The 108,704-nt window shown below is 38.6% G+C and overlaps 2 protein-coding genes across 8 annotated transcripts; one reads left to right on the top strand and one right to left on the bottom strand.

The window, feature by feature from the left end:
* The first annotated feature begins 23,206 nt into the window (after positions 1-23,206).
* Positions 23,207-38,822, top strand: BRD7 (bromodomain containing 7). The gene is made up of 17 exons (XM_055818463.1): positions 23,207-23,362; positions 23,674-23,882; positions 24,651-24,780; positions 25,180-25,237; positions 26,828-26,972; positions 28,338-28,448; positions 28,804-28,988; positions 29,925-30,048; positions 30,694-30,769; positions 31,690-31,797; positions 32,329-32,461; positions 33,384-33,495; positions 34,689-34,733; positions 35,643-35,751; positions 35,896-36,039; positions 37,135-37,278; positions 38,332-38,822. Exons 1-17 carry the CDS (start codon positions 23,221-23,223, stop codon positions 38,394-38,396), a joined length of 2,040 nt encoding a protein of 679 aa, XP_055674438.1. The 5' UTR covers positions 23,207-23,220; the 3' UTR covers positions 38,397-38,822.
* A 1,203-nt stretch (positions 38,823-40,025) lies between these two features.
* On the bottom strand, positions 40,026-107,854 carry ADCY7 (adenylate cyclase 7). 7 transcript variants are annotated; one of them, XM_055818460.1, is made up of 30 exons: positions 101,010-101,184; positions 86,227-86,379; positions 83,275-83,413; positions 78,805-78,899; positions 75,876-76,446; positions 74,409-74,609; positions 72,164-72,328; positions 71,207-71,356; positions 68,785-68,933; positions 68,360-68,471; positions 63,938-64,065; positions 63,537-63,695; positions 59,935-60,067; positions 58,446-58,631; positions 57,471-57,514; positions 56,563-56,643; positions 55,448-55,520; positions 54,551-54,648; positions 53,865-53,949; positions 52,115-52,252; positions 50,863-50,925; positions 50,227-50,265; positions 48,648-48,811; positions 47,308-47,389; positions 46,592-46,747; positions 45,727-45,873; positions 45,182-45,289; positions 44,255-44,369; positions 43,047-43,171; positions 40,026-42,925 (listed from the first exon to the last, which is right to left on the bottom strand). In XM_055818460.1, exons 5-30 carry the CDS (start codon positions 76,044-76,046, stop codon positions 42,779-42,781), a joined length of 3,219 nt encoding a protein of 1,072 aa, XP_055674435.1. In that variant the 5' UTR covers positions 76,047-76,446; positions 78,805-78,899; positions 83,275-83,413; positions 86,227-86,379; positions 101,010-101,184; the 3' UTR covers positions 40,026-42,778. The 7 variants fall into 7 exon arrangements, with proteins under 7 accessions (XP_055674435.1, XP_055674432.1, XP_055674436.1 ...); XM_055818457.1 differs by lacking the exons at positions 78,805-78,899; positions 83,275-83,413 and adding an exon at positions 107,738-107,844; XM_055818461.1 differs by lacking the exon at positions 78,805-78,899.
* Positions 107,855-108,704: the final 850 nt, after the last annotated feature.

The raw sequence follows: 108,704 nt of genomic DNA, 5'->3' as shown, positions 1-108,704 counted from the left end.
CAGGGGTAAAAAAAAGAAATAAGGAGATGAATGGGAATTTGTCTTCAAAAGGAAAGAAATATAGACTAACAAGACAAAGATTTTAAAGTAATGTGGAATGTAATTCAGAAACTGCTTTTTACCCTTTTCTTTAAACAAAAACAATTTCATTGTCTCATGGAATGAAATGGAAAGGCAACATACCTAAATCTCCCCAAAGCCACATTTTTTCCAGGCATTTTTCCCACAATAGTGAATTGATCAATACTCACCCCTGACAGTGAGAAATTGAAACTTGGAACCAAAGACTGTAACATTATTTCATGGAAGTAAATATGTCACTATTTATTTTTAGTACCACTGTAGCAACCACACATTAGCATTTCAATAATCAAGGAGCTTCAATCTTCTGTACGTTTTTGTAACCTGCCCCCAACACCTTACACCCTACAGATACATCTTTAATACCATCTCTGTAAACATAACCAACGTTGCTTTAAACTGGTTAGTTTGAAAGCAGATAATCTACCAGCACAAAGCACAGTACAAGGCAACCACAAAAATATTTACCCTCAACCTCAGCAGGTGCTTCAGCTTCCCCTAAGTTCTGTGATGGAATTAATGCCCCAAGCTAGCCAAACTGGACATATCCCACACCACACCAAAGCCTCTACATATTAGTCATTATAATAATCAATGACAACTGTATAACACTACTTTATGCTTCACCGCATTTTTGTTATTACAAGTGAGCTTTCAGCAGAATTCTAAAAAGTGAAGGAGGAAAATTTCTAGATGTTTACAGGGCATACCTATCTCCTAATCACAAAGCAGCTTGGAAATCATAAAAGTTACATCAGATTTACTTAGTCGTTTTCTTTTATGAAATGAAAACATTGGTTGATGAAAGTGGGAGGTACAAACATAAAGTACTTCAACTCCTGTAAGATTTTTGATGACTAACTGCTTTTAATATCAATTAATAATTAGAAAAGAAGAGGCAAATATAAACAAATTAAAAACTGAATCATTATTAAGACAAGATTAATCTGTGGTCAGTGGTGTTTCATGTTTTCAACAGTGACAAAGAAGAAAATACATAAATATTGCTAAAGTTTCCAGATAATGATTGATGGAGAGCTGAATCATACCTAGAATAGGTCATTTATATCCAATTAAAGAACATCTGTTCTTTAAGAAAAAAGAAAACCAAATGTGAGATAACGTATCTATGAAGAAATATAGGTAGTATTCTGGAAAGCAGAAACTCTGAAAAGAACCTTATGGTCATAACAGGTAGCAGATATAGAATCTAAGATGCATGGGCTCCCTGTGTCATGTCATGGCTACAAGGGCTACTGAAATAGCTCTTCTGGTGCATAAGCAAGGAATAATTGGGTAGGCTCATTTATTTTTTAGATCACTACTGGAATACAGATCTTGAGGACCTCCTTTTCAAAAGGATTAAATACTGACACACTTGTCTTTCTTTTCCTCTCAAGAGGACAGCTAAGTGTCCTTCTTTTGAAGCAAGCAAATGAAAACTCCATAGAAAAGAACAACAGTACTTACAAGAGAAATACATGTGATTACATGCTTAAAAGCATCATGGAATTCTGTCATTTTGGCTATTTCTTAGAAACAAAGAAACAAACATGCTTTTACAAGCAAAATTACAAAGTGGATGGTAGGATATGCTTTCTTTAAATAAAACAGTTGAACCAACTTATTTTTCACATCCCCAATGCAGAACAAATTGTAACAGTTTGTTGGGAGGTCACAGAACACCTGATATACTCATCTATATAGAACACTGTCGGACAGAGTGATTACTACTATATAGAGATCTAGAGGGTTCCCTGTTGTCAGGCAGATTGTTGTTGAGAATTTTAGGATGCTTAGAGTAGTTAATTAAAAAGAAGCGCTGGGAGCATTGCGAGGCTATAAATTCCTCCCTCCTAGCTTATCGGGCTCAGTGCTGGAACTTTCCATATGGCTGTTTTTAACTGGCATAAACTTGTTTTGACCTTAATCAGCATTTTAGACTAGCATTACACAGGGAGGAGATAGAGAGAAAAAAGGAGAGGAGAAGTTATTAGTCAGAGGCTTGCTTTCAGATGTATATAATGGGAAGATCAGCACTCCTGATTTATCCACTGGTATGTTAAAAGATTCAAAGCAAAGACAACATGGCATTTTATAATCTAACTGTTCTACAAGAACATAAATTAAAATACATTTTGCAATCAAAGCAGCAAGCACTTGAAGAACAGGTTTGTTGTATCTGTAGGTATCAAATACCATAAAACACATAAATTAACGAGTCTGTAGATTATTAAATGACAGTTGAGATGCCAGCTTTCCTTTTTTTATCATGGAAGATATTCCCAGGATCTGTGACATCTGTGGTGGCTAATCCCCCATAGAGAAACTGACATTAAAAGGAATTCACACTGTGGTAAAGCCATACACCATTACAATGTTAGCTATGGGTTTCCAAAGCTCTCCTGGATTCTAGGCTGTCGAGCAGAACATGAGTGAAAAATGACAAGGTTGGTTTCCAAATTTGCATTGCAAACAATAGCTTTATAAACTGTGACTTTGAACTATTGCACTGTGGTGAAGATTTCCAGCATCCTTCACAGGAAAAAGATTTCTATACACCACTGTTCTCTTCTGGTATCCTGAATGCCTTGCATCTTTTGAGAAATATTTCTTTCCAATTGCTACCCACATCATTTTCAGCGTATGAATTAAAATTTAATTGAATTAAATTGAATTAAAATTTAATGTTTTAAAATTGATAAAAATAGGAAAATATCACTGTGAAATATCACTGCAATCTCTTCAAACAAAAATTATGTAGTTGACAAATCTATGTATTATTCACAACTTTTCAAAGAAAAAATTACTGCAAATGAGGAATGACCATGTCTACTTCCTGCTCCGCTTCATTCCAGGCAGTTAAGAAGTATGGTCTTGCTTCCATGCCAAAGTCATACTTCGCTGGTCTTCCATTCCTAACCTCATTCCTGTTCTTGCTTCCTCTCATAATCCCCTCCAGTTTAACTACTTCTTCCATTTAGTTTCTGATAATGACCGTATCGTGATTTCTCTTTTTCTATCTTGTGCTTTTGGGTTGCAAATCTTGTATCTCTGCATCACCTCATCAGATCCTTGCTGCACTATAAGCCTTCCAGTATAAACTAGCTCAAAAAGCGACTCTTCCTTTTGGATAGAAGGTTTGTGTCGCTCAATGATTCCATCATCATTCTCCCAGAAATACAACCTTTATAATCAATGTAGTTCAAACTATTTTCCACTATCACAGGACCAAAAAGAAGAAACCCAGAAATTAACAGCTCATTTGATAAAAGACCGCTGTTCCAAACCACAACTTTGTTTGTCATTTCTTCACATCAGCTGTAAACAGCTGCCTGCCTGTAAGTAACTGGGGTAGCAGTTGTAAACAAGCAACTATATGTGAAGAAAACAGGCACATACCCTAGAACAAACCGGGTCAGTAAAAACAGAACTGCTAAGGAACCCAACTGAATTTGCATTCAAAATTTGCCTCTGCTAGAAATTTTTCAAATAGGAAGCTATTTCTGCACTACTTTTAGAAATAAAACTCCTAAAAGGGACATGACCTTTAAACATCTCATACAAGGAACTGTAGGACTCAAGCTCATTTACAACACAAGACTAAGGCTTTATAGTGGTATGGCAGTAACTCCACACATAATAACATTCAAAATACTTCATTTCTAAAGCATTAATCATACTCTCCACTAACCTTGAAACACAGCATTCTTTCATCCAAAATAGCATCCCCAAAGTAACACTACAAGTTTTTACTTTGCTCCTATGATGAAAATAGCAATTAATGACTGTGCACATAGTTTCCACTTATTTAGTCAAAATTACTCAGTCTTTTTAAAAAAAGCATTTTATACTAGCTTATATGATAGTAAAGACAAAAATGAGAACTTTCTATAGCATAATATTTACCTCTCATAAGTTAAATTACCTGTTATGTTTATCTGAATTGCAACAGTTCTATCATTATATATTCATATCTCACTAGACCTTCATTCTTTCCTTAAGCACACCAAATAATCTTCCAATGACTGCTTCACCATGCACCGTATAATATCAAGGATAAAATTAATTAGCATTAGGGAGAGAAGAAACTTCAACAAAAAAACCAAAATAATTAATTAAAATAAAGTTCAAGTTATATCAGAAGAATCACATTTAAAGAAATGCCGATATATGTCATTCCAAAAGAATATAAACAATGTAAATAAAACACTGACACATTTCTCCCCTCCCCCCCTAGAATCATCTAAGAAAGGAGACATCCAGTCATTCAGTGGTAAATGCAGTAAAACCATTAGAATTACAGTTCAGTCCTATCAATCTCTTTTTTCCTGTGTTCCCAGATATTGTCTATTTCAACACTATTCTGTCCCATCACTCTGAACTCTTTAAGCTGTATAAACACAAAATGAATGTATTCAATGCTTTTCAGAAATACTAGATCTGTTGAGCACAGTGACAGTGTCAGTGAACCAGTGGTCCCTGAAAGCACCTGTCTCCGTGCACATAAATGCAACAGCAACCCCATGCAGCACTGCAGATGCTATCTGCTCTTTGTGTCTCATTTATTTTTAATCCAGGCACATGACAGATCACAAGTACCAATCTATGAAGAAACAAAACTGTGAGATGAAAAAATTTCCAAACTTTTAAAAGGTTTATCTTTCTAATGGGACCTCATGTAAATCACATTTTGAGTCACTGAAAATATGATTAGGTAAAGGTACAAGAAAATATTCCGAGCCATAACATCATCAAAATATTAAAAGTTGTAGCTCCATTCTGGTTTGTACTTAGATAGCAAGATATTTTGGACAAGGACTATCTTTCTGTAGGTAGCTATAAACCTACCACAATGAAGCCTTGACCTCTATAGCAACAAAGCAGCTGCCAGAGTACACATCAGACAGACAACCTTTTAATCTGTTATATTTGAATACTAACTGAAACAAAAAACTAGGTCTACAGCTATCAAAATCCATAAAAAAGCAGTAACAGTTGTCACATGAACATGAAATCCAACAAGCTGCTAATATCAGTCTGACAATCACAAAGTATAAGAAATTGTTGATTCTAGAAGATGGTGGCAATATTTTCTCCGTGTGATCAATACAGATACAGATCCACAAAGTAGATTCTTCCTACTGTTAAGCAAATGTGTATCTGATTATGGAACCAAGACAACCAAATATGGAGCTGCAGTTCCACATAGAAGCAGTAGTTCCTGTATTATCAAATCTGAAATCATGTCAAACATTCTTGCATTTTTATTCAAATCTCAATTCTGTGCAGTATTGCTAGAGAATTAATGCTGACCTAAATGCTCAAATAAAATGTATCAAAAAGGAGGCAGCACAATACTGCCATCCCAAGCGGTAGAAGCTGTACACAAAAGTGTTCTAGTCATCTTCCCAAGGTCTTTAGCTGCATGAAATAGGCATGCATTCAAGCTCTTCAATGGCTTAATGGCTAAAATGCCATACTGAAGATCAAGCAGCTCCCTAGGAATGGGATTTGACCTTCTGGTATTCTATATTTCCTTCAGGCTAGCAGGTACAGTAGCTGTGTGTCATTATGAGAGCAGTCATTTTTTTATGGTAACAGCTGAACAAGGCAGCCACCATCCCTGACAGTTTCTGCAGCCCTTAAGTTCTAGAAGCTGGGGCAGGTGGACTGAGGTTTTCCTTCATGTTTGAATGCTAAAATCAGCCTGAAGATTATTGGCAGTCACATCCAACTATATAAAGGCAACTTGAAGCAGCCAGAGGCAAAAAATAAGTAGGCGGCAAGAAAGTCAAGGACACAGGAAGAAAGGCATGGTAATGCATCCCTGAGAGAAAGCTGAGAGAAAAAGCAAGAGAACAAGTGCACTTTCTAAAACAAAGGACTAGCAACTATAAGCCAAGAAACTATTTGCTGCTATTTGATCCCAACCATGTTTAAATAAGCAGTACTGTATGTATTATCTGTGAATAAGGAACTGCTTTTCTGTGTCTTTCCACATAATCATTTCTTCTCTTAACAAAAACAAACTGTAAAACTCTAACCAACAAGTAATAAAGCTCTTATGCTATTAATATCCTGCATTTATGAAGCACCAGTTGTCATCAAGAATACTCAGTGTACCAGTCACTCCCAGAGAAGAAAACCCATCGTAAAATGTTCAGCAAGTGGTTGCATGATTAGTAAAGGACAGTGAAATATAAATCTACATTTGGCTCAAAATAAATAGGGAAGAAAGAATATGACCAAATTTTCTATGGACATCAGAAATTCCTACGTCCGTTTTGGAAGATGTTCTTCCTAAGCAGCCATGTAAATGGCAAACAATCTATGTGTTCTAATATATTTAGATAATTTATTCAAAAACAGCAATGTGATTCATCATTGCACCTGCAGTAGATGTAACATAGAATTCACATAGAGAGGTCACTTTAGCATTTTACTTCTGGAAAATTATTTTATTCAAAAGATATAATACACTTTAATAATTCAGATATTTTAGGGACTGCTCACTAGGAGTGGAACTATCCAGAACTTCCCTTTCCATTCAAACTCTGTCCAGCCTTCCCTCTGAAAAGTCCTTGTGTGGTGGACACCCTTATAGCCTCTGCGTCACGCAGTGCTTGGAGCGTCTGAAACAGCTCTTGTAAACTGCAGTGTTAGCTTGCATTTAGTTAAACTGTGTGAGCCTTCTGTATTCTTAGGGAACCATATTCCCCATGTCAAACTAACAAGATCCACCACTGCTAGTTACACTGACCAGCAGAGTTCTACATAAGCAGTCCCCATTAATAAATATCCTTCCACCCAAAAGATAACCAGTGGGACTAACCTGAGAAGGAAGGCCCACATTATTCAAAAATATTAACTAGAATCTGTGCTAAAATTAAAAAGGAACACAACAACCCAGAGGTCCAGTATAGTTGCCAACATTTTTCCTTTTCGTGTGTCCTCTAGAGGAGGAATCAAAACTGAACTGTAACCAGGAAACCAACATAATAGCATGAACTGAAGTTTCTTTCATCTAAAATGACCCAAAATGCCCTCCTGGAAAAAAAAGAAGAAAAAAAAAAAAAACTTGCCTTCCCACACTACTGCTAAATCTCTGGGTTAAAAATCCATGCAAATCTAAAGCAATGAAAAAATGTGATGAAAATGAAATTAATGTACTTTTGTACATTTGAGGATTTGGAAGAATCTCCCTTTCTTTTGAACATATAAAATTAAAAGATCCACAACACCCAGAAGGCTGTGAATAATTATTTTTACTAACAGGACTGCCAGAAATTTTTAAACACTTACTAAGCACAAGATTTCAAGATTAAAAAAAATTAACTTTTAAGTTTTTTTCCCCAGATTCCTTTCCTCAACAGACTTCACATAAAGAACTTATTTCAATTTTCCCCTCTATTAAAAATAAATGACATTAATAAAGCCAAAGAGGAGGCATTTCTATTCATCTAAATTCTGCAAGGAAGCATGTTTATGTAGATGGATGTGGTAGTGAACAGTACAAATCATTCAGAAGTGTGCTGCAGCACTTCAGTTTTGGCCTTCCTTGTGAAGTAAACAATAAGCTTGATTCTGCTCTGTTGACTTACTGATTGCATAGGTGTCATTCAACAGCATATTCTCACAGCTGATACAAAATACATATTCATCTTATTTCTTCTGACCTTTCAGTAGCTGAAGTTCTGCATCAGTCTGTGGCAAATGAAGGCTATGGAACAGAGCTTAGAATTATTTATAATGAAAGCCAACAGAAAGGTTAAATTCTTCTGTTGTTTGCACTGAAGTAGTCCTAAAGTAACTTGATTTCTAGTACAAAATTGAGTTTTGAACGAATTTTGGCTAAAAAAACTACAGGAGTTGTGCTAACAAATAACTGTAAAATAGTAACTGTCTTTTCCCCCTTGTGAGCTACACTAAATTCTTCCAAGGAGGCAGCATTTAATGGATTATAAACAATAGCATTCCTGAGAAGAACCAGTGGTCCTGTCTGTTTCAGTTTTTCTCTCCTATTGGTCAGCAAATATTACTATCAACCTCTGATCTCTAGAACACGTCAGTGTGGGATGTGAAATCCCCAAGTGCCAAGCCTGACATGAGAATTCAAGTATTTTTAACCTTTGTGGAACCTAATCTCAGTTGTCTTACATGCTAGCCAAGATGGTGGTATTACAGAAACAGAAGCTCATTCTGGCTGTCCAGTGCCTTGAATCTTACATTCACAGAATAAGCTTTCTTGGTATAAGGAAAATAACATAAAGCCTATGGTCAATGTGTGTTGCAATCTGTTTCTAATACAAAGAGACTTGAAATCTATTAACAGAGTCTGTCAGAAGTCTGACCTTATTTGAAGGTGTGAAGACTCATGCATTTAACTGAAAAGGTTATTAATTAGCTGCCTGTTGGCTAAGGGAAGTCATCACATTTACACCCTTACTCCCCAATTTAGCTGAGTACACCCCAGCCCCGTTAAGCCATATGCTTTTTTCTTTGGTTATAAATGTAAAGGCTCCAGATATCTAACTGGTTTATACAGCAAAACATGCAGAACCTTGCCAGCGTATAGCTGCCAAAGAATTAAAGCAAAAAATGTTGTCTGTAGGTAAGAACAGCCTATGCAACTCCTTCATATAAAATGCAAGGTACTTGAAGGACATTCACATCAACTATTCACCTGTGCAAACCAGATGAAAATACTGCACTGTCATCTGAATTTCAATTCCAAATTTACCCTAGAAAAACAACCACTCTGCTTTTTAAAATCAGTTTGTGAAGGTGTACAAATAAGCATCTTTGATAGAATGATATAGCTCTATTGAAAGTCTAAAATAGCCCGAGGAGACTGCTAAATATGTTATTGTGCTAAAGAAGTGCTGTATTTTTGTGAAACATTTTAACACTACAGTGATATTGACAGAACCACAAGAGCCTAAGGTAAACAAATATTGTCTCCCTTTTGAGAAAGCTGTTTGCTTCATGTCACCTTCACCCTCCATAAATGCTCAGGCCCACTTTATATGCTACACCTTTCTTCACAAAATAATGCTTATTTTAATCATTTCAGTGGAATACACCATGACACCTCCAGACAGGTAGGAAAGTGTTCAGGCATCATTGAGCCAAACATCAACAAGCAGCTGTAGAACATCTGCATGATAGTTTTAAAGACCAGAGCCATATGCAAACTTTACATATCCGAAGAACAAGATAAACCGAGAAATGGTGATTTATCTGTTTAGCATTTTTTTCCGTAGCTGTCCTGAACACGGTGTTTGACTAAGTGGGAAATGGTAGTAAAAGCAGAAAATAATTTAAAACCAACTAGAATAAAGCTATTCTACCTCACATCCTTCAGGTTTTAGCAGATACTATAATTTCACAGAACAGGCTGTTACTTTTTGTTTATAGTTAGTGTTATAATTCTTTCAAGATCATGTACTGAGCAACAATCTAAAATAAATTATTATACTCAGCAAGAGATGACAGAAAACAAAAATAGTGAAGAAGAAACATAGTGAAATACTAGTTACAAAATAAAGAGCTCTTGAGATTAGATGGAGAAAAAGTATTATGTAACTGAAGGTTTATGTGAGATTTGGGGTCAGACTGCACATCTCCTTGAATTGTCTGTTCTCAACAGGCCTGCTGCCCCACTATATAGTGTGTGCTTAAGCCAACCAATCTCTTAATTAGAGATGCTCTAGTTTACCCTGGATCCCCATCTATGCTGGGCCTCTGTGCCTTAGCTCTGACCATAAGTCCACACTCCACCACTCCTTGACAAAGCTGATTAAATACGGAGCATCTTCATGGACTGCTGCACAAATACTAACTTCATTTTTACTGTATAACATATAAAACTATGAATTAAAACTTATATACATCATTTAGTATTCTTAGAAATATGTAAGTACATATTATAATGAATGTAGTTCAGTACAAAATGAAACAATGTTGGATCAGCTAAAAGTTCAGTGTCTAATAAAAATTAGTTTGTACATGCTGTGGGACTACTTGCATCATTGTTTAAACCTTACTGGATTTTCTTCTACTTTGTCTTCTCCTTTTTCATCAAGGTTTACTTGCTGGTTTTCTCACAACTGTAAGAGAATGTCACAATTTCCAGTTATCTGGGAGGTTTTTCCCCCTGTTTGCTCCACATATAATGGCATGCTTAGCTATGGTCCTTCTTCCTAAGAAATTTCTACTTAAAACCTTGTTATTTTCTTCCTCTTCTTCCCTTGATAAAGTAAGTCAGTGAAACAAAATCATTGTAAGCATATTACCTTTCAGGTTTCAGTCCTAGATATGCAAACATGTGGTTTTATTCTTATGGTTGCTCAAATGAATCGCAAGTTTAGTCAGAACTGAAATCCTAGGACTTTCTAATAACCAAAATTAGACTGATAAGAATTCAGTGGTCCTGCAGCCTACTGACGAAAACACATATAAATTATAGTCTCATTGATTTTTGTTCCTTCACCCTATTAAAAGCCAGGCATATAAATGCAGAGAAGGAACTGAAGTAATACAAATTATAGAGAAACATCTTAAAATGGTACTCATCAGTACTTCAGTTAAATATCCCCCAAACGATCTTCTCATTCGCAGTTTTTGATGTTAACACCTTTAATCATTTTGCAAATCCAGAACATATTCTATGACATTCTGACTTCTTTGTGTTACAAGACAAAAAAATGCATTTTAGTAAATATTATTATAAAATATTCATTTTAATTTAAACAGAAAAATAAGCAATCTGATTGGTAATCAAAACATTAAGACTAATAAAGACACAGTAAACTTTAACTTATTTTATCCTGCAATTCTTCCAAATAACATTTGTTTATAGCAATAAAAATAAGTATTACAATGTGCTAGATAAGAACCTTTTAGGTTGATTAAATAAACCCAGTGCTATTTTATCTTTAAAAAGCCATCAGACTTGCAAAGACAATACTCATTAGTAATTTGAAAACCATGTTATGCTACACTTGCATTTAATAAGGTAACAATTTACATTTATGCAGTACCTTTTATCCCAAAGCAATTTACAACTTACAGCCAGAGATTATCACTTCATCTCCAGTGAAACTTGGCAACTTGTGAAGTGTTGCTCTGTGCTATAAAGCAAGAATTCTTGTAGGTAACAATAAATATAGGGTTTCAGTTATATGAGTATGTCTCTTATATTTATGTCTCCAATTAAATCAAGCAAAAATATTAAATTATTTTTCTGAAGTTGCATTGCCCTTTTTATCTAGCATCCACTTGCAAAATGAGAAACAGGTTCTATAAAAAGCAGAAAAACATTTGCAACACCCCCTTATAGGTTTTCTGAAACAAACATTTCCAGCAATATTGCTGGTCCAGCAAGGACTCTGAAAGTGCCGTCTAATGTATGATTAAAACTTCTTCCTGAACTGCCTCCTATGTATATCTTTGGCAACAGTACTTAGAAGTCCGAGATCAGGACTTACATTTAGAAATACCTCTAACATTCAGATATTTCAATAAAGACAAGTTTTAAGAGGGGAAAAAAAGCTACACCAAGCATTCAAAATATTAGAAGTTAGGCTCTTTCCACTAGAATAATCTTATTACCTTAAAATAAGTTGTATACTTCCATTTTCTGTTAATTTACCCTCTGGAATACACATTTTCAACTTATACCCTGCATCAACAAAGATGAGATATTCCTCTTTTAGAAAAAAACAAAAACCACTGAAGGCAAAACTGTATATGACTCAATGTACTAAGATTTCAAAGCATAAATACTGGTTAGCTTGCTATAAGGTTAAACACTATCACTTTTGGTTTTCCAAGAAAATTTGGCATGAGGGTAACTATGGTTGAAATTCATTTTTTATAAGGAAAAACAGGAGTATGTGAATGAAATGAGCGACATAAAATTTAAAACACTGCTAAAAAAGAAATACCTTCTCGCCCAATCAGCCTGTGGAACCACCTGCCATAAGACTGAGTGAAAAACAAAACGTGAGACTGAAACTTCAAATAATATTGGATCATTCCATCCTCAGCATGCAAGACAAAGTCCTTCAGAGAAATAAATGTTCAACATCAGGACGTAACATCAGGACATAACCATGTCACCTCACATTTAAGTTGCCTAATGCAGCTCTAGGTAGAGTTTCATAACCTGTTAAGATAAGCAATTTTTAGAACTATCATCTCCTTTGGAGACAAGAAGACCACAGAAGAGAAAAAAGGGTTTACAAAAACCTACACAAAAAATCCACTCCAATTCCAAGATCAGAATCTGATTCTTGCCCTGGGGCCTATAGAGTGCTGTAATTTAGTTAACCTTCTACTAGAGGGGAAAATGAGGAAATCACTGCAACAAGAGGCACATGTCCTAAGAACCTGCTGGTGACAGAACCACACACCTCACTGATCTGATTGATTTCATTTCATAGGATACATAAAAATCCTATGAGAAGTGGCCATATTGTTGTTTTCACATTTTAAATCAATAGAAAGAATAAGTAAAATACTAATTGATCATCTACTGTGAAAAGATTTGGAGATATACTTAAAGCAGCAATGTGAATACCCTGTCAGAATAAATCATAAAGCATACATTTCCATATATATCTTGGAGTGGATTCCTCATGCAGTCTGACAAGACCATTTTGAATTGATCACATCCAGTTCTTCTCGGACACTCATGCATAAATACTTGGTACAACAACATTAATGAGCAATGACATAAGGAATTTAGGTCTAAGCAAACAGTCCCCATCTGAACAGTTGCTTAAATCCTTAAACTGCTTCCCCCACTCCCTTGAGCAAATGAGTGGTTTGTTTATTTTAAAGGTGATAAAAAAATTGATCATATAGTTGTCATTTAGGACATTCTTTTTCAGCAAACCCTCTCAATAAAAGAGCAGCAAAGCAGATCCATGTTCCTCCCCACAGACTGCATCTATCTCCCCTCTCACTCCACATCAAGCTAGTTATTCTCAAAGACTTTGGAAAGAGTAAAATTGGTGCACAGTTCTAGTAAATCAACCTAGCCAGAAAACTCTATCATAGTTCTCATTTAATTTCACTTCCTTTCTGCAACTGTAAACTTTCTGATTGCAGCCAATCTCTTCTAAAGACTATTCTGCTGAGTGGGTTCAGAATAAAAAATAAAGAAGCTTAAACCAAAAGTTCTACGTAGTAGTAATTTCTAAGTAGTAATTTCTAAGAGATTCATAACCTGCAACAGGTCCTTAACATTTGCATATTGAAATAGTATTATTTTGGTTACATATAATCAGCAATCTAAAGGGTCAAATGACCTTACAGTACACTGTTTATGCTGCTGTCCTCAAAGCTTTCACTCAGAGAATAAAATTGTAGAAGGAGCTACAGAAGTATGCTACAAATTGTGTGTTTCCCTTCCATACTACATCTTTGGCCATCAGCACCACTTGGAAGTTTTGGGAGATAATATGTACAACATAAGGAGATCAGTTATCTGCCAGCTGCGTTGTTATGGGGAAATTAAAACTATTTCAGGTCTAATTTACGTAAAAATCTGTGGATGGCTGAATATATTGCAGAACAACATGACCCAGGATGTCATCATCCATACCAAGAAGCACAATAAGCCACAGATCAACCGACACTGATGTTGCCTGTCTTCTGACGCACAGGAGTATGTTCCATACCAATTTCAAGAGTAAGCAACTCCTTACAGCTCTTACAGTCAACATGTGAGGTTCTCACTTCAACTATACATTCTGGATTGACAGAGGAAAAGATAATATGATAAATTCACTTAAGCCAAGGTCCCAGTGGGTTAGTACCTACTTGAACGCTACCCTGGTCATTTGTTCTTAAAATTAGCAAGAACCTGATAGTTTTTTTAGTACCTAGATTTAGTACTATCATCAAGGGCAAGGCTAAAGCATATCTTCAGTTTAATCTGAACAGCCCAGGCTTAAGTTCTTCTTAAATGTTACTTCATTTCTAGGCTGTAGGCTCAAAAGCCAAACCAAACTCAAGCCAAATACCAGTCAAAATATCTTTATCTTTTCCTTCCTCAATCTAAAAAAGAAACCTGTTATTTTGATGTTTCTGTCAAACAGGAATGGAAACTTCGTCCTTTTTCCTTCATTTTTTCTTTCCCCCAGAAAAGAAAATTCTGATTACCATTTCAGAATAATAGTTTGACTAAAACTGACATTCCTTAGTGGGGCCCACTTAGCATGGAAAATGTTTACTTCTGCTAGAACTGCAGAGCAGCATTATACTGATTCTTTTATCCTCACTTTTCTCCCTTGACATGAACACCAGTGAATACAGTATAAATTTTTGTCTCTGCACACTGCTCTGCAGACCCTGTGGCATCCTGCTGAGCTCAAACATTTCGTAACTGCCTAAAAGAAGTTTGAACTAAAACGTGATGGAAAACTAGACCTTTCATTCTTCTTGTTGCATGAAGCAAAATAAGTGCCCCCTCCCCAACCTGATCTTCCACAAATTACCCTCCTTTTTGGTATTACTGCACAACTGTTTATGTTTTTCAATATTAGCAGGCAAACTCACATGTACCTTTGGCAGGTGTATGTATTTGTAGGAAAGCATACTGGACTGTTGGCACCCATTACCCCTGCTTTCTTGCCACAGCTACTGCAGTTCAAGATATCTCCCAAAGCACTGAAATGCCACAGCTTCTCCCAGATTTTTCAGTCATGTATAAAATACAGAGTTGAAAAGCTGCTGCACCTGTTGTGAATGTGAGGGACACCAGAGACTAGCAGATGAAAATCAAAGCAGTTACTAAAATCACACACATGAAGGCTGCAGGTTCCATGTGGCCCTCTCCATTTTTAAATTACAGATTTTCCACTGTGAACTGGTTGAAGATTTCTGAGCCAACTAACAGACCATTACATTAATAGCTTGAACACAAACACCTTCAGTAAGAGCTGAGCTAAAACCAGAATTTGTACTACAAAATGTACTTGACAACCTGTTTTAAATTAAAGGTCTTTAAAAAGTAACTGCTCATGGTAATGTCTTGTACTGTGTTTATATAGATAATAAGCAAAGCAAAATGGTCTATTATGTACATTTCCTCCACTTGAACGTGACAGATTCATTTTCCTTTGCATATTACACCACCAAGTGGCCTAATGTTCTTATCTTTTTCTGTTCACTACGTTGCCTCTAGAGACACCACTACACAAAAGAAAAGAAAATTTAAAAGCTGAATTGCTACCTAAAATAAAAGATTAACTGGAGCATAATCTGAGAGATTCAGCTAGACGCTTGTATTAAACTTTCTCCTATTATAACTTGCAAGTGCAGATTTAACACAAGTGTAAATTTTATTATCTGTTTATCCTCTTACAGCAACTTAAAACTTACTAGTAAAAGGCTCATCACCTTTATTTGAGTGATACATGAGTCTAATGGAGTATTTTGATGTGTCTGCTATGAACACAGGCATTTTCAGATAGTTCATTAAATTTAAAATATGACCTAAGTAATTAAAATATATACTGGAGGAAAAAAAATGGTTTAGGACTTCAAGTAAAGCCTTCCCAAGCAAGTGAATCAAGGAAATTCAGAATGGGCTTGTAATATCTTAAAAAGCTTTCAGGTATTTGAATTGAGCAGGGTTACACCCATGAGTGAGGGCAACAGGATCAGACTCAGAATCAATATAAAATATAATTTGGTTACATCTCCAAAAATATTAGGTTGCACCCATCAGTTAAAACTAGGGCTCAAACTTTCCATCCTCATTTTCAATGGCCAATCTTAAACTGCTACAAAACGTCATGGCTTTATCTTGCCATCTGCTCCATATTTAGACAACTATCAGCTCACCATTTAGACAATGCTGAGCTAGAATTTTTATGTTAAAATAATGTATTCCTTCAGTTACCTTACTGAGATAATATTATTAAGAGTTAATTACTCCTCCAAGCCTGAGACACACACTTCTTTCAACACAATTATAGCAAATGCTAAGCAAAACTTTGGACCTTGTTTCAAGCACTGTAGAAACACAGTAGCCAGCTTGCATACAGCAGTCACATAGATGTGAGCTACACATGCACAGAAGCAGAGCTATTTCCCTGCTACGTGGCTACAAGCATATGCAGCAATCACAGAGGGAACCTTCTGTTCCTTATTTGTTCCAGGAAGTCCACTCAATGATTTAGAGCTGCTGCTCTAAATAGCTCAGAGTAAGCTTCAAGAAGAGGAATATAAGAAGAAGTAAACAACACGATGGGATGCAGATTACAACTATAGCCACTCAGGTATACAAGTGTGATTTGCGTTCAGAAAGGACTAGCTAAATGGGAATGAAGATAAAACAGGCAGGGCTGGAACAAGTCACCATAGAAGACAATACCCTGCATTGAAGAATGGCCTCTGCCAGTAACATCTCTGCTCCCTAAGGAAATTGCCTGCTACAACTGGGAAGGCAGGCTTCAGTTCCAACCTGTTTGCTGTTCAGGTTTCTCCCTTCTTTTGCTCCAAATCCTCCACTAGACTAGGGCAAAGCAAGGACAGTGGACAAATCCCATTTGTCCATCCACCTCCACTCTAGAGGGAAGTTATGTGGACCCAGCTGAATCCTGTTTAATTTTCCCAACCTGTGCAGCAATAGCAGCCAAGAACCAAGGTCATAAATGTTTAAATTTCATGCAATTTCATGCATGCCTAGCAGAAATTTTGCTATTTTAGTTCAGAGGTGTGCAACAAGGTGTTTCTTCAGGTGCATAAAACTACTTAAAAGAAAGTTATTAAAAGACGTGCCCACAGGATTTGGACAAGGTCACAGGAAAGATATTTACAAAACACAAACCTATACAAAGACACACATCTAACAGCATGGTCAATATGACTGTTCTATGGACAATAAGGTAACCATCCATAGTTATGATCTATTTACAATCTTACTGTAAAGTTTATTATAGTCTTAAGGATCTTGGAGTAGAAACATATTTGCCTATTATCATAAGTAAATGAACTGGGATTACTTTTCTTAGACAAAGTAAAGCGGCATTTCTTCACCATTAATAATTTAAAATGTGTCTCCAGGTGGGACTTACCACCCTCACAATATGTGGCACTTCAGTGCTAAAGTAAAAAAGAGAAAATGCACCATAACGATGAGATGGTCTATTGAAACTAAGGGAAAAACTTCCAACTGCCACACAAGATTTTGTTAGGACATATGTTAGGACATGGAAAATGACAGTGTCCCTTTAATACTCACAGAATCACAGCAATAGTCATATTGAATCTTTCAGCTAACGAGCAACTGATTAAAAGTCATATCGATAATGAATCAATAAAATATTGACTACATTCTTTACCTCAGCCATTGTGTTTGGATATGTTTAGAAAGGTATGCTAGTTTAAAATACAGGTTTTAAATTAATGTGTCACAAAAACTGTTTATCCCAATGTTTCTGTGTGTCATTGACCACAAATGAAACCTGCTTATGAAAAGCTCCCAGTGACTTTAGCATCCCAAGCTTCTACATGCTTGTACACTCATGGAAATCTTCTTTCGAAGACTTCAGTGCACTTGCCTCCTGTGCTTTGCAGTGGTCTCTACATCTTTCTGCTGTCAGCAGGATCTGCCTTTTCCTCCTGGACTACACTAGTGATTAAAGCAACAGGGTTCCACAAAGGTTTTTGTATTTCTGTTAACACATTAAATTATAATGGTTATGCTATATACATACTGATTAAAGACAACCCCACAAATGACTGTGCTTATTACATCCTTCTTTGCTCAATTGTTTGGAAAAAAACTATGACCAATTTAAATAAGTACATTATTTGATGTCCAGTTAAATGAATAGACACTAATATGATTTTACACTATCCACAGGTCTCGATCCAAGTTCTTCAAGAGACAGAAGAAGGTACATGTGAAAATACCTGGACATCTATTTTCAAACATTTTATTCATTTTTCTTAGTGGCTAGCGGTGATAACAACACACATTATTGTCTCTCACTCTTAAATGCTAGTTGCTATAGAAACTTACACTGATTAAGATGGGGAACATGATCCTCAGAAAATACACAGTGAACCGAAATTATTAATCCTGCAATTCAACACGAAGAATGAGACCTTGCACTTCTAATACCAGACAGTGATAAAACTCTTCATAGGCTTACAAAAGGCATATTAGAATTTAAGCCCAGACTTTTGCTGAATAATATCATACATGGAAACAAGACGACCTGAATCAGGTCTTTGTATGCTGACAGTTACTGCCAGCTATTTGGTTGCTAACGGAAAGTATTTCAAAGAGCACAGGTAAGAGCTTTCAAAGCAACTGCTCAGAAGAAACTGTTGACACAGAGGTTCTTATCCTACTCCAGCTCTGGTTTTTTGTGTACATAAGCTGCAACAAATTTCCTTCTTACTCTGTGATGCAATTCTAGAATCCATTCAGCTGACATCTAAAATATCTCTGTTCACATTAGCAAAACGTGCACACTTCATGCCCTTCAACTTGCAGTCACAGTAAGCATTCTACCATTTTTATTGCATTAGCAAAAATCATACATCTTCAGCTGACATGGAGATCTACATGTTGCAAAGCTACATGTAGACCAAATGACAGCAAAAGCTGATAACTTTCCTAGGTGACAACATAATATTTTGAGGTCCAAAGTAATATTGCCTTTTTCTTTGTAATTAATAGAAGCTTCTCTATTTGCATTCCCTCAGTCAAAGAGTATATTTTGCTCAAAAAGCAAATCATGTAAGAAGGATGCATTTACTTCAAGAAGTTGCATGTAAGAAGTGATAATTTTTATCAACTCCCCAAACCAAATTCTTCAAACTGAACAAACATTTCAGTAACCTTTGAAGAAACAGAAGACCTCTCATCTATTATTTAATCCTGCTATAAGGCCACATTGCACATTAATCTGAAAGAAATACCTATTGGTATGGAGTATCAATATTGAATAGCTTCTTTTTTTAAAATCTGATTTTGTTATCTGGAAAGTTGTTTTTTAGAAGCTGTGTTATATTGTTTCCATGATACTTCTTACACAGAAACTTACTGTATGATACTTATAGAGAAATTTTCTATATAACACTTCTTACATAGTTCCCTAGGTAATTCTGCATACAAGTGAAGAATGTTATAATTAAATGATGATGCAGTAGACTCAGTAGCAGTACATAATATACATCATGCAAAAAATCTTAAAATGACCAGCAGCTAATTTACTCCATGTTAAAGGCTATTTATGGAAGACCCCCCAACTTCAACACAAACAGAAAATAATGAGATGGCATGCAGAAAAGTTATACAATTTTTAATAGCAATAAAGAAACTTCAGGTAAGTTTTTATTTTCCAGCTTGAGTCCAAGACTGCTGAAAGAAAAGAAATCTGAACACTCCAGTAATCTAATACATTGTAGAGGGTCTTGCTGTGTTTGTAATCAAAACACATGCTTCATGAAACAGCTTTTAAAAACCCTATACAATAAACCCACCAACAACTGCCCTCAATCTTGTTCAAATTTGTCTGTTTCAGTACAAATATATACCAAGAAAACTTTTTTTGAAGAAAAGGAAAAGAAACAAAACATTTGACATCAAATACCTTGTCTGTTAAAAACAGTTTGTTAGGAATAAAGTGAAAGCCCTTCAACAAAAGTCCAGTGGAAAACAAATCCCACTGTGTGATTTTAATTACAAGGCTAAAAGAAAAAAAGTTTCTGCTACAGTCATCTGCAGACTGTACAGCAGATAGCTACAAGTTCTCTTTTCCACTGTGATTTAAGTTAAAGGAAAAGGAAGAGGGAAAGAAAGAGGAAAAAGGACAAAAAAAGAAGAAAGTATGGTATAATAATATGAAATGCTCCACCCCTCAAGTACAGTTACTTCCAATTCACATGATAACGATGCCATAGAAGATCCTACACTATATATATGATGTACTATTTCTGTGTAGGGATTAAATCTTGGGATTGTCATACACAGGAAAAAAAAAAAAAAACAAAACAAAACAGCCAATTTTAAGCTTGTGAAAGCTTTGAAATTGTTTTCCTAGCCATAGCAATTTAAAGCAGAAGAAAAGCACATTCAGGAAGCATTACAAAACCAGAATTTTTAAATGTGTGTTGCATGCCAATTTGGGTCCAAATCATGAAATCTAGAATATGACTAACAGATGTCATAGAAGTATCAAATAGAAGTCATCAGAAGAATCCAAAAGTCTGAGAGTCAATTTTCCAAGGAAATCATCAGATTGGCTTAAACAGTGTAAAACGTAGATTATTTGAATGTGGGGGTTTTATTTGTTTTCCAAGTTTCTAGGGTTTGCCTACACTATATTTCCAAGTCTTGTTTCTATAATAAAAGCATGTAAGATATTTTATTTTAATTAAAATTTAAAATTACAGGTAAGCACATAATTCCAGTAGATAGGATTTTGGCAAAACATTAAACAGTGTGAGACTTGCAATAAATCTGAAAGAAACATTCAGCCTTCCATAGCTCTGTCTACACTGACAGCTCTTCTGCTATGGCACCAGGCATACATTGTACTGGCAAAGCTTTAGTGATCTTGAGTCAGCTTTCAAACCCACCAGCTTTCACTGGGCAAAAGTATAATTTGTAAACAATGTCTGTCATTTGTTGTTGAAAAATAACATCTTATTTGAAAATATGAAAAAACGTTTCCACAAATAGGAGGTCATAGTAAGGGGTTTTTTTATGGTGATATAATAAATTACTTTCCAAATATGGGAATGACAGATGTTCCAAGTCGCATCCAGCCTCCTTGTTGATTTGCAAGACGTTCAGGACTTCCATCTTTCCTCTTTGCACAACTGAATTCCCCTGAAAATGGAAGGACTACCCCTGATCAGGGCTGAGAGGACATAATGTCTGGGAAGAGGAGGCAGGGGTAAGATTCTTTTGGTTTTCCTCTACACTACAGGCAACAGTGGAACCACTTGAGTACAAAGGAACACAGGCTCATTTCTCAGGGAAATGACAAGAACCAACATGGCAGGCAGCACCTTCTCTCTCCAAGCCTGCCCAAGCTGACAGTGCTTTGAATGGCTGCACAAGTGTTTTTGACAGGAAAGGAATACTGATCTTTTAATTGAAAAGAAGAGCCAGAGATGAGGAGGGCAACCCTGATGTGTATTCTAGGTATGTGTATGTGAGCTAACAGTTATCTTTCTGTGATCCAGGGAATATTATTGAACGAGACACCTAGAAAGGGCAGCTCTCAATACTGGCACATTACTTTTCTGTGTATAAGTCTCTCAAATTTCATTAAATTCAGAATGAGATTAGTCAGGAAATTTCAGAGTAACAGTTGAACAAATGGTCTTGCCATATAACATTTAAAAGAAAAAAACTTGGAAAGTCTGCCAGTCCTCTTGTGGGAATAGAGGATATAGCAACTTTTTTTTTCATTCTATAAAACATGTCCTTTAAATATTTACTAGTCTTGTATTTTCTACATGTGGCCACATCCCAAGCAAAAGCCCTCTACCTCTCACTGAAGTATGCTTAAGAACATTCACTGCATATGTAATAAGAGTATTAAAGGAACCAGATGTGAATTAGAAAAACAACTGTGTCTATAATAGCTGAATTTCAAACTACTGGAGTAAGATCAAGCAGGAAAGTTGTGGTTTATTCCAGAGCACCACCCACACAATTCTCTGAGTAGGTTACCAAATGACAGTAAATCTAACCAGTAAAATGCAAAACAAAGCTGTCATTTCTGATTAAATTCCCAGTGACTGAATGGACAACAGATTTTCTCTAACTTCTCAAGCTTTCAAAATAAACCTTGTGTAGATGTACAGCCACACACATCGTAAATTGCTAATTAACAGCTATTACTTTCTTTGGCTAAAAAATATCACCTAGGATTCAATAAACTGGAGCAGTACGTACAGGACTATTGTGTGGGAATAAAATTAAAGCTTCTCTTTTTGAAATAGACCCGATTTATCTTTGCACTCCAGACTTCAGAGAAGTGAAATTTAAAGACGCGTTACAGAATAGCTGTTAGCAGAAAACAATACCCACACAGCTACAGCAGCCCTTGTTGAAACAGCAAGGACTGCAGTTATGAGATACCAGTGAATTCACTACTAAGTTTTAAAGATGTATAATCAGTGTTATACTTAATTTTGAAAAACATTTGATTGCTTTGGGAAGTACTGCCAAGCAAATGTGTTGACTCCCACCATTTCTAGGAGGTCCTAATTTCTAAGTTATTTTTAACCTGTAAGGGACAATACACTTGTGTTTTCCTTAAATTTATAGCTTGAGTATAAAGGATTTTATTTCAAAAGCGGCTAGCAAGTTTAGGCACTCAGTCTGTAAGGCTGAGCCTGTCCCAGCCTGCACGGGACAACCATCGCTGCTTTCTGCCAGGGCACAGGAGAGACCCGTCCCTTCGATCGGTACAGACCTCAGCACTGCTCCGCAAAGCGTCTGCCCTTCCTCAGGCAGGTACGGCCTCTGCTCTTCTCGCTGGCACAAATCTGGGCAGAGGTTCCCAGACTCCGGGACTAGCGGGCCACTACTAGTGGCCGTTATCCCGCACCGAGGCTCTGCCACAAGCTGGAGCTCTGCATGGCCCCACCGGGCGGCAGCGGCCGGCTCACAGCCCCACGCCGCGGCCGGGGAGCGGGCAGCGGGGAGCAGGCAGCCCTCGCGGGCCGCTTTACGTTGCGGGTCAGGCAACGTAAAGTGCTTCGTGAGGGGAGGGGGCGCCGCAGGCTGAGGGGACATCGGGCGAGGCTGAGGGGACAGCGCGGCAGGCTGAGGGGACAGCGCGGCAGGCTGAGGGGACATCGAGGGAGGCTGAGGGGACAGCGCGGCAGGCTGAGGGGCAGCGCGGGAAGCCGTGAGGGGGCGGCGCGCGGCAGGCCGTGGGGACTGTGCAGAGGCCACGCTGCCTGAGGCACGGGGCTGGGCGGACACTCGCCGCCTCGGGCCGAGCGGGGCCGGGCGCGGCGGACCCAGCTGCTCACGGCAGCAGCCGCCCCGACCAAGCCAACCGACTGCCGCCCGCGGCCGGCTCTGCGCCTGCGCCGGCTGCAGCGCGGGCCGCCGTACCTCCGGGCCGCCAGGGGGCGATGGGCAGTCGTCATCTTCCCCGTCTTCTGGGGTGCGCGTCGCTGGGGCTGGTCTCCGCGACAACAGCGCGGCCTACGCCGGCGGCCGCCGCCATGGGGAAGAAGCACAAGAAGCACAAGTCGGACAAGCACCCCTACGAGGGTGGGTGGGTGGGCAGGAAGGCCCCACAGCGGGCCCGGGCCCAGGCGGTGTGAAGGCGGGGGGTGAGGCCGGGGCCGCGCAGGGCCGGCGGGCGCGGGGAGCGCGGCCTTCGTGCCGCCGGTGAGCCCGGGGCGGGGAGGCGGCGGGGTGAGGCCCGGCGGCCCCGCAGCTGTTCGCGGGGGAGGCAGGAGCCGCCGCAGGGTCTGGGAAGAAAATGAGATCTGGTGGAAGGCTTCTGAGGCAGGGTTACTCAGGCCGGGTACGAGAGTATGTTCTCTGCGGTACTCACGGGGCGTCTCTGCTCTTTTAAGAATATGTGGAAAAGCCGCTGAAGCTGGTGCTGAAAGTCGGAGGAAGTGAAGTCGCTGAACTGTCTACTGGCAATGCAGGGCTGGATTCCAGCCTGTATGATGACAAATCTGAACATGAAAAACACAAGGACAGAAAAAGGAAGAAGAGAAAGAAAGGAGAAAAACAAGTTCCTGGAGAAGAAAAGGAGAAAAGAAAGAGAAAAGTTAAGGTATGTATTCATGCTAGTGCATTTTAGGGAATTAAAAAAAAATATATATGCTTCAGCTTTCAAAAGATGAGGAGATACGACAATAACTTGTATCCTTAAATTGGAATACATTCTAACTCGCTGTATTAGTTTTGCTGATCCCTTTTCTCTACATACTTTTATTAGAAAAAGATGAGTAAATTAATCTGAAATTTCTTATCTTTCAAAAAAAATTGGCGAGTATAAGATCACAGAAAACTAAAAAGGCGGGGGGGATTCTGTGTCTAAATAAATCCATTTATATAAAACAGAATGAAGTCTTTACAAGTTCTTAATTAATACGAGGAAGAAAATGTATTTCCCTCTCAGAGTTTTTAATGTGATAAGTAATTATAGCACATGTATTTGGAGCATTATGTGTACATCTGTGTTTTTAATGTCCTGACTATTTCTTACTAGTTTTTTTAAAACCTTCAAAAATCATCTTAGGGGCTTTGCTGGAGACAATTCTCTGTGCAGAGAATACTGCAGGATTGTTCCTGTCATGCTATAAGTGGCTGTCACATTTTAAAAAAAAATGATTGTGATGCGTTGCATGGTATAGCTGAACTACTTTATTGTCCAGCAGATGGAGACAGTACATAAAGAATAGAGGGTTTGTGAAGACTTACAAACTGTTAGTTGTTTTTAAACTGTGTGAGGTTGTTTTCAAAAATTCATATGGCATTGTATGGTATTAATGCTGGTTTTTCAGATTCTCTCAGGTTTTTATAATAATCTTCTTTCTAGGAGGATAAAAAGAAACGAGATCGAGACCATGCAGACAGTGAGGGAGAACAGGAAATGAAATGTCAGACCCCCATCAGATTGGAGTTGCCACCAGAGAAACCATTGACAAGTACTTTATCAAAACAGGAAGGTACGAAAAAAAGTAAAAATTCTTTTGCTGATTGCAGTTTTCTTGAACTGACTCACATTTTATTGCTCTTTCTGTCGCAAGTGACTTGACATTTTTTTTGATATCTCGGTGTTTTTCCCCATCATACAAAAATGTTAAATTATTGGTACTGTATACTTCTTTTGCGGAATGGTATCTGGTACCTATGTCACAGTGTGCAGAATTTCAAGTAAGACCAGCGAGAAAAGTAGGTCGCCTATATATGTTTTTGTGGTTTGCCACTGTATTCTTTTAATTTGCAATGAATTCTCAAGTTGCATTGGTTTTGTTGATTTCTAATATCTTGGAAGTTTAGTACCTGTTGCAGTCAGTTCAGTGTCACAGCCTTTCTCCCCCCCACCCCACTTCTTTTTGGTCTAGAGGTGGAGCAGACCCCACTCCAGGAAGCCCTGAATCAGCTCATGAGACAGCTACAGAGGTAAATGTCTGTGCCTTCAGAGCTATGAAGTGAAAGTAACATACAGTAAGGGAAGAGGCATATAAAAACCTGAGCAAGGGTCTGATTGCTAACAGGGCTGTGTTAGGTATTTAAGTACTAGTTTAAGAGTGCATACTTAACTCATTAGTTTTAGGCTTCATGTAAACACCTCCAGTTTGAAGAACTTTTAAAAAAACTAGCAGAAATAGGACAATTTTCCAATAATGTAATGCTTTCTTTTATGAACCTCTCTTCAGAGAGGCACAAGAGTTTGTAATGAACTTGCCAAAACTGCTTTTACGTTGACTTCTCCTATTTTTAGCATTATTTACTATAAAAAAGAAGTACACACTTGAAAACTTAAACCATGTTTTCTTACTGTGACATTAGGCAAATGTCTTGAGTAAAACAGTCAGATTTGCTGAATTTGCAGTTCTTTCAAGTAGTCTGTGGTTTAAGATACTCTTTCTTGACTTTAAGAACATATGACTTCTACCAGAGTGATCAAAAGATCTTTCCCTTTACCTGTCTCACCAGATTAAGCTTGAAAACTTTGTTCCCGAGTTTCCTCTTAACCTGAAATTTTCAAGACCTTGGTGTCAGTTTCCAGAAACTAACAACCAGCTACCAAAAAGTGCCTGCTCTTGTTTTGGCTACCTTTCCATGCATACAGAAAGAAGCAGCCACTTCTGGTTTTGAATCCTGTTTCTCAGTTGGAAGCTATTTTACAAGTGTTCCACAGGCATTGTAGAATATCTTGCACGGTGTGCTTCTGCAGTATGCATGACAAAATGCTCTTCACTGTTCTGTAGCAACTTGGCAACTTGGAGCAGAAATCTGTAAGTCATACATAAGCCTCGGGAAGAAGGCCTGAAATGCCAGGGGTCTCACCAGTGTGTGTAGTGTCAGTGTGGGCGTAGGAGGCAAGCCTCATGCTGCAGGGTTCAGCGAAAAACGTGGCTCTGGAGGAGAGACGCTTGCCAGTTTATCAGCTAAGCCTGAGCCTAAAGAAATAATACCAACCAACTCCATTTGATTTTAGTGCTGTTAGAAGCACCCAGGAACATCAGAGTTCACCAAAAGTCTTATGAAATTTTAATCTAAAAAACTATTAACATTATGTAACCTGAAAATTAACAGTCATAAATACACATGTTCTATCACAGCTTTTAGCCCTAAGCTTTCCCTTCTGTTAATTTCAGAGTCAACGATGAATTACAAGTAGGCATTCTTACCTCACTTGTTCCCTTTATTTTTCAATTACTTAATTATAATATAAACGCATTTTTTGAACAGCCAAAAATCTAAAAAAAGGATGGCTTTTTTTTTAATCTTTTTGGGAACACAGGTACTTATCAAAATGTAAAACTAACTTCTAATATATGTTTGTAGCACTTTTCTGGTATGTTGGTTTGTGTATGGGATCTTTTTAACATTCAGAAGTGAAAGATTACGCTGACACAAGCCATTTCTAGCTTTATGGTTTTGATTCCTTTTCAGCTTAGTCCTTTTCTTTCTATTTAATTCCAAGCTCAATATTTCTTTGTTATAAGTTGAAACATAAAAAACTGTCTTTTCATTTCTCAACAGAAAGGATCCAAGTTCTTTCTTTTCATTTCCTGTGACTGACTTTATTGCCCCTGGCTATTCCATGATCATTAAAAACCCAATGGATTTTAGTACCATGAAAGAGAAGATCAAGAACAACGGGTACCAGTCCATAGAAGAACTAAAGGTGATTCTGTAAATTTTATTTTGACTACAGAGACATATTACGCTCAGTTGACTTGAACTCTGGTATTTTATGAGAATATGAAGATGCTAAAAGAAGCAGTCCTTCTGCCTGACGAAACATTGATTTTTTTGTGAGCAGATAGGCTCTGGAAGTGAAAAAGAAAACACTTCTGGTTTGTAAACAGGCATCTCAGGAAGATATGAATAGTTTCAGGTTTTATGCAGGATTAAATAGAACCTGTCAGTTTGTCCTTCAGCATATCATTTTGGATCGTAAGAATGAAAATGTTAGCATTTCTGTCAGACAGCGCGCTTTTTGTTTTTTATGTACTGCTTCTCAAAGAAACAAGGGGTCTGATGAATTTATTTGCTTTGCGTGTCTGTTACTACATCGTTTGCCTCCTGTCACCTGTGTGCTAGCCAGGCTTATCTAGTCACGTAGGTCCACAACTAGTGAAGGCAAAAGGAACTCCGTCCTGTTGGCAGCAGCCACTTAACCCTGTGCTGTAGTGTGTCTTCTAGTGGATTCAAGGGCCAGTTTTAAAGCTTTTAACAGCTGAGGGTAGGCTTGTTCTGTTTTGTTTTATTCAGCAGAAATATTTTCTAGTTCTTTACTGGGCTAGGTGAAGATGTGGGAAATGCAATTTGTGTGTAAGTAACAGTTGAACCTAGGCAGATGTTAGTCAATAGTATTGGTTGTATTTTATTGCACATTCTTCTTGAGAGCTCCAAAACTTAGGAAGACCAAATACTTCCCGTTGTTTCAGCTGTTTTAGGTTAGTTTTTCATTTCAACTTTTTGTCTTTGTAAATAGCTGAGAATGTGCAGAGCCTCAACAGGTAGATATGTTTTATCAATGAGTATAGAAGTGAAGTTTCTAGGTCAGTCATTCAAGAAACAAACATCAAAGAAGCATACGTTTCTCTTCTTCATTGCAACTGAAACTTTGACGTATTTCTTATAATGATTTAACTTTGAATAGCAGCTTTTCTGTTTTTAAAGTTGGTTGTATTGGGTTTTTTATGTTGCTTTACTTTGTTTTTCTTTTGATGACTACTGATTGCTCAGAGAAGGAAGTGGGTAATTTTAGCTAAGAGAACTTCCATTAAAACCTTAAAAACTACAAACAATACTGAACATTAAGAATACTTTCAGGGTGTTTATTGGAGTGCTAGTTTTTAGACTTGAATCTAATTTACATACTTCGGTTTAAATTTTTAATTAGATTTCTTAAATTCATTAATTCAAAATGTTCTTTGAAGTTCTTCTTTCCTAAAGCTCAAGACACTGCATTTGCAGCAAGGGTTTTAATACAGTATGCTATAAAATCTTAACTTTTATTCCAATACTATTAATGTCTGCACAGGATAACTTCAAACTGATGTGTACTAATGCAATGATTTACAACAAACCAGACACAATTTACTACAAAGCTGCGAAAAAACTGCTGCACTCAGGGATGAAGATACTTAGTCAGGTAATAGAAAATACAAGCCAAAATATAAAAAAATATGCTGCTTCCTTTTTGATCCCCCTTTTAATTTTACTTTTCTTACAGGTATCTCATGAAAATTAATAAAAACTTGCCTAATATTTGTTAAATGCTTGCATATTAGAATTCAAATAGTATGTTGTTTTAAGGCTTATGCTTTTATGCTGCTACCAGATTGCTTACTGAAGAAATACTTGCATTTAATATTTCATTTTCTAAACTGCCCTTATACTTGCTAGTATAAGGAAGAAAGAATTGAAATAAAATCATCCTCTGTGGGTGGGTTACAAAAAGATTAATTGAAGTAGCAAATAAAAGGAATCTGGTGGGTGTTTTTTAGGAGAGGATTCAGAGCCTGAAACAAAGTATAGAATTCATGGCTGACCTGCAGAAGACAAGGAAGCAGAAGGACAAGACAGAACTACAGCCAACTGGGGAAGATGAAAATGGTCCTGGGAAAGACAAAGGAGAACCTGTGGATGGTGACACCAAAGCATTCAAAACACCTAGCAAGGAACACAAAAAGTGAAGTATTATCTCAGTAACAATTCTAGGATAAACCCTTTAATGCTACTGAAACAAGATGACTTTTAGGGACCAGTGAATGTGGGTTTCTTTCTTTCTGGTACTGCATATACAATAGGACTTCATCTTAGGGGGGCAATATTTATATAGTTGTCCTCATATCCCAAAAATAACTGAAGGTTAGAGTCTTTTATGATACCATCTTTTCTTTTTTAATGTAGGGACCCCTGTACTGCTCATCAACTGCATTCATTCAATTATTTTCTATTTTAGTGTCTGTTTCACAGAAGTAGTGTTGTTTTGGAGAAAGCTTGCAAACATGACATTTGAAATATTTTAGTGCAAATAACTATATAGCCGATTTCAAGCTTGCCTTACATATATATATATATATATAAAAATAGTATTTGAAACAGGTAAATGCAGAATTACAGAACATTTACTTCCTGAAATATCTTTTAATATCTAGAGATACCCCTTTCAGTGTTTGGAAATACTAGCGCCTTTTTTTTTGTAAAATTAATTAGATACTCTTTATTTTCACAGATTTGAAAATACAGATATTAAAATTCAGAGTATCTAATTAATTTTATAAAAAAATAACCTTGTTGGTTTTGTGGGAGTGATGACAAAATCTGGCAACATGCTAAACTAGGACATCAGTATGGCTGGAGTAAGCTAAACACAGACACCTTTACAGTTACTAACGTAAAAAAGCATTTGCTGATAACAAATCTTTGTTGCGTATTTTTTCCAGCTGTGTTAAATAGTCATATTGAATGGCTTGCTTTTGTTGTTGTTAGTCGTTTCATCTACAAAAACAGTTTGCGTAGTTGGCAAAAACATTCCTTCACTGTATTCTTTCATGATATTTAGCCAATTGGTATCTGTTTAACAGTTATGCTAGTTACTAAGTTATTTGGGTTTTATTCACAGGAAGGACAAAGATCTACTTGAAGACAAATTACGAAACAATAGCTTGGAAAGGGAACAAGAGCAAATTGATCGTATTGTTAGAGAATCTGGAGGAAAGTTAACGAGACGACTTCCAAACAGCCAGGTAAATCTTGGTGTATTTGGTAACTCCTTTCACTTTTTCATAAACCAGACTTTTAGCATCTTATGTCAGTTGAAATCAGGGTATGCTTTTACTACAGTTTACGCCATTTTACATGTGACTGATCATCTGTGTAATATTGTAATGTTAAAAAAAATGCATCTCAGTTGAATGCATGCTGAATTGCATCAGCAGAGCAGGTTCAGCTTCAGTTTTCAGAAATTTTAGATAAAGTAGTAGAGAAGGATGAATAGTAGGAACCTCAAGAAAATACCTCTCAAAACTGACCTGCAAAAAACCCTGTAGTTCTGAAACAGCCACGTATCTGAACAAAGGTTATTAATTTTACAGGAGAAGGAACCCAGTTTGGTAATACTGTGCCCCTTTAATTTTCTATATGAATTACACATTTTATCTCTTAGCATCTGCAGAAATGTTAATATTTATCATAATTTCTTAATTCCTTGTGCCTATACCAATAATGAAGTTACCTAGTGAAAACAAAAAGTTAGAGCAGGACTTACTTCTGACTGATGTTCCCAAATTCCTTTTCGGTTCCTACAGATAGTTCCGTTAGATGTTTTTATTAGTTTAAGGACCATGAATTTCAACTAATACATACCTTTAAATAGTCTGATCTTATTTCAGTGTGAATTTGAAAGAAGAAAACCAGATGGTACAACAACTCTGGGCCTTCTTAATCCAGTTGACCTTACTGCGGGAGGTAAGTTGGCATGGTTCAGGTAACAAGCCACTTCCACCTTCCTGCTCTGCTGCTTTTTTGCTGGGGCAGACAGCAAATGCTGGCCAAGAACCGAGTGCTGCTTTGCAGTCTGATAAAGATCTGGATTTAAAAAGCTGCAGCTGAGGGAGCACGTAGATGGAGACTAATTGTGGCTGTTAGGAGCAGCTGGACAGAGCCCTCCACTGGCTGTTGCTTCTCCTTTTTGTGTCAGCTGTCTGTAGGAGCTGCAAGAGAAAGCGTTTGCCATTGGAGGAGAGACTACCTGCCATATGCTTGGGCACATTTAATTCCTGGGCTCCCCTTAAGTCTGGTCCGTGTACCGACTACAGTGTTTGCTGACCCAAAAAGTCACAGATGTTCCAGAGCTGGCCACTGGGAACTGTCTGTTTCCCAAATCATTTCATCATGTCACTGCCACCACCTAAAAGAGTGCATGTGCTTGACATTTTTAACTGCCAGCTCATTACAGAGCTGAACAGACTAGGTACAGAATAGACAGAAACTAAGCTGAAAAGTTGACTTTTTCCTTTCCCCTCTTTGTGCAGTAGGAAACATCAGCGAGAATATATAGTGTGGTCTTTCATGTGAAGAATCAGATGCTCTTTAATGATAGAGCCTCTATTATAGGAGGACATGAAGGAGGAAGAACGATAGCGAAAACTTAACATTTGGGTTAAATGTTCTATACTTAAACTAGGATTACCACTTACTTGGTCTGGATTCACGTTTAAGACTACAGCCTTTAATATAAAGCATTTGGAGAGGAAAACATACTTTTGAGAGTTGTATCCTGTTTATTCTGAAGTTTCTGGCTACGAGTATTAAATGCATTTGCACATCTTCCTATGTCACTTAACTATGCCTTCATTATTCCTTTATTTTGATATATCCTGTTGTAGAACCAGGTTACTGCCCTGTAAAGCTGGGCATGACAGCAGGAAGGCTTCAGTCAGGAGTTAATACGTTACAAGGGTTCAAAGAAGATAAAAGAAACAAGGTTACTCCAGGTAGGTGCTGTTTCTTTTTTTTTTCTTTTTTTAAGTATAAATCTTCCTCCTTACATAAACAGAATATGTTGATCTCATTACTAGTGTACAAATAGTTTGGAACAAAGTTGTTTTTTTAATGATAAAGCACATCATTGCATGTGTCTGCAACACAACAGCACAGTCACAAAGTCTAGGTTAATTTACACATACAAAAGGGGGGGTGTATTTAATAAAATGTTCATCTATATTGAGAAGAGGAGCTATATCACATAGAATAAAGGGTTTTCCTGGCTTTGAAGGAGCATAGTGGGGAGCCTGAGTACCTGTTACCAGCACCAGACTGGATTTTTGTATTGTGTTAAGGCATACAGTGTTGTTAATAAAACATTTGTACATGTTAGTGTGTGAACAGATGGTATTCTGTGAAAGTTTGTTTTCACCATAAGAAATATGTTCCTAGAAGTCTTTTTGGAGATTGTTCTACAACCCCTTCTCATTTTCATCTGATACATGCATATCAGAGGTAATAATACTGTTATTATTCATCAGTGACATACTTGAATTACGGACCCTATAGTTCATATGCTCCAACATACGATTCTACATTTGCCAACATAAGCAAAGAAGATTCTGACTTAATCTATTCAACATATGGGGAAGATTCTAATCACGGCTCTTTCAGGTAATCAAACAACTAAGATGCATACTACTGCTTTCACGTACAGAAGCAGTTACGTGCAACGCTCTGCAGTGTAGCCTCTGTCTTTGCTGTTGAACGGTATCACTGCTGTCCTAGCCTACTGGGGCTTGTTTGTTTTTTGTTTAAGAAACAAAGTAATAAGAGAATTTGCCCACAAAGTGAAGTTAGCCAAGACTGAAGGATTTTGATGCTACTGACACATAGGACCACACACTCATAACATTTAAGTATACTTATGACTAACTCTGAAGGCTAAGTGTTCAAAGCCAGAAAAAAGCTGAGTGGTCCAAATGCTTATACAAACCAGATTTTTCTAATGTTAATGAACTTAAAGATGCGTCTCGCTCGAGGCGATACTTGTGTCAAATGCTGACCAAAGCACCATGGTCACAGTGGGAGGGCTGAGGCCAGAGGTAGCGATTCCCAGTTTCATTCTTAAATAGCGTGTATAACTGTTTGATTTTCATACTGTTGACTACGGTAAAAATAATTAACTTTTATTGTTACATGGTTCATAAATTGTAATTTAACTTCCATTGTAAAAACTTCTGAGACAAAAAAAGGACTTTAACTCTTACATCTCAGAATACACAGTGGTATAAGTTTGTATGAGATGTGGGAATATTTAAGCACATTGCAAACATTAAGTGCCTGTGCGAGCTTGCTTCCAGTTTGATGCAGCCGCCTGAGGCAGTATACTTCCAGTTTTTCAGTTTCTGTTAGGGATCTGAACGGCTTCCTCAGCTACAAAAGGCACAGATAGTTAAAGCAAGCCATTGAAATCAAATTCTGTGCTACCTTTTGTGTTTCCTATGCTGTACGTACTAGTTTGACTACATGTAACGTTTTTCTGTTGAAGGTTTGGTATGAAAGTAGTTACTTTAACTATCTTTTGATCTTTTAGTATTCATGAATTTTTGATGAAATCACAAGATTATCCTTTCTTAATGGCTGATAGTTTGCTTGATGTTCTAACTAAAGGAGGACATTCTAGAGCTCTCAGAGAACTAGAAACGGTAAGAGTGGATTTGTGTCCTGTCTGGTCTTTGGTCTTAGCACACAATCTATAAAGCTAGAGAAAGGTGGTGCTGATCCAATTGCTGGGCTCCCTTTTAACTGCTAAGATTGGAATTGAAGGCTATCTTTGTCTCCAGTGGATGGATTTTTTGGAAAAGGATTATTCTGACTCGTTACTTAGTGAAACATGAAAATTAACAAGTACTCTAGACAGAGACAGTCACATATTCTTTCTCTGTCTACTCTCCCACTTCCATTAGCACTAGCTTCTGTTCTGTTCAGTAAGAAAATACCAATAAGCAGTTGTTTAGAAATGAGGTGATCACAGACAGGCTTTCTTGTTTCCGTGAAGTGTCTATCATGTTCCTAGCCGTCACCATTTAGTTCAGGAGAGTTAGTAACTAGTTTTGCCCTTTACTCAGTGCAGTGCTTTTAAACACAGATATATGCTACGTAAAAATACTGAACAGCTACTTTTCAAATTCTTAGGAGATTTCAGTGGCTGTGTTTGCCAGACACAACTGGAATCAGAGGGGCTGATTGGATGACTTTACCTTAACTGTCAATTCAAGAATTAGTAGAGAATCTCCACGAGACGGTTCGTGCTAACTGGAAGTCTTGCTTTGAGTTTCACATCAGTGTAAACTATTGAAATAAATAGATCACAGCCTCTTAGGAGTGGGTCAAGTATTAGCTAGATTAATACTATAAAAAGTTCATGGATCAAAGATCAGCCTTTAGCCCCAGTTCAGACCTTTGCTTAGCGTTAGAAGTTCAGCTCTTTTCTGGTACCCAGTAGTGACACTGACTTACAGGGTTCAATCGCTACTGTTGTAAGTGTTAAGAGAAACACAGTGATGTATAGGAACAGAATACAATTCAGCCTCTAATAATCATCCTTCCTTTTCTTTCTGCCCCCCAGTAAATAAACTCTGGTGTAACATCACAGGGGAAAAGCATGTGGGCTTCACAAAGAGCAATAAAATGTATGCTGTAAAAATGTCTTTTAGTAAACATTAATATCTGCAGAAAGCCCTCAAAAAATATCTGCTCTGTAACTTGGTTTACAGAGGAATCTTGTTATGACATTGTATATTTATCTTGCTGTGAAAATACTGTGTTTTGTAAGCTTTTACATTGAACTTAAAAGATTAATTTTAATGCCTTCTTTAAAAATCCTTTTTCTGTTCAGCCGCTGGAGGAGGCTGAAGGCCCACGTGAGAGAAGCGATGCAATGGTAAAATTTTTCTGTCAGATAACTATTCTAACCAACCTGTCTAACCGCACAGTTACAAACTGCTTACACCTGCAAGGCCGGTGCAGCTACATCGAGCCTTTGGCAAGCTGCAAATGCACAGTGTGTCACTTGTGAAAATGGCATGCTGTTTTGTAGGCATTTTTCTTTGCAGAGTAAGAATCTCACAAAAGTTTAAAAAGTTAAGACTTAAATGAGACTGTATGGCAAGAGAACTGGAAGAATTTTGTTTGTGATTGTTTAACCATGTGTTAGATCTTCTGGTTGACAGCTATGATTGTTTTATTCCTATCTTGCTCTGATTCAGTTTAACGTGAACCTGTGATGAGTGTGAAACACCACACAATACAGTTATCTTTGAGAAGTCTTCTCAAATACCTTGTGCCCCTATAGGCATACAATATATCTCTAAAATCATTCCACCCAAACTTTGCTCAATTAGAAAGAGCATAGGGGTAGCAGCATAGGAGAGGGCTGCTCTCCTGAAGCCTTCATCTGCGGCCACTTCCCAGGTTCGTTTCGAATTTTGGCCTCAGATGGCAGATAACCTCTGCTTTAGGTGAGCTCAAGGAATTATGTTTCGGATAATCGTTTTTTTAATTAGGATGCTAGTCCTGAGTTACCGTACCATTTGTGCGTGCCGTCAGTGGTTGTGGCAGATGCCATTTTCTGTTTGAGTGTGAAACAGGATAGTAAGCTGAGTAACCACAGAACAGTAGAAGTTTCACAGGGTAGCTTTTGGGCTTTCCCTTTAAGTTCACAGATAATCCTAACTAACTTTATGCTCTAATTTTCCCCAAACAATTTTGTTGTTTCAAGGCTGACCCAAATATTACCGAAACTGTTACTCACTGCTGTTTTTTCATATTTATTTTTGTTTGTTTTTTTTAGATTATGGAAATTGATGTTGCTGCCAGGTTGGACTCTGCCAATGACAGACTTACAGCACTGAAAGCAGTTACAAACTTTGGCATGCCTATAGAAGAGTTTGATTCTGAGGGTGAGTTTTTCTTGGTACTTGCACTTCTACCGCTGAAATTTTTTCAGTTTCTCATCCCTTTGCATAGGCAGCCTTACCATGTTTTATATAATAACGTAAGTAAACATACTTACTCATTAGGACTTTCTTTTCCTCATTAAACAGAGGCTGAAATCTTCCAGAGGAAACTTGACGAAACAACAAAGCTACTGAGAGAACTCCAGGACGCTCAAAATGAACGACTAAGTACAAAACCACCTCCTAATATGATTTGTCTTCTGGGTCCATCTTACAGAGAGATGCACTTGGGTAAACACGCTTTTTCTAATTGTTCTCGCAGAACTGACCAAGTCCCAGCTTGTATCAACTCCAAGAACGACAAAAGTTTAACAGTTATAGTGCAGAATACATGCCCTGTTAGGCTAGAAGATTAATTTAATTTTTCTTGTATGTAAAGCCAGATGAAAGTCTTGAACACTGATTACAAGCATTTCTTCTTTATTAGTAAACTTCCCTAGAACTGAGTAGGAGCTTTCTGCTCATGATTTTTTATTAAAAATGCCACAATTTTTACAGTCTTTGAACAGGGGTTGTTAAAGCATTACCAAGTTCTTACTGTAAGGCTAGCTGTAGTCTGGGTTTGGTCTAGTTATCGGTTTGTTTTATTATACCAATTAATACCAGTCATACATTCTTTAGTTATTTGAGCGGAGTTTCTTGTCCCACAGGTGAGCTGCACAGCCTGTGCCAAGGGCAGCCTGCTAAGGTGGGACTGTGCAGGGGGTGCCAGTGCCGCAAGTAGAACCAACTTGCGCAGTGTCCACTACAGCAGACGTGGTCTGAAATAGCCACCTCGATATGATACGATAAATTCCCCGTTACTGGAGAAATATTACCAATATTACCAAGTTGCTATTATACAAGTCTGAACCAGATCAAATATTACCTTCCTTCAAAAGTTTTAAGTACTTAGAGCCTTTTTCTAGAGGGGAAGACCACATTTGTAGCAACAGGAACGGCCTCTCCTCTCTAGTTTCTGTACAAAAGTAAATGTGAATCCTGAAAGCCAAACACAACTGCTGCGTGGGAGCCGCCAGATCTCTCCCAGCCGCTGCGTTGTGCCACCCAAGTGTCACGAGCTTGCTCCGTAACTGTCGGTGTTTCCTGATGGCAGCAAGCCTTGGTCAGCAGCTGTTTCACTCCTCCTGTGCTCCTTAACAGTCGCTTTTATAGTTCCCAGTGTGTCTTGCACGATTGCACACGGCAAAACAAAACTCTTCTGTGGCAGAAACATGAACATAGTTCCATTTGCACTTCAGTTAGACTGTTCGCAGGGCCAAGGGCTCGTTTCAGCGATGTTGTGTCTCTATATGGCATATAAATACATCCACTTATCTTTTCTAGCGGAGAGAGTAACCAATAACTTGAAAGAACTTGCACAACAAGTGACTCCAGGCGATATTGTCAGTACCTATGGAATCCGGAAAGCGATGGGAATTTCAGTTCCTTTACCTGATTCAGAAGACAGCTGGGTAGATTTGACAGAGGGTGAGTATACAAAAATGCTTTGTAGCGTCTGTCCAACTGAAACAAAACCACATGTGCAAATCATTAGACTGGCTTGTGGTAGAACTTGCAGTAACTTAGTTCCAACTTTCAGTTCTTCTCCCCCTTTCTAAATTCAGTTTCAAATGGAAGGTTGCTTTGTTTGGTCTCAGTCCAAAATTAATCTTTTGGATATGTGAAACTTTGGTTAAACTACATAAAGTTATTATTTTACTGTTCATCTTAGAGCACGGCCAGATTTTAAAGCCTGGCAATCCGTTCCATTTTAGTTTTTCCATTTAGCATGAAGTTACAAGAGAAGAGTTAAAGTTCCTCGCTTGCCAAAGGATTTTTTTTACCATTCATCTTACAGCACTGCCACATTTTAAAGCCTGGCAATCTGTTCCGTTTTAGTTTTTTCCATTTAGTGTGAAGTTACAAGAGAAGAGTTAAAATTCCTCACTTGCTAAACAAGGGCGTCATGCTTCCTTCTTCTCCAGGCTTTGGCTGTGCACTCCTCTTGCTTAGTTTGGCCAGCTGTAGCGCTTTGTAAGTTGACAGCATCAGTTCAACTCAACGCATCCAGCCAAAAGTAACTACTGGTTTTGCTGGATGAAGGAGTCAGGTCAGTGGAAAAAAGTCTTAAGTGCCAGAGCCCGATCTCCCCCTTGTGGCACATAAACTGTAAAAGCAACCCCCAGGTTGTGTTCGTCCCGTTTTTAAGGCAGGTAAGACTTCTGTAACTCACACAAGTTTACTCAATCTGTCGTTTATAAAAAGTTGCAGTTGAGTTATTTAATGGAAAGGGCAGGATTACTTAAGGAACTTAAGTTTCCAAGGAAACTGCTCAAGAAACTTCAACTTTGAAATTATTGAGCGCTTTCTTCTTCATACTGCCGCACAAGAGAACCAAATTTTTTTCTTGGGCTGCATTAGAATGTTCAGGACTATCTGCACAAATAGCAAATCATGGTAGGAGTACTGTATTGTATGTGCATTTCTGTAATTTACAAGGTGTGTATGCTGATTGAGCTGGTATCTGTTGTAAACTTTCAGACTTTCAAGAACCTAAAAAGACTGTCGCCATCCCTGAGAGCGAGTGCGGTCCAGTCACAGTCTGAAGCTTCGGTTAAGTTTACAGCTGTTTGTTTGATTCTATTTAAGAACCAGATAAACTTCCTTAAGGCGCATTCACTGAACATGTGTATATTGTGTGTTAAACTACTTTTGTTTATTAAAATTTGAAACGGAATGGTTTATATCAGAGTAACTTCTGCTACATCAATGCACTAAATTATTCTTTTTCCACTCCTTATTCTTTTAAAGCACCTCTGCATTTGAGTTTTCCTAGATTGTTTAGTGTCTGAAAAAGTCAAAGCGTAAGTGAAAGTGTGCCTATATATGGTGCAGGGACTCAACCAGAAATTTCTAAAAGCAGCGTACAGACTCTTTATCTGAATCAGGTGGGGGCAAAAATTGTTAGTATCTAAACATTACTGTGCAGCTGTTACAATTAGGAGGATGAGAAATAAACTTTTTAAATAAAACTGGTGTAGCCTGATGAATTAACAGAAGATCAGCTTTGGGAGACTTCGAATGTGGGTGAATCTCCTCTTAGAGAAACAAGCCCATCTGCTCATGGTGTTCTAAAACTCAAGGGCAAGCTCAGAAATGTGTCATGACAATAAGGTGAGACTTACAAACCCCCTTGCTGCCAGCAAGTACAAATACCACGTGAATACGCTATAGTTAGCCCCGAGGCACTCACTGTAGACAGTTCTCACTACTTGGAGGTATTACTAAGCACTGTCTGGAGAATTATTTTAGGCTTGCTTATCAGGAAGGAGAGCATATTTAGAAAATCGGTGTTAAAAGTCAATTCCCTACTCACCAAGACAGCAGACAGAGAATCCAGCTTTTGGGCACAGGAGAGCTGAAGCACCTTTGCAGCATTAGATACAGAGCCAGGGCCTCTGCCACAGGCATCCCGGGGGAGCTCTGCGTGTCGCGCCTTTTTACCCCCCGGCTCCAGTATAACCTTGGAGGCGCGCAGGAGTGACCTGCAGTGTTTTGGTTCCACCTGATCAGCCATTGCTAATGTGTGCGGGGGCACGGCCTTGAACTCAGAGGGAGCTCAAAGGCAAGGCATAATTCAAAGTTCCATTCTCTGCCCCCCCGTCTCATGGCCAACATCATCCTTGCGCTCCCCTTCCTCCTCTCTAAAAATGGCTACAGAAGTGTTTAATGGTTTTTAAATTTCCACAATTCTTAAAATTCATTCCAAAAAGGTTGAACCTTTTAACCTGCGTTTTTCTCCAGTAGTTTCAGTCTTCCCATAATGGTAAGTCACCACTAGGATTTTTTCCACAGTTCTAGGTAACTGCAGATGAAATACTACTCCAGGGAATTAATTTTTTCATTAATATTTAAGTCATTTTCATGCCCCAGGAGAAGACGAGATGCACAACTGCGCCATGCCAAACCATTACTGGTTTGCTCTGTAGCATCTCATTTCCCATCACTTACCTTTCAGACGGCACAGCAGAAGCCACAGTTGGCAGAAAACCGAGTATTGAAATTACTTGTTAGCTGTTGAATGCCAGTTTCACTTTACATATTTTCTACCTACACCTCTTTTTAAAAAAAAATATATCAAGTTTACTGGTAAAACCAATCTCGTTAATTCTAGAGGGGTATAAAATATTCCTCCTTTTCATAGGAATCCTCATCAAAATAATTGCAAAATCAAACAAGTTTCAGGAAGTTTTTTATTTAACGGTAAAAACACATTTGTTCTTTAAAACAGCTAGCTAAGTCAGGATGTTGTTAGCTCTTCATATTAGATACAGTGCCATTTTTCCAGTTTAAGAAAACAATAATGCTGTAAGGAAGATTTTTCAACAAGGTTATTGCCTCAGTCTTAAATTTCACAGTTCACTCAAAAGGACTGCCGAAAACAATGATTTAAATACAGTTGCTTCTTAAATCGAACTTTTTCTGTGTTTGACTATAGCTCTCATGCAGTTCCAGTGCTGATGAGAAAGTCGTCCTTCAGGCACAACCCCGTTGGCACTGCGCGGTTTCTAACTGCCCCGGGTAGGCCTCGCGCAGTACGCTCACACGCAGCGAGCGGCGCAGCGCGTTGCGGCCTTTGAAAACCGCAACAAACCCCCGCTTCTGCCCATTCGAGAGCTACAGCTCGTCACGTCGCATCTCTAAATGAGGTTAGCTTGCAGTTACAGCCAAGCAAGTTCCTAGCCTGACGGGCAATACCATGTAAACAAAAGCATTTCAAAATGCTGTTACAGGCAGCAAATTCTCTTTCACAGATGACTTACGTTTACATTCTACTACGTCTGCCAACAGAAACACTTTGGAGCCAGCTCTACCTATAGGCATAATGCACTTTGCAGAATGTATTCATGAGGCAAATAGTCACTTCACCTCACACATGACATCAAAGGCTGCTGTGAGGAGCCTTTCACACGTGTGGTCCTTACAAAACAATAAATAAATACCTCGCAACAAATGCTTGCTGAGCATCTGTTACTACACATACACAACGTACAAGAGTAGCAAAAGCTGTCGTAAGGTTTGACTGTAACACTTGACCTGACACTAACAAGACACCGAGCGTGAAACTTCGTTCTTCAGCAGAGTCCATACACGAACCAGGCAACCTCAAACTAAGGTTTTCTAATGTGCTTTTTTCTGTTGGAGACTTACCACGCACAGTTTGACCTACCACATCGACAAAGGCTATAAAAGCACAATTTTTAATCCACAGTTGGACAATATTTAGATTTGTTCCCATCTTGAAACATAGTCACTTCATCTTCTAAGGAAATTACACAGTAATTAGAAAGCGGCAGTGATGCATAGGACTGCTTGTTAAACGCTTCTCCAGTATGGTTTAATGGTAAACCCAGAAAATTTAGTAAATGCAGCTTTGCAGAAGAGTAAGGCTGAACAAAATAGGCGTAGAACTGAATCACTGTGCTGCTCCGTCATACCGCAGGTGGTGTAGCGGGGGGAGGGGGGAATCCATCCCTAGTTAACACATGTAATTGGGCACGAGATGTTAGCCTGACAAAATACGACCGTCTCCACCAGCAGAAAGCAGACTAAGTGATTGCAGGAAGTAGAAAAACGCTAATTGAGAAATTAGAAAAAGCCATTAACAGCTTGAAAACTACAAACTAAACTACCTTACAGCCAGTCAGTTTCCGTGAGCATACTAACACCCTACGCGTACTTTCCGTATTGAGGCTCTGCTGAAACACTTCCATTACGAATGTTTTTTTCCGTACATTCTTTTGTAACCTTCAAAACCAATTTGTTTCATAAACTGCACCGCCTTTAAAAGGTACACAAACCAGCCAGTGGCTACTCAATTTGAAGAAAAAAGAAGAGGAAAAACCACCCCAATCCCACCTCAGATGCGGTTCCATTGGTACGGTACCTGCTGCTGTTTCTAATACTGTCTTCTCCGTTCTGTTCTTGTTTCCAAATAATTGAAAACATTATTTTTTCTTCCGTAAGTGCCCTCAAGAATGCAGTCAGCACGCAGAATGCCTGCCGGGTGTCAGCGACACAAGCTGTTCTCGGAGCCTGTCTGACCGAGCATGCAGGACAAGCTGCAGGTGCTCAGCGCTCCTCAAGGTCGGGCAGGGGTTTGAAATTTAAAGCCAGAATTCTGAAGACGTTCTCTTACGTGACTACAAAATGCACATGCAGACACTAAATACAGAGGCACAGAAATACAAAGGAGAACACGTAATATAATGTAAACACTCTGAACTAGATGAAAGTTATTTCTAAACAGCTGTTGGTCATGAAAACATTTGCATAATACAAGGTATGCTATGGAGGAGGCAAAGGCAATAAAAAAGTCATCTGATACTGTGCAATTAATATTTTTTTTTCAAAAGGTGCCCAGCGCAATTATCATACGATATATTTGTGAGTTTACTCGCGTTCCTCTTTCCATTACTCAGCCGTCTTCTGCTGTGAAGTCTGTTTAGCATTATTAAAAGCGGGCTTACGCAGCAGCGCCCAGAGCATCGTCCCACACGTCTGTGACAGAGGCAATACTGTAAGCAGGGGTGTGTCAAAGAATGAAGCAGTGGAATGTTTCAACGCGGTAACAAGTTCTACAGTGCATCCACGTATGCTGTCACCGGAGCTGTTCAGACTCCCACAGTGCAGGTAAGGAAAGGAACTAACAGAAATGCTTCATGGCAATTCCAGGTAAATCCTCAGATTATTTCAGGAAAAGGTAGTCCTTTTCAGACTGGCGGTTGCGTGTTTTCCAGGGACTTGTCAGAACTTCTTTCAATTTAAAAAAAAAATAATAATACCATTCTCTTGAGATGTAGAAGAAATAGGAACCGTATATATATATATGCTTTTAGAATAAAGTCCTTCACATAAGGAGGGAAATTCTAATTCTTCACAGAAGGGAGGCAGTTCTAAGCCTATTTTGATTAACTTCGTCGTAGCCTCAGTTCAGTCCCATACCTTGGAATTTGGCAGTCTCAGTGCAAACAAAGTAAGTCCTTAGTTCTCCCTTGCCTTTGACATTAATGAGTCCCCTACATTCACACGAATAGCCCAACTCCTGTAGTATTTTACTTGTTTCTTCTGTAACCTTTGTGTGAAAAGAATCAGAAATTCTTGTGAAATCCTTCTGATTACTCACATATTAAAAAAAATACACCCGTACCCAATTAGAAACAATTTCTTAGGCATTCCAAGGCTCATACGTTTACCTGGATTTTCCCAAGTTCCCCCGTGCTCTCCATTCGGCTAGCAACATTCACGGTGTTGCCCCAAATATCGTACTGAGGCTTCCGGGCACCGATCACACCAGCAATCACAGGGCCATGATTGATCCCTGCATAAACAAAAGCAGCTGTCATTCCCGAGGCAGGACGTGTGACACCTACCTTCACTGTTAGCCCTAAGTCACGAACTTCAGGGGAATAAAACCACAAAACAGAAACCCTGCAACGTGTTTCCAGCGATCGGCGTTACCACTGTTCTATAAATACTAGCACTGAGGCTCAGGAGAGGTGAAATGGCTTATTCATTGTAAAATGGGAATTCTGAGAAAGAACTAAGGCAAAGTTCAGGCCAAAGCAAAATTCTTCATTTTCTACTTTTAATACATAGAAATAAGCATTTGTACAATGACAATACTGCCTTTAGTCAACAGTTAGTAACAGGGTACTTCACTCTTCATCCCTACCTTTAATTCTCCAAACTCATCCAGCCACAGTCCGTGTATTGCTCCCTCCAGTGATTAGAAAAGCCCACCCATGAAGGAGCTTGGCAGATTTAAAAAGCGGGACTAGACAACACTACCTTCAGCTATTCAGATTTTTATAATAATCCAAATACTGCGTTCGATACTGAGAAGGGCTCCACAGCGCTCTGTGGAGTGGCTGGAAGGAAACGGGCATATTATGAGCAATCCAGACCGAATAACTTGGTTGTAATAACAGGCCGCGGCTGTAACAAGCTGCAGGTGTTGTGAAGGACGTGTGCAAGGCCAAGGGAGACAAAGAAACTGTGTATTCGCAGAGAGATAAGAGAGCTGGACAGAAAGATGAGAAAAAACAGGATGCCTGCATAAGGGGGGAGCAGCGTGTGGGCACCACAGCGGGACCAGTCCTAGGGGAGATGGAAGCGTGTGAACAAGTAGTTTTAACCTGTCACCTTTTACATAACAAAGCGTGCGTAGCATGTGTATTTTTAGCTGGGGGTATAAATTGGTGTGAGTCTATTAATAGCATCTGTCGACTACAAATTGCTGTGAGTCTCTTAATAAAGTGGCACTAACTTGATCACATTGGCCGTATAAGTTGTGTCCGAGCCTTCTGCGTCAACAGCGCTCAGTAATTTACCTAAATCACCCTACTCCATTCTTCACTTTTACGGAGCGACAGGGTTCACATTCCTCACAAACTGAACTTACCAATACGTAAGCGGAAATTGTTAAAGGAATGTCGGTTGATGCCATCCAGTTTACTCATCAAGGCAATTCCATATTCCACCATAATCCCAATGTGAGCATGCTGTCTTTCCCTATCCTACACAAACAGTAACACATATTAACAATCAAGTTACAAACGATTGTGTCAGGCTACTATTCCAAACCAGTACTATTAGTGAATAAAGTATGGATTTGTAAGGATAAGGCCACTCACCCTTGTAACTGTGCAGAACCGCACAGTTCAACAAACATTCAAAATGGATTTGAAAACTATATTAAATTCAATTGGAATGGCTATGAGGCAACAAGCAAGATACAATTAAATTTTATAATGAATTTATGTCTGTTCTTTAGGATTTCAGATTTAATTTTACATCTTTTGTATACATTATATACATGCATCCTAATGTCATAGACAAACTGGCTACAGTGAAGGTGAACCTGAGCACAGAAATTGGTTGGCATTCCTCTGGGTGACAGACAGTTTCAGATTCGGATCTGACGTGGCACTTGAGGATTCTCTTTTTGTGCCAGTTCTCAGGTATCACAAAAAGCTTACTGTCCAACTCTGAGACAGGCTTTTCTTTTTTTGGCAGCCATTCTTTGACTTCCCCATTATTAGAGCTATTCTGCTATGCACCTTGAAATGCTAAGCTACTGGAATCAAAGATAAAAGATGTAAAAAGTATGCTGGGGTTACAGACTTAATACCTGCTCAGAAAAAAAAAAAAAAATGGAACTAGAGGAGAACAGTGAATTCAACAGGAGACAATACACTTCTATTATCTTTTTCCACATTTCAGAAAGTCACTCTTGGTGATTTACATGTAATCACATCACATTTTGTTCCTTAGAAATGCAGCTTACGTACACCCAGAATACCAGAGGCAGATTTCAGAGACAACGTACCTGGTTGTTCTCTTGGCCTGGCGTAACACTGAGACCAGCTGCTGCCATGTAAGTGCTTCCAATGGTTTTTATTTTTTCAACACCACTAAATTTAGGTTTTAACAAGAGCTGTTCGAAGGGAATGAAAATAGCAACTTTAGACTTTAATACCATATTTCAGTGTGGGATTTAAGGAGAAATCTTATACTGTCTACAATAAGCATTATACATCTCCAGGAATACCAGTAATCACATGAAAATTAGGTAAGGAGGTACTGAGGATTAGTTTCATAGTTTTGCTCTGCCTGCTCACAGGAGAAATAACAAGTGCTGAAATAAAGCTGTGAAATCCAGGACTTTCAAACCGTACTGCTAATGCAGTAGACCACGTAGTTAAAAAACCCCATCGGATGGGAATACATCTTTCAAGATCGCAAGGCTGAAGTCAGAATATCAATTCAGCGTAAAAGCCTTCCCCCCCCCCTATAATACTCAGAGATCTAGCGAAACATTTTGTTTTGCAGTAAATATGTAATCAGGTCCATTTCTGCCAGAAGTTCAATTACCTCATCAAAATCAGCAATAATTTCATTTAACAGCCGCAAGCATTCCAGGCCTTCTTTATTGACATCACATTCAGTATAAAACACCTTAAAATCTGGTACTGATGCAAACATGACACAGACACAGTCGTAAGATTGATGGTACCAGTCCTACAGGGAAATAATATATTCACACATTATTAGCAGTCACCTTCTGCCACGGGTATTTAAAACTACGATGATTTTTTGTAACCAGTGATCAAATTACAGTTTTCCTATGAAGTCAACTACAGTACTTTACAGTGGGCATCTCATATATTATCAGAAATATTAATCATTTTGATTAATCTAAGGGAAAACTCATATACACACACACGCACACACACCTTAAAGATTCTCGTCTATTCTGGACAGTACCAGTCTTCTGACACTCACCATGTCTGTGAAATCAGCAATACTTATTCTGATGACGTACTAGCAGAAAAAGATAGACGTCTTAAAAAAAATCATCATCTGTGAACTTCGCACTGGGATTGTTACCAAGGAGATACTAACTGTTCCTCAACTAACTTCTTTAAAAAGAAGGCCTATCTTCCCTGGTAAAATGCAGTCTTTGGAAAGCAGTAAATCCTTTTTAAATATTTGCCAAACTTAAACTGTGTCCTGAAGCCGAACCACCAATGCTGAAAACACATTTCAGTGACTGACACTGAAAGTTTGCATTTTTTGAGACCATGTAGATAAGAGATTCTTGGGTTTACAAAGGTCTTAGGATACAAACAAGCAGCGAAGTGGACATAACCCTACAGCCTTCTGTGTGCTTGTTAGCATGACATTCTGTCACAGAAGTCCAATTTACTGTCCACCACATAGCAGAGATCAAACATACCTCATTTCGTTTCTCACCAATGAAATATGCAGCAACATGTGCTGGAAGTACATTTTCCAGCAAAAGCCTGTTCACATTCTCCATCGTTTCGAACTGTTCATGTTCTTTTTTAAACTTATTCTTCCACAGGCAATCCAGTCGACAGTAATAATCAATCTGCAAAGGGATCGAATATGATAAATTAATTCCATATAATATCTTACTGAAAAATATTAGAAAAATATTCAAAAAGTGTGGTAGCAATAGTTTCTTCAAGGTCTTTGGAGCCTATATAGTTATGAAAAATGTGCTTTTGAGAAGGAAGCTCAGAAAAATATGAAGCAGTCAGTATGAACAAATGCCATTTGGGTACCATCAGGTCTATTTACCAAAATGACATTTTAGTAATATGGTGATTATTTTTATCTTGAATTACTGCCTTGATTTAGAATTAACATTGACATATCAAAAAACTGGAAGAATTTGAAAGTTTGATTTCTGTAATGCAAACACTATTAAAAAATATTAAAATGTTCCACATCCTTTCATTGTAAACATTTTTGCAGTAACTAAGTACAAGCGGAGTACATTATCTACAACTAAGTACAAGAATATAAAAAAAAGATAAAAATCTATACTAATTTACAACACAATTTCAATGATCAACACTTTGGCATTTTATTTAAATCAACTTGCTGCAAGTAAAAGACCTAACCTATTGCTTTTTAAACACATACCTGTTTTGCAAGTAAAATTAGGGTTATGTAAAACAGAACCAGATATAAATTAGTCATTATCCTTGGCTCTTTGATGAAAAGCCTGAAAACAAGAAAGTAATACATAGTTATCTGTATCCTTTTAAAAAATGCACATAATTAAGGGGGGGTGGGGGCGTAAGGGGGGAGGGGGGAAGGCAGGGGAAGAAGAGCATAGCAGGAGTAGGTGCCTGTGTTCAGACACACAGCACCAATGCTATTGTTCATTGGTGCCAGTGGCCGGCTGGTTATTCGGTCCTATCCTCATAACAAGGAAGGATTATGGTTCGGTTCAGTACACCAACTGTGTTTCACACGATGACAAAACGGGTGCTGAAACCTCGTTAAGCAGCTATTGTAGTGAGACGGTCAAGTAAACACGGCTTTATCTTAATGAAGCCATCTTAATTTCCATTGCACGGTTTCAGCTTGCCACCCCACACTGCCCCACAAAAAGAGCCAACAAAACCTAGAAATAAGAAAAGAAACTTTCTTATTTGCAGCAGGAAAGATGATAACAAAGACCTGCTTTGCTAGAACAAAGACAGCCATGAAATCACACCTGTGTGTAGTGCCATACAAATCTGAGGCACCACTCCCTCCACAGTAAGATCAGTCTGTTTTACCACACCTATTAATTTTCACAAATGCATCAAACAAAATTCTCATTATATCAATAGCCTGGGATTAAGAGGCTAAATTAAGAGCTCATTTAGGCTTTTTTAAGCTGTGATGACAGCTCACAGTTAGCCTCTGCAAAATAAATGTATCCTAATCTTCAGCTATGAGACTATGCTGAGAATCTGAGAAAGATTACAAATGAACAGTAAAAGCCTTCTACGCGATTCCTCTTAAATATTTTTATTGTTTCTTCAATTAGATCAGGTAAATTGCTGTTACTTTTCAAACGATATGCAGTTAGTAAGTTAACTAAATGAAGAGTTCACTATCCTGTTGACTAGCAGGTCTCATAAGCAGTTGAACAGCAGACTTTCAGCAAGACTTTTGTTCATAGCTTAACAGATCAACCTTATTACAAGACTAATGTTCTACCCCTTAATCTTTAACGTAAGCTAAGCTTCCAGAGAGCTCAGAAGACATATTACACAATTTTGCAGAAAACACACACATACTTAAAAAAAAACATACTAAAAAAAAAAGGTGATATGGCCTAATATGATTTCCATGTCATTAACTTTACAGAAAGCTTTGTAATGCCTGACTTATAAGATTTTGGTATTTCAGTATTCCAGCAAGTGTACAAAAAATCTAAGACCTTTAACAAAACATTATTGTCAATTATAAGAAACTTTACACTGCACCTGGTACTGTTGCCATAGAAGCTCATGTTTCTATACTGAAGGGTATTAAAAATGACGAGGTATACGGTCACAGCAATGGACAGGAGGAGAACTTTGAGTTCGAAGCTCATTTGAAGAAACACCGAGCAAGCAATGAACCCCAATATGCAGCAGTAAGCATAATACTGTAAAAGAAGAATTTAAAGAGCAGATGCATTATTCAGGCTTTATGCCTAAGACTTTCAAACCATAGCAAATGCTCTAAGTTCATGATCATTATAATTTAAAAGGAAATTACAATCACTCACTAAATACACTTCAAGGTCTATTTTTAATTGCACTACAAGGGTGAACTTTTTTTTTAGTTTACTTTTTTATTTTGTTACAAAGATTTAACAGAAAGCACCACACCAACATAAACAACGTCAAATAAAAACTGAAGAGCATTGAGAATTTATCTTCTGAAATCTATTAATTTAAGCAATTATTTATTTAAAGTTTAAGACTAACCTAAAGTAGCTTCCTAGTCCAGCAAACAGGCTCTGAACCAGGAGCTCCAGCGTTCTGGTGCTCTTTTTGACAGTGGTCCCCCTTCGTAACCTCAAACAGATACCACATCCCCATCTCCCCCATCTTTAACATATTGACAGGTGTAACCTGTCTTAGCAGGTAACCTGTTGTCCAGCCTTAGACACAGCTCCTTCGTAAGAACTTTGATGCTAATAAACATTATCAAGCTAGGGCCATTATCCAATGGAATTACTGAAAAATTTCCCAGAGGAACCGCAGTTCAGGCATGGTGTCCAAGGTCAGTACGGGGTTGGGAGCGTTACATCTGTCAGCTGGTACAAAGTGCATGGTGCAGACGGGATTGCTCCCTGCAGTCACCAGCACACGTATAAGATGCTAGGCTAGTGTCCTTCAGCCTACAAACAACTCCAAAATTACCTCAGCTTCTGCTCCTCAAGGATTTCTTTCTCTTCATGTACAAAGCACAGTTTTTCACTCCTAATAGCACAGACCTACCACAGATCTGGGAAATTCTTATCTGAGCAGTTAATGTTTCTGCTGAAGTGAACAAAACTAGAACAATTTATGGGGCAACTGGGGATCACAGCCCGCATAATAACATATTATACCAACTTTGTCATCCTAAAGGCTTTGACTGTAATCTCCAAAAGGTAACGAACACTCAGCTATAACCCTGACACCAAACTTCTGAAAAACATACCACTACATAGAGAACACTGACACAGGTCTGTTGGCCATTTAAGCCCTTTCACTCTAGAAAGATACTTTACAGGGACACTTGCAGGTACAGCTCATCTCTCAAACACAATCATCATCCTGTTCTGCTGCTTTTTCCTCTTTTACTTCTGCTTTAGATCTACTTTTAAGTCTGAAATTTCAACAAATTGCAAAGCCACACTTTATTCAGCACAGCAACAGCAGCTGAAATATCTTGAATCCACAAAGAAACTTTCTGCTGTCAGATGCCCAAAATGTTTTGGTTTACACAGCAACAGAACCTACCAGTTGTCAGTAATATATACAGTATTCAAAGATTTGAGTTTTAAATTAATGTGTATTCACTACTTACAGTTTCCTCAACACAGGATTGAGTTGTGTTTCCAAAAGGCTGATTTACAGACATGGAAGAACAGAAAATTACCAGATGAGTACAATGTGCATTATATAAGTGTAATTTGTCATTTGTCAAAAGGGCTTGAATGAAAGGGCGCTCACACAGCCTGCTGTGCATTGTTCAAAAACACACCCATCATCTAAAAGGGTGGCCAGGTGACAAAGGAGCATCCCAAACACTTGGATGATCTCAAAATAAAATGCTACTTTGGAGTTAAAGGCACAAAAAATAAACCCCTCGGAAATAATCCTTTTGTGTCATTAGTGCTGAATCTATCCTTACAGAAATGCTAGAGAATACCTTTCAAAGGTGCTGAGTAACCAAAATAACCCATGACTTCAGCTTTACCAATGAGTACTCCAGACTTTTGAAAAGTCCCTAAAAGATGTACAGTAAAGCCACAGCTAATAATAGAAAATATCCCTAGAACTGCCTTGTGGCACAAGTGAGTCATTGTGTTCAACAATTTAAAAATTCTGTCTTTGTTAAAAGATTAAAAGATATTAAAATGCTGCCATTAATCTCTATTATACACACCATCCATGACCCAGTTCATTTTAAGCTTAGAAATGAAGACGGTACTCTACTCACATAGGTGGTAGCACACAGGTCATTTGATCCAGTAAAGTTTGCAGGTTTGTTCTTTTCAGTAGTCTTCATTTATTGGGGGGGGGGGGGGGGCGCGGGGAAGAGGACAACAAACAAACAACAAAACCACCATACAAACTTGTTAGCAGGTACTTATCAATTTTAAGGTTTTTCTCCATATATTACACAATGAGTCCTGCTCTGGTTGCCCTTTCACTGCTACTGCAGTACAAATGTTAGAATACATGATATCCCATATAGTTGTACTAAACATTAATGCACACACAAGGTGCAAGAAGATTAAAATTGCCAAGTATTTATGTACTACTTTTCTAATTCAGAGTAAAGTGTCACATTATGGCTATGCTAATCTAACAGCTAACTGGCACAAACATGTGGCTCTGTCTCAGCCCCCAGTTTCACAGCCACTGTTCCTGTTTTCTTTTAGGCTGTCTATGGTGGTGGTGTTCACATGACACCACTGTGAGTCAATTTAAGGACCTAAGCCAGCAGAAAAAAGACTTTACAAAAGAAAATTAAGCATTTTCTGCGGTATAGCTTTCAGAACACTACAAAACTTCCCATGGAATCAGAAGAATGGCAGACCAAGCACTTGGGATTGGAAGGACATCACTTCTTGTAGCTTGATGTTAGATATATTGAACCATTAACATGATGTGTTTAAAAAAAACCCCACACAGCAGAGTGGTCTTGAGCATGAGGTTACTCCAAAGGGTTGTTTTTCAAATGTACCTCAGGCGCAATACAATACTCAAATTTAAGTTAAGACAGGCACCATGTGTATCTTAGTCTAGTAGTAACTACCAACAGCATCTTTAGTTTTGAGAGCAAGCCAACCCATATTCTTCACTCCCCCGTCTGCATTATTACTAGCTAGTGCAAATAACACAGTAAACTTCTTAAAAATTCTACCCGATACAGCCAAACATTTAAACCCACATTACGAAAAAATGGAAGACCATCTTAGTGATGAGGGTTAAACCCAACAGTAATTATACATGCCATCTTAAAAGCAAGAAACAGTGATATAAACGAGAATGTAATTCTAGTTCCACAAACCGGGAGTTTTTACTTTTAATGCTTTTACGTGACATTGTGTATTATCCTTGTGTAAATCAACTCACGTTGCGAATCAGATGTTAGAAGCAGCAGCAAAAAGCACGTACTTGATGAAAAGAATACAGGAAGCTACTTAAACTGGATGTCACAGAATGAAGATAATGCAATTACTTACCAAATTAAAAATGGCTATAATCAGCAAGGCACCGATAGTGATGACTGCTAAAGGAAGCCTAAGTAACGGCATTGTTTCCACCTTCTCCGAGATTGCACAGAGATGGCGCAGGAAAGGCCACTGTTGCGAGCAGCACTTCTGTAAACAAAATTACTTTGTTTCAGTAACATGGATAATACTCTGATACATGGGAAGAAGTATTTCTAAATTTAAAATAATTTTTCTCTGCAGGAGGGTGTCAAGTCTTCATTGGAATCCTAATTTAGAACTCGGAATCTAGTCAGATTAGGTGCCTAGTGCCTCTCCACAACTGAAAAGGGAGACAATGCTTCCTTATTTCAAAGAGGCCGGGTGCTAAAATTCTCTGAATTTCTGCTTTAAAAATAAAAAAACTATGATCTGATTAAAAGTTCTGGAGAAATGTTACTAAAAATATAGCAACAACCTATGTTGTATATTTTAATTAAGAGAGCTATCATGTTATATTGGGAACTGCATTTTCAGATGACTAAGTTGAAACCAATCCTAGACAGTCCCCTTTCTTGCTGTCCTTATATCCTCCATTTGTCGCTACAGAGAAGAACATCTAGTAAAGCATGTACTTTTAATGATTGCAAGCATTACTCAAGGCTGCTATAACAAAACACTCCCAGCGCAGAACTCGAGTCTGATGCAATTGCAATCTTGGAATTTTTCTTTTCTCTGTGTCTTTATGTATGTAGAAACCATATGGTGCACACACCTCTCTGTCTACATAGACATATATTTACACACACACATACAAATGTCCATCTACTCACATATATAAACCCCATAGATGCATAAAATCCATACATGCTACCTAACTGTACTTTTACATTAATCATAAAGCTTTATTCTACATACAGAGTGCAATTTTATCTTTTCCTTTCCCTTTTACACAACTTGAACCTGGCTCTGAAAGAGACCATTTCTTTCTGTAGCAGTTTTCCTGGGAGACCACCACCCCCACCCTTCAACAGGATGATGGTGGCATGTTCTCAACAGAACTTCAGAATTCCCTCTCACCCTTGGCCTAGCACAACGTAGATTTGATGCGTGCAAGGAACTCTCTAAAATCTCTTCCCTCTCCCACTCTTGTCTCCAGATAATTAAAAAAAATCATCCTCCAGTCCAAGAACTTTGTGTCCTTGAACTCTATGTCATTAGCTGTCTCTACATCACTAGATTTTTTAAACATTAATTAAAAAGAGGAACTACAAATGCAGTGTCCTAACTGATGTAATAGTGAAGTTGGAATTCTAACAGCTATGAAATTGTTGCCCGTAAATTAATAATAATTCATACTTTTCACGAGGCTTTATATATTATTATGAAAACTAATGTTGCATTCAAGCTTACTTTGATTTTAATATTGTTTCCAGTACAGAAAATATCAGGATTCAAAACCAAAATTACTATTATAGACGAATATAAAAATAAATTTTAAAAACCCAACCCCACTCAGCAACCATTACTATCTTCCTCCTTCCTCCTACCTGTCTATTCTTGCACTCAAATAATTCTGAATTACAGTGAGATTTTTCAGACACAAAAATCTGTTTCAGGCAATGAAATCTTCCAGTAGCCCAAGGTTCAATGCTCCTGTAACTCCTACTAAAATCAACAGCTTAATTTATCATCCTAAAAGACAGACCAAGCTGCTGAATTACATCCATCCACTTTTAGAACAGGCAACTTTTTTTATTTTTTTTTTTTTAAATAAACTTACCATACATTTCTCAGCAAAGCACAGAAACAAAGTAAGTACAATGATGACTGCAACAATGCCAAAGGAAATTCCTAGCTTTGCAGTTCTAAACAGAAGAGAAAGCAGTAAACAAACCACTGTTAAATGAAAAGACATTTTCAAACTGTAATTCAGACAAACGTTTGCTAACAGTGTCTCTTTAAATTTAAATAGAATTTTTCTTCTAATAGCACTGGATGTCCATACCATTGCACAGGTTATCAGAATTATCAAATATCTGCTTTCCCAGAAGTATGAGAAGTTCAAAGTTCCCTCCTTGCATGTCTATAGACAGAAGGATCACCAAGCACATTTTAACCAGCTAATCCCATTTTTCTAATGCTTACTCAACGTGCTTACAGCCAAGTACTCTTATAAAACAGTATTTCTCACTTAACAGATCATCTCCCTGTGTGTACTACTAAGCAAACACAATATTAAAGAAATATTTCTATTTTATTTTCATTCTGATATCTAGGCTGTTATGCCAACAACATGAATGCACTCCTTTACTAAGGGGTGAATTAGTCCTAAGAGGCCCATGTTTCTTAAATGCAAACACCCAGGAAATCCAAAAGTTTAAACTTCAAAAAAAGTTTCATGCACGTGAGTTTCACTTTAGCTGTTGGCTAATTTTAATTATAAATTATTAAAATACTGATACTCACTTTGGCATTATAAGCATCTGTATCAGAAATATACAGAGGAACACAAAACTGGCACATGCGAAGTAACTCTTCAGTTTTAGAATAGGAATGGTGCGATACTGAAACACAGATTACAATAAATCTTAAGGGTAATTCCAGAGATATTTTAAATTCTGTTACATTTCTGTGATGACACATATATGCAAATGTATACTGTACTACTAAAAACATACATAGAATCAAAAGGGAAAAGAAAAACACCAATTAAAATTCACTTGAACATCTGTCAAGAAAAGCAGTCCAAAGGATAGTTTTAAACATAGAGGGAAATCCACTGAGTATGTAAATCAGCACTTCACAGATACACGTAGTCAAAATCCTTATAAAAAAAGGATATACACAGAAGTAAACCTAAAGTGTATACGCACACACACACACCCCCCAGTAACTACATATGGTACACCACAGCATGGTAAATTAAAGAACAGGTATTCAAACAGGAAAAGTACACTGTACCTAACAGATAACTATTATATTTGCCATGAAACAACCACAGAAAGCAAAGTATTTTCATTATGGAGGCAGAAATACTGGTTTTTTCTTTTTAAATTCCATTACTTTTGAGAGAAGGTCTTCATATAGTAAAGTTACCAAACTCCTACTAAGTCCCTTATAGCAAGAATTTAATTGCAGGTTAGAGACAATCTCCTTTAACCTACAGAATTAGCATACTCAAGGAAGAACGCCCAACTCAAATGAATCATGAGATCTGCTTTCAATTAGTCCCTAAAAAGCTCTTGGGATGTACAGTCACCTCCAGAATCCAGTTTCAGAACGAAAAGGCAGGCTCATATACATTCTTAGGCTCCTCTGAAATGCAAATCTAAGACCAAAAAGGCTTATTCTGCTCTTACCAACCTCTTTTTCAAGACCGGGTTCTGCAAAAATCAGTGAAAATCCCCAGAAGTCATCCGATTTGCCACACCATGGACTGCATTCAAAGAGACACGTGTTACAAAATGTACGCGACAGGCCAAGGAGACTACACAAACTCATCGTTGGAGCTGAGCCTCCACAGCGCACAGGGTGAGAGTGCCACTGGTTTACAGACATTTGACCATTCTACAAGGTCTTTTGGTTCCATAGCATAACATACGAGTGGTTAAGTTTTTATGTAGCTGACAGGCAGATCCAGAACACTCTTCACAGACAGCGGTGTCTGCCATTTACATGCAAAATGTAACCCCAGAACTTCCCCACGGTTTACAAACAGCAAAGTATAATAGCAGACGTTAAGAGATGGCTCACAGCCTCTGAAAATTTCCCCTAAATAATATCAGGCCCCTATCAGGAATAGCTGAGGTACAGTGATAACAGTCTGGCTAAAATTTAGATGAAAGGAAAGAGGGTTTCTTCTCAAATGCAGTTTTATATTTGATAGGAATTTCAATAATGCATTTTAAATTAAAAAAAAAACCCAAACCAATAAACTTGCCTATGTTTAGCTGCTTCTAAATGCAAATACAGTGCCAAATGCACCACCCGCTGCTGATAGACCACCTACCTTCAGTGAACCAGACACTAAAACAATTTTATTACCACCCCCAAAACTGTGTTTGACTTTATGAATAGGTTTTGTTTGAGGACGGCACCCCGTTTCCTGACGCTTCTTATTTTAATAATCAGAACACAAACATTACTTCCTATCCCATCCTACAGTGCACGTCAGCTCATTACTTCAGACAGTCATAAGAAACAAGGCGATAATTTTGCTGTTTCATAGCACTACGGTGCATCGAACAGCTAGACTAACCATTGGCTTCTTACTATAATAATGCAGTAATATTCTCATGATATTAAAATTAAAACCAAAAAGGAACTAAAATAAATTTTTAAAAGACCCAAAAAAAAGGCAAGACAGAAATCCTTTTAACTTTTCATTTTTGAGAATTAAATTTTACATCCAGACTTAAAATTGAAAATGCCCATTATTCTCAAAGAAAAGATGAATAAAAAAATAAAATACTGCATACTTAGTTGAACTCAGGCCCTCAATGGTTGACATCATTTCATCATAAATATCTTCCTCTATCCTTCCCTTCTGAGATGAATTTCTGAGAAGAAAATGAAGCGCATGTCACAAATGCTGTTCAGCATTAATGGCTGCAGAGGACCACACTTCCTCAGTACACAAGTGGGGGAAACTACCAGAGAAGTTAAACAAGAATGCTCAAAGCTGATGAACACACACACTCATATGCACTTTACTAAGCATTTCTCTAGTTACTCATATCATGCACTTCTCAATATAATATTAATAAAATGTCTTACAAGTAAAAATCATCTACTTCATTAACGCAGTAGTACAGGTACGGTGTAAGCATTTCTACATATAGTGCAATTTTTTTATTACTTTACAATGGCATGAAATAATACTACCAACCAAAGACATATCTTGTAAAATATAATATATATTTACCTACAATATTATGTTAAACTGTATTTATTTTGTATTAGAGTATTTACAAATAAAATCTAGTATTTTTGGTAAGAAAACCAAAAGCTGTGGTAGCATAAGCAGTTACAATACATACACATAGACAAGTTTTGAGGTGCTTTGATTTGTTTTCCACTGCTCTATGTCCCTTACTTCCCTACTCCCTTCCATCCTGCTACAGCCCATAAAGCAAAATGCAACCTGAGTGACTGAGGGACCAGCAGGATGAAGAGGGGGAAGCTTCTTTTAGAGTCTGCAAACAATAACAAACCTGAATTGAGGAGTCTTAAAGGCCAAAGATTCAGCTTAACCTTTCTAATGTAGCAATACCATACAACAGCGATTAATCATCCAGAAGATCACACGCTTACAGTACAGTGAACAGCAAGTGGAACACAGGATCATGTATTTAACAAAAAAGAAAAAAAAAAGTAACTGACAAACCTATCTGAAGTTCTCTGGCGCCCAGTGGAACACAAAGGTATTTCCTACATCAAATAAGGAATTAAGCATAAGTTACTCAGAAGATAGCAAACAACTATTGAAAATAAACCTCAGAAAGCTGCCAAAAACATTTGTATTCACAAATAAAAATAAAGAGCCATTCTCAAATAGAAAAGTTTATAAAAATCAACCCTTTCCAGCAATGTTTTCTGCTTTAGCAAGTGAACATTTTCTGACCAAAACAATTGTTAGAAGATAATTGAACAGATCTTTTACTTTTCTCCACACACTGAAATAACTAACATCAGCAGAAGCAAGTAGACTGGAAAACACTTCCACGAGCCTGAATGGCTGGATAGTTAATTTAAAATCTAATTGTAATAAATTTATTACTGCCTGTGGACAGCTACCTGTCCACAGGCAGTAATACAGCCTTGGTGTGCCTCCAGGAGCACGCCTAAAAGCATGCACATGCCTTTCAGTTTTCAGGAAGGACAGATGGAAGGGAAAAAATGAATTTTCTTAAATTTTAAAATCTTAAGAATTCTTAATAATTCTTTACTGATAAATTCCTGTTGCAGGTGGAGCACATGGAGGGACTGTTAATTTTCTACACTTTTTAAGTAAATGTTGAGTGCATCTGGACACTGGGATGAATTATCTTTTTTCCAAAACTACTTGTAGTGAGCAGGACCACCAGATAGTAAAATGTCAAGAAAAAAAAGACAGTTTCAAAGTTTTACTTTTACTTTGAAGGTTTACTATGAGCATAGCACAGCAGAGATTGGCAGAGTTTGAATACTTTTAAGTTCTGACAGAAATTTATTGCACAGATGCCTTCTTAGTTCTGTGTACACACTGAACACCAACCGTAGAAATGCAGCCACAAAAAACGTGTCAGGTTTCCAGTTTCACACCATAGACACGAGAAGCAGTTTGCAATTGTAGGATGGCAATCGTTACTTTGACCCTCACCTTTCTTCGCCTTCCTTGTGAAGCTGAAGAGTCACTGCTCACGCTTTCTCTGTGGTTCAGGTGGGCAAATGGCCGGGCTGCTCCCCAGGACTCTAAATAACGCGTCATCCGAACAGAGGCTCGCATCTTCAGCCCGTCATTAACTCTTGTTTTAGGGAGATGATTATTTGATATGCATTGTTTGGACTAACAGAAAAAAGGTATTCATTTAGAAAACAGAAAATTATACAAAGTACAAAGAAACGAAGCTCCGTGTACTCAAACAGTTTAGGACTATATAATCTAGCTGTTTAGTAGGACTCTGAACTCGTATCAGGAACATGTCAGCCAACCTCCATTCCTTTATCTGATTTAATTAATGTGAGCTACAGCAAAACATGACATAACGAATTTGCTTCAGCTGTCTTTACAAGCCTTCACTTGTAACACTGCAACATTCAGACTTCCTGGTTTATTTACAATGATGCAAGACACTGCAGGATCTTACGAACAGATACGTTTCCCTTGCAGTCAGCACACCAGCAGGGGAAAAAGATTCCCAATTCCTGAGCGAGGGTGTGTCAGAACTGTGGTTAGGAGAAGATCCCACAAATTACAGACTCGACATTAGATTATATCCCTACGTCACAGGTGAAGGATCAGGCAGTATATACAGGGTATACAGTAATACCTTTGTGGGCCTACAAGGAAGCTAAAACTACAGAATAAAGTGATACATCAGTGACTGGTTATTCTCTAACATCACAAGTGAGCAGGGGCTATTTTAATCAGCATAGATCCTCATTCTGAGAATATGTGCTATGTAAATGTTGGGGGGTGGGGTGGTTGCAGTGTTGGGTGCATAAAACATACAACAAAGATAAAATTGCGTTCTTGCTAATTAGAAGTGGCTCTATACTGCTCCTTCCTGTAAAGGCCTTGAAGGAAAGAGGTTTGTAATTTTCATTCTTTTTTTCTTTTGAAATATTTTACTCATCAAGCACAAGCCAATTCAAAATAGCAATGCTCCAGGTGTTTGCAGTTACCAGGCTTTAAAGGGGAAACCAACAGTTGCTAACTTCGCACCTTTAAAAGAAGGTGAAACTCACATCTAAGATAGCGAGGAAGATGCCAGAAGCTATTTTACAGGGAATATTCTGTCTGAAAGTGCCCACACAGTACAGGTATTCTTTCATCACTGTATCCTACCTTTTGACCTGAATTTGTGAGAGAGACACTTCACACCAACACAGTCAAATACTTATTTTTACTCTAAGGGGACCACATAAGAGGTTTCAGCACAACACTTACTACCTTCAAGCTAACAGACATGTCATAAAACAGGATGAGCTTTCAGATCTGAAGTCCCAAATCCAAGCTACTCTGATGACTCATATCATGCTTTAATCCCGTTCCTGAATTAAAAAGGTGTATGCACCACAGACACCTATGTACCTAACATGTATGTATGCATTTGAATAAATATACATGCTCAAAAACATGCACATACCCTTGGATCAACCACCAAGTAGGTTTTGATATTCATGGATTCAAGGTAAGGATCCCTCAGGTGTCCATTGCCTTCTTCTACTTCATAAGCTTTGCCTAAGTGATTTAATGTTGCTTCAGTGATGTGTACACGGCTGAGAAGGGCAGAAAGAACAAGAGACCCAAACACTTACAGAAAGGTCACATTAAGCATTTCATTTACATTTCAATGGCCACTGCGAACATTTCTGCTTTTCAGCCATCTTGTGCTTTGGCTGCCAACTGCAAAATCCTGCCAGTACTTGAAACTGTATTTACAGTCCCCTTTACTGTGGTTCTTCATTACACATCTTTCACAGCAATTATGCTAAAAAACAGTTTCTAGCATGAGATGGTAGCAGTATAAAATTAAACTGAAATAAGCAGAGACATGTAAGAAACAAGAAGAAACGTCATCAAAGGAGGTCTGATGACTGACAAGACAGTCACAAGCAGGTTGTTTCAGATGGCAAGAGCTGCAGTGAAAGCTCACACAAAACGCAAGCGAGGACTGTCTGATGCTAGAAATGCACGAGGAGGGGAGGAGATGGTTACAAAATCTGGAAAAAAGCTGGAAAAGGTTTTTTGTTAACTAGGAGGGTAAGTCTGAAAGCCTGTCTTTTCTGACTGAAACAATCGGAGAAAAGCACGACACAGCAACAACAGCAATACACATCCAAGACACGCAACTAGTATTTTTCTGTATCCATTCACACTTTCCCTCACATGTAATTTAGTTCAGTATCCCAAATCACCTATTTCCATATAAAATATGAGTAATACCTTTTCACAGAATTTCTCAACAAGAAACTTGAGCGTGTTCATAAAATAGCATTTATTTTCTTATATCCTACTTTCTCATTGTTCATCTTCTCACAGCTTTTCTCACTTTTCCTTAGCACAGAAGGGTTAAACACTGTGCTGTCGATCCTACAATCCCTCAGCACAGAGCTGGGAATAGAACATTTCCAGAAAGCAAGCTGACAGTGCAGCACTCTTGCCTAACTACAGAGAGCAAGGGGATCACTGTCCCATCTCCTTTTATCTTCCTTATGCTGGATATAGGTTTGCCTGAAGATGATTTAGCCAAGACACGGAGACCACTGGCTGCAGCTTCCCACAACAAAGAGTAAAAAAATTCCTCAATACTTTTGGAGACAAAAGGTAAGAGTTTTGGAATATAAAGGATGCACTGTTTTATTTGCTTACTGGTAATGGTCTCCAAAAAAACTGGTTTTTCAATTGTTACCTTGATTATGCAGTTTTGTAATCGAGGTAAACCTTCACATCTGAAATTTTAAAGCATCATTTTCTCCCAGAGGCTGAGGCATACTAAGTGATGTCCGTATTAACTGAGCCTTAAAACAGAATCACGTACTGCAGCAAGTTTTCTGTGGTTTTCCACTGATCTCAAAAAGCAGTACATTTGTTCACTATCAACCATTCTCCATTTTACTAAGCTTCCTCTCCCCTCTTCCCCAAATCACACTGTCAGAATACATTTCAGATCTTACTGCAAACTTCTTTCCATTTCAATTACTATGCTGATGATTTCTCAGCGGTTATTAATGCTTAGTGGATTCCAGGCTCAGCACATCACCAAAAGCTGCTACCACTAAAGCTGTCTCCGAAAGGCAAGCTGTAACACGCACTCTTGCACTTCCCATGCTAGTACAGAATACCTAGCATACTGCACTCTGTGCTAACAGCCCTGAGAATAACATCTTCTGATCTTTTACGCATATTCATATTAGAGAGAATTGGTCATAAATGCATTTTTAATTTTTGTTTTATGCTAGTCCTTTCTGCTTTACTAGTGTACTATATTGTTAGGGATACAAATATTTTTTTAAATCAGCAAGATAAACAAGGATACTCTGTCAATGGAAATAAAATATTTGTAACGCTAGAAGTTTTCCTGCATCCTTTCTAAAATCTTTAGAATTCCTTCATTTACAGAAAACCAAAATATATATACTTACTGTTTTAAATAAAAACCTCAAACTGCTCCTAATGACAAAACTTCTGCTTCCAAAGGAGCAGGACTAGCTAACATTGGAATGGGAAATCCCAGACACGTAATTTTTACACAGAGCAGGAAACAAATAGAACATACCATCTGCAAAACGAATAGAAACCCTTCCTCCCTGTGAGGCTCAGTCTTCCACAAGTGGAAGGTTTTCTCTGGCTAATGGTGAAACACGTGATAAGCAAGTGCTAGACATGTGTAGATATAGTAAGTATTAAGTGTAATTTCTGAATCAGCATGCCAACCTAAACCAGCTTTATTACTAAACATAAGCATGAAGAACATAATGGAATAATCAAAGTTGTCAAGAGTAGGCAATGGTCCTAAACGTGACTAAGAAAATATGTTTTGGTGCCATATTCAGAGTCACGTTGTTTGCTTTACCAACAAAAGAAACTTTTACAACTTGTTTAAACATGCTGAGTCAACATACTAAAACACTCAGCCTGGATGGTATTGCAACTGTAAACCAAGCTCCAATTAAGTTTTCTTTCTATTTCGGTCACCAATGCAAAAGAATAATTTGATATTCATATCTCCTTATTACTTTGCAAAAACTAATTTTTAAGTTACAAGCATATACCTAAAAGCTGTCTGAGGCACAGAAGTAGTAAGAAATCCTATAATGTGACTGGTTAGAATCCCTTTCCAAAAGAAACAATTACTTCAATGCTTAAACATACACCCACATGAATGCCATTCAATTAATAACTACTAATTTGCAGACTACCAAGAACCTACAAAATCATGGTCTCATTTAGGAATGGAAAAAGGGAAACAATTAATATGGTCCTTTTTGATGCAGACTACAAAAAAGTTTCTTAGCTGGAGAAAATACAAAATGCTAGTGTTTTCTAAAAACATTTATAGTTGTCCTTTTCAATAAGAATCTTAAAAAAGGCAGCATGAATATCAACCCCGAACCCAATGCTTTGCATTGATGAGCAGCACATGGCAAGTCCCATTACTGCTTGCACTCAGGACCACTCATTTATCCTTCCCATTCTGCCCATGACAAATGGTACACAGAGAGAATACGCAACAACCAGCAGCTCCAAACTCTCCTTGCTTGGATGCTCCTCATCAAGCTGCATTTTAATTACTGAGTTGTGTTTTTGGGGGAGTAAGGGTGGTGAATATAGAGCTAATACAAATCAAGTGGGACTGATCAATAGATTAACAGAAACACTAGGTAAATACGCAGCTTTGCCTTGTCGATCTAAGTAGCATAATCTATTCTTTAGCTAAACTTACAAATATAGTGCACACCACAAATTAACTAAGTCAACATAATGCACTGCTGAAGGTACATGTTTCTCCAATGAAGGGAAGGTAAAGAAGCAGTTGCTTGCTTCAGAATAGAATTTTATAGTCCATTGAAAACAAACTCAGAAAATACTAACATTTTACAGCTCTGGTAAGTACACATTTATACTGTTTTCATCATCCCAGTATGAGGATTTGTGTCACAGCAGTTACAAGTTCCAGAGTCATAAACCAGGATTATGAAAACCATGATGACAGAGTGAATCAGCACTGACAGGGACGATCCTCACCCAGGTACACCCGCAGACTCCATGCGGTTCGCCAAGGACACGTCGTGTGACCAGACGTCATACTGCCACTTACGCAGGCCGATCACGCCACACAGCACGTTCCCAGAATGAATACCAACCCGCATGTTGATATCCACTCCTGTGGCTTCTCTCACCTGCCTATGGAGGGAAGAGGGTATTAAAGTGTAAGTCACACTTGATTTTCTCTCCTCCTCCTGGAGATCTGTTAAGGTTTAGTCTCATTGCACACTTAATGCAAAGGAAAAAGACAAGCTTATGACCTAACGTGTAAATATCCAACTAATAAATACACTTTGAATGCTGACAAGAAAACAAAGAATGACTTTATTCAATAACTTCATAGCCTTTATACGCTAAAAAGTTTTCTGTGCTATACTTACTTTATTGCTTCGCACATGTCGAGTCCCATTTTAACACAGTTCCTGGCATGAACTGGTAAGGACACGGGTAGACCTGAGACACAGTAGTAACAGTCTCCCAGGATTTTTATTCTCATGCATTCATTCTCCTGTGAAATTACAGTAAACATATTTAACATTTTACTGCAAGTAGGCTAACACCACCAAAACTAGGACTTGTCTGTATTGTTTTGAGAAAGTCAAGCTTCATTCAATCCTTGTTGAAGCAAAGCTTACTTCTCTTTTCCCACATCCAAATCCCTGGATGTTGCTCACTGGAGGGTAGCCAAAAGGACCACTTCAAGCATTTCTAAAATAAAATCATCTTGCTACTTTCTGACTTGATTCTTGGAACCGTGTACCATTAGGAAATAAAGATAAAAATAAAATTGTCACAGAATTTACCATCTAAAGGATGAAATCTGCTTATCTATCTTTTAATCTTCATCTTTATTAACATCTGAATTAACCTGAATTATCTGCAGTTTGTTCACATTTTCCTCAATTTTTGCATGGCGACCTCATAAGTAACATTGTGCAGTATTGTAAAACCTGCACAGAATTTAGGGAGAAGTTAGGAATTAAATGCAGAAGCAAAACGAGCTTTTTTGTTTCAAATATAACTGTAGAGGAAGCCAGCACATGCTACAGTTTTCTATTGCTAAAAAAAAAACCTCGCAATACTATCTGACAGCAGAAAACTCTTTCCTAACTGTGCAACACGGGGGACTGCTGTCCATGACTGGCTGCAGAAAGGAAAGGGAAAGAGCAAAGAGCTCCTCATAATGTCTTTCATTAAAACATTATCAAAGAATTTTAACTAAAAAGGCTGCAAGCAAGCCAAGGCTAATTCTGTGAGGCTGTATAGTGATTGACTGATGAGCAGAGATTGTTTAATTTGAGCTAGCTGACACCTTGGGCTGCCCAGCCCTCTCTGCTGTGGGAACGGCCCACAAATTCTTCAGTCAACTCCAGCATCAGCCCAAATCAGTGACAATTTACCAAACACTAAGCTGTTCTCCCTCACCAGCCAAAGCCTTAAGAGAACATCCAGCATTCTCCACCATCTTAAGCCACTGTCCTGGTTTTGGCTAGGATAGAGGTAATTTTCTTCCTAGTAGCTGGCACAGTGCTGTGTTTTGGATTTAGTATGAGAATAACGTTGATAACACACTGATGGTTTAGTTGTTGCTAAGTCGTGCTTACCCCAAGTCAAGGACTTTTCAGTTCCCCGTGCTCTGCCAGGGAGCAGGGGCACAAGAAGCCGGGAGGGAGCAGAGCCAGGACAGCTGACCCAAGCTAACCAAAGGGATATTCCATACCATAGAACATCATGCTCAGTATAGAAACTGGGGGGAGTTGGCTGGGGCCAGTGATCACTGCTCGGGGACTGGCTGGGCATCGGTCAGCAGGTGATGAGCAACTGCATTGTGCATCACTTGTTCCGTTTTTTTCACCCTTACGTTTAATTCCTGACTCTTTCTCTTTCCTTTTCATTACAATTGTTGTTATTATTACTACTACTATTATTATTTTATTTCACAGAATCACAGAACGATCAGGGTTGGAAGGGACTTCTGGAGATCTAGTCCAACCCCCTGCTAAAGCAGGGTAACCTACAGCAGGTTGCACAGAATCATGTCCAGGCAGGTTTCGAACATCTCCAGAAAAGGGGACTCCACAACCCCCCTGGGCAGCCTGTTCCAGAGCTCCGTCACCCTCAAAGTAGAGAAGATTTTCCTCATATTCTGAAGGAAATTCCTGAGTCGCAGATTGTGCCTGTTGCACTTTGTCTTGTCGCTGGGCTCTACTGAAAGGAGCCTGGCCCCGTCCTCTTGACACTCGCCCTTAAGGTATTTGTAGACATTGCTAAGATCCCCTCTCATCTTCTCCTCCCCAGGCTAAACAGCCCCAGCTCTCTCAGCCTTTCCTCATACGGGAGATGCTCCAGTCCCCTGATCACCTTCACAGCCTCCGCTGGCCCCTCTCCAGTAGCTCCCCGTCTCTTGAACTGGGGAGCCCAGCACTGGACACGACACTCCAGATGTGGCCTCACCAGGGCAGAGTAGAGGGTGAGGATCACCTCCCTCGACCTGCTGGCCACACTTGTCCTTACACAACCCAGGGTACCACTGGCCTTCTTGGCCACCAGGGCACACTGCTGGCCCATGGGCAACTTGGTGCTCACCAGAACTCCCAGGTCCTTCTCCACAGAGCTGCCTTCCAGCAGGTCAGCCCCAACCTGTACTAGTGCATGGGGTTGTTCCTCCCCAGGTGCAGGACCCTACACTTGCCTTTATTGAACTTCATTTGGTTCCTCTACCAAACTCTCCGGCCTGCCCAGGTCTTGCTGAATGGTAGCGCAGCCTTCTGGTGTGTCAGCCACTCCTCCCAGTTTTGTACCATCAGCAAACTTGCTGAGGGTACACTCTGTCCCTGTATCAAGTGTTAAATTGCTCTTATCTCAACCCATGAGTTTTACCTTTTTCCAATTCTCCTTCCCATCTCAGCGGGGTGGTTGGGGGGGGGGAGGGGGTGTAGAGTGAGCAAGTGGCTGTGTTGTAGTTAGTTGCCAGCTGGAGTTAAACCACAACAGCCATCCAGTAGGTTCTGAGTGTTGCAGCAAATGCCAAGCTTGAATAGATCAGCAGGGGAACCTAGCCCTAGATTAGAGCTATTAGACTTCAGTATCCAGCTCAGCGTCCACATTAGCCATCAACTTTTGTTAGGTAAATTGAAGCCTACAACATTTTTACATTATGGAAAAGATGACTGAGAATACTCCCTGGCAGAACAAAAATAGCACAAAAAGCAGGAATCTCTTCTTACAGCTTAACCACAGAGTTGCAAAAGACCTTGACTCACTAAATCCAGATATTTTTTAAACAGTGCGATTTGCGGACAGGAGTGAGAAATTAAAACATACCACTCAAAATCTGGAATATTTTCTACCTTTGTATCTGACGAACAGTTGAAAAAAAAAAAAAGACCAAATGTCTAACCTCAGCTTCTACTTTGACATAAAAAGCTCATAGCAACTAAGATGACATGACCTTGTGCGTTCCTAAGAGCTGCATAACAGCAATGCAATAGTTAGCAAGATACTCATATTTGCCAGTACTTGAAGTTTTAACAGCAACTGACTTCATATAAATACAAGAATTAGCAATGTCATTTATAAATATAAGAATTAGCAATGTCATTTAGTCAAAAACGTTAACTAGGATTAAGCCAGGTTTTAATCAGTGATATATTTAAGAATTTATTCAGTGATATCCACAAAGACTTAATTAAAGTTCACTCCTGTGCTATATTAATAATTTTGGTTTTCCCACTTTTCTGAAGAATTTTTAGAATTTCATAAAACCAGGATTTTCCAAGTCCGTTAATTTTCTAATTTGTATTCAGTATATCCAAATATAGTCAATTATGAAATCAAACCAACATTTAGGGGGGGGTGGAACTAGATGATCTTTAACAACCCTTCCAAGCCAAACCATTCTATGATTCTACGATCTCTAAACCATGGGAAGTTTTCATAGGTAGTCAGTCTTGACTTATGCTTCACCAATGTTAAATTTCTAGAACCAGAATTCGGGTTGGTATTTGCTTTTTTTGATATCGCATAAGATGCAATATAATGCAGCGTTTTGCCTCCTAATACAGAAAAATCAATGGATATGACAGAACATATACGCAGAACTAGGCTCAGCTGTAGAAAATAACAGAAATCACCACACAGAGTTAATCACGTGAACACCTATGTGATGCAGTCCCTGTAATCTGAGAACACAAAAACTTTGTGTTACAGCTGCAAAGAAATTAACTTCGAGCAGCACTTAGAAGTGGCACCAGTAAGAACTACGGCCAGCCTAAAGGGTCAGTAGTAAGGGCATGTCTTAATAGGGACCATTTTAATCTACTTCCCATTCTTACACTTTTCTGTAAGTATCATTACTAATTATTATTCCTGATCTAAATAACTCATTGGGGTCTGATGCAATATGACTGAATTTATGACTTTAAATGTGTGCCTGAGAGTTCTCCATTTGTAGAGCCAACAAATGATCCTTCTAACTGAACACAGCAAAGCTCCTCAGTAGACCTTGTATACAGTACCTCTTACAGCGCTATTACAACCATTTATTGCTGTCAGACAATTTCCTGAGCAATACAGATAAACCTCCAGACTCAAGAATTAGAATTACAGTAACAACTTGCTAAATTTCTTATTCTTGTTTTAAATTCTATTTAAATGTGATTTTGCTAGTTAGCTTTAAAGCCAAAGCAGCCTCTGCTTCCTGACTTCAGACACTAACACCAACTGTCTTCAGTCTTGCAGGAAAGACTTCTTTTTCTAATGGTGGCCTTTATCCCTAGTGCACGACAAACTGCAACACCTACCTTTGCAATCTGATCAAACTTTCCAAAAAGTTCATTCAGCATCACTACTAGTTCCTTAGGAGAGCAGTCACTGGCAAGGCGAGTAAATCCTACAATGTCTGCATAAAGAATGCTGGACGAAAACAAAAGGAAGAAACAACATAATTAAAATATGAAGATATGTCTATTCCACAGTCAGCTTAAACATTAAAATACATTTAACAGAAAGCATCTCTCTCTTTGGAAAACAACTCCAGAAAAAAAGGAGTGTCTCAACTGATATAGAAGGCAGTACATCAGTTCAAGACACATTATCTCCCCACAATAGGAAAGAAGCTCGCTTCAGCCTGAAAGTCTGTCTCCAGATTTTAATTTCACTGGACCATGTACACTGTTAAGCATCAGGAACTTACATTAATACAATTACTTCTACAGTTTCCACTTACCTAACATTTTGGTGCCTTTTTACATATAGACTGTGGAAGTTGTTGTCATGCATTTGCCTATTATCATTAGTTTCCTTTAGTCGTTCTATGATTGCTAGCTTCATTTCCATTGAGATATGAGCTGGCAGTATGGATAAAAGCAAATTTTCCTAAAAGGAGAGGGGGGAAAACTAACGATGTAAAATTCTTAATACAGTACATTTGAAATTGTAAGTTTTAGTGACTGCAAAAAGGAATTAAAAAAACCAAACAACAACAAACCAAACATCTTTATTCAAATAGTTTTTTGAGTAATGCATGTCAGGTTTTCCAGAAAAGACTTTTACATTTCTGTTCTCAAAATCACCAATTTTACAGTTAAGTAAGGCCATCGTATATTTTTTTGTTTGTTTTTCCTTGTGACCTAGATGTGACATCTCTTTGTAACCATGAAAAACACAGAAATTCAGTACTCAGTACTACAATTTCTGGATAAACGACAACTTATTTTGTCCACCAATCTCAGTGTTATGTTAGCATTGCCTGATAAAGCGTCTGGTAAAAGCTTATATTCTGTAACGAACAATCTACGCAGTATTCAAAACCCTTGTGAATTCTTAAATACTGGAAAAGCAGCAACAGACACAACAGCATCAACAATGTGCTGCTACAGCTTAAATGAACCAGGAACTGATGCCACTGAAATAAAGTCTCTTGAACTGAGAATACAGACTCTTCAAAAACCACTTACATTGTTTGACTATTCAGTGTCCTGTTTTACACTGGCTTTGACTTAAAAGCCCGTCATTCAGAGACGACCCTGCTAAGTTGCTGGGCAGAAGAGGAAGACAAAGATACGGTACTTTTAACCCAGGAAGGGCTCTACCACCCCAGAGATAGTCACCACAGAAGAGGAAATGCTGCATGGAGCAGCTACAAGCAGGAACTTTTTCTGATGACATCACCAGTAAAGTCAACACATTGTGTAACCGAGTAAAATGCTGCCCCTTTAGACCAAATCTTTGTCCCCTTTTCCTGAATAGCTGATGCAGCCCCATGAAGATGGCAGTAAGCTGCCAGGGTTGCTTAAGCAATGCCTGCTACCAAAAGGAAATGCCTTGGGAGCACAGTAGGAAGAGGGAGTTCTTGACCATCAAGTACTAGCCTACACTAAGTACAGAGAGCAGTTAGTTTGAGACTGCCCCCAGAAGCAGAAATACCTCCTTCCCCTCCTCTAGTGTTTTAGAACTAGGAGAGTTAACCTTGGGGAACAATTTAAACCGATCCAGTGAATGTAACAGGGCCATCTGAGGCTGACGTTACGCAGTTCTCAAGGAAGTGACAAGGAACCCTGAACTGCATTTCTCGCATGGTTTTCACAGAGAAAAAGTGGGTGGCAAAAAGGAGACTCAAAATTGTGTAATAAATTACAACACAGATGAAAAGAAAGCTGTCCATAGTCTTAAGCACATCTACACTTCAAACAGGCAACCATTAAAAAATCCAAACTTGCAAGTTACCACATCACCCAAAGAATGAGCACATACTGCCTGTGTAAGCTGATCAGATCCTTCCCTGGCTGCTGCACAGGGAAATTCTGCCAGGACTTTCACGCAGATTTGTCATCTCATCTCACAAGATCAGCATCAGAGGACAGATCGCGCTAGCAGTGCGGCATTTTCTTCTTTTCCATTTGATCAAGTCAGTCACTTTCCAGCCACTTCCTTTCATCTAATAACTGGTAGGCAGAGAACTCTGTAGACAGCTTTCTAGAGCTGCTGTTCTTAACCCTACTTATACCAGGATAAAAGAGGAAAGACGACCTAGTTTCAGCTTTGATACTTTACAGTCCTTCCTCAGTAAGAATTTCATGTTCCTTGCTTATTCTTTAAATACCACCAGAGTTTATGGAAATAAATAATAGCATACTAAAAAAACTGCAATGTATTATGTGATTTTCTCCCCCCTTAGGCTGCAATTTTCTCCTTCTAGCAAAAGAAAAATAGCTTGTGAGACAAGAAAATACAAGAACAATAATACTTTAGAATTCAAAACAAACAAAAAAAGTGAAAAAGGGAAGCATGAAACTAACTGCTGAAATTACCTTACAAGTATTTTTCAGGGCATTAAGGGCATGTTCTTTTAAGTTGCCTTGGACCAGTCCCAGTAACATTTTATACTAAGAAAAAAATAACTAAAATAACTGGCAATTACGTCCCTGTTACAAATAGTGTGATTTTCATATAGACAAGCCACAGAGAACACCTTCCTCCCTTTAACTTCCTTCTTTTGTTACAAATGGCACAACTTTTATTTTTGACACTAGGTGGGTATCACAAAGATTGGACTAAGCCTTTCAACATGCATTAGTCACCAACCTTAAAAATTACACAGACTTTAGAAATTAAAACAAGTAATTCATAACATGAATTAGTTCACTCACTTGTTGCCTCTTTTCAATCTTCAATTTCATTCGGACCTGAATGCACTTTAATGTGTATCTATACAAATCCCACGAAGCAACCTGCATTTGGCGTTTGTGAAATGCACCCATCAAGTTACCACAAAGAAAAATGACAGCATTGGCAAGCAGCTGCACAAGAAGAAAAATATTTACCTACTGCAGAACAGTCACTGGTACTTCACTAATACACATACTAGTCCCTTAAAAACAATCAGTCCCAGGCCATGTTCAATTTTTCTGTTACCCGGCCACATACCAAATTATACTGTTGGAATTAGCCAGGATGTACCTGGGAAGTGGAAGCTAACTTTCACAGGCATTCCTGTAGGAACATACAGTAGTATAATGAAACGGAAAACTCTGCTATATCATTTAACATTTATTTGCAAGCGTTACTGTTTGACTTAGGGAGAACCAGTCCACACAGCATGCTGATGCATGAATTTGTAAAGTCTGACACACACCCGCATCAAAAGAGCTGGGATGCAACTTTGAACACACCCTATTAATAAGTGTTGGGAACCCTGAAAGCACCCAGTAGCACTCTCTGGCCCTGCTGGCTCCCCAGAGCAGCAACAGTCCTTTTGATCCGCCCTGAAGGCAGTGCCAGATGAGGTAAGATAGACCCATCTGAAACAGCACTGACCGGGAAGAATGACTGCGATGAAGTTTGTCATATTTTGAGTAACTTAGTTAAAAAATTTAAATAATAAGTCTGCTTCTTCCACTTTGGTCACAAAACCAAAATGCATTACAGATTAAATTAATTGTGATTTTATGAAAAGCATGCAAAACACATCAGGCCCAAGCACCAAATCCATGAATTTAAACATCCATGTGGAAGTTTGGAACTTATCTGAACAGGATAGTTATACCAATAACAAATAGTAATATGAGTAGGGTATTTAATTACTTAACCAAGTAGTAGTTCCTTACCTGAAATAGAATGGATTCCTTATTTTCCTGAGAAGTCATGCTTACCACAATGCTTAGAACAATAATATGGGAGAGAGCAGAAATAACGCTAATTATGACAGCACCTCGCATCCCAAAGGGTAGCATGGTATAAACTGTGAAGATTATGAAGAGAAAGAATGGCACCTTTGGAAAGAGAGAAAGAAAGAAAGAGAGAGATGGGGGGGGGGGGGGGGGGGGGGGAAGAAAGAAAAAAGTATTACATATCCATGTTATTAGGCGCCTGCCCAAAATTCACTACAGAACAGGGAGGAAAATAGCAGGATTCTTGCTCATTTTCAGGCTGAACAATTAAATACTGACATTTCAAAAGCACAATTAAAACCATAAGAACAGTGGTAGTCCTAAAAGCTTTGAGGGAATTAGCAGCTATAGATTCATAGATAAGACAGTTTAACATGTCATAACACCTTTAAGTTTTTCAGTTGTCCTTGCCCTTCATCCTTAATTTATCTATTACAGCTGAAGATGCACTTTATACATCATGTAGCAGGAACAGTGTGTTGCAAGGATAGCAATATTGAAAAGAATCAGATTTTTCACCTTTTCCAAGGTATTATTCCAATTTTAACATCACCTGATCACACGTGTATGTTTACTCCACATTTGATAAAAACTAAAAAACCAATCAATACTTCCTAGTGCTGACACAAGAAAATAGTCATTATTGCCACTAACTACGTATTTAGCTGCACAAATTTTATGGAATACACAATGGTCCAACTAAACTGCTAGGAATCAGAAGGAAAGTACATAAAACTTGAATCCATATTTATAGATTTGTCATAGTGTTTAGCTCATATATATGGAAACTAATAACCCTGATCAGAGGAAAACATTGCCGCGCTCCTGGCTCAGTGCCATCTCATCACTGCAACTCAACTTGTGCCGTTCCAGACATGAGCTTCCTTCGAGGAAGTCTCAAGGCTCAGCCTGCACTTTTTTGTCAGAATAAATAGCTTGGTTGGGGCAACAATAAACAAACAAACAAGCAAATAAAAGTTTTCATTCAACAAAAGTAATCTTTTCAGTTAATCTTTATTATTTTAGCTGGGCTAAAAAAAAAAATTGAAAAAAATGCTTTTTTGCCATATGCACAACCCCTATCACACAGTGTTCTGAACACTGTGTAATAGTTTTATAAGCATGGACAAGCAAAGGATTTACCTGCATTTAAACAGTAGTTTTAATTAGTGATAAATTCATAACTTGAGATAAAAGTCTGAAATTAACTTGTTCACTGCTACTTTTTAAATCTAGAGTTTCCTCATATTTTAGGCTTTAAGCCAACATTACTATTATCACATGACAAGAACACAAGACATTGGCTTGCAACACTGAAAGCAGCAAAACCAAATCTTGCTTCCCTACACGTTTGTACTTACAGTTAAGAACAGTAATATTTTTTCCCTAAGGTAATAGCCTTTTCCTTAAGTTAAAAAATACTGAATAGCAACTCTAAATACATGGGGCTGGATCCAGGCCACAATACAAATCAGGTTTTGGTTGTTTAACTGATAATTTATATCTATCTTTTTTTGAAATAAAGAGGGGAAGGGGAAGAGTCAGTAAAACAAGATAAAAAGTAATTTTTATTTCAATAAAAATTCTTCTGTTTACATTATGAGAGCTTAGGAGGAGTTTCCTACAGATTATGATATTTTTGGCATCATGAAGTCGCCCATCTTCTGATCAGAGATACTAAGCAATGAATTTTACCCACACCCAGCTATGCCAGGATGTGTCATTAATTCTTATTGTTCACTTCACCTCTCCCACTGATTTGAAAACATGCTCCCTAGGGCACACCCAGCTCTAGAGTCCTTATACACTTCTTGAACACCACTTTGACCCATATAAATTAACCAAGCAAGTATTATTAATGAAAAATTCTCTCAAAGATTAATTCATAATAATTAAGATTTAGTAAAAATCTTAAATAAAAATACAATTCAATTACAATTTCAAGATGCAATTCTTGCATAGATTTATGCAGTTATCTAATTGTCAGCTGAACTGTATTTTTACTACAATAAAGAATACAAACCAAGATTTACTATAATGAACCAGTAAAATTAGGAAACTGAACCTAAACCTCAAGAAAATAATTATGTAGGTAGAACATTCAGAAAAAATAAAGTCCATAAACACATCCATATATACTGACTGCCAGTTCTACGTATCTTAACAAACAAGACATACATACCTGTTCCCACGACTGATAATCATTTTCTTTTTCAAAAAGTGATACATATCCTATGATTAAGAAGCAAATCCAAATCGTAACTCCAAATAATGTTAGCCATCTCCGAAACAGGGATTCAATACATAAAAGTAAGTACATGACTGCAAATATGACAAGAGCAGCACATACTGCAATAATGAAGGCAAGATGATAAGGTGCTTCCTGCAAAAGCAAAACAAAGTGTTACACTTGGTCTAAACGTCAGCTTTAGGAAAAAAAAAAAAAAACACCAACAGAAAATGCACCTATACCGTCCTGGAAACAGCTTAGATAGCAGCTCAGGTTAGCATATTTTAAAGCTAAGTAGTCTAGCTGTGGCAGCAGTAACACTTTCTGATATTCACACATATACGGATAATACAATAAATACTATTACAGATACTCAGTCTACCCCAGTTCCATAATTATTTCCCAAATTAGTGGGTTTTGGTTTTGTCTTTTAAGCCATGTTCTAACTATACGTTATACAATGTAGATGTACCCAAAGAAATGCATTTAAGGAGTTTGAGCTTTGCTAAAAAGGAGTAGAACAGCTCTTTTCCTAAGTTTTACAGGAGATGACTTGTAACATACAAATAATGTTGCTATTTCTTTCTTTTTTTAAGAAATTAAAGCTAAAAGGGATACAAATGCAATTGGTGAGATTAGATTTGTTGCTAAAAGAGACACATAAAGCACAGTATTTGGAAAGCAGTGTTAGAAGTCAATGAAGGATTATAACAGCTTCCTTACTACCTTTCTACAACATTATCTTTAAATCAACTCCCCTTTTTACCAGCTGTCAACTGGGCTGGCTTGAAGAATACCTAATTTCTTTACAGAGTATCATATTACGCTACACAATAAAAAATTATTTAAGACGCAGCTTTCCTATGCCTATAGGATCCCTGCTCTTTGCTAACTATTGATTCAATGGATCACCCATCATACTGGGAGATTCCTGTTGTGGTTTTATTATTGACAAAAAAAGAATATAAATTAATATCTACAAATCCTTTTATAAAAAAATCACCTCATGAATTCATAACCAATGAATTACTGTATTAATTCACACTTCTTAGATGACAAAAAAGAAAATAAGAGAAAAGGAGGATGTTTTAACTTACGGTAGTAAGTAATAAAGGGGCCAAGGAAGGAAACAAGAACTTAGCTACCATTTTGCATAATTATTATTTGTTCATAAGGTATACAGAGGAAAGAACAATCCTTACAGTAACTGTGCCTGTGCCTGACAACTCTCTCCTCTCTTTCCTGTCCCTTCAAAAACATACAGAGCATTGTGTACACAATTACTTGATTTCTTTCAACATTGCAACTTCGATACCACGTCGCTCAAAAAATTATTTAGCCGGAAATGTTTTACGTGCCATTACAGTGATTCCTCATAATCTTTGAAAACATTGAACACAAAGAAAAAAGTATACTCACATCAATGACAAAGAAGATTATAATAAGAGTAGTCCAGAAGATGACTGCAATGAAGAGCAGCAGTAGCAGCAGTGGATGCTGCTGGCTTGTGTAGCGGTACTTCTCATAGAGTGGGTCTGATAGCCTGCAGTCGTCATTTTCATTGAAGAAGTATTTACCTTTAGCTGGCATTTTCTCCCAGGCTGGCTGCTGTTTTTCTCAGTTCCCAGTGCACACAATAAGACACAGCTGAAGCTACTGCTTCAAGAAGTTCTGTCTTTTTGCCGCTGCCTCTGCGATCTTTAGGCACACCAAGCAACCCACGCTCTCCAGTTTTACTTCTCATGAGCATTAACTTCAGGATTTCCAATGCAACCAGAAGCAAAAGAGTTAGCCTCCCCAAAACCATGGGCAATTCATCGCCAGCTCTATGCTTGAACCTTTAGATCAACTTGTATCTGTGCAGATAGGAGTTTTTGGCAGGTTTTTTGTTTGTTGGTTTTCTCAGGTTTTGGTTTTTTATTATTATTATTATTTTGCAAGTCTCTTAACTCCTTTCCATAAGCTTGAATCTCATTTCCTGGGATTAACTCTGCAGAGAGACAGTATTATTAAACTAACATATTCACTTAAGTGTACACAGTGTTCCCCAAGGAAGAAGGAGGGGGAAAAAAAAAAAGGTACACTCCTTAAACTTCCCATCTGCATGCTCTAACCAGCAAGCAAAGCTGTTTCTTGCTGGCCCGGTGGCAGCCCCACAGCTCCATGCATGGGCAGTGCTGCCAGCGGCCACAGAGGCAGGGCTCAGCAGTGCTGCCAACGGCTGCCCTGCAGGCGCCAGCTGCACCTTTCTTTAACTGAAACATTTTCATATGAACAATGTACTAAATTCGTTTCCTTTTGAGCAAATGACATAGTTTCCATAAGCATGTTGCGTAACTGAATATTAACAACTCTTCTGAAGTGATGCACCCACCTGTGTGTACGTATACATACAAAATCTTTAATCATAATACACATTGTAATATTTTTCAAAACATGCATCTTCAAGAAATCCTTTTTTATTTCTTTCACTTTTTAATTAAAAAGCATAGAAAATGAGAAAAGACTACAGCTGTCCAAGCCAAAATTCAATAAACTTTTTTTTTAAGGAGAAAAAAAAAAAAAAAAAAGATACTTGACATCTAGTTCTGTCTATTTAGTTCAACTCTATTTAATAGTGTTTCCAAGGCAATAGATGTGTTCTGTTAACAATGAACATTAAGGAATGAACTGTATTGTTAATTACTAATGACCAATGTTTTTTTAATAGATTCATGAATATAATTCACTCAGTGCCAACAAACATACAACAAAAAAAAAGCAGGGGAATGGGACGGAGGGAAGCATGAAAACCAGGATTTCAGAAGAAGTCTTATTAAAACTTGATAACAGGACAACAGCTTCTTTGCCACTTGACTGCCATCACCATGGTGCCCAAGGCCATTGCTCTGGGGAGAAAGAACCCACCAAAAGACTTGCAGAAAAGCCAAATCCTAGCCAGTTACTCTCAAAAGGCAAAATGCTTAACCACACACATCTGTTTAGACTACATTCACACTACAATCGAAAGTGCTGTTAAGGAAAAAGTTTCAGAAACCGCACTGAGTGATTTAGTCTCTGTAAATAGAGGCAAACACTAGCATACCACCCAATCATTAATGACCAAGTGGGCATAAACAGATATACCAATACTGAGATAGAGCAAAACAAAAAAAGTGAACTTTTGCAGCAAAATGAATAACTACAACTTCTTCCTAGAGTATACTGCAAACTCGGGTTAATCATAAAAAGAGAAAAGACCATATTGCCTCACTTTTATTCAGTAACACCCAGAATAAACACACATATTAAAACCTGAATTAAAATTTAAGACATCTTTCCCATATATAGTTAATGGTACACCTAGTATCTCACCTGCACTGGTTACTACTGAGCTTTACTCCATAAAAAGGCCTCCCATCTTCCACCTGAAAAAATTCTTCTGGTACTCATACCATTTGCATGTGCGTAACAATGCTCTTGCAAAGGTGTGTGAACGCATCTTAGAAATCACTGATACTTTAAGAAGATGCCAAGGCCAAGATGAAACTGAAACATTCATGCATTTTCCAAGTCATGCAGGTGACTGCAGAATTACTTCACTCGAGTGTAGGCCAGTTTTTCCGAAGAGGGAACTGACAGAAGTGTGTGCACAGAGGCCAGTATTGTAATTTTAATTCATCTTTCCGTTACAAAGATGACAAGCTACAGACAGTGGGAAGGTTACAACTGTGATTCACTAGAGGCGCAAACAACTCACTAAACAGCCTGAAGAATCCCTGTACCATGAGGGTGGGAGTGCAGGAACACACTCTGCCTGATGTGATCCACTATACATAACAGACAACAGGTTTGCTGTCCCAGTTCCCTCTAAAGGTGTATTTTCGGAATAAAAACAATGAAAAAGTTCCTTAATATACCTGCAGAAATAAGAATTTGAGGGTAATTTTTATGATAATATTTATTTTGAGAGGCAGCTTTATTTTTCCAGTTAGCAGGAACGAATCCATTGTCTAAAAATAACTACTAATTGCTAAGCAGTAAAACATTTGCAATTATGAGAGACAATTAATCCTGTCTTGGGCTACTTAATATTGAATTCCAAGAAAAATTATTGCACGGCTTGCTTTCTGTAATTTTATGCTTCTATGTCAATGAAAAAACAATACCAGGGACAATCTCTATTCTTCAGAACTGTACTGTGAGGCTGTGGTTCAGTTATCTAACGTTCAAAAGATAAAAAAAAAATGTCAAATGTCAGCTTAGAACTACCTCTGAATATTATTTGAGAGTTTTACAAGACACCGAGTTGGAGAGAAATGTCTGTTCAATGGTTTAATCCATTTTAATAAAAAAAAGAGATTGCTACCTTATTGATTTGTGTATTCCTCCACTGATCTTCATAGATATACATTACAAGTAATTATGAATAATCCTGGGTCACAGCATTTTCTTCTCAAAACTCTGTTAGGTAAAGAAACCCCCAAACAATACTATATTGATTTACCAAGAATCTATAATACACTACATAAATGCTACTGTGAGATGTATAATTCAACTCCTGAACTAGTTTCAATCTGCATCCCATGTCCCACTGCCACTACCACCCCCCTTTTTAAAAACTACTACAGAGCAATGTGTGCTTCTGCAGTACATGTTTTAAAATGCAAGTTACTTGCAACACACAAAATTAGCTGAGAATCGTGCAATTATGCATTAGTTAAATAAACATGGTTTTGTGTGACAAATGTAATGAATTGCCAGTCATCACCTTCCAATCAAAAACAGAAATTCACACATGCACATGTCAGTATAGGAATTGCATTTCAGCTCCAAAACCACTCCAAGCACTTAAACAGCTTTTTGATGTCTTTTTTTTTTTTTTTTTTTTTTTTAAGATATTACGGGTATTACCCTCTTCCCATTAACATAAAAAAAAAAAAAAAGGTTGTCTTGTAAGAAATTTTAGCAGACTTGGCTGAAAGCCACCGCTTTTTGTGCCCTTCCCCTTCTCTGAATTTTTTCCAGCAACCTTCTGGAAATGTAGAAGGCCAGCTTGAGAGAGAAAGATTTTGTCTCACAGATGGCACCACACACTAGTAAAAGCATCCATTTAACATACTCTTTTTTACATATTTAAGGATCACGTGAGTATTTTGCTTTTTTTGGTCATTGTTTCTTAAGAGATTTGCCATTCTGACACCACAAGAGAGGTGTAACCCTGAAACGGCAGCAGGCCACAAAAACCAAACAGCACTCCCAGCAGCACCAGTGGCAAACACACCAAGCCAAACGGGGACTGGATGTGGGCTGCTGCCATAAGACCATGGAGCTCTGATCATCAGTTTATCAAGAAAGCGCCTCATTTCTTTAGAAACCTTCACTGTGTTCAAAGAATTAGAAAGGAGGAGCAATCTGCCAACCAGGTTAATATATAAGAAACAACCCCAGCAGTATGGGTTGGAAACTGCACTGAAAACCCACAGGAACATCTACCAAACAAACAAACAAACACGATTTACTCAGATCTGGGCTGGCTCCACAGTCATCTGCATGCCAATTACCGTGAAACACATCTGGTCAGACAAAAGAAATTTGCCCAGTGAATATGTAAGAACACCGGACATGTGATAGGCATAAAAGATTGGACAATAGGATTCCTTCCAGAAGGTGAATCAGAATAGCTTCAGCCTTCCAAATCTACTCTGTTTCAGGTACAGAACAAGGTTGCATTCAGATTCAGCAACAGAAAGTTATCTAGCTAAGTACTGGGCAAGACCTGGCGCACATGCACAGCCACCTTTCACTTGCGAGCAAAAAAGACAGCGTTTCTATCATCCACAAATCTGAGTATTTCTGACTGCTCTATGCTTTCCTTCCCATAGCTAGGAATTTCCAAGCATTGCTAAACTCTCCGGTCTCCTACTGACAAAGCCATAGGATTTTGTTACAGAAAATATGAAAGCAAACAGTTCATTACGCTGCTAAGCTTGGACTGAAGCTCTTTTGTTCTCCCAGGCTAGCTGAAACTGTCCACAGTGCTTTGTGTCAATACACAATGTTTTCTTAAGAATTGGCCTGGACTCAACAGTTGCAGAATAGACATGACCGTACTACAGAGCCTATGGAGAGCGAGGGTTTTAAAGAGAACTGAAACATGATATCATGGGCTACACTAACAAGTCATATGACAAAAGTCAGAGAAGCCCCCCCCCCCCCTTTTTTTTTTTCCTCCAGTTTGCCCAAGGTAAGTAGCTACAAAAATGCAAGTCTCTTCACAAGAAAAATCTAGGAACATGCACCACATCGACCAACTCTTTACTGAGGCAAAGCAGAAAGTTCAGGGCAGATGAGGTAAATCAGCTGATGGGGTAAGAACATGATTCCTCGTGCCTCCAAAGCAGCAAGGACTCCCCCATTTCTCATCTCCAGCCTTGTCATAAACAATATGCAATATGCCCCTGCTTAACAGCCTTCCCCCCATGCACTTACATTGCAGGCATATTTTCATAATATACTTTCATAATATCGCTAGTTATTAAACAGTGCATCATTCTTCCTTCCATCTGATATTCCAAATAGGCTATTGCTACTTTCCAAGGAACACCAGCACTGTATTTTCCATTCTAATAGCCAAGGGTTACCCAAATAATTTCGTTAGCACCTCAGATTTATTCTCTGGTCAGGTGACCATCTGTAAAATAATGTGTTTGCAAGTTGGAGGTGATTTTTGCTCCCAGTGATTCACTCGGCCCTACCTGTGCACAGTCCAACCAGCATAGATGAAACAAGCACAGAACAGCCAGGAAAAGTCAAGCTGATTTTTCTATCAACTTGAAATAGAAACATTTCAAATACTTGCATTTCCTAAGCCCCTTGAAACTTCTAGATACAAAGGTTTTATTTCTCTGAAACAATACTGAATGGGCAAATGCTGCAAAGCTCCAGGATTCTCAAGATGCCTCTCAAGGTATATTGACATTAAAATTTGGCTTGAGTCTGGTAATAACTAAAGGGTCTTGCCCCTGGGCCCCAGCTCTTTCAACCAGCACTAATGTTCACTATCCAGCAGCTCATCCCTAATCCTCACAGCTTGCTTGGAGCCAAAGGTAGGAGCTCTTTTTGTACACACATCCATCTCAACTATCTCTTGGTCATCCACTTTCCACCTAGAGCTTAAGTAAGCAGCAGGGGCCCATCAGTTTTCCCTCACAACATGCAGGTGCATTTGTTTCAGGCACACCGCATTTGGCCTTTTTTTGCTAGCTTGGTTGCAGGCTGGGGAGCGGGTCTGGCAAACCTGCACCCTCCTGCCCACTCGCTCACACAGCAGGATGCTCAGGTGGCCAGTGACCACATCCTTTGTCCCCTCTCTTGGGAGAACTATTTACAGCAGCTAGTGACCAAGTTAATGCCTTTCAAATGGGATCTGAGTACATTGCAGTTCTGTTCTTCAAAGCTACTGATGTATTCCCAAACACATCCACAGTAACTGCCTGGACAATTTTTAAAGTATTTTTTCCACTTAGCTGTTCATTTGCCAAGGACGCAAGTCTTGCTCACCTAAAGCTGCCTGTTTGCTAAAAAGCAGTCTCACCCATGGAATTTTAGAACAAACCCCAATAGTAAGAGCCAAGTGAAGTGATATACGTTGCCTTATTCCTCTCAAAAACTGCTGCACAAAAGCAAGCAGAACCAGTTTTTCCATCTTTAACTACTACAGCACCAAAGACTGAGGGTACAGTTATGATTTCCATTCTACCTTTTCTTTCACATAAATGACAACAGTGTTTCTAAAATTACTTTAGCAATTTCCATGACAAGAATGATTGCTGACCATAATTACCCATTAACAGATATTAAAAGGGAATTAGAAATCTATGAACATCCAGTAGAATAAACGAAGGAGATTAGTAGATTTATTATGAATCTCAGGCAAGAATCTCTCTAGTCTAGTGGACTCCACAACGATTCAGTCTAGGAAACGAACATTAGCAATCCAAATATACAACACAGAAATACCATTCACAGAGACCACACTTCTTTCTTTTAGACTTGGCTTTCAAATGCCAGCCTGCAGTCACCTTAGCTTTTTCTACTCATACGAAAATATTAAAGGTGAACAGATGCATTTTTAATGACCTATCTGCTAGCAGTGGTAAGTATTACTTGCACAGGTAAGTTTCTTTGCAAAGGTAAACTTATATATATATATATTTCAAAGGTTTTCATGTGAAATTTCACCTTCCTTAATTACATTTAATTTCTGAAGAGCTCCTTCTACAATACAGAAAAATCTTACTTCTATTTACCTTCTATTTTCTTACAAAAAGTAACATACCCACTTCAACACATCATCATGCAAAACTGTATTTACATTAAAAAGCCTAATCGATACAAAAAAGTAGTCTGCCAAAAAAAAAAAAAATAAAAAAATCAGGAGGCAGAAGAAGTCCCACCATGTGTCAGAGCAATTCGTAAAATACAACACTACACCACCTAGGCTGTGCCTTTGAACACTGAGAGCCATGACAATGATAGTGTTAGGTATACTGCAAAGAAAGTGTTGAAATTGAACTCTTATTATTCATTCTTATTTCAATAGATTGCTTCTTCTCAAGGTATCGGTTCTACAATAACCTTTAAAATAGGAATAACAAGTTGCATAATTTGAAAACAGTTTTTCAGTCACTAGAAGAAATGGAAGATGTGAAATAACAGAGGTTTGAAAAACAACTGAGCTCAACAGCCAGGTCAGATCACCCAAAGGAGGGGGTTCTCACCCACTCGGACCCCTTGTCCTATGCCAGCTGCATGGCCTGCCTGCCCAGGCACCCACCTCCTGCACCCGCCAAGCTCCAAAGGGAAGTTTGGAAGAAGTCATACAACAATATAAAGGTTGGTTTTGGCAGGTTCCTTCTCTGACAGGGTGGTGGATTGCAACAGTGAGAAGAGGTATAGATGAGCCAGCCCAGTGTCTGAAAAGGAAAGGCAAACCACAAATAGGAAAGCAAGGCCAGCAGCAAGTTGTTAAACTGACTCATCACTTCTCACAGGTCCACAGCCTAAGAAAAAGAATACAAAGAACATCACTTTTAGGACTGGGGGGGTTGTTGCTTATTTTTTAATACCACTATTATTACAGAATGTGCTTTGAGGAAAGAGATTACAGTCACGGAAAGAAACCTCTATGCTAGCCATCCAGGTAGGACAGAGAAATGGTGACAGATGGTGGCTCAGGAAACTGAAGATTTGTCATTTAAGACCAGGTCACAAACTAGAGTATAAAAGAAAGAAGAATCTGTATAACCAGATTGGTGCAACTGAGTTACGTGCAAGGGTTTACTACTGTTCTAAGGTAGTTTATTGTGCAAACACATGATGGTTCAACCAAAAAATCTATTAAGCCTTATAACTAACTGCTGGGCCTGGCTCAGTGGGGTGGAGGTAGAGGGGTAGTAGTCCTTTTATAATGCTGGTTTTCATAAGCAGCAAAATCCAGGGTGTAAAATGATACATCACATCAGAAGGGAATTGAGCTGTGCTTTGCATCTTTCAAAGTCCAAGGTGTGTAATTATTTCATTATTCCCAGACTCCCTGTCACACATTACAGATAGATTTTCCGACTTCAGCTGGTTTAAAAATGAACTTACCACTACAAAAGTCAATATTCCACTTACACTTGTCACATATTTTAAATATGCCTCAGCTTTCCTATCGCAACAAGGAAGCACAGACTGCTGATGTGACAAAGCCAGAGCACAAGGGCTCTTCTATGGCTAAATACTCCAACAGATGTTCAAAAAGAAAAAACAAAAAAAATCACTGTGAACAGGATTGTAATGGGCATCACACCTTATTCTTATTCTTCCCGTTTCACTTCGTTATTTAGGGGGAGTGTTACAGTTCAACACAGAAATGCATCTTTCCCACCTCTAGGGTAAATAGTGTATTTGCACAGAACAGGTGCAATCATAATATGGCAAGGGATAAGGGCCACGCTATGGGCGGGAAGAAGATAAAACCTGTCCTGAACAAGATAAGAAATTGTTTGCTATTTAGATTCAGTCCAGCTAAAACCAGTAAAACAGAGAAGGAGGCTCAAAGACACGAACTTCTCTCTCCTGTCTACAATACTTCCACGCTACTGAAGTGAGAAGAAATACATACAGGCAGATGAAATTCAACTAATGCACTGACATCAACAACTTTGGTTTCTTTCCAGTCTAATTTTTCAGATGAACTAACACTGACATACACACTGAGAACGTGTCACTGAATAGCAGGTAAAGGACCTTTAAGGCTGCTCAAAGCATAAATCAGCACTATCTTCCTACTGTACTCTGTTATCAGTGTAGCGTTCTATTAAAGAACCAAATATTTTTTATAAAGCAGTTTTGCCAAGCATCATAACCAAAACACAAGAGCAAAGCCTTCATACTATTTATGAATCAAGGGGGAATGGAAGGAGACAGATTAAATCCAGTGGCCCCTTTACTTAATGACTAGTACTTCAAGAGTAAATCCTATCAAGTACGTGTTTTAAAAATCTTATTTCTATATACTATTTATTACAGGGGAATTTTAATGTTCCCCAAACTTCTTCACATGTCAACCATGCAACATTTGTTACACCACCACATCCGTACTTCACAGCCAAAAAAACTAAAACTAAAACTAACACTTGCAATAAGGAAGTTCCCTCCCTTGGAGTTTAAGTATTAAAAACACCACCAAGGAGACATATCTATGCTTCTAATAAAAGCATTGTTTCTACAGTCATAGCCTACCTCAGGACACAACAGCAATCAAATACACACAATACTTTTAGAAAAGTTTTCCAAAATAGGTCCTTTGCAGACTCATTGTGAAATAAAACAACGATAATGGGATGCAAACCTCTGAAATCACGTGTTTTCAGTCCCACTTGATAGCAACACATACTTCAAAACTGTTAGGAGTTGTATACGTATTTTTCACTGATCCAGATGACATGCCAAATGAGCCAAGTGTTCATGAGTGCCTGGGTAAGCTCTCTTGGATCATAAAAAGAGCAAAGCCATGCACAAGCAGTGAGAGCTTTCTACATACAACCAACATGCCTCACGGGATTTTTATTTTTTTATTATTTTCACCCTAAGTTTTGATTGCCTATTAAGATAATGGAATGTCTGAACACAGATCTAGTCACTGTCATCCTTCTTGTTTCATCTTATCTTTCATCTCACCATTTTCAAAGCTTTGCTTGACAACCAGCCCTACCATTCCCAACTCCGACAGGCTACTGGAAACCTACACCGTGTAAAGCACTGACTTGCCAAGGGGAACAGGGGTATCTCCCCTAGCAACAGCCAAAATGAAGCAGACACTTTGAAATTAAATTCTCCTTAAGCATTTTTATCCTTTGGATCTGCTGATATAAGTCCAGTTCATTAGCGCTAAAACAGAACTAGCGAATACCAAAACCTTGAAATAATACAATGGTCACAGCAAAACTTCAGGGTATGGCAAAAGTCCCTTTTTCTAAAAAGCTATGCAGTTACTGCCTCAGAGCAACATGAAGTCCACAGAAGAACTTTCCAAAATAGTAAAGTATGCAGCCACTACCCTAGTGAAGGTTATCGCTGATCAGTATCTAAACCAATCCCCAGGGCTGTGTGCAGCCATTGAGAAAGCACTTTTTACCTGGACTGTAATGTTGAACTGTGCATAACAGATTACTTTGGGCTTTTATGGTTCTAAATCTCACTGAGACTACTGATAAAAACCACATGCTTGTTGCTTGCTCACCATTGCAGGCCACAGGATTCATCCGCAAAATTCGTATTTCTCCACTCCACTATGGTCTGTGCGATCATTTTGGAATTCCTGCAGTAGGGTGAGCGCAGCCCACTCAGGTATGATCCTTGACACTAAATCTTTTGAAGTATCACATGCACCAACCTGCAACAAGACAGGAAATCTTTACTCCAAGGACCATTGCAAGCTTTAATAATGCTTCTATTTCTTCCCCTCTTTGTTCAAGGAAGAAAAAATTACTCAATCTCCGTCTCCACGTACTATGAACCTTTTATCCAGACAATCAATAGAAGAAAAAGTACTTAACCATACTGGGGCAAGCTGCAGCATGAATGTAACTTGATTGAAATACTTAATGGTAGATGGAAATGTCTGAAAAGAAGGCTGAAGATTGATGAGGAGTATTTTTTTATGCTAACTGATCCCAATGCTTTTCAAGCAAGGCCTCTGTGACAGCAAAGGGTACTCTGCTAAAAGTAAGAGAATATTTTACTAACTTTTACAGCATTCTTGATAATGAAAGCCCTAAGTTTTTCAGTAAGTTTTATTATGCAGAAGTTCAAATATCAGCAATTAAAAAAACAATCCAAGAAAAACTTTAATAAAACAATGTATAATTCAAACCAGCATAAAATATTTTTTGAGATTTTGAGTCACAGATCAGCAAATACGACAATGTGGCAGGAAAACCAGCTAAAAAAAAAAACCAAACAAACAAAAACACCCAAATTCCCTCCCTACACCTTGCAGTTCTGGATAAAAACTCACCTACCACTACTGTAGAAATTAAAGAGATTCTGCCTAGTAGGTTTGCTTGTCTAGGATGTCATGAACAGAAAATTGTATCTCCAGGTAGGCAGATGATCAGAAGACACAGTCAGGTTATCATCCTCAAGGATGCGCACCAGCTGTCTAGTAGGAACAGCCTTTGGCTTTGTCCTCCTCTTCCTTCTTTATCATCTTCATATGCATTATGGGAACAACTGTTCGGATGTGACAAGATGCCAAAGAAGTTCAATACCGCAGCAAAGTACCAGGCCCTGGGAGGAGGCATGGCTGCTCACTACTGGTTGTTGGAATCCAGTACACACTCACCAGGGACAGGAACCAAGTGGAGCAAACGGTTATACAGTAGTGCTGAAATAATGACTCAGAGGAGGAGAGGCCCAGAGCCTCTTCGGAGGAAATTGGAATTAAGACGTCAGTGGGAAACCTGATGCAATTTAAATAGCTGTGCTAGGAAGGGAACATATCAACATGTATTTTGTTGTTCACCCCAAAGCTCCACCACTAGAGACCCACTTTGGAAACCGAAAGGCAGGTGAAACTGCCAAATAATCTGGCACAAAATCAGAGCGGATGCAAAGTATTTTATTGCAAAAAGAATTCAAATAAACCTATAGTCATTTTCTGTTAAATTTTTGCTAGGATATACAAACTACTTTAATCACCACTCAAAATAGGCACTCTGTTCCATCACAGTGGGTTAAATGTCCAGTTCATACCTAAGCCCTGGGACAGTTGTGACCAAGTCCCATTACTTTTTGGCCAGGAGTTAGTTCCACATAGCCAAGCTCAACGGGCATCAGAACTTATAAAAGTTAGGTGGAAACTGGAGATGATTCTTAAGAAAAAGGTCAAAACCCTGAGAAAGTCTTCTGGCAGCCTTGGAGATAGATGAGAGGAAAAAACAGTAAGACATCTTGCAGAGTTCATCTGAAAAGACAGATACAAATCTGCTGTGTCTGTGCATGTGTTAAGAGCAGATAAAAAGAAGACTTTGTTTAACCTCTGTTACATGTTCAGTCTGGAACACCCGAATAAGCTGCTGCTTTACTTTCACCTTGTTATGTATCCAGTATTAAGGATGAGTCCATGGTAATCAACACGACCTCATATTCCTTTGAAAAGGACCAGTGCTGTATGGACAGCAATACTGGGCAACAGTTTACTGGTATTCATAGGGAAAATGAGGATGCCCAAATAGTTAGCATGTCCCAGAAGTTTCATAATGCCTTTTAGAAAAATATGCTGTGACAGTTCTTAAAAATCATCCCAGAAACAACACTCTTCAGAGATTTTAGAAGAGGAGCTAAAGGACTGAGAATTGTTTTCAATGTTTATGAAGGTACTTAATTGTAGCAATCCATAATTGCAATGTACATAGTTAGCTTTTAGTAAGGATTATGCCAAATTCACAGTGCCACTGATTTTTTAAAAAATTATTTTTTAAAGATGTACCTAAAAACACAACTTTCACCAGAGCCCCTGATCAACAGTTACATGCAAGATCCATCTTAGTTGCAGAGGGACTGAGCTGCTGCTCCCCCAGAAGTGTTCTCAGGATCAGGTCCTGAGGACAGTATACTTCCTGTCATACACAAACATTGTAAACAAAGATAACACGTGAGAGAAATACTTTACATCAAAATGTAGGGGAGGGGTAGTGGGGTGGGGTGGGGTAACAAAAAAAAAAAAAAAAAAAAAAGATTCTTTCTATATTTGTAACTGAAGCTCCTCAGAGACGCAGAGACCAGTCTGCTGATAAGCAGCAAGTTTCCGGAAGTAAAGTGATACGCAGCCTAAGTACTTTGAGCCATTTTTTGATCTGCAAGACAGACAAACCTCTCTGCATTCAACACTAACCACAGGCACCTATTTCCCTAGCAACAGCTTGCAGGCCATTTTCATTTTGACTGAAGAACATTTAACCAGTTATATTACGAGCACAGCGCCTTGCTCCTGTAACAGCAGTTGCTTTTCGCACCTACCAAATTGTAATTTGCCTACTATCGAGCCAGTGGATCGATGCTGCACCTGCAGCACAGATCTGCTTTATCGTGGGAGGTTTTTTTATTTTCAAGTATCTAAACTTTATCAAGTTAAAACTGGTCAAAGATGAAAAAAAACCCTAGAGTACTAAAAAAAGGTCTTCCTTTAGCTCTTTAGTAACAGCTCCATTTATTACTATTTTCAGGATTTTTCCTTTGTTTTAGGTCTAGGGTATTAGAGCACACAAGAAGAGGAGGACATGGCAACAGTTCTTGATTAATTTTAGAGATACTTCATTAGCTTCAAGAAACAACAAATACCACATAACAGAAACTCCAGAATGGAAGGATGGATTATTTTTGTATTATAAAATCTCAGATTTATCATACTTCACTGAATATAACATTTGTTTGGAGCAAAGACTTGCAAAATTGTTTGATTCTTCCCAGTTTTATTCAAGACATTTGTTGACTAATCATTCACCAGCATATTAAATAAACTGCGGAAATCCAGATTTCACTGTGGTTATGGAAATTATACAGAAGTTAACAAAACATCAGTTTTGACTCCTTTTTCTTTTTCAAAAAAACAGCCCCCTTCACTTTTTTCTTCTGATCCAATTATGAGAAACACTTTGTATTCTGACCAGTAGCTTAAATTTTTTTAAACATAAGCTGAATCATTCATTATAATAGCTTTGGCTACTGTTCCTAAAAATGTTCATGCTATCCTTACTTGGACTTTCTGACTAGTTCAGTGGACACCTCCACAAACCTCTGTAAAGAAACACTGCAGTGCACCAAGGCTTTCTGGTTATCTACTTAGTTTATTTATTAACTTAAAAGTATAAAGTTGCCACGAGTCTCAAGAGTTTGCTCTGCTAGTAGGCATAACAGCAACACCAATACTGCTGAAGCCCTAATTTGAATGCTCATCCTGAACAGCCACAATTATAGAAGTATCTTAATTTAGTTCTAATTAATAACATTTACACTGATAAGTGAAATATTTTTACAGGAAATCTTTTGTATCATTTTTTAATGACTTCACTAATAAACTGAACTGAAATGCTGACGTTCATTTGAAGTCTTTTTGGGCAAAATATAGTGGCATAATGTCTAGCCGGTATAGGTTGGGAAGTATTTTATATCAAATCTGCAAAAAACATTTAATTACAATAATTTTAACTGAACAAAAGTATTTTAAAACAAAAATGTGATTTGTATTATAAACATACTGCGCTACAACTGTATCTTAAAAGACCATTTTATAACACGCCAAAGTTATTTCCCTCAGCTACATATAGTCCATATTTAAGAACTCTCAGTTTTTTTCAGAAATGTTTAAAATGTATTTCATATTATCTATTTTTTAAATAAACAATCATTTATAAATCAAACCCAAACTATTATAAACACTAAGATGCTTCTTTCTACTTTACTGCTGGGCTAATAGTTACAGTTCTCCTAAAGATCACTTCCACGTTATCCTAAACGATAGTATAAAGAAATATAAACTGAACTGATGCTTAAGTTGAAGTTTACTTTATTCAGAGATGTCCAAGACAGTTTATTGTAGAAACAATATAAATGCTCAGGAACAAAAAGTCAGAACAAAGCAAGCAATATTAGATAAAACTGGCACTGCTTCCTCTCCTATATACCACCTCCAAAACTACATTGAAAAACCACAAGAAGTCGAGAGTGTATAGATTTCTCCCATAAAAGGGATTTTAAAATTCCTAAGCTACAACATGAAGGAGCATGCTGACTGTACATACTACAGCCCACTGAACAGCCTTCAGTTCCTTTCTTCATTTTACCTCTTATTGCATTTGAACCTGGCTGCCACTGTCTTATAAATTCACATGAAATAAGATCCTCCTCTGCATACCCCTAGAAAACTGGATTTCTACACAAAGACTGGTTTCTGGTCTCTTGGGAGTAACATTTAATTAATGCAGCAACTACTTTCTGAATGTGGGTGAAGTAACAGCACACACACATACACAGAGCCAATCTTAGAAAGTACTGCTAAGAAAGTCTCCAAGAGTTTCTGGTAAGATCTTTCTTGCTCTGACAGGTCTAAAGGTTACGTAGCACTGCTGGAGTGGCTTTCAGTTTCAGTAATCAGGGTTTTTCCACCTGGCACAAGAAGTTAATTAACTGCTTAGGAAACAGTAGTTCATATTTAAACTATTTCACATCTAAAATTGCAACTTTTTTTGATAAGCAAACGCAACAACAGAAACATCATTAGTACAAGGCTGCTTCAAAGAACGCACAGTTTCCGCTGTTGCAGCTGCAGCAATCTGGCTTCAGTGGAAACTATTTGGCAAAACTCAGCATGGGTCTATCTGAAGCTCGCTCGCTCTCAGCGCATTCACACTACCATCAGGTTTACATGTATACCTTTACAGCGCTGGTAGTGATGGGGATTTACACCAAAACAGAATGAAAAGCACTATGGAGTTGAAACCCTACAGGATCAGCCAAAGGAGACAGAAAATGTGCCAAACTAATAATGCGACAGTGGACTTCAGCTATTGACCTGTAAGCAGATCAAATGGCAAAATGAAAAATGTCAGAAATTCAGAAATTAAAAGCTAGGAAGTAACAATTCAAAACTGAGAAAAAGCAATATCCTTTCATGAAAATGTAATTGAACTATACAACATCCATAAAAATCCCAGAGTTTATCTTTTGATGATGAAGAAGGAAATAAGAAGTTTTCATGAACACTATACTACAACAAAATACAAACTACTAATGGAATTAAGCCATATCCCTAAGATCTGACCTGCTGGCAAGTTTCCTAAAAGGTAACCCACAATTCAAAGACTTCCCATTCTACACAGAAACACAAGGAGACAGCAAGTAGTTACACAAAGGGAAAGCGTTCGACAAAAATCCATGCTATGAAGCACCTCAGGAGCAGATCTGGGAAGAGAATCCAGGCTTGATAGTTCACTGACCAAATCTTACCCAATAGATCAGGGAGCTCCTGTAGAAGCACAAACTACCCATTTAATTAGTGTCACAGCCATTTCCCTGCTTTTCAAATTCTGATTACTTTTAACTTGCGCTGAAGTTGTTTGGTACATTTTAAGAGCAGGCCTGAGATCCAAATACTGCCAAAACCCCAGGAAAGTTCTTTTGATAACCACATCCTGTGGTTAAAGCATAATAAATTCCAGAGGTTTTTTTCTCACTCATAATCCCATCTTTCCATCCTGTACGCATATAAATCCTCAACCTTCTGTAGCCCTTAGCCCCTGTATGAGAAGGATGACCACTGTGGTTAAAGCAAAGAACTCAAAACCCATTTTCTAGCTTTTGGCTCTCCCGCAGTTTCCTGTTGGCTGGCTGGCTTCGAGTGTGTGGTGTGCCTTTTTTCTCTCTCCCAAAGGAACTGGCTTAATACCATCACCCACCCACAATAGGTGCCAGCAAGATAAATGAATACTCACAAGACATTTTAAGAATACAGTAGCCCCAAGCTTATGACACAAATAATTCTGGACTATAACAATGCATTACAGTATACATCCTCATTGGCACTTCAATCTTTTGCTGGATTTTAATCTCGTACCTCTAGAAACTGATATAATCCCTGGAGGAGAATAGCTGTTCAGCTGTGGCAGGAAGCACAATGCTGGGCTTTAAATATCACATAAAATGAAAATCAAAGTTATTATGTAATATTATTATATTAAATATATATATGTGCAATTAAATAAGAATGAATGATGTTAAGAATAGCACAACATCAGTCTAAGTCCCACTGAAAGACGTGGAAGCTAACAAAAGAACACAGCGAATCAGTGCTGTAAATTTGGTTACAGAAGCGGGGGGATCTTTCATTTAATGCTTTTTTTCAGTAACAAATGAAATCAGTAGCTCTGGGCAATGGCAAGACAGAACAGTGGATGAAATCATGACGTTCCTTTCATTCTTTTCACATGGCTGTAACACAACCACTACTTTTTTTTTTTTTTTTTACATACGGTTCAAGCTGACACATGCATCATTACCATCACTTCCTTATTTCTAAAGTACAACTTACTGCTCAAGCAAACAAACCCTAAAATAATGGGGAAGGGCCTACATGTGAAGCGAGAGATTATCACTACCAGGGGATGTATTCAAATACAAATATCTACTGCAGCAAATGCATGTTTATTCGTAAATCACCACTCTCCCAACACACAGTTCAAATCAGTTTAATGAACAGACATTTAGATAGGAAACTTTTGCTGCTCATTTCAAGTAACTAAACCCACAGGTCTTGGCTATGGTTCTGCAATGGGAGTGCCACCAGTAGTATTTGCTCAACAAGTTTCTCCTCCTCTTCCTCTCTTTCTCCCCACCACTCGCTCCCATCTTGTCACCACATTACACTGTTCTTTCACTATGTGCATGCTGCTGTCTCTAGGCCCACACACAGTCAGATCAGCTCAAGAATAATCATTTGTGTTTCCTGGTTTTTTTCTTTCTTTTGGCCTAAGAGGCAGACAGGTGTTACTAATTGTGTGCAGTGCAGTTTCGTGGGCAGCACGGCCAGCACAGCTGAGAGTGGCCCACTGCAGAGCAGAGGCAAAACAAGGTGCTCCTTAACCTGAAAATGCTGCTGCAGCCATCGTTGGAAGGAACTGTGCTCCCACACGTGCCCTGGGATGAGGGACAGCCCAGAGAGATGCTAGGCAAGAGCCAGCAACAGAGAAGATCAACTTCTCGGGAGGAAAAACAGACCTTTCAATTCCTTTGCTAAATAAGTAGTCAGGGTGGTCTGTAATTCTCTATTTTAACACCTGACAAAAGCTATTAATAGTTTAGTTGTACCCAGTCCATAATATCCAGGAAATATCCAAGAGTTTAAAGAACAGGAACAGATAAAAATAAACAAGCAGGGAAGACTCACCCCAGACAGACTGGCTCACTCCATCTCTGAAAACTGGAACTGTGAATGAGGAAATCCAAGATGCTTTCCCAGATTAGGGAGGAAAGTCGTAATTATAATCGCAGTGTCAACGATTTAGGTTCTGAGTCAGTATTTGAGCCAGTGAATGCCCTGCAGCAGTCCCGGGGGCACTGTGCTATTAGAAGTGATGACTTTCACAACAGGCGGCTGAGCAGGATGTAAGTATACTTATTGTAAAAAGAGAGAGAGAGAGTGTGCTGCTACTTTATTTTTCAGTAAGAGCAAGAACATATTGCCAGTACTTTGGGCAACTTCCAGCAGCCAAATTACTTCTAATGTCCAGAACACTCTCCACTTTTGTCTGGGATTTTGTCTTCCACTTTTGGCCAAGATGAATAAATAAAACTTCATTCAAGTACTCCTACTTCTATCAACATTTTGCAGAAAGAAAAAGCCAGAAAAAAGTCCAAACTGCTAGAACCACCCTGTGAACACTGCTCACATCTTTTGTGTGCCAGGTTTATACTTCCACCACTAAATCACACTTCAAGTTTTCTGCCTAAAAACACAATAATTTCAGGGGTGGAGGGGGGGAGAAATGCTCTTTACTTCCAACTTAGAACTCTTGCATGGCAAGATATACACAGATGTGCACCAAAAGTATCTGTATTCAACTGTAGGAAACCGGGGAGGGTTAATTGAGGAGTTTCAGGATAAGAACTATTTAAAAAGCCTAGCTCACGCTTTAAGTCAAAAGGGAGTTAAGCACAAAACCTGAAAAACTATCAGTATTTTTGTGATCACTTTGCAATTCATAACACATTTTATATATCTTACACAACTTCCCTAAGCAAATCTCAAAACCAAGTATTTTGGCATTTAATTACCATTCTAGAGAGACATACAAGTTCCCAATGAGAAAGAAAAGAAAAAGCCACAAACAGTTACATGTGCGTAGAGTGTTTCTGAAGTAACATACTCACCAAATATTTACAAATCCAAACCCTGCTTTTACACACACTTCCCTCAGATGCTTCTGCTGGTTTTAAATTAAGTCATTTAACTGACTTCCACAAACTTTCACTATGAAATACCAAGATGCTTGAAAGAGAAAGTATCTCAAAGGCAAAATTTTAACAAATGAAGCAGAAACCACTGAAATACAATATAATGCACAATATGACAAATCCTTGATTCACATCTGTCACTGAGTCAGCCCACTTCACCCAGGGGCTAACAGTCAAATGTTTCAAGGTAAGGAAAAACATAAGCCATGTGTAACCCTTCAGTGACCTCAACCAGGCATAAAACAGGCACATCTACATTTTTAGCTACTCTATGTATTACACACAGACATAAAAATGCTGTAACATTTATTTAAATCATAAAACACTGGTTTACACCCAGACTTTTACTACTTTATCACCATGTTAAGCCTAGGCATACAGACACTACAAGTCAGAAATAAGGAAGGAAAAGGACAAAATGTAAATGAAGATGTCTGGTACATATTTTTGTTAACAAATTCTAATCGGTTCCTTAAAATGACAGTTACTGTTTAATGATATATGTATTCAGGCACACATATGTTGGACTATACCAACAATTCCATCACCATCTCTTTGTTAAGTATACATATAAGCATATACAAGCACAAAAAACAGATGAGAAAATAAACTGATATTAAATACAAGCAAACAGTCAAAACATTATTGTTAACAGTGTTTTTACAAAAAAGATATAACTGCTTGAATATGCTCAGTGACAAGCACAGAAAAGACTCTTTCACACAAACTCTTAGCTTTAGACAGTGTGTGTGAGAGACGTAGCTGATTGGCAAGAAAAGTACTAGCAGTTGAAGTGACATTCCAAAAAAATCAGTGGAGTGAAAGTAAAAAGTGTCCCATTGGGAAACAAACCGTATACTGTCAGTAGCAGATATCAAGCACAAATTAAGAAAGCATTAAGAAAAACTTTTTATATTTAGACTACAGCTAGGGACAACGAACATAGAAACTTAACATTCACTGAACTCTCCACCCAAAACACTGATTTATGAAATCCTGAATTCTCTGACAGGATGACACACAAAAGAAGTAAAATAAAGTAAAATCAAAAGGTGCAAATCAAGCATTCCAAGTACAGGAGATATTTTACAGGTACCATGAGTATTAGATGTCTGCTTTATCAATATCACTGCTGGAAATAAATCTGTACTGTGAGCATAAAGCAAGGATTCATGTCACCCACAATAAATAGATATTAAGATCTGCATAAAGTTATATTCATGACAGCAAACATAATCAATGTATCGATTCTTTTAAGTGTTGGCTGATTATAAACTTCCCCTAAAGTTTCCTCCCTTGGCTGAGATGAAACCTGGAAGCTAGCGCAAAAACATGTTTAGAAACCTACCATTTAAATGAAAAGCAATATGCAAGTTGTAACTGTGAGGAAAAAAATGCTGAATTAAGTACTGCTGCATGTGTGTGCAATTTTGACGTTTCTTCCTGCAGTTTATACCATGAAGGCAGACTGCAGCACTCGGGTGGAGTCCTCCCAACTCCCAAGGAACTCTGATCACGGCCGTAAGCGACCTCCCCAGAGCCAAGCCAGACCAGAACAGAGGTCTGATCCTCCCCCCTTACAGACAGGGAGCAGTACTTGGCCTTATGACTGCTCCCCTTCCAAGCACTTGAGTGACTTGCCCAGTTTGGCCTTCTTTTATCACCCTACAGAAACGATCAAGAGGAGGTCAGTCTAAGGAATAAGGACAATTCCGTGAATGATGCATCAAGGAACTCAAACTGCATGGTAAATCCAGGTCATGACATCTCAAATAAGAAAAGGTATATTCTCATCCTGGCAGAAGTCAAACAAAAGAAAATCCAGGGAAGGTTATCAATAAAAGTAGACGTTTGTGTCAATACTCCTACTTTGTGAAGGCTGTACCTCTAGTTCTTGATCAGAAATTAGTCTCTTGCACAAACAAGCTATAGTAAAGTACAAAACCAAGGTAAATGCCTCAATAAAAAAGCATATGGCATATTCCAGAAGCACAGCATACAATCTTAGCCATACATTCCTTCATTTAGTGTGCTTGGAATCTAAAATTAATATTACATTATAGGGAAATATATGTATAAATGTAAGTCATAGGCCCAAGGAATGTGCTTAAAGGTTTTCCGACTTCTTAATTAAGACAGGAAGAAATTTAAAAGAATGATTTAGCCTGTTGGCTCATAAGATTAGTGCTCTATCAGAATATTAGTGATAGGAGACACTTTTAGCAGACACCACGTCACAAAATCGTGTTTTAAACAAAGCTTTTAGCACTTAACCACAGAGAAAAATTCCGCTTAGGCCAAAAATAGATCAAAGTTCATAAGGCAAGTGAAAGATGAGTGTTACGGTTTTAAAATGGCTTTTTTAAAAAAAAGAAAAAAAAAAGACAAGACAACTCATAACCAAAAGCTATGATGTTTGGCAATATTGCAAAGAAGGTAGTCCCTTGCCAGGTTACTACCTTGTAAGAAAAGGCTTGGGGTTTTGTTTTTTTAAACAGAGAAAGTGCAGGTGGCTAAAAATCACTGTTGCCTACCTTCCCATCCTGTTAGTTATAAATCAACATAGAAAAAAATTAATAATAATGAATTAATAGCTTATGGAAATACATGTAAACATCCCACGCAGATTAGAACTACATAAAACTACACCTTGGGATCATTCTGACACCCATATTATTTCCAAAAGGCATACAATATAATTTATCCAAATTACCCATATTTTAAAGATTTTGTTTTTTTTAAGGCTACTATGGTAGCCACTAACTACCTTGTTACACAAGTTATCAGGAGATTGATTAACACATGAGGATTAATAGCATGTAAAATCTCCCATAGTAACTGCCAACGTACAAACTCATAGCCCTCTGTAAAGGAAAGTAGAATAACCTCTCTCACATCTACCTTATGGAGGACAGCATTATAGACCGGTAATAATTAAGGCATTTTAGCTTGTTCCCTGGCAACATTTTGTGCAGTCATCCTCTTAGGTTAGAATGCAGACTTGTTACCTGCCCAATTATAGTCTAAGAACTAGCATGGCCATAATTACCCAGTGACTCCCCTGATGTAAGAATATGTTTGTGTTAGAAGATATACACGTAGCCTGACTGCATATGCTTCTGGAGTGGGCGAGGAAACAATACTCTTGTAAGCAGCTCTGCTCTACTACCACAAATTCCTTATGACTATCACAAGAACCTACAAACATTTTCTGAAGTTCAGCTGGACATTACTAAGGCCCTTTAAACATAACATTTTTTTGTTCAAGAAGGGGAATACAGTTAGGAAGGGCTGGCTGTATGGCATTGCAAGGGTGGAGGAGTGGCACTCAGCCTCCACTGCTGAACAAGACATCATTAAAGAACATCCACAATTACCTGGGCTGTTCTCTAGCAGAACAGGTGGTTAATACCTATAAAAACCAGTTTTTCAGGTCTGAACTCAAATTGTGTGGTAACCATGCAACAGACCACCCAAGGGTTTGCAGCTGACCAGAGGGTCACACAGCAGCAGAAGGAACAGCAAGAGAATCAAAGTCTGCTTGGATCTTTCTCACAAAGCAAAGAGAAGCCTGTGCTGGGAGCATCAAGTACAGGAATGGGAACACAGGAACTCTGGACAGCATCGACCAAATCCCAAAGAACACTCCAAAGAAGGGAGATTCAGGGAAAAGCATGCAGCATAGTTTCTTTTGCACTGACCAGCAATCTCCAGCATCACCTGGAAACCTGCTTTAAAAATTCCCCCCCACAACTACCTATGTGTCTTTGCCAGCTATTTTATGCCTCCAAGAGTTAAGTTTTCCTAGCTGATGAGACCATGAAGAAGCCTACTTCAGGCAGATGCAGTCAGCCAGCAGTGGTTTTAAGGCCCAGAACAGTTGTTCCCAAGGTTCAGACTCAGTGAGCAAGCCCCAAGAGACAGCATGTAGAACCCCAAGGTGCTTAAAGCACTCTCATATGGGGTGGACACAAATACAGCTAGCTGGTGTCTTGCAGAGAAGGCATGAATCAGGGAGATAGCACCTCTAACCAGCATGCAGGAAGAGAATTTACTAAAATTCAAGCACCACACCGAAAAGAGAGATGTAATTGTTCCCCTTTCAGAGTTTGCACGCTTCCCCTGTCCACTGCTGGGCCACTGCTCCTAGAGCGGAGTTCAAGTCACAGCAACTAAAATGTATTTCTGGACAACTTTATCTCCAATGTGTTATGTAGCTGCATGCAAAAGTGCTTTTAAAACACACCAGGTTTCCAGAAGGCATACACTGCCTTCCCCTTTTTGGTACCTCCAGAGTCCCCACCTCAACGTCATCACTTACCTAGCCTGACTGTGGGTTGGGGCAAGTTTTTCTCAGGACCACTATAGTATTACAATACAAAATAATTAGGTCTCCCCTGCGTGCAACCTACAGTTATCCCAGTTCTGTGAGGGCAGTGCCACAGTTAAAAGAAATCCTTCCTCCTCCCCCACCACCTCACTTGTTTCCCCTCTTGAAAGCCCCTCTGTTTCTAGTGAGAATGTTGTTACAGCATGTAAGAACTGCAACACCTCACTCTCTTTACAGCTACTCCAACTTAACACTATGTTATTCAGCATGCTGAAAGCTACGCTGAATACACTGCACTGCAGAAGTGCTGCCTCACTCCTTGCCTTGATTGAAATAAGAAAGCAAATTAACTGATTCCCAGCTTCCCCATACTTTCTACAGCCAACACTGCTCAGATGTACCAGCAAGTCATTAAGTTTGGTTGTTATGGGTTTTTTTGGCAAGTGCTTCTTAAACCCATCTGTAAATGAACAAGCCCAGAGGATGATGCCTGGGGTACTGATACACAAAACATAATGAGAAGCCATCCAGAAAGATAAAAAGAAACAAGCACAGTACCTTTTAGATTCTGAAGCCTCCAGAAATAACACTTTAGTTAGTTTTCTTTATTTATACATTTACATGTATACGTATCTTTATATATACATATACATATTTTTATTGGCAGCGGAGACAACTCCAAGAAAAGCCTAACCATCACTGATGATCACCCGTATTTCAATGCAGTTCAAAATAAGTACAGCAGAATGCATTTCTTAATACAACAGCCTGCATAAATGTAGGACAAATTAATTCAACATGTAAAACAAGTGTTTAACACTTCTCTGGTAAACTTGTTTAGCTACAACTATATATAAATTCCCTGTGTAAACGTCCTTGATAAACAATTATGGAACACACAGCCAATATAATAAGAAAAGAAAAACAACTAACTTTTGCCTAAATCTGCCCAGAACCTTGAAAAACAAAATTTCCCACTTTATTCTTCCAGTATGTTATTCACGAATTGCAGTGTAATCTGCCTTATCTACCAACACTGTTAATTGGTCTGCACCTGACCAGAAGCAATTAACACTCATATGCAGTTCTGCTCACGCTGACAATCTGTGTCACTAAATCATGTTCTACAGCTCTGCAAGTGAGCTCTGAACATGCAAGTAATCAACACATCAGCTTACCAAGGAAAATAAACCTGCCTGTGTGGAATTTTGCCTATTGTGGCACTGCAAGAACTGCATCACATTTTTTTTTTATAGAGTAACTATACTGGTATTTTTTCCTATTTATTTGAAAGCTAAACATGGCATTTATACTGTTATCAGATTAAATTCTCATTTTCTCAGAACTTCATGCATCTTTGGTCTTGTTTTAAAAGTGTAGTATCCTGAGGAAAAAGGGAGTGGGGGGGCTTGTGATTGTTACTGCATTACAATTAGCAGACTAAAAATAAAAAGTAAGAACTACTAAATCCAAAACAGGATACTCCTCAGGAACTTGCAAAAAAACCCCAACAAACCAAAAAAACCCAAAAAAACCACCACACAACCAAACCCACAACTATAGGTGATTTCTAAAAAGTACTACAGTGAAATATTTTCACATTCATTTCCTCTGCATAAGTAAAGCAGAGGAACAGAGCTCTTTAAGTAGTACTGAAATTGGGCTAACGATTCAATTGGCAATACCTCAAATCAAAACACAGTCCAGGTCACTTTTCTAGTGTCTGCAGAAGTATACTTGAACTAGGAGCACAGCTTTACAGTACAGCCACTGCTGAAGAGAAGGGAACCGTCCCCGCCTGTCCCTCCAGAAGTTCAACAATTTGTTCTTGCCACTTCCTCTAGCCTGGCTGTTCTGCTCCTACAGGAAAAAAAAATATTTAAAAAAAACACACTTTAAAAAATGTTTATTCTATTAAAAATAATAGCTTTTTGCCCTTTTAGTTCCATGAATCAGCTCACCAACAGGTCAGATGAGCACGAGTGCTGACTTCAGGGAGGGCTGGGAGCACAGGGGCAGGAAGCGAGCAGCGCTGCCCACTTTTAGCAACAGCTGCTCATTGAGCCAGCCTAGCTACACCATAAAAATCACACCCTTCATTGCATTTACTCCCGTGTTTATATGCAAAGTCAGGTGAGAATATTTCTAGAAAAAAAATATTTTATATAGCCATCATTAAATGCCCAGCCAGGCTCCATCAAGCTTCAGCCATACAGTCAAACAGACATACAGCCAGGCAGTCAAAGCAAGGAGGCACCTTTGCTCCCAGCTGCCTGGTGCTGACCATCACCAAGCATGGACATGGGGTGCACCTCAGGATCACAGCTTTAGCCCACCAGACACACCTGCTTGTTTTCCCCCTCGTGAGCAGAACCTCTGACCCAACACAAGGGAAAAGGCTCACGCCACCCTCCCTTCTGATGGCAGACTGAAGTAAATCAGGCTGAAAACCTAGAAGTTACAAAACTACAGAAGCAGTCTTTGCCTTTATTTTTCTCCTGTCCTCTAATAATCTGCACAGGGCCTACATACACTAGGATATGGGCTACACATAGAATAAGCAAGACAGTAAGAACTTGCACAATTAAAGTATCAGAATTGTTTCATTGGCTTTATCCATGATAAGATTTTTTTAAAGCATTTTAACCTCAAAACCCAGTTCCTGATTAAAATGTACTAGTAATAACTACATACATTTCTCATGTCTTCTGTAATTTATTTTAGTTTACTCCAACAAATGAGCATCTCACAAATATACATATATGTTTGTTTCCTTGGCATTGAAACGACATCCGCCTGCATGGCAGCAGGCTGAAACCACCAGCAAAGCAGGAGTAGAAGATCAGGCAGAAAGCATCAGGAAGCGAGGAAGTTTTGCTAGCCGTACCCCAACTTCCTTTCAAATGAGGAAACTGAAACCAAAATTCTGTTCTGCTACTGGAATTTATTTTTTGATTTAGTCCCACATACGCTCAGTAGCAATAACAGAGAAAAAGACAGAGACACAGAGAAAAGCCCCAGTACAAAGTTCATCCTCTCTCAACTTGACCTGGTCTGTTTTTTTTCCCCCCACAGCCTGACTAAGTTTAAGCTCTTTCCAGCAAGCAGGTCCTACCTGAAATACCATAACAGATAGACTCAGGTTGACGTGAGCCAGGTGCTAAGAATATCTGGCATTTAAATTATCAGAGTTTTATTGCCCATTTCCATTAATATCAGCTGACTTTGAATAAACCTCGGGGAGCTCTGACAGCTTCTTCCCAGCCACACTCATTACCCAGCCCTTCCATGTGCTTTGTCATTCTATTGGCACCCTTGTTTCCTCACCATTTTGGTAGCTTGGATGGAAAACAGTATCTGAGTAAGAATTAGTCACTGCTAAGTGGTTTGATCATCAACTAGTTCTTTAGAAGAACCTCTTAGTATGAATGCATTTTATTTTTATATAAATGAATAAAGCAGAAAACATCACAGATTGGACATTAAGTAAATGACTGAAACCCAGGCTATATTACAAATGAAAAGTGTATTTCTTACTGAAATATTTTGTTCAACTCATTGAAATGCTAACTAGTCATTATTAGTCAGAACAAAACTTCAGAGTGAAAAGTAACAAATTAAAAACAAAGTTATACAGTCACACGTAAACTATTTCTACAATTATCTACCTACAAAACACTTACTATATTGTCTCCTTCCGTGAAATAAAGCATGCACACTTAAGACCTTACAGCTTAAAGTCCTTTTAAAACATATTCATATTGATTATATTACAAGAGTGTGCTTGCGGCTTTGTAACCAGCCATTTACAAGGCAGCATTAATAAATAAATAAATAAATTTATTACTATACTTGCTGAGCATCTCAGAAAAACACACTCCTGTTGTTGTGGGCTGGATGACAACTCACATGTCAAACAATACTTGTTTCTGCATCACTTAGAACAGAAGATGGTACAGAGCCCTATCACTACTCTTAAACAAACTGTGATGCAGGATACAGGAGAATGAGTCTGAAAATTATCTCGTTCAATTATCTCTACCAGGAGGCCCTGCAAGCTACCTGAGCAAAGCAAACACACATAGACTACAGCGAACACAGACATAGCACCAGGGCACTTCAGGGAGAAGCTGCCAGAAACAGCCAGCTGCATTGAAAGAAACTTGTCACCTTTCTCTGACTTAGCCATTACTTATGGCCTTGGTAATCTTTGTTATTTCTGTTTTTACCTAGAATGCGTTACTTATTCACTTAGTTTTATGCCCAGAAACAGAAGTTTAACACACCCTGTTTGTTTCTTCTCTCTAATTACAGACCAGAAGTTACTTTTCATGCTGAAATGAGGATTACAGAACAGCTGTTAAAGGGAGGAACATTTTGGCCATTAGCTGTGGTAGAAGCTCTGAGGAAAAGCAGTATGTGCAGCCCTGTGGCACACAAGAGCCAGCTTTGACTTTGTTTCATCTTTAAAGCACCGACTGACCTGAAACCTCTGAGCTGTGGGCCTGTGCTGTAAAGATCAAATCAGCAGCCTTACTGCCACAAAAGAGAAGGTTTATTTGTTTTTTATAAAAATGCTACTGAAAACAGACTACACAAAATGAGTAAGTTTGAAGGATACATTTTGATACAAACTCAGGTCACAACTCCAAGCCACTGAGGTAAAGCAATGCCTTGATTAGAAAACAAACAGCAGCCCCATGATCTACTTAAATTTTGCCATTTATGTTTGAGTAACCTAGAAAAAGTTATTTCACCTTTTACACCTGAATTTTATTAATTCTGAAGAGATAACACACAGCAGTGGCAACCTACACATAGTATGCAGGAAATCTTATTACAACATCTATACACTACGTTACACTTACTAAGCAAAGAAAAACGCTTCCAAGGAAAAGATGGAATGTATTGCTTGCTCCTCTACCTGCATGTATGGACTACCCTGCTGCTTGGTGCTGCAAGACAGAGCCTGGATCCTACCCAAGGTGGCTCAGGAAGAGAGGATAGTATAAGAAGCAAAAGGCAAGCAACAGCAATAGTTAAAGCTATTTGCAAGTCTCTGGAGATAACAATGATAATTATTTTATTATGAGATAAAAGTGCTCTAAAACTTTTTTAAGACAACATTTTTTTCCAGGTGAAAATGTTGGTTTTTTAAATAAGAGTATAAGGAAATCCTAGATCAATGTCTTTATATTTTACATTTTGAAAACAGTAAAATACATTTTTCAGCAAACACAAGACATTGACTATTTATGAAGTATACCATAATGATCTAAGGAAGAAGTTGCACTTCCTTGTTCTAATACAAGATGATCTAACTGTGCCGTGGTTACAAACTATTTCACACTGTAACATCCTGTGTCAGCTTAGCAAATAATCATCTTGAAACTTTGTAGGTGCTCCTTTCATAGATTATCTTGCTATTTACGCAGTATTCAGTCTCTGAAAGAACCTGTTAGCTCCTCAAAGGGCACGTTAAAGAGACTGCATTAAGAAATCAAATACTGCCTGGGCTCTCCTTAGAGGAGAAGAGTGATCTTTGGCTCAGCCAGGTCCCGGTTTTCATCTGAAAGACCTTTTTGGTTTAAGTAAGGCTGCAACTCCACTTTAACAGTATACATAAATCTTTGGAACTGCCTGTGAACACAGGTGCTTCTCACACAGAGCACCACATCCAGCCCGGAAGAACAGCAGAGAAAAGCAAGTAGCAGACAGCAGCCAACGCATGCTCACTGCTAGTGAGTACCCATCCTCACACCTCAGTCAGTCAAAGCAGCACCCAAGCAGGCTCCTTGTAACCTAGAGGACAACACTAATTCCATTGCCTATCTGCTCTTACAAACCTCAGTTCCCAGGCTGATTTCTTATGATAATGAAACAATCTTTGATTTACACAAAAAATAATTTCTTTATAGTAAAAGTCCCAAATGTTTCAATACAGAAGCCCTACAGACGCTTAGTGCAGCTTGAGTATGACTTTTTATTAATCCAAAACACCAAAAAAACCCAGGTAGACTGAATCCTTTTCCAGAAAGATAAAAAGTAGCTTCTACACAAACCATGAGACCGAGGGATCAATCACTGGGTGAAGTATCTCAGCCCAGGTTTCACAGCCTTCATAATAAATTTAAATCAGAGAATGAGTCACTTTGATAAACTCTGTAATGTTAAATCAAAGTCAAAGATGTAACCCAAGAATAAATCTAAGAATCCAATTAAAGATTTTATTGTAATTCCACAGGGGGTATTGTCTTTTTCTTTTTTAATCTAAGAGCAACTGGCAATTACACAAACACCCACATTAACAGAAGACAATGATCATCTGTCTCTAGGCTAACACCTAAACTAATTAGCTCTCAGCCAGCACCTGCTCTTTCACTTAGCACAAACCACAAGAACTTAAATATCCACATATGTTAGGGAATGAAGTATCTTTCATGTTTACTCTTAATGGTGTTGACATTAGCTTCATTAAGAAAAAAATTACAAAGTCTAATGGCTGCTCTACAAGAACCCCCAGTGACCCTAATTGCTGTTAGTAATGGCTCCTGGAAGCAGAAATAGCACACTATAATGGCCATTAGAAATCAGTATCAGCTTACTGTTTTCAGAGTGGTATTCCACATGCTCCTCATTTTCCATTCAACATTTCTGGATAGGGGGAAAACTGTCAATGTGTTGGTGACTTCGGCAAATACTGGTTTTAACGTCAACCACTACAATGAAGATTATTTATTTGGTTTTTTTTTTTAAGTACTTCATTTACTATACTACACACATACAATAAGTACACTATATCCTGAGTCTTACCATAGGCCTGCAACACATTCTTCTTCTTCTTATAGCACATCATATAAAACCTTCCAGATCAGGACTTTAACATTTAACAAAGGTCAGGATAGCTAAACAAACAAACAGAAGTCCCCAACCACTCACAACAACACTGTTTGCTGGTTTATTTATTCCTGACCTAGACACAATCATCAAACCATCCCAGAAGCTTTCTCTTTCTCTCCTGGAATCCTGCTTGCTTAACAATAATATTTTGAAAAATGGCACCACCACATTATTCTTATTTATCCTCGAAATATGTAATAGATGTAGAATTTCTCTGTGGTAATTTTCCTTTGTAGACATAAAGTAAACAAGTTAATATCTCCTGGGGTTTTTGTTTGTTTGTTTGTTTATTTTAAGGAGAGTTCCTTTTATGGTTCCTAGCTCCCTTTGAAACACAAACAAACAAAAGAAGACACCCCTGCATCATGAATCTTAGCACAAAGCACTAATGTCATTAACGCCAATACAGTTACATCCTATTTCCTATTATGAAGAATTTTTCGTATTACAGTGTCCAGCAGAGGACACTTGATTTCCTATAATAAATCACAGGCACCTCAGAATCAAACCCACACCTTTTAGGCGCATTGACATGGATTTCCCCCCACCTTATATTTGCACAGCATGGTCTTGGGTGACAACCAAGCCCATCAGGCACACAGCACTACAAATAAAATATAACACAACTGACAGGAGAAAAGCAGGTTTCTATGCCAAACCAAATTAAAACATTAGACCACCTATTTACTTTGCATGTCCAAAAACACTTTCAAAGTGTCTTTGCGAGTCTTCAGCACTTCTGCTGACCACAGCATTACTGGTCATAAACGAAGTTTCAGGTTCAACCAACTTTAGCATGGTCCTGGGTCATCGGTGATGGTCTGCTCCTGCGACATGACACACTTTACCACCACTGGCAAACGTTAGATCCTAGTCATAAGGATGAAATGCCATACTACACGTAATAAAGCATTTTAATCCCTTTAATAACACAGAATACTCATTATAGAAATGCCCTGACAGGTCCTACTGAGATTAGAAGTAATTTACCTACTCAGCAGTAAAAAAAAAAAAAAAAAAAAAAAGACACTAACCCACCCTCTAACAGATATTTCAAGTTTCCCCTGGATATTAAAGTACCTCCTTCAGCTGTATCAATCTAAAGCTGTATCAAACTAAAAAAACAAAAAAAAAAACAACAAAAAAACCCAAAAAAACTCACCACAAAAAAAACCCAAGCCAAAAAAAAGGATCTAAACTGCTCTGTAAGAATAGACAGCCTTTGGCTTTTGAGTGCATGCCTATGCCAAAGGCAAGCCCAGCCAGCAACTTCTCCATTCATCCTCTGCGCAGAAACACACGCCAGTTTTCAGGCCTCGCAGCTTCCCAAATCCGCCTTTTCCACGCGAAATAAACTTGGGAGAAAGGCTTACGAGCCCGCAAACTTCCAAGCGCATCAAGCGGTGCGAGGAGAGGCAGGCGGTAACCATGTAGACTCCTCGTTTCGCGCTCCGCGGAGCGGGGCCCCCGAACGACCCCAGCCCAGTCCTCACCCCCCGGTGCGGTCTCTCACCTGCGGCCGGCGGAAGAGGAGCGGGCAGCAGCGGGGCAGGGCTGGCACCGGCCGCTCCGCCTCAGCCGCCTGAGGTGTCTCTGGGGCCGCCGGAGCCTCCCCGGCGCAGGGAGGGCGGGACGGGCGGGACACGCGCGCGGCGGCAGCGCCCCTTCCGCCCCCTGGCGGGGCCACCGCCCCTTCTCCTCAGGGGCCGTGAGGGGACGCGCGCATAACGGGACGGCCGCGGTCAGCGGCATTTAACACCCCTGCGTGAGGGGGAGCCCCTCAGCCACCCCCCCTCAAGGCCTCCGAGCAGGGTCTGCAGCGCCCCGTCCCTCACAGAGTGTGAGGGGTGCCCTTGTGTCCCGCTGACCCGTCACACAAGGAGAGTGACTAGCCATCGGCATCCACGCTGTAGAGGGGTGGAAGCAAACTTCTGCCCGGGACCCTGAAAAATACAAAAGTTTACAGGCAGCTTTCAAAAATCCAGCCACAGCTGGAGTGCCTGTGGCAGGACCCCGAACTTCCCCAGAGCCAGGCTGCATGCAGGGATGAGGGACGTGACCTTTGCAGGCCACTGCTGTGGCCATCCCACAGCACCCGTTTCCCGCTCCTCCATTTACTCACTGCTTTAGTCCTCTGGGTACGTTTTGGGTGAGTTTCACTGGGCTGGCAATGAGTCCTCAGTGTGTCAAGCCTCAAACATCTGGCCACTAATTCAGACCAAGCCTAGCTCTACCACACCTAAGTCCGATGCAAAGCTCATTGCAGGTGACAGAATCTACCGCATGTAATTCCAACGCAAAGCTCATTCCAGGCGACAGAACGAAATGCTGATTTCTGTGGATTTTTGGATTAAGTTTATCTAGGGAGGCGTTAGTCACAGGTGACTGCGTGCGGCCCGTGGCAGGCAGGCGTGTGCCCAGCTGCCTGCAGCTACCACCACGCGTTAGTCATCCACGGTTGTACCATTACTGCAATAATG

This window comes from Falco peregrinus, chromosome 14 (assembly GCF_023634155.1).
Source record: "Falco peregrinus isolate bFalPer1 chromosome 14, bFalPer1.pri, whole genome shotgun sequence".
Taxonomy (NCBI): Eukaryota; Metazoa; Chordata; class Aves; order Falconiformes; family Falconidae; genus Falco; species Falco peregrinus.
The sequence above is the reverse complement of the archived record's forward strand: the minus strand, read 5'-3'. Positions and strand labels throughout refer to the sequence as shown.

Excerpts from the sequence above, each read along its gene's own strand:
- BRD7 (XM_055818463.1), top strand. The coding sequence starts at position 23,221 with ATGGGCAGTCGTCATCTTCCCCGTCTTCTGGGGTGCGCGTCGCTGGGG. Across the intron at positions 32,462-33,383 it reads TCTAATCACGGCTCTTTCAG|TATTCATGAATTTTTGATGA; the intron begins GTAATCAAACAA and ends TTGATCTTTTAG. Across the intron at positions 37,279-38,331 it reads CTGGGTAGATTTGACAGAGG|ACTTTCAAGAACCTAAAAAG; the intron begins GTGAGTATACAA and ends GTAAACTTTCAG.
- ADCY7 (XM_055818456.1), bottom strand. The coding sequence starts at position 76,046 with ATGCCAGCTAAAGGTAAATACTTCTTCAATGAAAATGACGACTGCAGG. Across the intron at positions 60,068-63,536 it reads GAGTCTGCGGGTGTACCTGG|CCGTGTACACATCACTGAAG; the intron begins GTGAGGATCGTC and ends TGCCCTTCTCAG. Across the intron at positions 50,926-52,114 it reads TTATAGCCATTTTTAATTTG|ACTACTGAAAAGAACAAACC; the intron begins GTAAGTAATTGC and ends CAATAAATGAAG.